Raw genomic sequence first — 124,717 nt, 5'->3', positions numbered from 1 at the left:
CCCTGTTTGACTTTTCGCTCAAAAGAATATTGAGGAGAATTATTCCTTTGTCCCAAACTTATGATATAGGCTTTTTTTTCTATCCACCGTCAAAAGGAGCATTTGAATAAAGAACTTGATATCATGTCAGATATTAGCAAACAAGATCTGTTAAAATGGGCAATAATTAGTTGATATCGTAAGAAAAGAAATACCAAAACCTAGGTTAGAGTCGCCTGGTCGAGCTATAAGAAGAATAAATCAAAGTGTTTGGATTGTTTGATTCAGGATGGGCATTCTAATTCTTAAGTCATCAAAAAGTTCTGAGAGAGTTAGAGAGTTAAATCACGTATATCTTTTTTAAGGGGACTCCCTTACATAGGCTAATTGTTGTGAGCTCTGCGAAGTGCATCCGATATCTTTAACCCATTTGATTCAAAGGCGGTTTCATTCCCATAGATGGACTCCGCGTAAGCGAGAAGTGCTTATCTGATCATGCCCAAAGCAGGAGGGGCGGTAGTTAGCTTTGTTGACAGAGAAACGTGATCCCAAAGGATTCGAAGACAATAGCTCACTATGATGGGGCAGTCGGCCACCACGTCTTATAGGTCACAACTACGCTAAAAACATGTCGACGGAGAGAGGTCACCCCTCATGCTGAGATCTCTAGCTCAATCGTGCGATGGGCAACCTAATCTTGAGATGGCTGACCTGGTCCTATAATGGGCAACCTAGTCCTATAATGGCTGACTTGGTCCTGCGGTGGAAGACCTGGTCCTGCGATAGGCGATCTGGTCTTGCAATGGTCGACTTGGTCCTGAGATGGCTGACTTAGCCCTATGACAGGCGACCTAGTCCTGCGATGGGTGACATAGCCCTACGATGGCCGACCTGGTCTTATGATGGCCGACCTGATCCTGAGATTTTTTACTTGGTCTTGGGTCGACGTGCCAATATGACACCAAGGTGTTAAGCAACTGTTTAGGGACGCCATGTGGCGCAATGTCACTAGAGGGCCAAATCGCCCCTCATCAATTGCCCCCCACTCCCAAGTCAAGGTCGGTTCGATGAAGGGAGTAGTTCCTTGTAGGTCTTTGGCCCAAAGTGACTTAGTTCAGCTAGTTTGTTGGCATCAGCCCGATTTGTTCGCCTGAGCAGGAAGGGTCTAAGGGCTATGCGGCACTATGCAACACATCACCATCTTGACCACTGGGGCACAGGAGTGAATTCATCAACATGAGGAGGCAGAGCAGGCACTCTGAGGACATCCGCCAATCTAGGGATGTTGTCATTGAGGAGTTCCGTTGTTCACCCAAGCACCTCAAGAGTGGAATTCGTCATGCCTGCCCTCAAGAAGGGCTTCAAACTGTGCCATTACTTCCTAAAGTCACTCCACTCACAATCTCCTATACAGTGTCCCTCAAGCTAGTCCTTGAGGGGGTGGCCAACGAGGTCGGAGCGAAGCTCGAAACTGAGGTGGAGGATAGTGGAGATGGCAACGAGAATGTTGTCGGCGACGGTGCTAGCAATGAGGACGAGGATGATGTTGCATGATTGATCTAGCTAAGGTGCGCTAAGTGCGGGTCGGCCATCTGTTGTCGTCATGTTTCGAATAGGTCGGCTTGAGGGAGCCTTAGTGCTAAACACAGTTTGACTTCCTATTCATAAATTTTCACCAAAGTGCGTGCATCACGAGTCGACTCATCCATGTTGCCAAAGAGGGTCTTAGTTAGGTTGCTAAAACTTTAACAGGCTAGTTCGGTCTTAACACCTTGGCCTACAAACACCTCGTCACCTCGATAAGGCTAACCTGCGAGGACGGCTCCAGAGTTTGTTGGTCGTCAACTGCTACGGGAACCATGGAGGGCTCGACCTACGAGGGCGGCTTCATATTCTATTAGCCGTCAACTCCCATGGAAACCATGGAGGGATCAACCTGTGGGGGTGGCCTCATCATTTGTTGGCCATCAATTCTCGCAGGGAGCATGGAGGGTTGATCATTCTGATTCTACCCCCTGCGAGGGTTCCTTCAATCCAAGCGTTGAGTGAGAACTCAACTTTTGTGCAGTGTGTTCCCACAAACGGTGCCAATTGATGTAATACGATCTAGTGCTCCCTATTGGAAAACAACTCAAATGTCGAGCTTGTCAGGGCGCCTAGTTGAGTTGCAAGAAGAACAAATTAGAGTGTCCAAGTTGCTTGACCCGGGGTGGGCACTCTAATGCTTAAGTCAATGAAAAGTTTTGAGAGAGCTAAAAAGCGAGTGAACTGTGAGAGCTAAATCGCATGTACCTTTTCTAAGGAAGGTGACTATATAGGCTAACTGTCGTGATCTCCATGAAGCGTGCCCGAGAACTCCAGCTTGTTTGGTTCAAAGGTGGTTTCACGCCTATAGATGGACTCCGCGTAAGCGGGAAGTGCTTATTTGATTGCATCAGAAGCAAGTGGGGCGATAGTTAGCTCCATTGATGGGGTGACATGATCCCAAAGGATTCAAAGACGATAACACACTCATGATGGGGATCGGTCACTAAACTTGTTCATGGGCCAGGTTGGGTCGGGCTTTTGCTCTTTATTAACATAAAATTTTCAGGCCCAAGCCCAAGCCCGGTCCTCATAAAAATCCTGAAGCCCGACCTGGGAGTCTGAGCACCAATGCCCTTTGAGGATTGAGAGAATGGTGCCAGCTAAGTTTGTCGATTCCTGGGAGTATGAGAGTGAGAATAAAAACTGAGAAAGTGAGAAGATAAAAGATGACAACAATGTCGACCAGAGAGAGAGAGAGAGAGAAAACTCACCACTCAAGAGAGAGATACGATCTAGATCTGGTGGCGCCAACTGCCGGTACCTGAGTTCGCAAAATGAAAACGGTGTGCTTGGGTTCTGGTGGCGCTAGTTGGAGAGAGAACTGAGAAGATAGAAGACCTAGTTCTAAGAAGAGAAAGAACTGAGAATGAGAAGAAAGTAGATGAAAACGGTGATGGCTGGAGAGAGAGAGAGATCACCGCCGAAGAGAGAGATGACTACTTCTGGTGGCATCGGCTGCCAGTGACTGAGTTCGCAGGTGCAACTGGGTTCGCCAGTTCTGAGAGTTGAGATGGAGAAATGAGAGTCGCTTCTGAGAGTGAGAGTGAGAAAGGAGAATGAAAAGAAATTTTTTAAGTATTTAGGGTTAGGGTTAAGTAGTTTAGGAAAAGTCGAACCAGGTCGGGCTTTTTTAACAAATCTCGAGCCCGCTCGTAAAATAGTCGGGCTCAGTCTTTTAGGCCTGAGGTCAAGCCCACGTGCTAAAACACATGCTCAAGCCCGTCTGGGGGCTGATCCGGCCCATCGGGCTACCCAGCCCATGAATAGGTCTATCGGTCACCACGTCTTATAGGTCGCTAATTGTGCTTCAACCATGTCGACGGAGAAAGGTCGCTCCTCATGTTGAGGTCCCTAGCTCAATCCTATGATGGCTGATCTAGTCCTACGATGGGCGACCTGATCCTGAGATGGTCGATTTGGTCCTGCGATGGTCAACCTAGTCTTGCGATAGAAGACCTGGTCCCATGATGGGCAACCTGATCCTTAGATGGCCGACTTAGTCCTGTAATGGGTGACCTGGTTCTGCAATGGGCAACCTGGTCCTGTGATGGCCGACCTGGTCCTGCAATAGGCAGCCTAGTCATACAATGGGCAACCTGGTCCAAAGATGGTCGACCGACGACCTAGTCCTACGATGGGCGACTTGGTCCTGAGATGGTCGACCTAGTCTTGCGATGGGTGACCTGGTTCTGCAATGGGCAACCTGGTCCTGTGATGGCTGACCTAATCCTGCAATAGGCGACTTGGTCCTACGATGGGCGACCTAGTCTAAAGATGGCTGACCTAGTCCTACAATGGGCAACCTGGTCTTGTGATGGTTGACCTAGTCCTACAATAGGCGACCTGGTCCTGCGATGGGCGACCTAGTCCTACGATGGGCAACCTGGTCCTATGATAGACGACTTGGTCCTGAAATGGTCGCCTAGTCCTATGATAGGCAACCTAGTAAAACATCTAAAAACCCAAAAATCCCAGCTTTCAACCCCAAAGCCTCTAAATCCACCATTAAACCCATTTAATACCAATCTAATGGCCCTAATCACCCCCACCTACACTTTTACCCTCATATCAAACACCACCATCAAATTCGAGACCTCCCAAAATATGTACCCATAAAATTTTAGCTCAAGATTCCTCAATTTACCCCTTCATCAAGTAAAGATTCCATTCCGATGCCTCTCATTAGCCTAAACACTCGGAGCCTAAATTCCCTTGATCTTAACACATCTAAATCGATCAAACCACACCATTAAACTCCAAATACATCAAAACACCTGCCTATAAAGTCTTAACCCCATATTCCCCCATTTACCCTTCCATCAAACCAAGATTTCATTTTGGAATATCTCGTTGACCCAAATTTTTATGATATTGACCCATCTAAACCAATTATATACCATAGACACCAAAACACTTGCCCATAAAATTCCAACCCAAAAATCCCTATTTACCCTCTCATCAAATAAAGATTTCATTTCAATCTCTTTTATACCTACGACCCATATCCACTTGATCCAAACACATCCAAAGCAATCAAACCTTGCCAATCACCCTAGAAAGCCAGAAAACCACGTCCAATTGGCCCAAATTTACCCTTACCAATCATCTCACACTATCCAAAAACCCTACTAGGTGAAATTTCACCCAAAGCCACCTTTATTATTTGCCCCTTGATCACATACAGATTCCGTTCTATTTCTGTAGATAAGCCGAATTAAGCCCTTTTCCTGATCTGCCCGAATCAATCCCTCTTCCTCTTCCTCACCAGAACTGGCGACAACGGTAAGTTCCTCTCCAAACTTCGATCCCCTCGTCTCTTTCCTGTTTTAATCGAATTCCTCTCACCCCCCTTCGTCTCTTTCTTTCTTGCTTAGTCCACCACGGTCTCATCACCGCCGCTGCAACTAGCGGCAGGTCTAAACTCGGCGCAACCCACTCCATTTCTTCCTTCTCTTTACCCCTCTTTTAATCTCTCTCTCACTCTCTCTCTCTCTCTCTCTCTCTCTTTTCCTCTCGTTATTTCTCCTTCCCCCTCTCTTTCTTTCTCATACTTCCGTTGTCCCTGTTTCTTCCACCGACCGAGATCTGGAGGATCGATTGACTTTTCGTCTCCTTCCTTTAACACAGCAGAAAATGACGGTATCAGCGGTGACACTCTCAACACTCCCCATTCTATGTCGACTACAGTAGCTCCCACATGAGATTTCATCTTCAACCTATATTCACAAACTAGTATCACATTCGGTGTTTAGGAAAAGCCATCTAAACGCAAAAATCCTTCCCCGCCCACATTCAACTAGGTAACCCCCTTTTCTTTGATTAATTTTATTGTTCTGGTGCGACTGTAGGATAATGGGGATTTGGAGGAGAAAGAACTAACAGAGCTGGTGATCGATTCTGCCAAACCAGCTCCTGTAGATTCCTAGTACCTACCCAATCCTGCCAGAAATTGTTAGTTTTACTTTCTGTTTTAGTTCCTCCCAACTTTGATACCGAATTAAAACGGACAGCCATCAGAATTGGTAATGAAGTTGTGGTTAAACCAATTCCTGTGAACCTATCGAAATCAGCCCATCGGGGATAATCAATCCTTCAAGGCTGAGAGAAAACTAACACTTTATTTTGATTTCTTAGTTGTTCTTTTGCCCTTTATGGTCTACATTGTTGTTAATAACATGCGTCATTTCTTATAACAAATGGTAAACTCTTTATTATTGGTTGTTTTCGCTATTTTTGTCATCATACTATGCTTTAAGTTGATTAAATAATTGTGATTTTACTTGTTTGAAATTCTATGTGGGCTCCACTTATTGGACTCGGGAGAGGGGTTCCTAATCCCTTCCCTCTCCCATCCAAGTCTTATCCAAATTGGTTCAGCTAGTGCGTTATGCTTTGGAATCATCATTAGACCAAAACTATTCTAAAAATCATTGTTGAAGGTCCCATCACCTCCAACTCTGATGGGTGACAATTCCATTCCTAATCCAAACCGTTTTCCTTACGCTCACAAGCATAAATCACTAAACCCTTAAACTCTAACACAACCTTAAATTTGTTATAAAACATGGTTTTCAAAAATGGACCAAACCGGATGACCGGACCTGAAAACTCAAGAACCAGTCAAGTAATTGGTTCTGTTTCACCCTAAAATCACTTTTTGGCCAAAACCATTGATTTGGTTAATGATTCGTTGACCCGGGCGATTAAACAGTCAACCCAAATAATGTTTTTTGGCCTTTTTTTTTATTTTTTAAGTCAAAATAAGTCGTCCATTGGAATCAAATGGTCAAACTGTTTGACCCGGGAACCAGTCCCCATAACGGTTTCTGTCCAATACAGTTTTTAAAACCTTGGTATAAAATGTCTTTAGTTGGATGCATGTAATTGTAAAGAAAATATATTTCTAGTTTAATGCTCAATATTAATGTAATTATTTTTAAATATTACTTATTTTAATACCTATTTAGTTTAATTAATTATAATATTAATTTACCCAAATTAAAAGTTAACTATGTACTAATATAATTGTCTTACTAATACACTTAAGGGTCACTTTTTACAAAATACAAAATCAGTTATGTTTTTAAAATAATGACAAAAACAGTGAGGAGGATAAGAAAATCATTTTCTCCTACTCCTCTCTCTCTCTCTCTCTCTCTCTCTCTCTTCCTCCGCCTTCCCCTATCTCCACACGCCACTATAACTCAAGCCAATAGTGGTCCGGTGGTTCAATCTGAGTGACGAATGGAGGGAATCAAAACCCACTGATGTAATGTGATCTAGCTGCTCTCTGTTAGAGGTGATCTGACTTTCAGTTGGACGGTGGACTAGGTTGATCTACAAGAGGATCAGAGAACCCATGGTGGCTAATCCGGCGATGTCGCTTCGATGCTTAAGTTAGCAAACTTGTTGCGAGCTAAAAAATGCTGAGAATATTGAGAGCTAGAGAGCAGAGAAATCATGCGTACCTTATGCCCCTGGGGTTGGAGCCTTTATATAGCTGAGTCCTTGCAGGTTTCGCGGATTGGATCCGGGATCTTCATCACGATGAGATCCACTTCCACGTTAATTGAGGGATAACGTCGTCAATTGATAAGGCTTGTCAATTCCGCCCGAATCAGGCGAGGAGGAGATAACGCTAGCTGTTACGCGACGTGATCCCATGAGGTTTGAAATCCGTTGGAGGGATTTCTGGGGTCACCACATAGTGATTTGAAGTTGGTATCCTCGAGCTTATGCTTTTAGGTTCTAAACTGAGTTGAATGCCGAAGTGCCTTGGGATCGAAGTGATCCTGTTGCGATCTAGTACCGAGGTGACCTTGTCCCGAGGTTACCTTATCTCAAGATGGTTGAATATCCGAACTCGATCTATTGTAGAATGATCGTATTAGGCTGAGTTGTCATCTCTTGGTCAGGTCATGTCCATGTATCCCCTCTTTACTAGGTCGGGACAAATCACCCTTCATCACCCACCTTGCTAAATTCACTGGTTTGCTTCCCAGCACCACCAAACTAGTTAAAGAACGAAAAAGGAGAAAAACACTTAGTTTTTTTATACCTACAAGGCTATAACATGTCATGTTTTGATCGGTTTTCTTTATCTCTTTGTTGAATATTATCTTGACCCATTTGATTCAAAGATCTCTTTAGATTTTCTAAATATGAACTTTCGGTTTTAGTATATATTGCAAAAAAGCACAGTTGTGATCGATGTAATATTTTCTCTAAACATCCTCCTCATTCTTCTTCCTATTTCAGATCTCTTTTATTGTATTTATTGTTTTGTTTTGTTCTGTTGGGTCTGGAATCCGAGGAAGAAAATACCCAAAAAGCTTCAACAGAAATTTCTTACCGGTGAAGAATGAACATCTGGAATCCTTATTTTCCCACGATGTTTGCACCGGCTTTCTTCGTCCATTTCGGCTTTCCCCAACAATACACAGAACCCCCTGTTCATATACCAATTGAGCGACGACATTGGTAGCGGTGATAGTTTCACCGCACAACTGGTCGATAAGCCTCGAGTACCAAGCAAAAGGGAAAAAGTCATGTGACAAGTCTTTTAGTTGAGGGCAATTTTACCCCCAGAAAATTAAAAATCTTTTCTATTCACCATTTTTGACATTATTTTAAAAATATAACTGATTTTGTCAGATGACTAAACCTAGTCATTTGTTTTGTAAAAAGTCATACACTTATTAATCATATATTAGTTACTTGAATTAACATTAGAATTCTAACTTAAATATATTACTATTGTTTAAGTGAGTTTTATTTTTGTATTAACTAATTTTAAAATTTTAATATAAACACTTCTTTAATGCATCTAACCAAGCATCTAATACATCTACCAAAACATTACCTCTACTGTCTCACTGACTAATCCAAAATTACAATTGTAATAAATCTAATCAAACCTGATCAGTTATATATTTCAAGTAGAACGGCATATATTCACCGAAACCTAAACTAATTTAAGGTATAACCATAAATTACAAATGATTGACATTTAAATATTTGTGAATTGGTTCAAAACCGGCTATTGATTGAATATGATCAAAATAAACTAGCAGAAGATTTTAATCCAATTTAGAAAATTCTATTTTAAACCAGAAAATAACATGGAGAATACCAAACGAAAAGCAAGATTGACAACTCGACGCATGTGTTTGCAAATGATTATTGTAATTGATACACAAATAGGAAGCAGACGCATACGTGGCTGGACTAATTGAATGTGAGAATGGGGTGGGGCCCTTGTTTTGAAGTCTGAGAAATTGAAATAATTGTTATAATTAAGTAGGAATGACAATGAATGAGTTTAGGGCAAGGATCATATTTCCCATTTTCAACTCTGAGCCCTGTTGGGGATAAAAGTTATACTTCATTCCTGATCCTCGATAAACACAGGTTCCCCAGAAAGACCCGAATGTAAAATCTTTTTCATACTGAAATACTTTAACTATTGTTTTTCACAATTTTTAAATGAAAAGATATACGGATAAATATTTCAGTCTGGAAACCCTTACTTCCATTTTATGTTGAAACAAACACAGCCTTAATAAAAAAGCTATCCGGTTTTCTCATCCGTCAATAACCGCATTATGACAATAAAACAAGCTGTTCTTTAGAGGCTGCTTGCTGCACCACCACGTTGTCAAATCACAATTGGTTAAAATTGCTTTTGTATCTTTTGATCATTTACTTAATATTACATAAGTGACAACAGTATGACATCAGAGAACAAGAGAAAACAAAACTACTTACTGGTATTCTCTTTAACTTTGTGAATGATCACCAAAATTCCCCCATTACTTCCTACATTTTAATATTTCTAATATGATTGAGAAAATTAAGTAATTTTTAACTTGAATTCGTATTTCATACTAGCACAGTGTCTCAATTCTTTGAGAGAAATATGTGTGAAAATAGTGGTAGACACAATAAGAAAAATAGTATACCCAAAACTAGGGGCACGAATCCAAAAGGCCCATAGACAAGAGGATGAGCCTATGATTTTTTTATTGTAACAATTGATATGAATATTTCAAAACAACAAACTTGACAACTGGACTATGGGGATTTAGAAGTTAGAACCAAACCTTGGTTCTAGTTGCTCTGATAATTGAGCTAAGCATTACAAAAATCACTGTAAACCGCATCATTTGTTTGAAAACTGTGGGACCATATGTTGACTGTGAAAGAAAATTAAATGATTTTTTCTTTCTTTCTTTTTACTTTTTCATCATCATCATCATGCAAGCCTTATCCCAAATATATGGGCCGCGCGGTTGCATGATTTTATAACATTTTCATACTTTGTTTTTATATTTTACGCATTCTGAAAAAAAAAAAAAAAAACAAGTTAACAAGGAAAGAATTTTTTGTATCATCTCATATATTAAAACAATAAAACAACCTAGGTGGAGGGAAATGGAAATTTAGGTTAAGAAAGGAGGATGTGACAGGGAGGACAAGTTGTGTCACTACATATCCATAATTTTTTTCTTCTCTTTGTTAGTTTATCTCCCCTTATATTTTTTCTACTGAGATGAACACAATTAATACCCTTTCTTCACGTTTCGTTTTTAAACCCCATTAATAGCATATATTGGCTCTTCAGGCGATCGGAATGGTGATATTGGATATATGTGTGTAGGTAATAGTTGGGCTCAGTTTGGAAAGACTATAACTATAAATATGTACAGTATAAATATATACAAAATAAGACAAAATATAAGATTTTATACTTTATATAATTGTTTTTTTACTTCTTCCAATACAAATATAAATATGTATAGTATAAAATCTTATATTTTGTATATATTTGCGTTATTGTTTTTGAATTATGCTCAGTTTGGAAGGAGTATAAATACAAATATAGTACAGTACCAATATATAAAAAATAATATAAAATACAAGGTTTTGTGCTCTATATATATTTACATTTGTACTCCTTGCAAACTGAGCTTTAGGCTGTATTTGATTGCAATGCAAATAAATTTGCGCTGATACAAAACCATGACAGTACAAATGATTCAAGTGTAAATTCTGACCTATTTTTGTTTTAAAATTTAGTTTATTTTGTTTGATTGCAATATAAATAAAATAAATTAATATAATAATCAGAATAAAGAAAAATCCAAAACAAAATTAAAAAAGAGTTTGCATTTTTTACATTTGTACTCCCATGCATTTATACTAATACAAATAAAATTGCACTTCAACCAAACACAGCGACCTTACTTGCAAATATGCATAATACCTGCTCCTGCACTAGTAATCTTAAGGATACTAAGAAAAAGAAAGACAACAACAATAACAATAATGAAATGATCAAAATAAAAGAATATAGTTAATACAGAACTCAAGTGTAAATATGATTAAATGAATTTTGTCTTAAAAAGGTAAGATATGGAATTAATTTGGATAAAGGTCCATACTTCTATATGGGCACAAATTTTATGGTATTAGATTTATATCCTCGGAATCAAGACATTTTTTTTTGCTGAGCTTGGAAATTTAACAAGATACAATTATCACCTCATAATTATGTTCATTTCTATCAAGCTCGTATATTAATATAGGCACCAAATTGACATTTCAGTAGAAATAGCAATGGTACTAATCATTATAGCCACAATTGGTACATCATATCTGTAACAAGTTAAAGTATACGAAAGATGTGTCATTAATATGACTACTGATCCTTTGGCTCAGTTTTTCTGCAAATAAATTTTATTTGCATTGGTGTAAATGCATGCGATGCAAATAGATTGAATGTAAATTTGGATTTACTTTTGCTTCATATTTGACTTTATCTTTATTAATTAATTTGTTTATGAGGAGTAAAATAATGTAATCTTCACTTTATATGAAAGAAAATAAAAGTAACTAGGAAGAGGATTGTTTACTTGAAAGTGAGGTAAGAAGTAAAATGATGTAAGAAGGTGATATAAATTTTGCATCAGTTTTCAAGAACAAATGAAACAAAAAGTACAAATTTTATATTAAATAAAAGTGTAAATCATAATTACAAATAAACAGATGTAAAATTAAACCGTATGCAAAACTTTCATGAAGGCAATTTGATTGCCATGAAGAATAGAAAGCAACAACAATAAATCCTGCATAGCCCTAATGACCAGAAACTTTATTTTTTTCTGAGCAAATCATCAGAAAGCTACCGTAAAGTAGTTCAAACAGAGAATATTAAATGTGGGAGTATGTTCTTATTCATCCACAAAATCCATAGTTCCATACAAAACCTAAACAAATTTTTATCAGAACCTCCTGTAAAAGTACAAGTTCGTTCAATTTATGTGTGCAGGATGGACCCGTAGAAGGCATCGAAAGGACATGTATGCCTCTCTTCCAAAAAAAAAAAAAGAAAAAAGAAAGGCAAACTCTTTTCTTTGAGTGGAGAATGGGAGCTAGACATCACAACGGCAAAGAATCAAATTTTAAAAAGGTGACGACTCAGTAAAGAGACATTTCCATGGTTGAAATTATTATTTAATGGAATAGAAATCTATTATGGGGTTAACTTTTTCTCTTGCTCCATGTATCCAGTCGCACGATTTGGGGATGCAATGACACTTGGCTACACACTTAGTTGGAGACATGAACCCATTTGTATTTTAATCCAATACCTTGAAATGGGGTTTCTTCTTGGTAACTCTAGCGCCAAAGGTGCAACTGGGGTCGTGCCAATCGGCGCCCAATCCAAGAAAAAATATAAGATTTGTGGTTAAGGATCGGAAATTTTCCAATCACATAAAGGGTTAGGTTGGAGTAGGCTTAATGGTTTGAAATTGGATTTGGTCTTCACAAGACCATGTTAAGTCTTTATACTTTTTTATAAAAAAAAGCATACAATTATAGAGATATTCTTAATGCATGGCTGTAAATGAATACAAAGACGATGGAAACACTGTCCTGGAAAGACTGAATTCCATCTCTGATGGTTTAGCAAATTGACCCAACCCTAACCTGATGTATTACGTATTTTAATATGTATTGACTTTATGTACATAAATATGTATTTGAGAGGGAGAGGAGAGGGGATGACAAATGATGTTTTTTAGTAAATCATTATCATAATATGATGTTTATATTATTTTATTTATAATATTTGTATTTCAAATCAAACCCAAATTTCCTATCTTTTGTATATATGTATGTTAAGTTCATGACGTGGACACACTGATGATTGTTAGTTAAATTGAAAAGAAGATTATTCAGTATCTTAAGAAAATGCTAGTCTGGGGTTGCAGCAGCAGTAGTGTATTTATATTGTATATATTTGTATACATACTCTTAAACTGAGCCTTAAACTATATTTGATTTGAAGGAAAAAATAGGAAAATATAGGAAAATGAAGGTGATGAAGGAAGATTTGGCCCGACCTCACAGTTATGCAACACGTGGCAAAGGCAACAGCTCGTCACAAAAGCAAGCTTAAGGCATGAGCATCAAGGGGAGAAAAGTCTGAACTCCCTACTAGGGGCCCGAACTTACCCTTGGCCCCAAACCAGAAAGAATCCGAACTGACCTGCATGCAACAGTTCGGGACATACTTCACCGAACTGGCCTGCCTTGTAACAGTTCGGGATATACTTCGCCGAACTGGCCTGCCTTATAACAGCTCGGGACGTACTTCGCCGAACTGGCCTGCCTTGTAACAGTTTAGGATACACCTCGCCGAACTAGCTTGCCGTGTAACAGTTCGGGATACACCTTGCCGAATTGACCTGCCCTATACATACCTCCGAACTCAAGACTTCACCTCGCTCACCACTCCACATCGCCCTCAGGGCACCGAAACCAAATAAATCGTACTATGCCTGATACCAAGGAAGTCCGTACCCAAGGGCGACGCACTTGATTGACTTGGGATCTGACGCTTAACGGCCGCACTCCAAACGGCCACCTGCTACCGCCTCCTGACACCACCATCTCCAGTTAGAGAGACGGCTCCAACAAAAGGCAGTGACGGTTCTGTCTCAGCAGAAAGGACGACACCCGAACTGACAGATGCGAGGGTAATCACACCCGACCTGACAAGGGCTTCGGGGTGAGTGCGCGAAGTGATTATAAAAGGCCCCCTACCCTCAACAACAAGGTATATGAACTTTGTGCCATCTGGTCTATACTTTGCCTTAGAGAGATTACTAACTTGAGCTTCGGAGTTATCTCACCGGGTTCCCCCCGGAGTTCCCTCATCTTTTCCGTTTTAGACTCCCCGTCGCTCCAACTCAGAGGCGAAATCGTTGACAGCTAAGACCGACCGGATTGCGCTCCATCAGAAGGGCAAGATAAAAAAATCTTTACAAATCTTGTATAGATTTTCTTATCTTTTCCTTTTCCTTTCCTTGCCGTTTCCTTCAAACCAAACATAACCTTAGCGAAATTTCTCAACAGCCTAAATCAACTGTCGATCAACATTTGAAGGGCTATTCATTTCAGTATTCTAAACTAACTTATTATTAGGAGCGCTTCAAAGCAACCAGCTGAGCTGAATCTTTAGTTCAGCACTCCCAAACAGACCCTTTCATGACTTGGGCTGGAGTATGGTCAAGAATAGAATAATAAATAATGATGATCAAGTATTGAGTTAGGGTCAGGGTTTTAATAGATTGGATTGAATTTAGGGTTGATCTGCCCGAGCCAACCCTGCTCGAGTAGTGTTTGTTGATTTTCAGGTTAAAAGATCGTTGAACGAATCTATTCACGTGGCTTTGGCCAATGGAAACCCGAGCTTACAAACAGATCAAAACCCATACAAAGATGCCGGTGTCTACCAAAACACAAAGTTTCCAAAGCTTAAGGCAAATTCACAGGGAACGCTTGATAAAATAATCCACTGTTCCCTAAGTGATAAGAGAAAACAATATCCAGATGTTTAGATATAGTAATCGGTGCCTTCGAGGTGGCTTACTCCTTTTGGCCATTGTAAGACTGACACGCTTTGGTTCACTATTCGTACGGCTGCTTCTTCCCTTTAGCAGAGGTTGATGAATGAGCGCCATTTTTATGCCCTCGATTGGCGGATGATGTTGGTATCTTCACATGTGTGTCGGGCGTCTGGGTATCGCAACGTCCCCTTTAGATTCGCACGCGAAAAGGGCAAATGCTCTCCGGAATTTGAATTCAATTCCATGTCAAAGGCTCCAAATGAGTAACTTCTAGTCGATATTTATCGAAGCGGAAAAGGGAGAAGTTTCAGAGGTTCAATTGAGGTTAAATTTGACATCCAACCGGCATATATATTATGGGTTTTATTAATATTATATATAATATATTTTATAACTTATATGTTATTTAAATATGATGTATGGATAGTAAGTTTTTCAAATTATAAGTAAATTTTGATCACTGTTCAAGTCTCCTAATTCATATTTTCATTAAAATACGTATTTAATAAAATAATTTATACAATAATTAAAGAATCATTAATGAACATAAATAAAAAAGTGGATTACTGATAATTAAGTAATACTTGAAAATAAGACGTCATGGGTTTAAGTCTTATTACATATTTTTCAAATTTTAATAAAGAGACTGTTTTCATCACATTTTTAACAATTCCAATTCTTGGGGTGTGACCAAACTGAAGCTACTCATTCAACCAGATTATCAAAAATCCATATGTAAGACTCCAATTTGCAAGTTGAATCCATCTCTAACGCCCATAATTAGGGGTGGCCACGAGCCAAGCCCTTCACGAACTATTCGAGCTCGGTTCATGAAAAATTCGGTTTGGCTCGGTTTCAAACTAGCTTTGGCCTGAGCTCAAACCTAATTTATAGGCTCGTTTATTAATGGAATCGAGCTCGAATCTAATAAAACTCGGCTCATGAAACTCACGAGCTAACTCAAATAGCTATATACATACATACATAAATAATAATAATAATAATAATAACAAATATAGCATTATAGAAAATAATATATAATAAAAATATTATATATCTTTTAAATATCAAGTAAAATTTATTATATATATATATATATATATATATATATATATATATATTTATAAAATACTTTTTTTTCAAATCAAACTCAAATTCGAGCCTTGTAATATCTTGACGAGCCTTGAATCCACCCCTACCCATAATATATAGGCCATTAGGTCCTATTGGTGACGCCTTTTGCATTTGCACTTGGGGCAAGTTGTGTTAAGTTAAATATGGTGGTTGAGTACCTGTGTTCCAGATAAACTACGTAGAGTAGTTTTATATTATAGTTGTATTTTTTTGCCTCTAAAATGCCAATATTGACTTTCTTGGTTTTCACTAAACACAACTTCTTCAATTTTTGTATGAAGCCCAACTTAGAAAGTGAAAAATGGCATTTTGAAAGCCCTCCGAAATGGCCACATATTTTGGAATTGAATGATTGATACTTAAAGCCATATGGTAACAACTGAAGATACTGAACTAAAAAACTTACTTCTTTTATCCTTTAGTGAATATGATATTAAGTTGTGTGCTTCTCAATGGCTGGAAGTGAAATTGGGTGGAGCACTATTCTCTTGAAATTGGGTGAATATGATATTAACTTAAAACAATAAATTGTTTATGGTCAGTCGTACTTTATCATTTCCCATGCTGAATCAGAAAAGTACAAATGCTTACACACAAAACAATAACAACTCATCCATCCAAGGTTGACGATTCCCGTTTCCATCTTCTTGGGTTTACTTAAAATGGAAGGATAAACAACAATCTATGTGAGAAACATCTTGCGAGTGGAACTGGTGGTGTTCCAGTTTCAACTCCAATCGACGTTTGACCTAACTGCGGGCGATTCCTTCATCAAATTATAAGTTACGTCGTTTTGAAGTAAAGCCCTAATTAAAATTAATAATTAATGGTTTTATTACTTTATTTGAATAGTAATTTCGTGACAGATTCACTAAATAATTGCTCAAGTTCAACACCTTAATTGTTCTTGTAATAATCGTCTACTAACTATTGCACTATTTTATAATTTAGTCAATATAGGGTTGTTGGGCCATATAAATAATTAATTTCTGATCATGGATAGAATAATATAATATAATATATAATCCATTGAATTACCTAAACCTAATTTGATAATAAGTTAATAGTATAGCTTTGTTAAGTGGGTGTACTTTGTTTTAGTTATTCCAGGTCGTAGGTTAGAAATGCAGAAAATCTTTGACATAAAAAGACCAAATCTCTCAAATTCATGAAAGGGCTTTTCTGACTTGTACCCAAGAGAATCAAAAGAATAATCTGTGTTTAACAAGGGGGTGAGAGAGAGAGAGATATGTATGACCCATGAGCTGTTCCTACCTTAAGTGTGCAAGGGGTTAATTTCTTCAATGTTTTATTGATTAATTAGGCATTTGAAGTGGACAACTTGTCAATATTTTACAGGTTTGAATTGAATCTTCTTTGTAGAGCTTATTAGATACCATTTGTTGACCCAGAAAGTCATCAAGCCCTTCAGTTCTTGAAGTTTAATAACCAACACAGGAATTTCATAACTTGTCTTTAAAATGAGGCAAAATTATTTCCTGCTTTGAGGGGAATACCCATTTTAGTTTTGATTGCTTGTCTATGAGTGTACCACACCTAAACCATGTTATTGTTATAACTTGTAAAAACACATAATAACAATAAAAGCATCTTATTTATCTGATGTATTAATTAAATGATTTTCCTCACATGTTTGTTTTACAATTTAAGTTACCCTCAAAATAAATATGACGTTGAAATCGTTAAATCCACCCTTTCTGTACGGCTTAATTTGTTAATGCTTTATTTTATGAATTTCTATTAAAAAAATGATAAGATTTGATCCTTTACGAGTTATGAAAATCATTTTCAAATTTTATAAATCTAGAATTGCAAATAAGGGGATGTTTGGAATCGTGGCCATTTTTCTGAAAAATGGTGCCACATTGGATCCACATAGGCGTTTCAACAAACACCCATATATATGATTATTTGATTCACTCGTTTTTTGAAAAAATGCTTGAACCATGGGTATGCCTCGTAAGTTGGGACCCCACCGATGCATAAAACGTTAAATTTGGCATTTCATGCATCATTGAACTGTTGCCCCCAATGGTTGACTGATTGACGATTATATGTATCCTATGCGGTGCTTACCTGTCGGCACATACATAAAAAATGAAGATGAAAATCACCATACCTAACAGAATAATATTGTTCACTGCCTACCTACGTGACAGAAACACTTCCAAACAAAATCAATACATTTTTTTTTTTTAAATAGGTCTTGAAAACATAAACGTTTTTTTTTTTTTTTTAAACCGGTCCCAAAAAACGCACAGTTAAAAATGATAATGGTCAAATGGATTCATAGACTTAATTTTAATCCATCCAGCCCTCTTCTTCTTACTGATTCATATGGTAATACCATAAAATATAGAACCCTATTATATAAATAATATAATGTATCTAAAGTCCAACTCAAATTGTACCCACCTTCCACGGCATAAGTTATGGGTCTCAGATGACTCCAGCAGGTGGTGGGCCCCGGTTCAGTTCGATCTTGGGCAAAAGGTATCCAAGGAGCATGGTTGGATTTTACAATATTGCCAGGGAAATCCAAAGAGGATACAATTTTGTGACTCTTGTCTAAATAGTTGTGCAAACAATGTCCAAAAGAGAGATTACTTTACTCTTAGCATGTAACTTTTATGTAGTTGCATCTGTATGCTTTCAAAAGAGAGTTCCTTGATAATGGAAATCTACCAAATTAAGTATAGATTATTTGGGCCTCTCTTTTTGGATATTATATTATTTGGCTTGGTGGAATGGATATTTGAGGTAATGCTTCCAAAGTCTTATTGGCCCCCTTTTCAAAACTTTATTCTTTTCATGATCAAAGGAACTAAAAAAGGAATAGTTAAATAAAATCATCATGAAAGTTAAGCACGGTTTATGGATTAACCCTTGGTTTCTAATTTTTTAATTTGTCTTGAACATGAACAGCTCAATTCGGCAGAAGTTTATGCGAGTCAGCTAGCTTTCCGGTCCTTTATAACTGGTTTGACTCAATACTGAGCGATTCAACTCAACTAAGGGTTCGTTTGATAATAGCTGAAAATATTGAATTGAAAAGTTTATTGTTTTGTCTTTTAATAATTGAGTTTTTAAGAGAGTTATGACTCTTCAACAGTTAAAACTGAAGTTGAATAGATCACCATACTCTTAAGAAATTTATTATTTAATTATTTTAACAACTAAAAGATAAAGCAATAAGTCATTCAACTCAGCTACTTCATCCGTTATTAAATGGCTCCTTATTCTGATACAAAGATCAATAAGGTGATCACAGATCTTAATTTAAAATTACTAGGACTATTTTTGGAGTTTGATAAATATAAAAAATAAATGTGTCGAGAAAGAAAAAAAAACAGTGAGCGACCAGGTAGACAACTTGTCAATTTCTTTTGTGGTAATTAAAAATATTATATATGGACAACTGCATATTCTTATTATGGTGGAAAAAATCTAGTTTATGGAATCCTATTATTGTTCAAAAGTATGATGACACCGAATGCACCAAATGTTTGTTGATGATAATATAAAAAGAAGAAGAAAGAATTAAAGGCTCAAGAAAGAGAAACTTGGAAAAATAAACAAAGCCCACTTGTATATATCTTATAGCTAGAAATTTTCTTTCTATTTTTGATGCCGAATTGTCAGCTCCAAGAACAGTGGATGATGATATTTAATAAGAATCTCATCTAAGAGTAGAAATACTTGAGAGGGGAGGAACCGGAGAGGAAGTCAATACAGGAATTTTTACATGGGTTGATGATGGTTGGCAGTTTCGAGCAACTTGTTAGAAGCGAGAAAAAAACGGGGATGACCTTTTGCGTTCGGATTTGCATGCAGGATCGACTCTTGCCTTATTTGGAAAACCTCAAAGGTTGAGGTTGGTCTCTCAGCTGTTAGAAATAGAAACGGGATCGGTGGTTCTCTTCCTTTTCTTTGGTGTCACTACTCTCTCTCTCTCTCACACAGTTTTATTAAACCTCGTTTTCTAATGACAAGTGGCACATTCCTTATTGTTTTGACGTGTACTCGCCCCCGCCAATTCGGTCTCTCAGCGAATTAACGAACCCGAAAACCTGGGAACACACGAAAAGCCAAGCCAAGGCTGCCCTTCCCCTCATATTCACTGCCGATCCTACCCTCACTCTTTTGTATGAATTACCACCATATCCCCAGTTTTATAAGATCTAATCAGCATAAAAGGTATTATATCAGAAAATTTTGAACCAATCACAACCCTTTATGAATTTGATACTAACCGATTGGTGACCACTTTTATGATTGGTAGATTGGATTTTATTATGAAATTATCAAAAAATATGAAAATTCATAATCATTTATATGCCAAAATGGCATCATTGATCTACAATGGCATGCAAAGTTTCTCATATTGTGATCCATTCACCATGCCAACTATTTGTAGAAAGAGTTGCATGGTGATTCAATATATATTTTTTTAAATTGAATAAGAGATAGTCGATGTATTTATTAGCTTTAACATTCAATTAAATTGAATTGATTTTTTTTTGTCTTAAAATTATTTTATGTGAATTTAATAATGGTTAGATAGAAAATTAAAGAGAAAAAGAAAATTAAGGGGAAGTTTTTTAAGAATTTACGAAGTGATAGTGCCTCATTTGATAAGTTAAAGCCAATAATTGACTGTAGTGAAGACGGGTTCAAATCTCAAATTCCAATGCTATCAAGTATAAATACAAATATATTCAATGCAAAACCTTAGATTTGTATACTTTTAAATCTTATATTGTATTTGCATTCTTTCCAAACAAGATCGTACGAATTTTTCTTAATTTATGGCAAACCAAACACAGCCTAATATTATTTTTTCCTTTTTTTTTAACACAGCCTAATAGTCTGAATGACCAGCGATTACGTGCCCAATTAATAAATAGGTGAAACATTTAACAATTAATTCCCGGTAGATAATGTACAATATAAGACAATGTTTGAGGTACAGCCGTTAGGGACACGATCGCCATTTTGCAAAGATTTAAGGATATCCCGAAACAGGCGGTACGGCGAAGGTGACTTTTTCACACGTGTCGGTGATCGCTAATGTAGACGGCGCATAAAAAAAAGTACAGAAATATAAAATTCCCGCAGCCCCTGATTCGGCCTCGAACCAAGTGCACTTTTGTTGCCTTCCTTTTGAGGTTTGAACAGTAAAAACCACTAGCTGTTTCAGAGCACAAAACCATCTGGTGTTTCCTAGAAAAGTGGTTTCAATTTTCTAAAACCGCTTTTTGATTGCAGCGTCCCCTTATATAGCAGTATATTACAGACATCTCACATCCATTTCAGTTCTCCTCTCGTGTAAAGTCGCTTGTGGTGTCCGCCGTTAGAAGCTCACTAACTAAAGGTTTTTTTCAAATCTTCTCTTTTTCTTCTTCCGATCTCTCACTTCTGATCTTCGTAGATTCAAATATTCCTCCATTCTTCGTTCATATGGTTCGATTTCTTTGTTTTTTTCTTCTTTTTAACATACCTCAGATCTCAAAACTTTGAGCTCTAGTTCTCTTCTCTATCTCACTCTCTTTCTGTCTTCCGCAAATTTAAAAGAGAAGCCAGAGGAGAAACCCTGACATCTGAAACAGTAAGAATGGGGAGAGGCAAGATCGTGATCCGAAGGATCGACAATTCGACCAGCAGGCAAGTTACTTTCTCAAAACGAAGAAACGGATTACTGAAGAAGGCGAGGGAGTTGGCGATCCTGTGCGACGCAGAAGTAGGTTTGATTATCTTCTCCAGCACCGGGAAGCTCTATGATTTTGCAAGTACCAGGTTGGACAAAATTCCTTACTTATATTCTCACTCTATTTCTCTATTTTAGTACTTCTGCATGTATTACCTATAAAAAAATCTGAGTAGCTGGAGCTTATATTCTCAGTAATCGTAGCTTTAATTTGTAGCTTAGAATCTTTATCTGGAGTTATGTTGTTTAATATAGTTCTATTACATTTTCTCTTTGCTTCCCCTAAAATACGATATTGTCGTTCATGAAATATGACAAACTGTGTTGTATGACTGTACTAATTGCTAAAAGTTTAGAACGACTTCAAGGTTTACTATGAAATCGATTAACGCACATTGCATGAGCTGACATAGGCTACACTTTCTCCAACTTCGATACGACCTTATTTCCCTTCACTCTGTGTTCATAGCTTGCTCTTTGATCGTTCATCTACTTATCTGCTTGTGATTTCATCCCTATTGATAATACTCCTGAAGTGTTTGAAGCTTCCACCTGTAGGATACGGAATTGATGTACAACTGTTTGCTTGGTTTGAATTGAAGGCATGCTTAAGGTGTTCGATAGTCTTGATTTTTTTTTTTTTTTTTTTTTGTTTGGGGGGGGGGGGGGGGCGGGGGGGTTGAAAGGTGTCGATAATCGATAGTCTTGATTCTAGAGACGTACAGGTCGCAGTGTTGGGTTCCTCCGTGAAAAATAACAGCAGACTCTTCAAAAATGAATTTATTTGGCTTTAGGATATGTTAGAAGACTAACGCTGAGTCTTCAATAAGAATTCGAGAATAGAGTACGTATGTATTTAATAGTACACATCTCCTTTTGTATTAAAGTTTCTTTTTCTTCCTGATATGCCTTTTTCCAATTCGTAGTACCATAGATTTCCATTACAGGCTTGGAGAAGCTCTGAGCGTCAAGGTCTTGAGCTTGCTTTTCTCCTAGGATACTTAGATGAGAGAACCGTTTTAGAATTACATTTTATGTAGATAAATCAGAAATACTGCAAAGGCCAAACATATAGATTGAGTCGCACTGGAGAAAGAAGGCTTTATTCTCCAAGTAAGAGTATGTCGTATCTCGTAAGCGTGAGCTGAGTATGTGCAGTCGTAAGATTATGTAGTTTTCCATTTCTAGGTGACATGGAAGTAAATGGCACGAAAACCATGACCTGAAGAATATTGATGATGTAAGTTGAGTGTAATTTGAGAAAGCTACCCTTCGTTAAGAGCTCAATTTTGTGTTGAGATATTATCAAACTTGGAAGGATGAATTTCATTGGGGTAAATTGTTGTCACATGGAAATAGATAATCAAGCTAACGGAGCCGGAGGCTGTTTGCTCCGAGTACAGATTAGATAAATGGAAAGTACAGTTGTGTCCTTACTTGCCAGAGAGGATGTATGGTCATCATGATACAAGTGCACGTGCACATACGACGCAAAATTGGGAATCGGGTACTAACCGTTATTGTCGGTGACAAAAGAGAGATGCTGTGGCGACCTCAGGCAAAATGTGCAAATTGAATGCTAGGCCAAGCTGAAGATGTTGGGCTTGGATTCACAATTCACATTAGGGAATACTTTCTTTTTTGAACACAGAAGATAGTGGGTGTTCGCCAATATTTATGATTTTGTTTTCAAAAATAAAAGCGACTGCTACATCAAAAAAAAAAAAAAACATTTATTTTTTTTTTCTGTTATGGCGGCTATATTTTGGTTTTGAAAAGAAAATCGGGCATATTGGCAATCACCCCATAATTTTATGCTCGGTTAACATATCGTACTCTAAATGTTATCCAGTTTTGTTTTCTGTGGTTTCTATATAACAAATTAAATGAAAATGGAAAGATCGCTTGACCTCTCTCAGCGTAGATGAAGAAAATGGCCACTTCAATAAGAAAATGAGAAAATTATCTATCAAAAATTGTGATGATAGCTTCAACATAATAGATATTGAGGCATCCCCTCAACCCTCTTGCTGTAATAAATGCTAGGATGTTTGAACATTCTGCTGAAGAGGTGATACATGCCAATATAATACGTGCATATGGGTTGGCATGGGATTAGATGGAACCTTTAACCTGCCGGTTGTCTGCAGCTTTCTCCATGTGCGGCAATAACAAAAGGGGTTGATGGATGGCTCAAATACAAGCAATGATTTCTGAATCTTACCCAATTTATTTTTTCCTTCAAATTTATAGAATTGAAGTGGATGTGCTGAGCCATCACTTTCAATATAGTGGTGCGCTCTGCATGTTCCTCCTATGCTATAGACTATTGGTTGGGATTGACACAAGACAACTTTACCTTTAGTTTATACAAGAAAACTACTCTAAATTATTTGTAGAAGAAATGGCTTCGGAAGTGAACTGGATTACTGTAAGTTGACTGATAACTCCATATGCTGAAATGCAATCAATTGAGATCATATTGGTTTATCGGTTTTCTTTTTTTTTTTTTTTAAAGTGGTTGCATTGATTTCCAGCAGGCTCTCGTTTGATATGCCAGTTGATATGCTATCACACAAAGCTTGCTATTTATTATCATTAATAGTCAGTTTCAATTTTTATAGGAGCGGGCCAATAATTAATTAATTATTTACTTTATCCTAGTTTTATTTTTAATTTGTTGGAAATGTAATCAGGTAACTTTTCTTCGTGATCTAATCACAGTTATTATACCAAGAAATCTATTTTAGCACACTATAACAAAGTTAAGATTCAGGTGCAATTTTTATAATGCCATTTCTTTAATAAAAATGATTAACGTGACACAACAATAATAAAAGTGTAAGACGCAGCAAGTTCAACAAAATAAGTTTAAAACAATCTATATATAATTGCCTTACACGAAAGTAGTTCAACCCAGATATTTGGAGAACAGTTCTGAATACCCAAAATAGTAGTCATTATTAGGTTTCCTCATCAATTTTGCCTTTTAAGTAAAGGGTACATTAGATGCTAACTTACTAGTATAATAATTATATGTTTTGTATACCTAAAACATAGTTGTTGCTCTTCTCAGCATCCCCTCTCCCTCATCCTTTTTAGATCTTTTTTTTTTTTTTTTTAAATGCCAACCTTCCTTGATTTTAAAGGATGTTTCTATGTGGGCTCCTCTCCCCTTTCTATTTATTCAGTTTTCTATGAATAAGTTCCCAGTCATTTGGTCATAATAGCTTAATTAATTTAGTAAAATAATAACTTAAAATCAACTTTATTAATTTTAAAATTAATTTTTATTAATTTAGATCCAATTTTAAAATAAAAATGAATTTTTAACTTAAATTTCAACTAAAAACAATAAAAATGCAAATTTCTTTAGCAATAACTAATAAAAATTAAGTTATCAATGAAATTAACAAGTGATAAATATTAGTTAATTAAAAATCCACTTAAGTTTTGTCTAAAATAATATAGAATATTAAAAAAAATAATAGAAAGCTATTATTTTTAAATTCCATTTTTAGCATCCACTAAAAAGTAATAAAATTTTATCATTTTAAAAAATAATATTTCATTTAAAATCCATGTAAAAATGTAAATTTATCTAAAATACACAACCCAAAATATAATACTTGGGTTCAATTTGGATTGACTCTCCCCAAATTCAAATGTCTTTCCTTCTACTTTATCTCTACTTAAAACAAAAATCACACAATTTAATAAATATTTAACAAAAACAAAATTATTAATAAAAATTCAAATCCATTTAAATTTAACTTAAAATTAATAAAAAGTAATACCAATTTATCAGACAATACGTAAACCCAAAAATAATGCTTAGGGTGGATTCATTCTTACTTGGTCCAATTAGGAATGTCTTAATACTCCTTTTGACTTCTGCCTTAATTTCATTTAACAAAGCCCCTGCATTGCACATCTCCCAACTAATTAATTCTTAAGATAAATTCATTTTCACTCTCAAAGTCAATAGTATATTAAAAGTTAATAAATTGAATATTTTTCTCACCTTTCATCTCTTACAATTTTTTTACGTATTTCAAATGAACCTATCATTTAAATAAAAAATTTTCAAATAAATAAATAAATAAATAAATGAAAAGATTACAAGGCCCTGCACATGAAGGCCTCAATTAATGCTTGATAAAATAAGTAGAGATAGACAATTATATGCATCCTGATCTCTTTAAGTCAGTTTTGCTCATAACAATCGGTAGTATCTTGCTTGGTCATGATCTTAAATTAAACAGTTTTGTCCTCTGCATAAATAGTGGATTAAATTCCCTTACAATCATACTTATTAATATTGTAATTAATTTCAAGTTATGCTACCATTCCGCTCATGGTATTTGTAACCGGTTCACTCGCTGCATTTTGTTTTATAACCTTGAGCTCAAAATAAATTGCATATTTAATAGCTTTGTAAATAATGTTTTTCCATCTCCTATTTCTTCATAATTGGTTAGTCCACCTTTTACTTCAGCTTCACTTTTTCATTACTGGATGACTTTGATTAGGTGAACAATTTCTCCACAAAAATAGATAATGAGGCCTTCCATGCTTCTATGTGGGAGGGCTAATTATATTACTAAGAAAAATGACAACAATAATACTTAAATGCATCACACCTCAAGTAATTGCAAAATGAGCTAGAACATAATTTTTTTAGTTCAAGAACCAAATGTAGGTTAATGCATATAAAATAGGATCAGGATCATCCATTCGGTGGATCCGAGGTAAGAAATTCAATAATTTAAGAAGCAGAATTTTATTAACAAAATCTAATAAATCAATGACATTATTAAAATATGATTCACAATTTATTGAAATATTAGTAGTTTTAAATATTTAGACCATAATTAATGTCCAAGGAACCAATGCAAATCGAAGCTAGGCGAATGAAGTGGAGACTTGTTTCTTGATGTATTGTAGGAAGGTATTTTTCATGATTGAAATAATATGAGCCATATTTCATGTGGAACAAAATGTTGGATGGTTGAGGCATGGGTGACTGTATAATGAATGTAGCCGTGGCCCGTGGAGAGTTGAATCAACATGACGCTCTAATAATGTGTAATGTAAATTGATAATTGCTCTATGCAAGTTGGGAGGCATAAAAGAATCTTCTTAACTTTAAATCATTTAACAAGATGAAACAAATAGTCAAGATAAGAGTAAAATGCCCCTTCGAAGCCAACGAAAAAATAAAGATATTGGTTTCCCCATTTTTTGAACGTAAAGGAAGATGCATAAAAGAACAAGAATGTATTGACAACATTTGAAATAGACCATATGAATCTCTTCAATTTTCACTCATAAATTCCTCATTTGGTTCCTTTACTCCCAGTATAGGTATTGGGCCAACCCTATGACCCAAACATGTGTGACCGTTAAGAAAGATCAACATGTGTATTCCAGTCATTCCTTTCACTCTTACCAGTGATTAGACAGAGGATTCATACTTTAAATAACAACCACCAATAGAAATAAAAACAGAGTAATTGCTTCTGGTCATTCCTTTTCACACTGGGTTGGGCTATCTATCATGAGTGAACACTGAACACAGGCGTGTTCACTCATGATATGTAGCCCAGCCCGGTCTGCAGGATTTTGTTTCCAGCCAATCCGGTTTCCTATTATAAAGCCCTAAAGCTCCAACTCTTCTCTTAAATCCATCATTCAGAGCGGAGAGAAAGCAAGACAGGATTAAATGATAAAATTTTTATGTCAAAAGGTATTTATCCCAAATGTTTAATAACGAAAAAAAATAAATAAAACAAATAAAAATAAAAATTGGTAAAACAAATCAATTTTTTTAGGAGCCTGTACTCCAATGTTTAATTGTTTTTCTTGTTTCCAGTTCCAAAAACAAATCAAAACCATCTAGTTCAGAAACAGACTGTTTTATATAACAAAAGCATGGAAAGCTTTGTTAATTGTCTATGGATTTTTTATTGTTTTCAAAAGTTTGAAGAGTAAAAATTTGTTTGCATTTTAAATAACATGATTTTTATAGTTTAAGAAAAAATTATGAAAAAACAACATAGGTTGTGTCTAGTACCATTGTCACTTCTTGCAACATTATAGGTTGGTCAATACAAATTTTACGAGAATATATATATATATATATATTACCACAAATGCTTTGAGTTATCAATACAATATTTGGTACCATTGCTAGAAACATCAGTCTTTCTACTATAAATGCCAACACCCAATCCAATACCTATATTTTTTTTAGTGGAAGTGCCAAAATGGTTATCTAGTGTGATGTGATAAAACAATTTATCAAAATTTCACATTGACCAACCTAAAACGTTGCAAGTGACAATGGTGCCAATCACAACCATAATTAGAGAACATGCTTTTGTTTTTTTACTGATATAGCAATTCTAAAAACAAATGAAAACAAAAATATGGATAATAAACAAAGATTTTATTGATATTTGGGTGCCATACACATTTTAAGATCTATACTATTATAAAGTAGATATTATTACCTAGATTTTGGTACAAGTCATAAAAGTTAAATTAAAATTTATAATCAACTTGTATCTTCACCCTTTACTTGCACCTAGACCTGTTCATGGGCCGGGTAGCCCGATGACCCGGCTCGGCCCGGCCTGCACCCCGATCAGGCTTGGTCATGTAATTAGGCCCACGGGCCGAAACTCAAGCCTAACACAATAAGCCCGACTATGTTACAGGCCGGGCTTGGGATTTGTCAAAAAAACCTGACCCGACCAAACTCAGTATTATATATTTTATAAAATACATAAATATGCATTTTATATATTATATAAATATATAAATAATATAATATTTATTAAAATATATATTTATAATTTAATATATACATTTTTTTATTTCTCTCTCTCTATTCAGCCGTTTCAGCAGTAAGCCCGATGGTCGGGCCAGACTCGGGCCCAAGTTTTAGGCCCAACGGTCGGACCGGGCTCGGGCCTTAAAAAAATCTATTAATACAGAGTGAAAGCCCGGTCTGGCCCATGTGCAAGTTGCACCTGTCCTTACACTAGTATTAATAATGAAAAAAAGCTACACGTATCTACCTTTGCTTCAATATTAAATTATTAATAGTTCCATAACACTCGCCTTTGTATTTACAAAGGTAAATATCCCCTTTATAACTTTTGAGTCATAAAACCGGCAAAATATGCCTTGACAACATCGAAAGCTAATTTGCTTGCTCTTGAGAACATAATCCATTATATTGCCAGACATGATCTCTGATTTTCTTACAGCTAGTTTGTACTCGTGCCAACGTGTCCAAACTTGTGATCTTGTAAAAGCGTATCTTTGTGTATACCTCGCCATTTAATGGTATGATATTTGGTGCCCAAGAAACATGATTATGTAAGGTTATTTGATGTGGAAGAAACATATCCTGTTGTACGATTTCCTTCCACAGAATCATAGAAAATTATATACTGAAACCTTCATTTGGTTCAACTGCTGCACTAAATTAGAACCACCTTCCACCATCACAAAATCCATGCCCTCATTGAACTATAACGTGTTAGTTACCAAAAGAGCCTTAAGATGGATTCTTACCACAATCAAAGAGAGCAACAAGCTTCAACGAATTCTTTGCTCAAAGTGAAAATTTAATGATACTTGGGTACAAGTGTACAACAATTGTAATGAATTCCAATAAAAACCTAATTGGATTTTTTTTATTCAAAGGTTGCATTTGCTTGCACATAACACAATCAATTCACCTTCCTAATTATCCCGGCGTTTGTGTTAATTTGGAAAAAAGTTGAATGGTGGAGAAATATGTGGATGCTTTTGAATAGATGGGGCCAACTCTTCATTGCAAAGCTGATTGAAATTTTGGAGAAATGTCATTTTAATAAAACTACTCACTTTAGGAAAATATTTGTTTGCATGTTGATTCTTTTCTTGGTATAATGAGACAATTTTAACAGTCTGAATCTGAACCTCCAGGTAAAAATTTCATCCCCCTATCCACTTTGATTCAATTTTCTTGGTATAATGAGAAAAAAATTTATGCTGCCAGAAAGACATGATACTAGGATAATTTTGACCAATCAACTCCACCGCCCATGAATTATGATAAATAAGACCTGATTGGTTACAACTTTTTATGATACCGTTTGATTGCTACGAAACCTTTCCGGTATCATAGTCAAACCTATTTGAATATCTGAATGACATAACATCTAAAGTTACCCTTCAGCCTTCTAAAATTAGAGAAGAGAAAAGGGTAATTAGTTCACACTACTTTGTATGATGTCATTAGCTCTCCAAATGCAAGGAGAAAGTTGCTGAAAAGAGAGGTTTTGGGTTTATATAGGCAGACAAAAACAGTTGCATTTTTTTCTCAGAGGTTGCACCAAACAAATGAGAATTGAGCAACTCTGATGACCATAAACAAGCCAGCTGTTTGATATTCCAATGCCATGAGAAAAGACTTGATTCCATCTTAAAAATTCAGGATTGCATATTTGTGGTCAAGCTACATCAAACTGCGGGAAGATGTTGGCGATTTTGCATTTAAATGTAACATACCTTCATATTAGAAGAGAAGAATGGCCCATAACCAAAGATAACCAATAGAAGACCCTTGGTAGATCAGAAGAAATTAGATAGTGCCATCACAAGGACAACTTTAGTACTACCAAACCTTGAGTGAAATAACTATAATTTCCATTAACAGTCTGTTGTTAAGCCCAAACAGCCCATGAGGAAGTTAGCTCGAGCTCAGTAGCTGGTGCAGGCCACCCTCCCATCACTGATCACTTCACTAGAAGACGAAGGGGCTAGCATGCCACGTCTGCAGATCCTCTATCAGAGTTAGTTACAATGCCACATGAAGATATTCTCTCCATGATTGTATTGGAAGGCCAGCTATATAAGGCCCCAATTGTGTAAGTGGAATGAGTGAATGACTACCTTTCTCCCTCCTCTTATCTTCTTCCTCACCCCTGCTCTTCCATCACCTAACCATTTCAGGAGGTTAAGCCACCCTCTAAGGGGCTTCTGCGGTGAGCGGTTCTCTCATCAGAATCTATATTCATTTTTAAATCTGACATTTGTAAGACATCTGAAAATACAATTTAGAAGACCAGTATAAAGGATTCAGTTTGGTAAGCATCACATCCTCAGAGTTTGCATGACAAAATGGCACATAGAAATTAAAACGTGTGAAGGGTTTAGGATTATACAATGGACAGACTCACACCGTGAAGGTTGAGATTCATCCATTCACCAAGAAACCATACTACACAGAAGTCCAATAGTATCTTAGTTCAGAGCTGCATAAGACAGGTGACTCTGAACTAAGTCCAATAGTATTGAAAAAATGTCACCTATATTACTCTTGAGCAGATGACAACATTTGGTCAGAGATTAAGACAGACAAATTCCTAAAGGTTTGACAGCACCAAAAGGGAAAGGGGGTTTTCCAACCAATGCTTGTTAAGAAGCAACTCAGGCAATAACTTTATCCAATCAGATGTCGAAGTGAACCACTTTTGGCATGTGACAGAGATAGTTCAATAGACAGTTTGGTGGTTGCATCAGGGAGTTTGGATGTCCACAGTTTCCCATGAAAACAGTCTTACATACATTAGCAATGTCTAAAAGTTTAAAGAGGGACCAACCATTGATATATTCTGGAAAAGTGCAAGTAATTGAATGGTAACTACCCTGTTGTACCATGTAAAGGAGCTCAATGAACAGTTTGATAATTCAATTAGATGGTTATCTTGGCCAGCTTCCCAAGATTCAGTTTGACTTATAGATGTTTGCAATTCAACACATTCAGAATATGTTCCAGAATAGTATGTTTCAGAGAATAAAAACTGACTTGGAGACCTCACCTAACAGCTTAAGCTTATAGGTTGGACTGTTTCATGAGAGCATGAAAGTTGGCTAAGGCTACAGTGTGGCCGTGTAATAGAAGACTTTTACAGGAATATAAAAAGTTTCAGTGTGTCAATGTGATTAATAGCATTTTGGTCTATATACCTTGATGTAGGACTAACTGCTCAAATGCCAAATGATGTAGGATGAGCATGACTCAGGGTTATGGTAAAGGGAAAACTAAGTCTAGGAATGGAATCTAAAGCTGAAACTAAAGTCCAGAGAAAACTAAGGCTGCGCTTGGTAGAAGTTTTTACCCCGGTTCGATTTTGCAAGCATTTGGTAAACATGTAATTTTACACCAAAAATCGGTGTAAAATTGCATGTTACCGTTGAATTACATCGATAATCGATGTAATAAATACATCAAAAATTTCAATGTATTTATTACATCTCTCTCTCTCTCTCTCTCTCTCTCTCTCTCTCTCTCTCTCCTTGTTCTTCTTCTTCCTCCTGGTTTCACTCTCGTCTTTTCGTACCTACCATCGGTCTTCAACTTTCCCCATTCTCCCCTTCTCCCCTTCTCCGATCAGTCTTCAACCTGGGTGCTCTGCTCAGCCTCCATGCCGCAAGTTTCTTCACTAGCGTAAGAATCGGTGTTGCAGATTTGTATCTCCTTCACTCAGGTTGGTACCAAACAACAACGAATCAGAGGGATTTGAGGTGTTGCAGATCTACTCAGCCTCCATCGCTCGCTCCCTCACCCAGAGCAACACGTAGGTGCTGCTTGGAAAACTTTCCGGTACATCATCATGTTCTTGTCCTGGAAAGGAAGGAATCCGGCAAGCAATACGTAGAGAATGACCCCACAAGACCAGAGATCCACTTTCGATCCGTTGCACCCTTTTTTCCTTAGAATCTTGGGGGCCACATAGGCCGGCGTCCCACATTGCTTGTGTAGGAGTCCGTCGTTGAGGAGCAGCTCTGGTAGAGCAAATAACCCGAAATCAAAGATTTTGCGATTTCCGTTCTCATCAAAGAGGAGATTCTCGGGTTTCAGATCATGGTGAGAGATGCCCCTACTGCGGCAGAAATCAACAGCGCTGATCAATTGCTGGAAATACTTTCGAGCAACGTCCTCCTTGAGCTTCCCTCTATAGACCTTAGTGAAGAGATCACCACCTCCAACGTACTCCATAATAAAGAAGATCTTCGATTTTGTCGCCATGACTTCCTTGAGCTCAACAACGTTGGGATGGTGGACCAGACGCATGATGGAGATCTCCCACGCGATCTGCTCCATTAATTCTTCCTTCTTGACCTGGTCCTTGCTTATCACTTTGATGGAAACGCTCTCGCCCGTATTGAGTTCCTACCGTCGAGACCCAGTTTGAAAATTTACACCATGGGAAACCAAATGTGACCAATGTAAATTTTCAAAATCATCCGGTCCTAATATCCATCCATCACTAAACCGGTTCACATTTTTCCCTGGTGTAAAATTTGAATTTACACCTCAAACAAATGCAGCGTAAGGTATTTAGAACAACATTGTAAAGGGAAAATTTAAGCTTGAAATTTTCAGGAACTGTTTCCCAGACTTTTTTTTAATTGTTAACAGTAAATATTAATTCAATGTTAAAATAATTATGTACAACATTTTGTATCCATGCACATCAATAAATAGCCCTGACTCAGCTGCCTGTGTCTGTTACAATCATTTTCAAACTAACCGAGTTCTATCAACTATGAACCCTTAATGCGTTCATGTGGTCCACAAGCCAATACTTTCACCCCTTACTTCCTTAGCCAACCCACCACCATCCTTGTATCCCCTTCTACCAATAAATTCCTAAATTCACAGATTGTGGCCACATTTAGGCCTTAAACGCTGCTAACACTTCTGCTCTAGTGAATTCCCCCATCCTGTAGGGCCTGATTCATGCATGAATATACATTAGAAGTTTAGGACTGTTATCAGTCTTGAACCCTAATGAATCTCAGGATCGAAGATAAGCAGAAAGAAAGAGGAGAGAAGAGAAAGAGGGAGAAGAAGCAGTAGAACACAAGGGTTGAAAGGAGGAGCAGAAGCTTCATGTTCTGTCGCCGCCACTTTAATTAATATTTATAGGTTATGCTCATTACATGGAAAGGACAGATCTGCCCTTAGTCTTTACATAACAAAAAGAGTAAAACAAAGATTGAAATAAATAACAACTGAAACAACTAAATGACCAATAGCTAACCCTAGGCAGACTAGAATATCTTCTACCCTACAAACACAGTGGGACCATAGCTGTGGGGCCCACTTCAGTGTTCTCTACACTCCCCCTCAAGTTGGGAATAAATGTTTATCATTCCCAACTTGGATAGATCTGCCTCTAGCTTCTTCCGTGATACAGCTTTAGTGAGGATATCTGACAGTTGCATATTGGAGGTGATGTATGGGAGACATACTTCTTGTGATGAGACCCTCTCTCGTACAAAGTGTCGATCAACTTCAATATGTTTAGTCCTGTCATGCTGCACTGGGTTGTGTGCTATATTAATAGCCGCTTGATTATCACAATACAGCATCAGGGGCTTCTCATACTCAACACCCAACTCCTCAAGTAGTGATCTCAGCCAAAGAATTTCAGCCACTCCATTAGCCATTGACCTATACTCAGCTTCAGCACTGGATCGAGAGACAACACTTTGTTTCTTACTCCGCCAAGAAACTAGGTTACCTCCCACAAGAGCACAATATCCAGAGGTAGACCTTCTGTCATCAACACTCCCAGCCCAATCGGCATCTGTATAGACTTCCACCTTCATGTGGTCATTGTTCTTGAATAGTATACCTCTACCTGGGCATCTCTTCAAATATGCTAGTATTCTTTCTGCTGCTAGAAGGTGTGTGGTTCTAGGAGAATGCATGTACTGACTGATAACACTAACGGCATAACTGATGTCTGGTCAGGTAAGGCATAGATATAGGAGCTTTCCCACTAACCGCTGGAACATAACTTTGTCTTCAAGCAGCTCCCCACTCTCTACAATAATCCTGTGGTTCTGTTCAATAGGTGTATCTGCAGGTTTGACACCTAGCTTTCCAGTTTCAGCCAAGAGATCTAACACATATTTCCTCTGAGAGACAAAGATCCCCTGCTTAGATCTAGCAACCTCAATACCCAAAAAATACCGTAGTGTACTCAGATCTTTCACCTTAAACTCTTGATGAAGAAGCTGTTTGAGGGACTCAATCTCATGGTTGTCGTTTCCTGTGACCACAATATCATCAACATAAACTGCAAGTAGTGTCACTGAGACTCCACCCTCTTGATGAATAATGTATGATCTGACTGGGCCTGTACATAACCGAACTTCCCAAGGGCTAATCTGAATCTGTCGAACCAAGCTCTAGGTGACTGCTTCAAACCATACAAAGCCTTATTGAGCCAACAAACTTTCTTACCTGCCTCTGTATCATAGAATCCAGGAGGCAACTGCATGTAGACCTCTTCCTGCAAGTCCCCGTTCAGGAAAGCATTCTTAACATCCATTTGGTACAAAGGCCAAGTGTAGCTTGCTGCAAGAGATAATAGAACCCGAACGGTGGTCATCTTGGCTACCGGGGCAAATGTCTCCAAGTAATCTATACCATAAGTTTGAGTGAACCCCTTTGCAACTAGCCGAGCTTTGTACCTCTCAATGGAACCATCTGCAATATGCTTCACAGTAAATACCCACCTGCATCCAACTGGTTTCTTTCCTTTGGGCAAGTCAACTAGCTCCCAGGTATTATTTTTCAACAAGGCATCCATTTCAACTTGCATTGCACCTCTCCACTCCGGGACTGATAGGGCTTCTTGCACTGTTCTCGGAATAGAGACATCAGCAACAGAGGTGAGATAGGACCTGTAGGAGGGAGATAGGCGATCATAGGACAAAAACTGGGAGATGCAGTGGGCTATAGATGTGGTGCAATGTCGTTTTCCTTTACAGAGGGCAATGGGAAGGTCAAGGTCATCTGCAGAGGGTGAGGTAGCAACAATGGAAGGAGTCTCTGTGGGACTGATAGGGCTTCTTGCACTGTTCTCGGAATAGGGACATCAGCAACAGAGGTGAGATAGGACCTATAGGAGGGAGATAGGCGATCATAGGACAAAAACTGGGAGATGCAGTGGGTTGTAGATGTGGTGCAATGTCGTTTTCCTTTACGGAGGGCAATGGGAAGGTCAAGGTCATCTGCATAGGGTGAGGTAGCAACAATGGAAGGAGTCTCTATGGGCCCTGGGACTGTAATATCTGGACTTGGAGCCGCAGAAGAGATTGTAGCTGGCTGGGACTGCTGATGACCAGGATCAATCTGCCTGCATCGCTATGATAGACTCTCAACTCCCGATCCCTTTGACTACCCTCGCTACTACAGCCCTCATCATCAACTGGAATAGGTAAGGGAACAGCCCCAAAGGTATTAACCCTGTCCTCACTGCACTCCTCCTCCTCCTGAAGAAAAAGACCCAAATCTCCACGCTCACTACTCTCCCCTTGAGGAGAGACCCGAGAATAGTAGGGTGTCTCCTCAAAGAAAGTGACATCCATGGATACAAACTTCTTCCCTGAAACAGGATCATAACAACAATAACCCTTTTGAGTTTGTGCATAACCAAGAAAGATGCATTTGGAGGCCTTGGGTTGAAACTTGGAGTGATTGGGACCAAGAAGCTGAACAAAACAGGTACAACCAAATGTCTTGAGGGGAATAGTGAACAACTCCTCATTGGGGTATAGAAGGGAAAAAAGAGGTTTCATATCAAGAACCCGAGAAGGAATCCGATTAATAAGATATACCGCCGTAAGGATAGCATCACCCCAGAAGCGAATAGGGACATTGGAGGTAAACATAATACTTCTAGCCACCTCCAAGATGTGCCTATTCTTCCTCTCTGCAACCCCATTCTGCTGAGGTGTATGAGGACACATGCTCTAGTGGATAACCCCATGATTAAGGAGGTACGATGCCAATGGCTTAGCAAAGTATTCCTTTGCATTATCAGATCTAAGTACTTTTATCCTGGCATCAAATTGTGTTAGAATCATTTGGTGGAAGTTTTGGGTCAGGACAGGCACCTCATCTCGTGATCGCATAAGATAAACCCATGAAAAATGGGTGTGGTCATCAACAAATAGCAAAAAATACCTGTACCCCCCCATAGAAGGAATGTGATATGGCCCCCAAACATCAGTATGCACAATATCAAAAGAACTATTACTCCTTTTATTACTCAATGAATAAGAGTTTCTACAATGTTTAGCCAACTCACAACTTTCACACTTCAACTGAGATGACTCAACAGACTCAAACAAAGTAGGAAACAGACTCTTCAAGGACCGAAAAGACAAATGACCCAATCGGTTATGCCACAACATAACCGGACTTACAACTTGAGAAACAAGTAACTTCTTATCCACTAACTCTTCCCGACGAGAACTCTCCCCGAGCAGATAGATCCCATTCGTCTCACAGCCAGTCCCAATCACCTTCTTCGTCTCCATGTCCTGAAAAACACATCGGTCAAGAAAGAAAGTTACTGAGCAGTTCAAATGTTTGGTAATGCTACTGACGGAAAGGAGGTTAGTATCCAGTTTAGGAACATGCAAGACAAAGGACAAGGATATAGTATCTGACAGTTTGATGTCACCCTTGCCAGAAATAGGGACAAGAGAACCATCAGCTATAGATACTTTATCCCTACCAGAAGATAAGTGATAAGTAGTAAATAGAGAGGGCAAGCTGGTCATATGGTCAGATGCACCTGAATCTATTACCCAACACGGTTCAGTAGTACCTGGAGCGGAGGCATGGTAGGCTGAGGCTCGAGTACCTGAGTGTGCAAAGGTCGATGTAGCTGGAGCTGATGATGATTGCGGTAACTGAGCTGAACTGCCAACTTCCTTCTCCAATTGTATTAGAGCTGCCCGAACTGCAGCTAAAGTCTCTAATGGTGTGCCTCTCGTGCCAGATGAGGATGTTGAATCAGTAGTTGTAGCCACATGAGCATTATTCCTTTTATTTCTCAACTTTGCCGGGACCAAATGTGGATGCAGCTTCCAACATGTTTCTTTTGTGTGTTTAGGTTTCTTGCAATACTCACACACCACATCCCTTTTATCTCCCTTCTTTCTGTCCCTCTCTGAATCACCCTCTGTTTTGGGTTTGACAACTACCAAGGCAGGTGTAAGCGGCTGAGGTTGCATCATGACTTTCCTCCTGGTCTCTTCATTGTGCACTAAGGAGTATGCCTGAGAGAGGGTCACACTATCTCTGGTCAAGATCTGCTGCCTCACAATATCATATTCTGAATTCAGTCCTGCCAGAAACTCAAACACTCTGTTTGTCTCAATGTGCTTTCTATGTATCTGAGCATCTTTGGGACTCTCCCACTCAAGAGTCTCTAAGTGATCAATCTCATGCCACAGGGACTGCAAGTTAGAGAAATAGACCGACACTGGTTTCTCTCCTTGTTTAAGGGCATTCACCTCACATTTCAACTCATATGCTCTGGCAACATTAAGGGGTTGGGAGTAAGTCTCTTTCATCACATTCCATATCTCCTTGGCTGTCTTTGCCCATAAGTAATTTCGGATGATATGGGGCTGCATTGAATTACAGAGCCATGTCATAACCAAGTAGTTTTCTTGGACCCACTTGGTATACGTAGGGTCTCCCTTGGAAGGTTCTGCTACATCTCCCAAGAGATACCCTACTTTGCCCCTTCCCCCAATAGCCATCATGGCTGATTGGGCCCATTCCAAGTAGTTTGATCCATCAAACTTTACGGTTGTAATCTGAAAACCTGTCTCAGAACCACCACCATAACTGTTGTTCCCAAAACTGCCTTCTGCCTGATTCTTAAGCTCCATTTCAGTCAAGAACCAGAAGTATCAAAGATTATGGTTACTACAGTCAAAACCAGCACTAGAAGTCCCAACAACAGTCACAAAATCAGTGGAGAACCAATCAGTACTCACGATAGATGTGCATGAAATATATATAAGACTGATCTGAAATCAATAACCACACACAACAGCAACAGTCCGAACTGTTTTCACCCCTTCAAAAGTGTTTGAAACCCCAAAAGAAGACTGAAACACAGTTTGAAGGGCAATCTGATATGCTGAAGCCAATTCGAGGTTTTAATCAGTCCTAAGAGCCTTACGGATAAGGTTTGTATTAGGGTTAATATGAAACCCTAAAACTGATCAATGTTGAGGAGAATTCTAGGGTTTGCCGCAGGAATAAGATCACAAGTTTCGGCCTAATACTAGGGTTTTCCGTAGGGATAGGACAAAACCCTAGAGAAACCCTAGAGAATAGAGAGGTAAAACCCTAGAGTAGTTCGGCCACCCTTACTGGATAGGTCCAACCTATCTTTTCTGATGTTACTTCTCTCAGAAAGTAAAAAACTTACAGTAGAATGCAGTTCGCTACCTACCAAGGTTACCTGAACCCTAGCCTTCTCTGATTCTTCCTGATCACCAACTTGCTACAACTGTGATACTTCTTCAAACAGCTGCTAATCCTCTGGAGATCTCCAAGAACCAGTCAACGAACTCTGCTTTCTCAGTCTTCCAGCCTTAGATGGTTCTCATGTGGTCGGCTGGACTAGACTCACATGAGAGAACTTGGCTCTGATACCAACTAGAAGTTCAGGACTGTTATCAGTCTTGAACCCTAATGAATCTCAGGATCGAAGATAAACAGAAAGAAAGAGGAGAGAAGAGAAAGAGGGAGAAGAAGCAGTAGAACACAAGGGTTGAAAGGAGGAGCAGAAGCTTCATGTTCTGCCGCCGCCACTTTAATTAATATTTATAGGTTATGCTCATTACATGGAAAGGACAGATCTGCCCTTAGTCTTTACATAACAAATAGAGTAAAACAAAGACTGAAATAAATAACAACTGAAACAACTAAATGACCAATAGCTAACCCTAGGCAGACTAGAATATCTTCTACCCTACGAACACAGTGGGACTGTAGCTGTGGGGCCCACTTCAGTGTTCTCTACATATACCAAGCTGTCCTTAAATACTCCTCCAAATCCAGACATTCCAGGGTTACACTGGTGAAATACAGGTTGCAGAAGGTGATGCCACCCGCTGCTGACCCATTAGTACATAATCTGTTGAGAAGGGAGCAAGCTCCTCTCATATTTTGACCCAGCGTACCACTTTAATTGAAATATTCACTATGATCTCTTCTTCGTTCCACGTAGGGATGGAAAGTCTGACCGAACTCATTTTACCCACCCATTTGAACAGAGGATCATGGGTTGAGTAACCGATTTGGGTCAGGGGAAAAGGGTCAGGGACAGTTGGGTCAAGGGTAGCCATTGGGTCATAACATGTTCATTTCTAACTTCACCACACCACTACTGGATCTGAAACAGAAACGGGAACCAGTCGCTGCCGCTACCCTTCATTTTTCATCTCTCTCACATTCACCTATCTTCTACCATTCGAGCCCTAATAGAATCCACAGTTCTGGTTATTTGAGCAGAGACAGAAACAGAGGTCATTGTTAGTCTGAAACATGAGCTGGGTTTGATTGAACGGGAAAACCCAGGACAGATGAAGCACAGCTGGGGTGACTGAATGCAGAAGAGATGAACCACAGCTGAAGCTGGGAATAGAATGGGTGATGATTTGACTAGCATTGCAAGGAGCTACCTGCTGTCCTGCTCTATCAGCCTAACTATGTACTTAACTTTGTAGATCTAGAATACAAAGATTGGATGGAAAGAGTCAGTCATTGCCCATAAGAGTTTTGATGATCACATTCAAGAGGATACCAGTCTGCAACTTTCAAAATCTTTGGCTACTTGACTGATTCGTGTGCAGTGGACAAGGGGAGAAATAGGTTGGAGATCGGAGTAGTGGAGAGAATAGGAATAGAATAAGGAGAAAAATAATATAAAGGGGAGAAAGAGAGAGAGGGGATGGGATAGAGGATGGTCTGCACAGGTTCAGTAGAAATGGTGGAAAGGAGAATGGAGGAGAGGAATGAAGAAGAGAAGAGAAAAAGGAAGGAGAATAAGAAAAAGAAGAAAGAGAAAGATAGACAGAGAGAGAGAGAGAGAAGTTGGGATGGAGGAATTCCACCACTGTGAGTTCAGTCTTTGAATTAAGAAAACAATGAACAGTGCCTGGAATTAAGTTAAATTAGAAAGCTTATGGATTATATATACGAAGAGCAATTTTGTAAATATATAGTAAGTTCAGTGGGTCATATGGGTGGATTAGGGTGGGTCAGGGTCAGGGTGGGCTGTGACCCACTAACCTACTTAAATATGGGCGGCAAATGCATTATGGGTAAATATGGGTGGGTTGGTACTCAACCCGCACCCAATCCAACCCAACCCACCCATTTGCCACTCTTAGTTCCATGTATTGCCATGAAAGCTCCTTGCAAAACTGTTTCCAAGGCTTGTTGATGTGGCTAAAAGATGGCAGACAGATGGACTAGATTTAGTTTTCAGTGAAACTAGAAGTGACAATGAAAGAAAAGAGTTCCCCTCAGTAGAAAAATTAGTGAATGGCTAAGGGTTTGAACATTTAACTATAAGAACTGATCTGCATTGATTCATGCACTTAAAATTTCTGATTGAACATGTTTGCTCTAGAAATTGATGATTCATGATGGTTGCAATGGATATTAGAGAGGAGAAAAAGATCGATGAGAAAGAAAACCTGGAATAGCATGATGAGCCCCTAGACTGACACTAGGTCACAGGAATCACTCACTAACTTGAATGGGTTACTATCTGATTCCTCCATAATGGCATAATCTTATATAGACCACATAGGCCAACTAAACTCCTAAGAAACTAATAATTCAGAAAACAGAAACTCCTTAGGTCAGTTCCATGGATTTATAACAACTATGAATCTGAAGGCTAAATTCTAGGTCAGTTCCCTGGACTTGTATATCAAACAACATGCATATAAATTGAAGAAACAATAATGGTTTTTACTATCACACTGAATTTCATTTCAATACATGGAAAATCATCATATCTAAAAGAAATCTTTTTTAAATATGCAATGAAATTCATTTATTCATTAGAACTAGACATAATTTACAAAGGAAAAAAGAAATAAGCATTTTAAATCTATTACTTTCAGTAATTAGAACACAATATTATATATAATTGGTATTTAAAAGAAAAGTTGCAGGTCAAAATATCATTAGCAGCTAAGGCTCAGTGTGGAAAGAGTGCAAATACAAATATGTAGAGTGCAAAACCTTGTATTTTGTATTATTTTTTACATATTTGTATTTGTACTCTCTCCAAACTGAACCTTCCTTCCAAACTGAGCCTTACAAATACAAATATGTAGAGTACAAAACCTTGTATTTTGTATGCATTTGCACTATACATATTTCTATTTGTACTCCTTCCAAACTGAGACTAAAGAACAAAATAATTTATATTGATAAAATATTCAAGAGAAAGATTAATTTCAGTAAAAATAAGAAAATTATTTTCCCCTTTCTCAAAACCCTTAAATCAGGAAACAATGTGTTCAAAAAATGAATGTATTAAGAGGACTTGGGAAGAGCTCCAATTATTGACAAGATAAGGGAGAGAAACCAAAATTGTTTCTGTCCAGTGTATTGATGATCAATGACTGCATCATTGAAGAATCAATTGGCCAAGTAAAGGACCTAAAAGAGCAAGGGAAAAATCGAACTTTGTTTGAAGTGGTAGAAAATGACCTGAAAACTTATAATTTGACAGAAAACTGGCTCTTGGTAGAGAATAGTGAGGAGACAGAATTAATGTAGCCAACCCCAAATAATTTGGGTTAAGGTTCATTTGATTTGAGTAAAGCCTTAAAATAAAATATAAGTAATATATGATAAGATAAAAAAATACACATACTAATAAGGTGCAGCCAATATTGATAATATTACAATGAGCCATTCATTTTCTTTTCTTTTTTTTTTGTTGCCTAGGTAGGCATCTAGTTGCCTAGACAGCACCTTTCTGATTCAAATCATGGCATTCAGCCTAGGCACCTTGTCACCTAGGTGACACATTTACTACCACAGCTGGACCTAAAAGAAGTTATGTAAAAGGACAAAAAAATTCCCTACTGTCTAAAAAAACATAAAATTAAAAGGAAAAACATATCTAAGCATTTGGCTCCAACATCGTTCCTTGAAGAAATACCCCCATGCAAAAAGCATAAATCCAAGACCCAAGCCACTCACTAGACTACTTTGATTACATAGAAAACAACAAAAGAAATATATACAGGGAACTCATAGCTTACATAGAAACACATATGGTTAAATCAGAAAAAAATGACAATGTGGAGAGCTTTATCCACATTTTTAAGGCCTATAATGCATTTGGAGATCAAGCTTGAGGATATGGAACAGATATTGCGTTCAAGTTCAGCAGCAATTTCAAAAACATATTAAATCATCAAAGATCCATGAGAATATTGAAATGTAAGACATACGTGGACCATTAAAACATGATTTCAACAATCATATAGGCTTTACTACTCATAAAACAACACACTGTAGCCTGTAGAAATGCCTCGTTACCCCCCCCCCCTATACCAAAGTAGAAAGAAATCAACTCAATAAAGAAGAAATCCCAAGATGATTTTATCAGGCAATTCTTAAGTGCTATTACTTTATGGAATCTGCCTCTTTGGCAAATTCATTTGCACTAATATAAGTTCTATTACATTCATACTAGGAGTCTTAGTTAATTAGGAGAAAGTTATGAATCTATAAATATTCATTAGTCCATTAATATAAGAATGGAGTTTATTATTACAAGTTAATGTGTATGTTTTATGTGCTGTTACTCTCTTGAGAGCGGACAACAAGGGTTTTTTTCTGAAATTTGTTCTTCAAACCATTTAATTGATTATTACACAAAAAAAAAAAAATAGTGTCATCACAAAGACCTGTGATTCTGATGGGTGAACTTTTCCTATTTCACACAATCTCCAAGACTCCAACCCTAAAGTGATCCTGTGAAACCTCTAATTTATGTCAATCAAGTACTGTTTTATTTAAGTATCAGCACATCCTGCATAGAGAACTTATGCTGTAATGTTTGAATGGAAAATAATTAAAGTTATTTGAAGTTAAAGGAAATAGCTATGATTTACCTTTCTTTATCAAGAAAGGTAATTGTCCCCTTGCATGAAGAAACATGTATCATGAAACTAATTTTGTAGACCAGTGTTCCTCAGATGGGAGTTGAAAAAAATAAATTAATTAAGTGTAGAATATTTGAATAGAAAGAACTTAACAAAGGTATTACATTACCATGGTTTAATATCTTTTCTTTACATTTGTCTTCTTCATTGCGATGTCATTACCTGTTATCATAAATTATTAAGCTCATGGAGTTGTTCCACTGTTATCAGCATGAAATCAGTGATTGAACGATACAACAAAACAAAGGAGGAGTATCATCAACTACTGAATCCAACCTCAGAAATCAAGGTACTCATTCAACAATCATTTTCCATTTTCTGTTCTTCTGGCAGTTCCTGCAATGATAGAAGTATACAAAAGAAATGACTTTACCCAATTGGAGGACTAAAAGGTTGCCAATGGACCTGTAAAATGGGCAATTCTAAAATCCAGGCATATGAACCATAACTATGAGCTTAGGATTGGAGATTATATGAAATGCAAATTTAATAATAATAGGAGTGAAAATGAGGATACACTTTGGATTGGAGATCAAGAGATAACGTAATGTGACCTTTTCTGGTACCTTGGTTCTTTACCATGTATAATTTAGATCATCATCATCATCATCTAAGCCTTCTCCCAACTATATGGGATCAGCCACATGCATCCTGTTTCTCCATTCTGTTCTGTTAAGTGCCATATCCGTCATCAAATTATGGGTGCTTAAATCCTTTCTTATTACTTCCACTGAAGTCCTTTTTGGTCTGCCCCTCACTCTTCTAGCCCCCTTCAACTGTAACATATCACTTTTCCTATCATGATAAATAACATATTTCATGTATAATTTAGATCCTGAACTATTTTTCTTTCTGAGCTTTTTTACCTTTAAATTTTTGGACAGGTAATCCTAACTTTAGTTGGGTCGTTTACTCAAATTTTAAATTTCTTGTCTAGAAAGGCTTGACACCAGATTTTTAACAGTTAAAATTCCAAAAACCTAGCTGCCATCATTCAGCAACTAGCAACTTGATAACAAAATATGACACTAAAACATTGGATGCTATCCTTTAGTTCCCAGAATTGCTGCATTCCCTGCACAACTGAAGTGAAATATGCCACACTAAGAGAGAAAACCTCTTACGCATCCCCCCCCCATCATAATTACAAGTGAATGCTCTGGTATTTGCTAGGAGTACTTGTGCGTGTTATATTATTGTGCTTCAATTACAGATAGAAAGCTATATAGATGGGCTTACATATTCAACCTATCCTACCCAATTCCCTAGTCCCAACAACTATCAATAGCAGTGTTATTAATACGGTAAAGCAATGAGTAGTTGTTTAGGCCTCTCTAGCTGATGCAATGACTAACAGGTGCCTAGGCGCTGACCAATGTTTTAATAAGTTTCCTAGATTGACCCGTTGAGATAGTTAACCCTATTTCTCAGATACTTGACAAACTAGAAAAACGACACTTAAAAGTTCAAATTGACCAGCAATGAAAACACTCAAAGATTAAAAGAAAATGCCATTGGTGTAGGTATCAGAAAGAAAAACGGTTTCTTTCTCCACGGGTTCTTTCCTTGTTTCCTTGTTTGTATTGAAGGCAACCCAGAAAATATTTCTTGTTACTGACCTTATTATGGAGAATATGATAGTAGGGAAGATCCCTCTCTTTTACGCAAAAGACCAGGCATGCAACAGATTACTACTAAGACAGTATCAGTTATTAACCAAACTATCAAAGAGGACTGGCAAGTAGATACTGGTAGAGTGAGATCAGGCCAGTACTTGATAAGACCCAAGTCCAAAGCCAAAATGAAAATGTAATTTATAAGTATTTTGGATTATTTCTGGTTATTCTTGCCCTTAACAGGCATAATTTAGAACAGGGAGTCTGCCAAACGAACTGCAATTGAGCCATCTAGCTGAGCTGCATTTAGGCAATGTAATGTCACTTCAGTGAAGTTGCAGCAACAAAGATGTAGTTCCTTAAACAATCTAATGCTCTAGGCTGAAAAGTAGATTAGAAGAAAGGAGAAGCCTTTCAATGTCAGGACTCCAGCATTGCTCAGTTAAAAAGAAAAAAGAAAAAAAACCCAGCAGGAAAGTAGACAATCACCATTTATTTCTCCAAGCCAGATATAGAAGACTAATGCAAGTAATGTAATGGCAGATCTTTGTTAAGAGCTCAGTTCTGATGATAACGGTCATATGAGTTCAACACAACTGGCAACAATTAAGGGCCATCTAGGGGCAACACGATTTATGGAAGCCTGGTTCTTGAAAGATCTTATTTATAAGATCCAGAAGAACAATATAACTTGACAAGACATAGGGCTCTTTTTCTCACAATCCTCATCCTCAACCAATATTGGTGTAATAATTGGGAAATTTTAACAAGATCACCTAGTCTACAATGACAGATTCAGACACACTCATCCCAATGACCCAGTGGTTGGGATGGTCACTTGGCATCCCTCCTAAAGTGGAGGCCCTGGATCAAACCCACATAACTGCAGGCTCTCCATGGTGAGATCAGTGGACCTCCTGTGCACCCCACTCTGTCCCTACCCCATGAGTCCCCCAGTAATGTGCTATGTGATACCAAAATGTAAAAATGGAACACACTCTTCTTCACTGCAAGTTTAACTCTGGTATGAAGTCATAGTATGTTTCAGTAACAGATATAACACAACCTCTGAACTGTCCAACAAACTTGTCATACCTTTCACTTACAAGATGGTTCTTGACTCTGTTCTGCAGGTTTCTTCCACCAGTGGGTTGAGAATTGCTAGTTATCCTTGGATCACTGATCTAGATTCAAAGCTTTCATCGTCAGTTCTTGAATTTAAACTTAACAGCCATAGCCTCCTGCTACTCAGACACTTCACTCAACCACGTGCTCCTTCAATTAGGTTTGTGGTGCGTCTTGGTGACACTAGCAAGTGCACTAGCCACTCAAGTAATAGAGTAGTGAGTAGAGTATCGTTCACACGAGGATTTAGGAAACAATTACTAATACTAATTTGGTCAATTCTTATCTGATCAACAACAAATCAAAACTTTATTCAAAAGCTAAAGATCCTAAACTAAAATCTATCTAAATTATTGGCCCAATTGCCTTCAATTCAGGTTAGAAGGGTAAGCAATTAAAATCAATCTTCAGATTCAACAATCAATCAAATTGAATGATTCAAATAGATCATGATTGAGCCTTGGTTTGGTGAAACCCCAAGGTCATGAACAGCCTCTTTCAAGTGCATGTTCATCCTATGCATGATTGATGATCCCCACATCTCTATCAAGGATCTAATCATTCATGCATGCATTTCTTCAAACACTTCTAAGGTATCAATTCAAATCCGAATTGATCACCAACTGAATTGTGCAAGTTATCTCTAACCTTGCATCCAATTCAGTTCTTGAATGGTAGATCTGAATTCCTGGAGTCTTTCTCAATCACTCTAAGAATTCCAAGCTTTAGATCAAATCAGCCAATCTGAAAATTGTAGATCTAAATTCTCTTTCAAGCAATTCAGATCTTGCAATCTCAGATCTGAGAATTCATATCTGAGTTTTGAAAGATTAATTGGCTGATCTGATCTACAATTAACCTCTATTCAAGAAACTTCAAGAACAAACCACATCCATTCGAATGAACAAAAAGAAATTGATTGCTTGATCTGAAATTTTACAAACTTAATTACATCAAGAAAAAATGGAAGCGGGAGAGAGAGAAATTTGCATCAAAGGAAGCTAAATTCGAATCAAAGAAAATTTGAAACTAAAAAGGAATTAATTACATTAGATCTCTGAACCAAAATCCCCAATTTCGAACTCACCTTCTCTTCTTGCTAGCTTGAGTTCCTTCAGCCCTTCTCCTTCTCCTTCTTGCGCCTAGCCGTTCTCCTTCTCCTCTTCTCTTCAAGATGTTCGAACTCCAAGGAGTGGGAGAGCCTTGATCTCAAGCAATTGAACACCTCTCCCCCCTCTAGAGGCCTCCTTATATAGATTTTCAAGGGAGCTCTTGCCCCTTCTTGAAGCCTCTAGAATGGGGTGTATTACACCCCCCTCTTGAACTTTCTAGAGTGCTCTCTTAAGAGACTTCTAAGGGTTGCCACCCCTAGCTCTTTGGGCTGCTATTTGGGCTGCAATTAGGCTCCCTCTTAGCACATGTTAGCTACACTCTAGGCTGCTCTTTTGGGCTGAGAATGGGTCTCCTCTTGCTGGGCCGAAATTTACTCCTTGCTAGGCTTCTTCTCTTGGGTTTTTTTTTCAAAGAATTAACTTGTACTTCTTGGGCCGAAGTGTGCTCTCTTGCTTCCATAACTGGGCTGAGCTGAATTTGGTCCTTTTTGGTCCATCTTTTCTTACCTTTTGCCTTCTTTTTCTTGGATTGATTACCCCTGAAATCTTTTCTTAGTATTAAGCTAAATTAGAGCAAAATTAAATAAAAACGCCATAAGAATCCATGCAAAGACCTCATAAATTATAGATAAATTGTATGTTCAGCAGTTTGTGTCTCCTCACTTGTGGCTTCTTTAAACCTTCACAAGAAAATCCTTTCTTCTACTCATCCCTTAATCAAAGCATTGACCCTCTAGGTAGTGCCCAGAATATCTTCTGAAAAAGCTACGAATGAAGCAAGATGAAATTTTCTCATATATATCCTTATTAACAAAATAAGGAATATGCATTGATTGCTAGAAATGATCAGGGAGAGGAGGTGGGGCAGTTCAATTGACTCAATTCAACTGATTTATTTGATAGAATGACATCAAATAGCAAGCTAAGTACTATTTCCAAGGCCCAGAGGAAACATCAATTAGCAGAAGACCTCAATCCTGATATAAATTGATTGATGGATCCTCAAACTTAGTACTATTTTCTTAAGCAAATGGGACTTTGATCCTTTCCTGGCATTTTGTTCTATCAAGATCCAATTTTTATCAAATCATACAATGCAATCACACTTTTCGATAAAAGTATATTCTATCAAATTACAAGTCCTTAAATCAACTTTTACTACTTTAGACCATATTTCCTATAGTCTTCCTCTTGCTCTTCTAGAGCCTTCTTGGACTAAGTAACTCTTTATTGGGACGACCGTTGGTCTTCTAGTGCATAACCAGACCATCTCAATCAACTTTACATCATCTTGTCATTAATTGCAGCTACTCCTAACTCCTTAATAATGTTCTCAAGTCTAATTCAGTCCTTTCTAGTTTTGCCACTCATTCATCTCAACTATGCTCATTTTTTGAACATGTTTCTTGATTGCTCAACACTCTGTGTCATATAGCAATGCTAGCAGTATAATTGTCTTTTATAGAATTTTCCATTTAGCCTTATTGGTATATTTTAGTCACACCACACACCAGATGCACTTCACCTCTTTAACTACCTTACTCTAATTCTATGGGCAATTGGGCACATCATCTTTAATTACTTCCTCATTATGAACAATTGATCCAAGGTACTAGACCCATATTTTCACAAACATAACAAGATAACCATCTTCCATATCCTGAAAAGATTATCTGAACAGAAACGTTCTAAGTGGTTAACTCTTGTAATGGAAACTAATATCACCAAGGGAAAGGAGGAAAACCAATACAGAAAATCCAGGATTGATTGAAGATGTAATAATATTTCTTGATCAAATGCCTATTGTAGTGTTAAAATTTTATACAAAGTTCAATAAATACTAGATGCCAAAGAGGCTATATATCTCAAAACATAGTTGGCAGGGTAAAGGCTTTAATGAATTTATTATCATCCTCCATTTCTATTTTAATGAATGTTTTTTAGTTATAAAAGAGGGAATTCCTTATCAAGCAATTAATATGAGCAAGAAAGTTTTTTAAAAAATAAGCACATACCCTTTGTACATAAAACACATAATAAACTAAGACTTTATTATGGAATACCCTAAAATATTCCAGAGCAAGGAGCCAAGTGAACAAGAAGTTAGAAGCCACTGATAAGGACTCCCTAGATTCAATGATTAAATCTCCAAGTGGTGGATCACCTAGTGGTTTTCTTAAAGCTAATGGATCGCCTGGTGGTATCACCTCTTTTAAAGTTAACTAATTTGATGGAATGTAATATATCCATTTATGTTATTCTAGAAACCCAGGTATTTGTAAGATGGTGTCTAATGAGTGCTAAGAAAGGCTTTAATCCTATTTGTAGGCGGTCCAAGGTCTATTTTTATTCTCTCTTTTGTTTAAATCAAGCTTCATTATACCAAAAAAAAATGTAAATGTAATATTTGGCTCATTGACTGTGGTCTGTGGATGAAGTATTGATGCAGTTGGCCACATAATTGAAACACAAATTAAAAACCTTGAAATTCACCCACGAAAGTGGAGCCCTGAAAAATAATTAGATCAATTTCAAGATACTTAAACATCCTACAAGGACAAAAATATGCATAAAATGATAGCATCGAATTAAGAAAACCAACACAACTCATTAGAGATGATCATAGACAATAAACATACATGAAAAAAATATGTGATGTCATAAGTTAACAAATATAGATAACCTAATACATGTTCCATCCAAGGTTCAAAATTTTGACATGATACACCCCATATCAGGAGGTGTATCATATCATTGGCAGGTAATTGATACGTCTTTTTTAAGGCTCTTCTTAAGACTGTTGGTTTTAAACATTAAATAACGTTTAAACCTACCCCCTGCCCTCTTCTTGAGGAAAGAAAAAAGCAATACACTCCTGCCATATTGGGGTGTATCAAATATCAATACTTTGAACCTTGGTTCTATCATCTATTTTTTATTGCATTGAATAGCTTTAGGATAAGGATGCTAAATGGGTAAACTCATTCTTGCATCAACAAAAAACACATAAAATAATTGCCAGTTTCCGAAGATTTTTACATAATTCTTAACATACAATTTTTTACCAGTCTTTTAATGGTATCTAGTGTCACATATGTTCATGGAATGTCTTAGATTAATAACTATTTTTTTCTCTATTTGACCATGTTGCTCAAGTGAATATATCTTAAGTTTCATAGACATGATGTTTTCTTTTTTATATGTTAGTTCTGGCAAAGGGAGGCAGCAACCTTGAGGCAACAACTGCAGAACTTGCAAGAAAGCCATCGGTACAATCATTTCCCTCAAACTTTGAATTGAATGCATTTTAACTATGCAAAATATATCCCTAAGTAGTTAGTTGATAAACACAAAATATAGAAATAAGATTTTGCATTCAATTTATATGTCCACTAGTAATCCCCAAAAAAATGTCAGCAAAACACCTATCAAATATAAGAATGTATAATAAACAATAGAAAAATAGATAAAAAAGTAAGAAAACATTGTGAAATTTTAGGAAACAATGGAAAAGTTATGAAAACAACATGAATATAGAAAAGCTAAAATAAACATGAAAATGCGGTGATACTATGTGAAAATGGAAAGACAAGCACCAAAATGATTTCGTGTATTCCCACATGAAAATGATGCTACCAGAGGCTTCTAGAGATGAGGTAAAAGCAAAACTCTACCTTTTGTTGTCAAAATTATACAAGTAAACATAATTTGACCAACAAACAAATGTTAAAAAATATGATTGATTACAAGGACACATCACCTTATTATTTTTTGTTTGATAACAAATGTTATATTGTTTTTACATATAATATAATATAATACAATACAATACAATACATGTTCACCAACTGTGAGTTTATCGCAATGACCCTATCACCAATTGTAAATCTCCTTCGAAAATCATTTTGTTCACATTCATACCCCCTTCTCTTCGCACATCCTCCATTGCAGCCATTATCTCAACCTTCAACGAATATCCAAAACCAATTAAATCCAAGAATAATGAAACAATTGACCTGCCTCATTCCTAAGAATACCTCCCATTGCTAGGAGCCCCAAATGATGACAAAGTGATAAAGAAACTTGGTGGAATGAAGATCTTCAAAATATAATCAAAGTAAAATGACCATGCTATCATGATTGGATAAAAACTAAAAATGTAGAAAAATTAGAAAAACAAAACCATAAGTGAAGAAGTTAAAAAGAAAATGAGTAAAATTAAATTTAAGGCATATGATGAGCTATATCATAAAATAGGTACTAAAGAGGGAGACAATAGAATTTATAAACTGAGAAAAATGAAAGAAAAGTAAAGATTTAAAACAAGTTAGATGCATTAAAGAGGAAGATCAAAAGGCTTGATAAAAAATCAGAAAGTTAATGAACGATGGAAAAATTATTTTGAAAATTTATTAAATGAAAAACATGTAGAATGGTGTTAGTGGGGGGATTAATAACTCCAATAATATTAAAAGCAACATATACCTTTATAAAATTATAAATACTAAAGTGAAGGAGACATTAAACAAAATGAAGAGGGAAAAGGCATTGGGACCTGATGGTATCCAAATAAAAGTGTAAAAAGGAGACATTAAACAAAATGAGAGGTAGGCTTATTATTGATAGCTAAACTATTTAATAAGATAATGAAAACAGAAAAAAAAAATGTCAAATGAATGGAAAAAGAGCATCATATGAGCTGACGTACAAAGTTGTAATAATTATAGTGAATTAAGCTCATGAGGTTGTCTTAGACTGTTGGTCCCAAGCCCAAATAAAGGAGAGGGGTTGCATCAGATTGGCAGCCAACACTAAAACTTTTGCCGGGCTTTCATAAATACAGATCCCGATTTGTCTTTTCATGCTCAAGCTAGGTCGTTGTCCAAAATTGATGCACTACACCTTAACCCAAGTGTAGTGTTAAGTGGAAAAGAATTTGCTAGGATGACCCCCGTAAGTGACCCACCACAGCAACACTCAGTTGTGGTGTCAAGTAGGCAAAGGGCTCCCACATCCTTCTAGAAGGGGGTGGGTAAAGCTAGTCCAAGAAACAAGACTCCGTCCACTTGGAAGGAACATTAACAAGAAAAACTATGGAATTAGTAAAGATTATGAAGAGAAGGCTTAATATTGCACACCTACAAGAAACTAAATAGAAGGGTTAAAAGGCTAATGAAATTGATGGCTACAAATTATGGCATACAACAAAGATAAATAATAGAAAATGTGTAGTGGTAATAGTAGATAAGGATTTAAAAAGTGAAATTGGAAATGCTAAAAAAATTGGGGATAGATAAATTTTAATTAGACTTGTTTTAGATAAGGAAATCATTAACATAATTAGTGTTTATGCACCTAAAGTGGATTTAAAATAAAACTTTAAAAGACAATTTTGGAAAAACTTAGAAAGATCAAATCCAAGAGATTCCAAACAAAGAGAAGATTTTTATAGGATGAAACCTAAATGGACATGTAGAGAAAAGAAGTGTAAAATATGATATTGTACATGGAGGATTTGGGCTTGGGGAGAGAAATGAATATAAGGTACAATATCAAATTTTGCATTAGTTTATGATATGGCAATTTTAAACATCTTTTTTCCAAAATAAGGATGAACACTTAATAACATTAAAAAGTGGATTAAATAAAAGTCAAATAGATATTTTCCTTACTAGGAGAATGGAATAAATGATGTGTAAAGATTACAAATCTATTCTATGAGAAAAATTAACAACATAACATAACTAGTAGTGGTAAATAGGTGCATTAGGAAATGGAAGAGAAATAGGCAAGAAAATAGGTGTCCATGATTTAGGTGGAAAATCGCAAAGGAGAAAAGCTAGCTCAATTTAGAAAGCTTGATAATAAAAGAAAATTTGAATTTAGATGGAAGGTTAATGATATTTGGCTTGAAACGGAAAACAACATAAATGAAGAAGCAAAGGATGTCTTAGGAGAATATATAGGGAAATGGAAAAGTACTAAAGAAGCTTGGTGAAATGAAGAGGTTGAAAACATAATCATATTAAAACAAGCATGTTACAAGGAATGGCAAAAGGCTAGAAATGCAGAAAACTAGAAAAAAAAATATAAAACCATAAGATGAAGATCAAAGAGATTTAAACCATAAAAAGGAACGTATAAACTAGCACAGTTGAGGGGAAGGAAAGGCAGAGATTTAAACCATGTTAGATGCATTAAAGATGAAGATCAAAGAGTCTTGGTAAAATATGAGGAGATCAAAGAAAGATGAAAAAACTACTTCAAAAAAATTTTAAATGAACAGTTGGAAGAGGGTGCTAAAAGAAGAGAATCTAGCAATATTAGAAGTGTTAAAAATAATATGCACCGCAATAGAGTTAAACCTACTGAAGTAAAAAGGGGCACAAAATAAGATGAAGAGAAAGGCATAAGGACCTAATGGGATTCCAATAGAAGTGTGGAAAAGTATGAGAAAGGTGGGCTTGTTATGGCTAACTAAGCTATTTAATAAGATAGTGAAAGAAAAGGTATCTGATGATTGGAGAAACAACGGTGTGGTGTCTATATTTATGAATAAAGGTGATATACAAAGTTGTAATAACTACAAGGGGATTAAACTCATGAACCACACAATAAAACTTTGGGGGAGAACAATTAAACAAAGACTACAACTTGAAACAAGTGTATCAAAGAACCAATTTGGATTTGTGTTGGGGATATTAACCATGGAAGTTATATTTCTTTTGAGATGATTGATAAAAGAGTTCAAACAAAAGAAGAAATACCTTCATATGGTGTTCATTGATCTAGAAAAAACATATGATATGATAGAGTTCCTAGAGAGATAATATGATGGGTCTTGGAAAAGAAAGAAGTTGAAAGTGGTATATGGACCTACTTAAGGATATGTGCAAGGAGGCAACAACCAATATTAGAAGACTAGTTGGAGAGACTTTAGATTTTACAATCATGAGGGGTTTTCACCAAGGTTCAGCACTTAGCCCTTATCTATTTGCACCGATCATAAATGAATTGACTAAACTTATGTAGGAGGAAGTTTCATTGTGCATGTTGTTTGTGGATGACATTGTTTTAACTGATGAAACTAATGAAGGATTAAATCCAAAATTAAGATTACGGACAAGTTCCTTAGAAACAAGAGGTTTTAAAATATGTACATATAAAATAGAGTATATGAAAAGTAAATTCAATAATAATAGGAGTCTAAATGAGGATACACTTAGGCTTGCAGACAAAGAGATAGCTCAATGTAATCATTTTCGATACATTGGTTCAATAATTCATAATAAGGCAGAGATCGAGGAAGATGTCACCCAAAGAATTAAGTGGCTAACTCTGGCATGGAAGTGGGATTGTAGTGGGTCAAAAGGAGGTGCACTAACTCCTGTGGCCTTGGGCCCATGTGGGGGAAGTTGGGTTGGTTCCCCAGAGACATCTCCAAATTGGTCTAGAAGTCCCTATAGAGCCTCTTGGTGGGTTGGGTTAAACGAGGCTATGCTTGGGTTATCAAGGATTGGGGAGGTGGACTGCAAGCCTAGGTACATAAATATAGGTTGGACTGAGGACTTTGGGGCCCAAACTAGGGTGTGTAAAGGTCTCATTGCACCCCCAGTATAATATCAACTCTAGAAAATTCCAAGGGGTGTAGTCTACCCAAAATTTATGGCCTAGTATTGTTATGTATTTCTTTTTGCACACATTGTCACGTCATTTTATGTCCATTTGCTACATGAAATGAAAATGGAGAAGTTGGTTGAAGTGGCATACCAAGTTTCTTGGCCAAGATGCAAGTAATAAAATTCAATGTCAACCCACAATCAATGAGAACGGCTATGGGTCTTCCCAGCAATTTGGCCTTGACTCACATAGTTTTCCATAGTTGTCAAGGTATCACCTAGGTGACATGGCGCCTTGCCCAAACGCCTTGACTTTTAGCAACTAGGTGACAAGGCACCCGCCTAGGCAACAAAAAAGACAAGGTAGGCACCTTTTATAATGTCATTTATATTGTTGTATCTTATTAATGCATGTGTTAAAAGATCTTATAATATGCTATATATATATATATATATATATATATATATATATATATATATATATATATATATTCTTTGATTTAATGTTTTACTATTGAAATTTAAAAGATCAAAGGGTTCTGAGGAGAGAAAAAGAAGGAAATCTCCTGGTGATGTGACAGGGGATTCAACCTCCTGATTCTTATGATGTGACTGGGGATTCAATCTTCCGGTGTCTCCTTTTTAGACGAAATCTTTTTGATTGGGAGATGAACCAGATGATGGAGTGGAGATGGTGTTTTTACTGTTAAATTTTTTGCCTCAAAGTTGAGTATAGCAAATAATTCTGATTTTCCAAGCAAGCAGGTGTGGAATTCTGTCAGTCCACCTAAGCATAATTTTTTGGTTTGGGTGATGACTCTAAATAAGTGCCTGCCGAGAGCTAACTTGGTTAGGAGAGGGGCTCAGCTTTCAGACCTTAGCTGTGGCTTATGTGGACCCTTGCCAGAGACGGCTGATCGCCTTGGTATCCACTGTCCGATCTCTGTAAGAGTTTGGGAGCACTTTCTTAAAGCAGCTGGGGTCTGCTGGGTTATGCCTGGTTCAATTAAGGATCTCTTATGCTGCTGGAATTTACCGGGCCTGAAGAAAAAGGGTAATCTGATTTGAAGAACCATTCCCGTGGCTATTTTAGAAACTTTATGGACTGAAAGAAAAACAGGATTTTTTGCAACAAAGTGAGAAGTCTGGAGGAATTAACTCAGGCTGCAGTGTCTAAGCTTGCTTCATGGCTGTCAGTTAACTCAGGCTGCAGTATCTAAGCTTTCTGGGTGTGAGATGCCCGGAAGTTGTTGTATCTTTTTCATCCTTCTTCAATAAAATTTTTACCTTCTCAAAAAAGAAAAAATCTCTATCTAATTAAATAAAACAGAAGCTTCATCTTAGGTTCCCTAGCGTCGCCCAAAATCGCCTAGACACCTTGAAAACCATGTAGTCTACATAGAATCTAGGCCCATTAAAGCATGGAGGGAGATCTCGGCATCTTCATGGTCCAGTCTGCCAGCTTCGTCCTCAGAAGGTAGGGATGGGTCCATGTTAGCTGCCTTGTCATCCAATTGAAGAAGGTAAGCCTGTTGGGCCTTGCACTTGTCACCCGGCCCAAACTTGTCTACACAATTTTTTTTTTTTGATAAATGATTGATACTTTATTCATAGTACTTGTCTACACAATTATACCATAATACTTTTTCACACCAAGCCTACATCTCAGCCAAAGATGGGCATTTAAAAGGAACTATTGGTCAGGTTTAGGATTGGGCTGAGGGAGCGGTTGGTCCGCCACAGGTGGTCTAGCCGTTCTTTCAATCTGGTTATACCCACCGCTGCCATGACCATAGCAAGCTGTAACGCCTTGACCTCCAAGCATATATCATTCCTCAAACCACCTATGAAACAGCCCATCAAGGCTTTTTCTAGCCATCCAAAAACTTGGGAGAACAGCTGCTTGAATTCAAGTCTGGTGGGACACTCCCTGACTATTTCTAGCCACCGCCGCACACTTCCTGACTATTTCAACCTGGAGAGTTGCTCATCATAGTCTTCAAATCTGGTGGGACCAAATCTGATGCATAGGGCCTCTGCGAATTCCAACCAAGTCACCTTATGGGTGTGAGCAGCGACATCACTGAAACTAGAGGATTGCATTGTCATCCAAGTGGATGGATGCAACGGACACTCACTGGTGAGATGGGGTCTCGTGGTATTAAAAAATACCACTTGGCTTTGAAGATCCAAGGAACAGAATCACTACCGGAGTAATTTGGGAAATTGATCATGGTTACTCGCTACTTTACCGACATAGGGTGAGTCGGTCCTTCCACCACTATAGCTAGAGCCTTCCATTTCACCATCTCTACGGCTGAACTCCCCAGACTGCCACTAGGAGGCAATGGCAGACACAATGGCCCTGAGTTCCTTCAGTTCTGTGACCACCTGGTGAAGACCTATTTCAATCTGATTGACCTTGCCAATCATAGCCAACTGCGTTTGAGGCATTGTAAGAAGGGATGATGCTTTGATACCAACTGGTAGGAACCGCCTACCTCAGTAGCCTCTTTGAGGAAACTCACCTCCTGAAATGGAATTACAAAGAAAGAAGAATAGAGGGGAAGAAGAAGGAATCAATTCACTACATCTTTATTACATAATCAGGAGCCATATATATTGGGCTCGTCATGAGGATCAGATATTTTCATGTATGCTTGTAACTAATTTTGGTGCCAGATCTGTTGTCATGGCCACTGGTCCATTTTGCCTCCTAACAAATAGCTCTGCTATGGGGGGCCTCTCAATCTGCCTTGAGTGGACTCTTGGGCTTGGGCCCGAGCTAGTGTGGGTTAGAGTTATCACAACAGGTTATGACTCAACTAATTCATTGCGCCAACTAGTCAACCCACTCAAAGAAAAATGCAAAATAAAAGTTCAAAAAATACTAAAATCTTATAACTGATGTTTTACACCTATCTTATGTGAACACGACTATGTGACAATAAGTACATGTCAAAAGTTTGCAGAACTTTTTAACCATTAGATTTGTTATTCATGAAGGTTTAACCATACCAAAGGTTTGCAAAACTAATCATTTCAAACCTCAACTTTGGGACAGGATTTCAAATCAACAGGTCCTATCACCTGGTTCAATCTTAAAAAGCTTATTCCTACTAAAAATACCAAAGATGTATTCCTTAACTTCCTATGAAACCATGTAACATAAAAAAACCAAAAGAAGATTTAGTTATTGAAGAATCGACCTTCAATGCTTTATAGACACAGTTTTTTTAATTGTTATCCATGTAAAAAAATATACCAAAAGCATAGATGGTGCATCCTAGATTTCCATTGTCATAAGTGCAGGAAATTGATGGGAGAAGAACTTTCTGGATTGACTGTCAAAGATCTACAAAATTTGGAGAACCAATTGGAAATGAGCTTGCGTTGTGTCCGTATGAGAAAGGTCAACTAGCCCTAAACTTCATCCAATGCTTACCCTATGATCCTTTTATATCCCCACTTGAAGCGCATGAATGAAAGTAACACGGATTTTGTCTTCCACAGGACCAGATTTTATCTGATGAGATACAAGAACTAAACCGAAAGGTCTTCCTATAAACACCATGTATCAGATTTTTTATCTTATGAATTGTTTCACTTCAAGTAACTAACTTCATTGAACTCATTGTAGGGGAACCTCATTCACCAAGAAAACATGGAACTTTACAAGAAGGTAAACCTCATTCGTCAAGAAAACATAGAATTGTATAAGAAGGTATGTGTTCAGATAACTTCAAATAAACCTAAGAAAGTACAGATATACATACCAAAACTTTTGATTTTTAAATTTTTTTCTACCATTAAATCCTATGGTAGAAAGTAAATTTTGCAACTAGTTGTGCCTAAGAATTTGGATATCAGGTGTATGGAACAAGGGATATCAATGGAGCAGAAAAAAATGCCATTATTCCAAGTGGTTTTAGAATTGGAGAGGACCTGCATGTGCCCATCCATCTCCAGCTAAGCCAGCCACAGCAACAAAACTATGAGACATTGGCAAAACCTACAAAATTGGGGTAAGCTCTTCTCTTTGTTACTCTTGCAATAACTTTAATTTTCATCTTGATCCCAATTACATTTCTCAAATGTTGCAGCAGATTAGAACTGCATTAGAGAAGTGGAATGATGAACTCTGGAATGGTGTCAGAGCAATTCCCATCAATTGAAATCTGGTGTGACATGATCAAATAACCAACTTGGTATTTAGTTTGACATGATAAAAAAAACCATCTGTAAAGTTACATATTAATAAAAATTCCTTGTGTGTGTGTTTTGTGTTTTTCATTGTTATCTTCATGTTCTTAACAATACATAAAATGGATTGTTTTCAATAGCGTATACTTGCATTTCGTATGAGAAATACAAAATATATATTAAATGGTTATTATACTCACATGAACCATAACAACCAACAATCTAGCAGAGATAAAACAAGCAGAGAAGTATCCACCACAAAATGTGTAAAACACCATACCAAAGTACATATTCAGATGTCATCAATTAAAAACTGCCTACAAAAAGAGTGAAAACCCACATCAAGGTTTCCAGTCTATTAATAAGAAAAATAAGAATGCACGTTATTCTGATATAAAGCACACCCTAAAATAAATTCAACTAACATATTAAAATAATTATAAACATAATATCTACCTTAATATCCTACCTAGTTCTTCATTCATTCATGTTCAACATAATGTCTCGATGTGAACAATCATGTAGACAGCATCATTTCACAGCCTTTCTGTTATAAATAAATGAAACAAAAGTTGTATCAAAAACTATAGTTAATGAATGGAAGACTTTATTTAAAAAGAAGCCACTTGTGTGCTTTTTTTGATAAAATTTATATAGTTCGTATACCTTATGAATGTAATACTTTAATAGATTCCATAGGTAAAAAGATGACCATGCCTTGTGTTGTAAGTTGTATAATGCAGATCCCGATTAAAGAATAAAATGGTTTCACATCTGGCAATCGTTTAAACACCAAGACTATTGACCAAGGGCACAGGTTGCCCCAAATTAGAAATCATGCATATGAAATAATTCAAACATTTCCTAGCCACTTACATATAACATAAAAATGGCTTCGGTTAGAAGCACCAAGAGTTCATAAGGCAAATGGTACATAGTGCTTGCCACCAAAACCAGGAAAGGTAGACAACTATCAAGAATTCATAGAGATATACGAAGTTTGTCTGCAGTTGAAGTGGACTTGTATTAGCAACATGAGTTTAAAGGGTGCTATAGTGGTATCTACTATGGAGTGAACACAACTTAAAAAAGGCCCGATTATTCATGGCATCCAAAGTGTTGACACCAGAACTCTTGTTTGTAATAGTTTATAGCTATAGTCCCAAAATTTTCATTTTCAGCAACATCAACATATTATAATCAATAATCAAGATGTAGTGGGGAAAATCCTGTACAACATGTATCTGAAGAACGATAATTAGTCAAGCAAATTTAAAGACAGAAAAATAAGTATTAGGCATAAATAATCTACAATAATTTTACATGTGGAATGGCATCATAAGGTTTTCTGTAAGTATAACTAACGCACTTGGCCTATAAGCAAGCCACAACACCAGAAAGGGTTGAATTATTCAATGGATCAACAGTCATTATTAATTGCATATTGAAGTCCAACTTTCCTGCTAGGTTGTGCTCGGAGCATGGATAGAGGCTATGTGCATTAGTTACATATAGCCTTGGCAGTTCCAAATTTACACAAGTTCCTGTAAGTTCTGCATATCAGTCTATTAGCAGCAATGACACAATAACCTGTGGAAAAATATAACAGAGAACTCCATCTTCAGACATCACAGGTCAACCACCACCAGTAACAAGAATAGCTGGTGAATAGCACCAAAAATTTGTTATTAGAAAGTGAAAAGGATAAAGTTTTTAACAGCACCTAGGTAGCCTTTTTTTTTCAGAAAATGAAAACAGAAGATATAGAAAGCTGGTGTGCAATGATGAAGCCAGACGTTCTGTGATTCAGGACCAAAATTAGGGCAGAGAAATGTTTTGCTGCTATGCTAAAACTAAAGCATTTTTAAGTACTCTTCCCAAAATATCATGTGATACACATACCACAAAACAACTTTTATACCACTTGATTTCAGTTGAAAAACAGTCCACTTGATGTATGGAACTGTTTGAGATTAGATGCAAACCAGAAAATAAACAAACAAGAGAGGAAGAGAAGAGAGAGCTGACGGTAATGAGTGTTAGAGAGTAAGAGGTTCGAACATAACCCCTCTCTAACACTCTAAACATCTTATTAATAAGTTAATCTTTGACAAATTACAGAGAGGCCCTTGAGTGGGCAGGAAAATACAAAAAACATAACATTACAGAGTACGGGCCCAGAATAAGGCCCACAACAGAGAGAAACAAAACATAACATGAAATGACAGCCTATGGGCCATTCGGCCCATCTTCTCTACACTCCCCCTCAAGCTGAGCATAGATGTTAATCATGCCCAGCTTGCCAGTGTCATGTTGAAGCCTTGCCTTGGAAATGCCCTTGGTGAGGAAATTTGCCAATTGTCCTTCAGAAGTAATGAATGGAAGACACTTCACCGGAGGAGACTCTTTCTCGAATAAAGTGTCTATCAACCTCAATATGTTTGGTTCTATCATGTTGTACTGGGTTGTGAGCAATGTTGATGGCAGCCTGATTATCACAATACAACATCATGGGTTTGTCATGATCAATCCCAAGTTCTTCCATTAAGGACCTCAGCCACAACAATTCCGAGACTCCATGTGCCATAGCTCTATATTCTGCTTCTGCGGAGGATCGGACCACAACTAATTGTTTCTTACTCCTTCAAGAGACAACATTACCAGCCATCAGACTGCAATACCCTGAAGTAGATCTTCTATCATCAATATTTCTAGCCCAATCAGCATCAGTATAGGCTTCAAGTTTCAGATGACCATGCTTGGCAAATAGAATTCCTTTTCCTGGAGAGCCTTTCAGATAGCACAAAATCCGTTCTGCTGCTGCCATATGGGTATCTCTAGGAGCATGCATGAACTGGCTAATGCAGCTGACAGCATACGCAATATCTGGCCTAGTCATGCACAGGTACAAAAGCTTCCCAAGAAGTCTCTGAAAGACCCCTTTGTCTTCCAACAAAGTTCCATCCGAAGCTGAAAGTTTGTGACTCATATCAATAGGAGTTGCAGCTGGTCTTGCACCCATTTTTCCAGTTTCAGACAACAAATCAATGACATATTTCCTCTGGGAAATAAGAATCCCGTCTTTGGATCTGGCAACTTCTATGCCAAGGAAGTATCTCAACTCCCCCAGATCCTTGATCTCAAATTCTGTACGGAGGAAAGACTTAAGGGCCAGAATGCCTGAGGCATCATCACCAGTCACTATAATGTCATCAACATACACAATGAGATACACTGCTAGAGATCCACTTTTCTTCACAAAGAGAGTATGATCTGACTGTGCCTGAACATAGCCAAATTTAACAAGTGCAGTTCTAAATCTCTCAAACCAGGCTCTAGAAGACTGTTTGAGGCCATAAAGAGATTTCTTCAGTTTACATACCTTTCCTTGCATATCTTTCCCATACATTCCTGGAGGAAGACACATGTAGACCTCCTCATGTAAGTCACCATTCAGAAATGCATTCTTTACATCTAACTGATAGAGAGGCCAATCAAAGTGAGCTGCTAGAGATAAAAGAACCCACACAGATGTCATCTTAGCAACAGGGGCAAAAGTCTCTAGATAATCAATCCCATATGTCTATGTGTAGCCTTTTGCAACAAGTCTGGCCTTGTACCTCTCAATAGTCCCATCAACCCCGTATTTAATGGTAAAAACCCACTTGCACCCGACTGGATCCTTCCCTTCAGGCAAATCCACCACCTCCCAAGTACCATTTTCATGTAGAGCATCAATTTCAGTCTACATGGCATCTCTCCATTTTGGAATCCCAAGAGCTTCTGATACAGACCTAGGAATGGGGTTAGAAGCAAATGAAGAGAGGTATGCATAGTATGAGGGGGAAAATAGGTCATAAGAAAGGTGTTTGGAAATACAGTGTGCAGTACACTTCCACTTTCCTTTCCTAACAGCAATGGGGACATCAAGATCTGGGAAGGATGATTCCAAGGGAGTTGAAACAGTACATGTTATCTCATCTGTGATTGGGAGTGTATGAGCCTCATCTATTGTAAGGGAAACCACTTGCTCATTCCTGGATCTCTGCCTTTGATACACTTTGGGATTATGGGTAGGACGAGGAGGTAAAAAAATAGGAGCACTAGGACAAGAGGAATGAAGTGGTTGATCCTCCTTTGATTCATTTGGTGAGGATACAAGTTTGTCAAGAGACTCAACTGGGATAGGAAGGGGAAGAGCAAAAACTTGTGAAAGACTCACCCCCTGTTGACAATGTCCTTCCTGAGAGGAACCATAAAAAGGAGAGAAAGTTCATCAAAGGTAACATCCATAGAGACATGTCAGGTGCCAGTCTTTGGATCAAAACAACAATAACCCTTTTGTGTGGGGGAGTAACCAAAGAAAATGCATTTGTGGGCTTTTAGTTCAAACTTATGTCTCTGCACGCTTGGAATGTGAACATAACAGGTACAACCAAACACATGAAGAGGAATTGGAAAGAGATTCTTGCCTGGATGAAGAAGACTGAAAGGGGATTTAAACCCTAAAACCCTGGATGGCATACGGTTTATGAGGTAGGTAGCAATAAGTACAGCATCACCCCAAAATCTTGTGGGAACATGTGAGGCAAATAAAAGGCTCCTTGCAACTTCAACAATATGTCTATTTTTCCTCTCAGCAACTCCATTTTGTTCAAGGGTTCTAACACAGGAGCTTTGGTGAATAACCCCCATGTCAGAGAAATACAAGGATAAACTCTTCTCAAAATACTCTTTTGCATTGTCAGATCTGAAAACCTTAATTCTGGTATCAAATTGAGTTAAAACAAACTCATGAAATTGCCTCACAAGTCTCGGGGCTTCATCTCAGGATTTCATTAAGTATATCCAAGTGAATCTAGAAAAATCATCAATAAACAGGATAAAATATCTGTAACCCCCCATAGAGGATAAGTGGTAAGGCCCCCACACATCAGAGTGTACAATATGAAAAAGAAAAGAAGATCTTTTATTGCTCACAGGGTAATTTTTTCTACAATGCTTTGACAACTGACATGACTCACAATTGAGACTGGACATACTGACTCCCTTAAATAGTTTGGGAAGCAAATGACTTAAAGCAGAAAAAGGTAAATGACCCAACCGACAATGACTCAACATAATTTGACTGACTGACTCTGAAGAAGTAAAAACCAAAAGCAACATTCTTGGGATGATCAAAGCATTGGCCAGGGGTGTCGAGCAAGTATATTCCATTCGCTTCATGGCCACTCCCAATCACCTTCCGAGACTTCAAGTCCTGAAACACACAGTGAGAAGGGAAAAAGGTTACACAACAATTCAATGACTTGGTTAAGCTACTTACAGATAACAAGTTGGTATTTAACTTAGGTACATGAAGAGTGAAAGATAAGAGTAAAGAGTCAGTAGGCTTGACAGTTCCCTTGCCAGAAATAGGAGCAAGAGAACCATCAGCTAAGGTGATTTTGTCACGACCAGGAAGCAAATCATATGACACAAACAAAGTGGAAAGGTTGGTCATGTGATCAGAAGCACCTGAGTCAATGATCCAAGGGGTCTTGGGATTACCTGAGGTGGATGCATGGTTAGCAGAAGCCCTTATAACTGAGCGAGCAAATGCGGTGGTGGTTGGACTTCCAAAAGGGTTGGATGATGAAGTTACACCTTCAAGCTAGCTGATCATGTTTCCAAACTTCTCATATTCAGCTTTCATGGCTGCCAATTGTGCACTGGCAGACTCAACCTCTGTATCTGTACTTGTGGCTGCATGTGCACTTCCTGTCTTTTCACTATCATTCTTCTTCTGGAATCGGATAGGGACAAGACTGGGATGCAATTTCCAGCATTTGTCCTTGGTGTGTTTCGGCTTCTTGCAATATTCACACACCACCTCATTCTTTCCTATGCCACTGGGAGCTCCTGTAACCCCTTTGGGTTTAATTCCCATATTTTCAAAATGATCATTTGTACTGACTCCTTGAACCTGCACTTGCCTCCTACTTTCTTCACTACTGACCAAAGCATATGCTTGAGACAATGAAACATCTTCCTTGGACAAGATGTTTTGCTTTGTAATGTCATATTCAGAATTCAACCCTATCAAGAACTCAAAGACCCTATTCCTTTCAACTAATTTCCTGTATGTTTCAGCATCCTTAGGGGTATCCCATGTCACAGCCTCTATCAAATCAATCTCTTGCCATAGAGATTTTAGGGCTGAGAAGTATGCTGCAAGTGACTTCTCCCCCTGTCTTAGATTCTTCACATCACTTCTCAGTTTGTAGGCTCTGGCAACATTCAACTTCTGGGAGTAAGTTTCTGCAACACTATCCCATATTTCTTTAGCCGAGGTCATCCACAGATAATGCTGACTAATCTGTGGCTGCATTGAGTTCACAAGCCACCCAATCACTGCGTAGTTTTCTTGCACCCATCTCTCATAAGATGGATCATCCTCTGGAGGAGCTTTCTTGCTCCCAGAAATAAAACCCCATTTTCCTTTGCTACAAATATGGATTTTCACTAATTGTGACCAAGCCCAGTAGTTGGTCCCATCAAGCTTAACTGTAGTTACAACCAGCATAGAATCGATTGGAGTTCCCAAAATCTGTCCATATTCAACAACATTCTTGTTTTCAAGGCTTGAGAAATCCATCATGTAAAGGCTCCGATTAGGATTTTTAATAGGTTTCCCAAAGTACTGGGGGTCTTGATGAGTTTAGTTTGAGCTGAATAGGCAACAACAACTAGCTCACAGAATCAGTTCAATCTTGATAACTGTGACAGTCCAGTTCAGTGGTAGTTCTTTTTATACTGTTTCAGCTTTCAAAGGACACCCAGCAAACCTCCAATCACAAGGTATTTCAGGTTCCCAACAGCCGATCCCAAAGAGAAGAAAAAAAGGCCATAGTCCTTAAGAGACCTTTTGTCGAACACTCAATGTGCAGTAGTCAACAGCCTACTGTTAACTAGAAGAAACCACTTCAAAGTGTTCAGTATAGGTCCAAGAAGAGGCTAGGATGAAGATGAGACTAGTACCACTTAGTTTAGATCAGTTTCAGCAGCTTGGCAGTCCAATAATCAGCCGAATAGTACTTCCAAAACAACCCAGAAATTTCTGAGTAGAATCAGTCCAGCAATAGTGGGCCAAATGGAGGTGAGCTTTGAATACTTTAACAGTCCTCCCAAACAACAAAAAATAACCCAGTAAAGGACTGAGAAAAAAAACTTACAGTAAGAGAGTCTCTGGTTTGAACTATAAACCAGGTCGAACACTTGTTCTCTGAGATAACTTCGAAATTCTTTTTCTCTGATTTCAAATCAGGCCAAACAACTTGCTCTCTGATTCTTCCTAGTCACCGAACCCTTCTCTAAGTGTATAGAAACTTGGGCACCCTCCAATGACCTTCAAGAACCAGGCGGATGACTGTAAACTTTCAGCCCTAGAACCTCCTCATGCAGTTGGCTGAACTAGAACCACATGAGGGACACGCCAAGCAATGGCTCGCTCTGATATTTCAGTTGAAAAACAGTCCACTTGATGTATGGAACTGTTTGAGATTAGATGCAAACCAGAAAATAAACAAACAAGAGAGGAAGAGAAGAGAGAGCTGGCGGCAATGAGTGTTAGAGAGTAAGAGGTTCGAACATAACCCCTCTCTAACACTCTAAACATCTTATTAATAAGTTAATCTTTGAAAAATTACAGAGAGGCCCTTGAGTGGGCAGGAAAATACAAAAAACAGAATATTACAAAGTATGGACCCAGAATAAGGCCCACAACAGAGGGCAAAACATAACATGAAATGACAGTCTATGGGCCATTTGGCCCATCTTCTCTACAATTTCATAACCATTGATATGCATTTTTTGGTTGTTTGACAATGCAATCAAGCAGCTACAACCATTAGAACAAAGATAAACACAAAAACACATCCAAGCCTATCCCTTAAAACAACTTTGACACCAAAAAAATATCAATTACATTATGTCAAGGATGATTTTCAACACTATATTACTGGAGATACAGGAGTAAACAAATCCCCATGCATTAAGAAAATTGGAGGAAGAAAGGAATAGATATTCCAATCACCAATAATTTAAGAATCTTTTAGGCAAAATGCTAACCAAAACAAAAGTTAGTCAAAGAAAAGAATTTTGCATAGGATCTTTCAGAAGATGCTAAAAATTCTCAGAAGAGCACAAAGACTAAAGATAAATCTCCACTCGCTAAGTTGAAAATAATATTGCAATTTTCTAATAAAAATCATTTGTAGGCAAGGGTACAAATTTTGATACGACACACCCATATCGGGTGTATCGTATTGTACCGGGAGCTGCCCAAAACCCCAAATAAGGGGTGTTTCGGACTTTGACTATTTTAAGGGGGTAGGCATGCTTAAAACTGACCCCCTTGAAGCAATTTTGGAAAAAACTTAAAATAACGAAGTTATAAAGTAGCGAAAAGACCCAATACACCTGTTTGTGCATATCGGGTGTACGATACTTTAAACCATATTTGTAGGAGAAATAAAACCCTACTACACAATCCAACCTAAGGGTGAACAAACTTGGTCCCAGCTCTTAACTGCCAGTCTAAAAGCATAAAATTACTATTCAGTATCACCAGCATAAGCCAACATCATGTCACCACTACAGCATGCAAACTTCTATCTCATTTGAAGGCTCAAAACAATACCTCCTGCCAAATGATAGTTTTGTAAATTCTGAAAAATAAAAAGCCTCGTGCTTATGGCATTTCTTGATTTGTCAATTGAGTGAAACACTAGGCACTTTCAAAGCTTAGTACTTTGTACAAGCTGCAGAATATCTAAGTGAACAATATGCTTTTCTATGTATCGCATTGTCATTCTCCAATGCACCCCATTAATCATCAGTTCATGAATCCAGTTACGATATGAGATGAGGATAATATCACCTCAAAGAATCAATTAAGGGTAAGTTAATAAGTACCAAGGTCCTCAGTTGAAGGATATCCTGAAGAAACAGCAACAAGGTAACCACTTGAAATGTTAGTTTTCCTGGCAATGACGGTATATGTTGGATCTTCCTAAAAAATCATTAGATCATAAAAATATCATCATCATCCAAACCTTTTTCCCAACTATATGGGATCGGCAACATGCATGTATTAGAGTACATAACCACTTCAATTTTTGTATACATCATGCATGTCATGGGCCTAAACAACCGCATTATGTATTCCTTCCTATTCCCAGTGCCCTGTGCAATGGGATAATAATACATTTAAGTTATCTGTAAAAATAGATTTTCCCACAATGGTCATTCAGGACCATATATTTGCACATCAATCATCACAAGTAAAAAAAAAAAAAAGTGACATTTCACAAAATAACACAATATTTGGTAAGTATGAGTCAAAGTTGGCCATTATGGTCCACATTTAATCTTGCCAAAGAACCAGAACCAAAGAACAAAGAGAGACGAGTAATGCATATGCAGACCCTAAGTTAGAAAACTTTAAGATAAAAAGTGTTAGGTTGAAGGGTTTTATGTATTGATGGTTCAGCTGCTAAGTGTCCTTATTAGTCTGTATTTGTGTTTTTAGTTTTTATGTACTGGGCCTAAGTTTATTTACTGTTTTAAGTAGTATGGGTGTCCCATCACTAATCAGGGGCATTCCAGACATTTCCTGTAACATTGTACTGTAATGTACTATAAATAACAGAACTGTCGACTGGGTATAGTTCGACATTCTCAGCATCTCTTGCTCTTCTTCTCTCTTCTGCTACTTTGGCTACAGCATTTCAGCTTTCATGGTATCAGAGCATTGAGCACCTTCCTGGTTACAGCCGACGCCATCTCCTCTCTCTTGCTGTCTTTCTTCTTTTTTTTTATCTGGGTTGCTGATGTGAAACCCTAGGGTTGCAGGAGAACAACACAAGATTCGAACATAGGGTTTCCCTTGGTAGTAGGGCGGAAGGGAAGTAAGACCCAGAAGCTGATGTCCTACTAGACTGTTTCTAGTAGTTAGCAGCTATTCGGCTGCCAAGAGAGGTCTGTATAGGACAGACCTAGTTGAGGACTGATTTCAGCAGTCCCAGTATTGGCCGTAAGGAAGGGAACTTCTTTACAGTTGCAGTACTCGAAGCTCAAGTGGAGTTTGCATAGCACAGTAGTGGAAAGCCCTCAGTTTCAGGTCGGTTACCAGCCCAGAACACCTCATTTGCTGCTGTAACTGAACTGCTTCAGAACTGTGACAGTCTTGGCAAGTCTGAAACTGTGTTGCGAGCTGTCAGAACCTGCTGTGATCACTTCAGCTAGTCAGGACCTACTTCAGAACTGCTTCAGAACCTGCTGTGATCACTTCGGCTAGTCAAAACCTGCTTCAAAACTGCTTCGGCTAGTCTTAATCAGTGCCATCAACACAGAGGCTGCAGTCAAGATGTCTTCAATATCCGGAGAGGTTTCTTCTAGGGATAACAGACCAGCTGCAAGGTCTTCAAATCTAGAAAACCCTAATCTACACAGCTTGCAGATTATAAGTGTGCTGCTGGATGAATATAACTTCAGGGAGTGGTCCGTCTCCGCAATGCTTTTTATTACTTCTCGTCATCTCACAGGCTACCTAGATGGGAGCAAGAAGGAACCTGACATTGGCAGTGCAGAGTATGCTGTGTGGCGCAAGGAGAATGCCACAGTTATGTCTTGGTTGCTTGCCTCTATGACTCCTCGGGTTGCCAGGACTGTTCGTCACTTTCCTACAGCAGCCAAGATTTGGGAAAAGGTGTCTAAGACCTATGGACAGAAGAAAAACAATGCTAGAATCTATAGATTGAATCAAGACATTGCTGCCTTAAGGCAAGGTGATATGATAGTTGCAACATACTTTGCAACTCTGGAAGGTCTTTGGGAAGAACTTGACCATCACTTGATATTGGATTGGGAAAATGTCAGGGACAAGGAGAGACATGATAAGCAAATTGAAGAGAGCAGAGCCATCAAGTTCTTGGCTGGTCTGGACCCAATGTATGAGGGTATAAGGTCTCAAATTCTGGGGAGAGATGAATTGCCCAAGTTACACCATGTTTATTATCTGGTGAGGAATGAAGAAGTCAGGAGAAATGAGATGCAAGTTGACTCTCAGACTCAACCAACTGAACAATTTGGAGAACATTCAGCCCTAGTTTCTACTAAGGGAAACAGACATCCAGACAAGAAGCACCTCAAGTGTACTCATTGTGGTGGTGAGAGACATGTAAAAGAAAAGTGTTGGATCTTGTATCCTCACCTGAAGCCAGCTGCATTGAGAAAGAACAAGAAACAACAGAAGGGCCATGCAGCAAGTGGGAATCTTGTCACCAGAAACAATGGTGACAACTCACAGAATATACCAACAGTGTCCTCTTCTCCTATGAAGCAGGTTGTTGATTCCTCTAGAGCTGGTGCCTTGGGCTTCACTGCTAGTGAGGTAGAGGCCCGACTAAGGAGTAATTCTTTTGCTTCTTCCTCCCTTCCCAGATCAGGTACAGTCCCTGCCTTTAGTGCAACTAGTTCTATTGACTCTACTTCTTGGGTTATTAATTCTAGTGCAACTGACCACATGCCACATATGTCCTCCTTATTCTCTTCATATCAACTGTTGTCTGGTCAGGATAAGATGAGAGTTGCTGATGGGTCTTTCTCCACCATCTCTGGAAAAGGGGTGGTTGGCCTAAGCAATGACCTCTCTCTTAAATCAGTCCTACATGTTCCCAGTCTCACCTCAAATATTTTGTCTGTTTCAAAACTTACCAAAAAATTGAACTGTAGTATAACCTTTTTTTCCTACTCATTGTGTCTTTCAGGACAAATTGACGAGGATAACGATTGTGTCTCACCTCAAAAATTTGAACTATTTTGATGCGGACATCCGTTCAGCCTTACAAGCATCTGTTGCTTGTAGTCCGAAGAGTGTGGAGTCAATAGCTAGGTTGCATCTGTGGCATGCTAGGCTAGGTCATTTGCCTTTCTGTTCATTAGAAATGTTGTTTCCAGAATTGTTTAAGGGAATTTCAAGTCAGAGTTTAGTTTGTGAAGTATGTCAGATGTCAAAACAATGTAGAAATGTTTATCCAATTTTCAGTAATGAAATTCAAGCTCCTTTTGATTTGGTTCATTCTGATGTTTGGGGCCCTTCACCTATTGTTTCTATTGATGGCTTTCGTTACTTTATCAGTTTTATTGACAACTACTCTCGATGCGCATGAATCTACCTGTTAAAAGGACGAGATGAAGTGTCACGGATAACTATGGCATTTTGCAAAATGATTGAGACATAATTTGATAAGAAGATTAAGCAATTCCGGTCAGATAATGCTGCTAAGTATCTTGAGAAATCCTTGAACTCATTCATGGAAGATGCTAGCATGTTACATCAATCATTCTGTGCTAATGCCCCTCAGCAAAATGGGGTTGTTGAGCGCAAGAATAGGCATCTATTGGAGACAACTCAAGCCCTACTATTCCAGCACAAGGTTCCCAAGAAATACCGGTCTCAAGCTGTTCTTACTGCATCATATCTGATAAATCGGATGCCATCTAAGGTGTTGGGTATGAAAACCCCTTTCTCTATTCTGTGTCCTACTCTTCCAGACTTCCCTCTTCCTCCACGGGTCTTTGGCTATATATGTTTCATACATGTGAAGGATCCAAAGAAGACCAAGCTGGATCCTCGGGCTACAAAAGGAATATTTTTGGGGTATTCTCCTACACAAAAGGGCTACAAGTGTTATGATCCTGTATCCAAGAGAAAGTATGTCACCAGAGATGTGGTCTTCTTTGAGTCTCAACCCTACTTTCAGTCTTCTCAGGATCCTCTTCAGGGGGAGACTAGTGGGATGGAAGAGGATTCTCATTCTCCCTCCTTTTTTGTTCCCCTATCTGCTCCTAGTTATGACATACCGGGTCAACCTAGTGAGGCTGAGGCTCCCACTATGCCGGTTACTTCTCCTGAAAAAGCAGATGTCCCTGAAGGCTCCAATAGGCAACAGAAAGAGATACGACTCACCTACAACAGAAGGAAAAAGAGCCCTCAAACTCATGACGGAAACCAGTTGAATCCGGATCAATCTGTCTCTACAATCCAAGGTAATTCCAACACTCATACTTCTGATTTGGATCTTCCTATTGCTCTCTGTAAGCCTATCCGTTCTTGTACCACTCTGCATCCCATTGTTGATTTTGTTTCTTACTCACATTTATCTCCAGCCTATCACTCTTTTGTGTCTATTCTTTCCTTTGTACATGTTCCTTCTAGGTACTTAGAGGTTGTGTCTGATCCAAGGTGGAAAGAAGCTATGAATGAAGAAATGAAAGCCCTAATGAAAGCAAGAACTTGGGAATTAGTGGATCTGCCAGAGGGGAAGAGCACTATTGGGTAGAAATGGGCGTTTACTGTAAAGCATAGGGAGGACAGGTCCATTGAAAGGTACAAGGCCAGGCTTGTGGCAAAGGGGTTTACTCAGACAAAGAAACCTTTGCCCTAGTAGCAAAGCTCAACACAATTCGGGTTCTATTGTCATTGGCAACAAATTTTTCATGTGATAGCTGGATGTGAAGAATGCCTTCCTAAATGGTGACCTTCATGAAGAAGTATTTATGGAACCTCCACCAGGCTATGACTTCGATGGAAAGGTGTGCAAACTGAGGAAAACATTATATGGCTTGAAACAGTCTCCTCGTGCATGGTTTGAGAGGTTTTGTGGGGCCATGAAGAAAGTAGGGTACACTCAGAGTATGCAGACCATACCCTATTCATAAGGAGACAGGGTAGCAACCTTACAACACTCATTGTTTATGTGGATGATATGGTGATTACCGGGAATGACTTGGATGAGATCAAAAGACTGAAGGAGTTTTTAGCTTCTGAATTTGAGATCAAAGACTTGGGCCATTTAAGATATTTTCTTGGGATTGAAGTTGCCAGGTCAAGAGAGGGGATCTACATATGTCAGCGGAAGTATGTTCTTGACCTCCTTGAGGAGACAAGCATGATAGGGTGTAGACCAGCAGATACTCCGATAGAATAGAATCATGGCCTACAGGAATCAGTGGGGGAGGACTACTGTGACAGAGAGAGATACCAAAAGTTGGTAGGGAAGCTGATATATTTATCTCTCACTCGACCAGATATTGCTTATGCTGTGCATGTTGTCAATCAATTCATGAAGACTTGCCCAGGAAAGGGAATTCTATTCAAGAAAAACAATAAAATTGATATTGAAGCCTATACTGATGCAGATTGGGCTGGTTCTGTTGGGGACAGAAAATCAACCTCAGGATATTGTACATTTGTGGGAGGGAACCTGGTTACATGGCAGAGTAAGAAGCAGAATGTTGTTGCTAGATCAAGTGCGGAAGCTGAATATCGAGCTATGGCTCACGGGGTTGCTGAACTCTTATGGCTTAGGACTCTTCTAAATGAGCTTGGCATTAAAGCTGAGGGCCCTCTCAGACTATATTGTGACAACAAGGCGGCCATCAACATTGCAAATAACCCTGTGCAGCATGACGAGAAAAAACATATTGAGATTGATCGACATTTTGTTAGGGAGAGAATAGTCTCGGGAGAACTCTGCATTCCTTATACTCCATCTGAGATGCAAATTGCAGATGTACTGACCAAAGGGCTAGCTGCAGCAAAATTCAAGGACCTTCTTGGCAAGCTAAACATGATGGACATCCATGCTTAGCTTGAGGGGGGGTGTTAGGTTGAAGGGTTTTATGTATTGATGGTTCAGCTGCTAAGTGTCCTTATTAGTCTGTATTTGTGTTTTAGTTGTTATGTACTGGGCCTGTGTTAGTGGGCCTAAGTTTATTTGTTGTTTTGAGTAGTCTGGGTGTCCCATCACTAATCAGGGGCATTCCAGACATTTTCTGTAACATTGTACTGTAATGTACTATAAATAACAGTACCGTCGACTGGGTAGTTTAGTTCGACATTCTCAGCATCTCTTGCTCTTCTTCTCTCTTCTGCTACTTCGGCTACAGCATATCAGCTTTCAAAAAGAATACTTAACCAAGCTCAAGTCAATTAAACATTGTCCCAATCAATGTCTAGAAAAATGGACTAGACAGGCCAATTGAACTGGTTAAACCGTGACCGGGCCCGAACCAGTTCAGTGATACCCTAAAAACTAGTCAAGTCCATCTGACCATGTTGTTTAACTGGAGAATCAGTGAACCGATCCTGGTTTCGTAAAACTTCCCGGGTAACTAAACGAATGGAAATTTCAAAATGCTAATGGCAAGATTTGAACCCATGACCTTTTATTTATGTGTATTTACCACTAATCAATTTCTTCATTTGTGTTTATTTACGCCTCTTTAATGCATGTATTGCTTTAAAAATTAAGAAACTAGCCACTTATCCACCACATTCAAGTGTGAAATCATTTGTAAAATATATTATATATAATATTTATGTGACCTGCATATATATATGTATATGTTATGTCATCACAATTTGACCTCCAGTTTGACAGCGATTGAAACTCTAACCCATGAACCTTCCCTTTTCCAGTTCTATTCCCAGCCTGCTCCACCATTCTACTCTGTTCAATATTGTATTCATTGTTAATTTATGGGCCCTCAAATAAAAACCATACTATACCCCTCCATTTTACCCATCCCACACTGATTATACAAGCAAAATCCTAGCCAAGGTAAGAAACAGGTGACTTAGAGGTTTGGCCTCCTACTCTAATTATACCCTCACTCTAACTTCTAAAGATGCTATTACCCAAGTTGACCCCAGATATCTAGGGTCTTGGCAGGGGTGGGCAGGATACAGAACTGACCTTTGACTTTCCTTTTTTGCACAAAATTGCTACTCTCAAACTCAAACTTGTGTTCACATGCCTGCCATCTCAAGATTTAACTGTATTTTGCACAAAAGGGATGCATTTTCAGACCCAAACCCTGTTTTGTACTTCTATTATTATTAAATTTACATTGCATTAATTCTGTTTCAGCCCACTGTCTTAAAATCTCATGTTTCTAGAGCATCTATCAGTAATACCATGTCATCAGCAAATCTGCTCCTAAAGAATGAAATATATACAAGAAATAAGATACTCTTTTATGGGGGAACTCCTTTAATTTTCAAAGCCAACCATATTATCTTTCTACATACTCTATCATATTCATTCTCCAGATCAGTGAATACCATATGGAGATCTCTCTTTTCTCCCAAAATTTTCCTATCAATTGCCTCAACAAAATGATAACTTACATGGTTGATCTCTGTAACATATAATCAAACTAGTTTTTTAATATATTTGCTTCATGCTGTCACAACTCAATCCCCAATTTCATAGTATGTCTAATAAGTTTAACCCCATGATAATTACTGAAACTTTGTATATCACCTTTTTCTTAAAGGAACCATGGTGTTCTTTCACTACTCTGGTGATTATTTTATTAAATAAATAAATAATTTAGTCAATCATAATAAGATCTGACCAGAATGTCTTTATCGCCCATCCAAGAAATATTGAACTTAATGGATCCTAGGTTCCAAAAAAGCAACCTTCAAAGTTGTATAATAGTCAATTATGGAGATAAATCCTGCACAACCACAACTACAAGAACCAAGATCTTGACATGACCTGCCACTCTAACAACATACTCCAAAGCTTCATAGTCAAGATCCAATAAGCAACCATAATATGATTAGGTCATTAGCAGCCAATTCTCCATTTTACAAGCACAGAATACACACATGCAGTGAAATCTTCGGTCTTTCCTCTCTCTAAGCATATCTTCAGTGTTGCCCTTCTTGTAAGAAACCTCCCAACAGAAAGCTATAATCTTATGGGGTACAACATTCTTCCAATAGAACCTCATAGCAAACCTTAAAAAGAGTATTCCTAATGATACCAAGGACTTGAAGGAACAAGAATAGGTGGCATTATAATTAAGAATCTACCCACAACCACCTTGACCATTAGAGGCAAAAAAAAAATGTCCTTAAGGACATCCAAAAGTGACACCACAAGCACCTTATTGAGTTCGAAATCTCTTAAAGTTTAAACCATTTTACTTATTTACAGTCCTTAAATACAAAATGTACATGTGCAAGAACAAAGCAAACATTTTGTAATTCTTTTACAAGTGAGTCAGTGGGACATAACCAAATGCAGAATTCAGAAAATAATCCATGTAAGATGTGAACATAACATACTATTTATCTAGGGTTTGTTTATTTATGCTATGTGTAATTTGGAGACCTAAAGAGCCAAGAATCAAATCATGACTACATCAATGCAAATAAAGTAGTCTGTAAGTTTATGTCAGCAAAAAAAAAAAAAAAAAAGGTAACTGGATACCAATCAAAAGGAAAAGAGTGCAAATAGAGTAGTTTGCCATAACCATGTATACACACATACACATGCACATGCACATGCACACACACACACACACACACACACAAGGAGTAACCATCAAATATATTAGGTTTTCCTCACCTACATATACATGCACTAGGGGTGGCTATTGGGTGGGTTGGACTGGGTTGGATACTTGGATATGGGTTGAAGAGCAACCCATTCACTAACCACCCACACCCCATTAGTCACCCATCTAGGAAGATACATATATGGTCTCACCCAACCTAACCCTCTCCTAATTTCCCTACCTAGCCACTAGAAGTTATCATTTCTAGCCCAGCCAAGCCAGGCCCGGAAATTTTCCGGACACATAATATAAATTATATAAAATGTTTTATATTATATGAAATATAACACAAATTCTATACATATATTATATGTTATATTATATATATATATATATATATATATATATATATATACTGTTTTATATCTAGAAATGTAGGCCCAAAAGTCCAGCCCTGGGGTCCAAGCCAAGCCTGCTCCAAGCTCAGCCTATAGCTCTCTTATCATAGATGCTAAGCCCAACCCAGCCAATGATCACCCCAAAGCTCAACCGTTATTAGAGTGACAAGACCATGTATTATGGGTCCACAAGTGTTAGTAATTTGTATATTGGCCGCTCATTCCCACTTGCCTCTTCATGTAGACTTGCGCCATTCATACACTTGGCTAGATCTATATAATTAATCAAATAGTATTTGATATCACTTAACAAAAGCACAAAGTAATTCTCTTATCAAGAGCAGGGAACCAGAAAAAATTCAAGCTAATAATGGAACTACAGAATTTTTGTACAAATCTTAGATAATAGATCTTGACCATCCATGACTGGGCCCAAGGAGAAAGAGAATTAAGAACAGTACTGTAGTTTTGGGAGGTAAGATCTCATGTTACAATACATCTTCACACTCCATATGTATCAAGAACAAGAAAAAAACAAAAAAGGAAAAGGAATGATAAAGCAAAGCCCAAACTGACAATACATTCTCTCTTTCTCAAGTTGCAGTGCAATTTTCAAACAGCATGATGGTAAGACAACCAAAACTCACAGTGCAGATTTTGAAAATCTGAAACATATAAACTCGTGTATTCAACCCAATGGGTGCCCTTGATCCAACCCAGCCAATTTTATTATTAATGGTTACCTCAACACAAGTTCAACCTGCAATACAGATGGATGTGTTTGGCCCACACACACACACACACACAATACGGATTACTGTTAGTAATCCATAGAGGAATACTTATATCAGGCGTTGTATGGATCCCACTAAAATGGATCATTACATCAGAAAGCTCCTCATTAATACTCTTGTTAGGGGGATGGGATATGATGTCTCATAATCTATTGAGGTTACTCTGGTGATGTAGTTGTCTGTACTTCTTCATTCTGTTGTGTAATTGCATGTTTGATATCTGCAGCCAGATCCCCATGGTTTTGGATTTCCAGCCTTATTGTATTCTGCCATTGCCTTTTACTGCATTCTTGTTTGGTATTTATTGCCTTTTACTGCTTACTGCAACTCTTTTTTGTTGTCAGACTTTTAAAAAAAAAATCACTTCTCCAAAACTAATCTCAAATGTTGCCTCATTGGATCTCTTTTAACTCTTTTGACATGGATAGGGCATAAAGACCACTAAGTCAAGCATAGATAATCTATTTCATCATAACTTTAATAAATCAAGCATTGAGTCTACTGGCTACACTAAGATTATTTGAAAATGCTTGAAGGATTAAACAAACAAAGGAGATATACTCTTTCAAGTTGCAACATGGATGGAGCACAAACCCTTCCAAGCTAGCTTAAAGATGAGATGAGGTGAAGTAGAATCAATTGTTTAGATCCAAGGGGATAAGGTAATTAAATTTGGAGGAGTCAAAGTGATGAAGAAAGCATTGTTGGAGAAGTAGCAATTTTAATTCATAGGGAAGACGGACTCCTAGGAGAAGGGTGGTTAGTGGCAAATACAATGTTATGCAATTCAGGTGGGAGTCTATAGCCACCCTTCACCCTATGGAACATGTGTTTGCAAGGGTTTAATGGAATTCCATTATGAGTTTGTCTTTAAGGTTCTTGGACCTTGGTCAATAATAGGTAAAAGATGAGATTTTAAAGATCCACATTGTCTGTATCAACAAATACCATGTAAAGATCTATTGTTCTTTATCAAACTTATCTATTACTTGCCCAAGTACAATACCATCCATGTTGATCTCTCTGGCTTAGAGACCAAATTGTTCTTTGTTACATTTTTTTCATACCATACAATTTACTCAAGCACTTGTCTTAATTCTTAAAGTTTCAAACAACTTATTATCCATGATTTTTTGTCACAATAGAGCCATTATCCTAAGTTAAATCTCCCATAATGTTCCCTATTAATAGCATTTCAAAACAGTTCCTCCACCTTTCATTTATTTTATTTTTAATCAAAACCCACCATTACTCTTGATGCATTAAATACAATTTAAATCTCTACGTTTTTTTCTAACACCTGTTTCTGTAAGCTAGTATACATTGTTTTCTCATTCTCTTGTACCTAGCTCATGGTAGAGATTATGAAAATGAAATAGTTCACCTACTATTTGCAAGAGAAACTTCTTGGCTCTATTTAATGAAATATTGTCAAGAAATCTACTTTATTAAGTTGAAACATGGATTTTAAAAAGGTATAGGCCATACAAGTTTTTAACAAAAAAAAAAAAGTTCAGATGCCCCATATAATTGAGTTGCATTTTTCAAGGGATTCAAACTCCATGACCTTTTTTGTCAAATAACCTGATCAAACAAGATAATAGAGAACTCTCTTATTCATTCCTTTTCTGCTTCATTATAACCCTCAGACTAGAGAGCTTCTCCCTCAAAAAGTGTCATCTTATTTTCTTAGGAAAGAGCATCTCAAAAGTGGTTATTCCTTCCTCGAACATGTTTCTACCACTCAAATGGCAGTTACTTCCCCTCAAAAAAGTTAGTGGTAGTTACCTCCACTAAAAAGTAAAGGAACAAACCAAAACCTAATCAAATGATATAGGACCCATAAAGTAGGGTATTATTTAGAAATAAAACTTAATTTAATCTCTTAAATTAAATAACAAATCTATGCATAAAAAATCAAATAAAATAGTAACCTAAACCTACAATATAAAAATTGGGTATCAAACAAAATTTATTAGAATACATAAATCAAAATAAAGGCATAATATTGGCCCCGTACTTAATATGGGGGTCACTCTCTAGTACATAAACATAACTAAGCCAAGTAGCCAACCCAGGCAGACATTATCAGCAATACCAAGGGTAAAGTGTGTAAAATCAGATACTTGATTTGAAGAATTTCAACAACACAGGGCCTAGGCCTTGCACAGGACCCCTTTAAAATTTTACATATGCTCAACAAAAGCCAAACCAAGCTATGCCACTACCCCAAAGACACTAAGGCCTTTGACTAGACCAGAAATTACCCAACCAAGCATTGCATTAATCCCCTATACACTCCAACCCTAATGAAGGCAGGATTTGATCCAAGGTCTCCAATATAACCAACAAAGACTTTACCAGCAAGCCTAGGCCTCCATAACAAACTAAACAAAGCACCTAAGCCTCAGGATGACTTACTAAGCCGCCTAATGGTAATCATAGCATGACTTACCACACCACTCCAGCTTATAACCAATTCTTATACAGATTGGGCAGATTGCCCCAATATCCATCTTGGTACTACCGGTTGGTGTGTTTTCTAGGTTAATTATTTCCAGGGACTGGAGTGCAAGAAACAGCAGACATTTTAGAGATCTTGGAGTCTTATTTTCTTCTCCTATGCTACATTATACGGATAAGTGTTAACACATGAGCACCATTTGTTTTACACCTATTCTGGTGTTTCATAAATTTACTAAAAACATATAGAGGTGGCTTATCTGAGATCATTTTCTGCTTGCATTGTTACTTTTCCTCTTATAGCTACAAACTTACTTGTAGATATATTTATAAAGACTGGATCACACTGTGATTTTTTAGTAAACTTATTTTGTAAACATATCATTTTGAAGGGATGGAGAAAGATATGAATGCATGCAATAATGGTGTAAGGTAGAAAACAATTTCTTTTCTCTTTCTTGTAATTGTCCCCACTTTGTTGGGGCAACTGTTGTCTTTTTTCATATTTCATAATGACATATATGGACCTTTAGGTGAAAGATTGATATTAAACCAGCCACTAACTTTTTTATGTTATTTGGTTCTTAAATGATTCGTCATAGAACCATTATTGATGAGGTGAAGTAACAAAGACTTGAGCATGCACTTATTCTCCCAAAACCAAAGTTTTAAATTTCAGTTTTCAGATGGTTTACAACCTCCTCCAAAATGAAAAACTTTTTTGGAACTTCAATGAGAATTTTCATTGAAATAGAAGGAAAATTTCTCTGTATTAAAAAAGTAAAAAATAAAACTTGGTTTGCTCCCCTCCTTTCTCTTGTACTTTCTAGCCTTTCTCTTCTTGCATGTATCTATGTCCTATTTCTGCCTCTTATCAAAAATTGTATAAACATTACTATTTTATCTAAACCTTTGGATATACCAATTCCAAAATTTTCAACAAAAGGTAAAACCTTTTCCTGAAACCACTATCCACTTGGTCCTAGAAGCATTTAATGTTTCATCTATGAAATGGTAATCAATTAGCATTTCTAATAAATGAATTACCATTATACATTTTTTTTTTCTAAAAATCATTCACCAAGCTCTTGCAAAAAAAAAAATTATTCCATCTAAATGATATTTCTAGATTTTTCGCTATTAATTTATGTCCTAGTGGCTACTAGGATTTAACTTAAACTCCATATGACCATCACATGTAAGGTGAGTAGATGACAAGATGGATTTAACTATGCAAGTAACAACCCATTTTGTAACTGCAATGCGTACCCCAATTTTATCAAGCTAACAAGCAGAATTTGAAATAAAGAAAAATAGGCAGTGATAAATTACTCCTAAAGAATAGAAGGAATCAAAAGGGTCATTACTGGAACCTCTTCAAGATTCAATACAACAAACAACTATATCCTACACCAACACTTGTACAAATTATACTACAAGCAACAACTCCTTTCAGGACCATTAGCCACCACAAGCTCCAGAAGTATTCACTTAAATACAGCTAAGGCAGGTGAATCCAAAAGCCACATAAAAAAAAAAAAAAAGGAGAAAAAAAGTTCAGGATCCTCTAACCATAGACAATAACGATTTTTTTGGTAATAGTGTTAATAACGTAGCATTTCCAATATTTCAAAATCTAATCATGAAATATAAAGTGGAATAGTTGAATACATGGGCTAATGCTACCTCAATTATCTGAAATTAAACATCTTCAGTAAATCAATCAACATTCAACTAGCTTAATTGGAACGACATATACGGTTTTGTCCATATTGTCTGTGCACGTTGCTAGATTAGCTAAGCAACTTTTGGTTTTCCGGCAGAAACAATGAATTAATCATCCATTAAAACAAAGACTAGCAGACTATCAGTTCCTTGCGTATTGACTGCTGACATTGCCATGTCCATGAGAAGCACAAGTCACAAGGTATAGACATGCATGATTCACTTAAGGACATGTTAGTTTTGAGCAACATGTAAAAGAATATGGGGAGGGGGTGTGGTTAGGCATAAAAACAAGCGCAAAAGGAATAATGAAAAACTAAATACGGCACAATTGCATACAAAGAGCTGACTACACCAAATAATGAAAAACAATTGGAACAAAAAGTATGCAAGACCCAGTGAGGTAAAGCCACATCACAAGTTAAAGTTGTGGAAGCAGCGAAACCATTGAATGGAAATTGGCCACTGCATAAAGAACCAAAGAAGAAAAACGAGAGCGAGCGAGCGAGCAAGCGAGAGAGAGAGAGAGAGAAAGAGAGAGAGAGAGATCACCTGGGACTTGCAACCCGTCCACAAAGTATTCCTTGATCTGTAAAGGATCCCAAAATCGAATTAAAATAACCACATGGAAGCAAAAAAAAAAAAAAAGGCTGATGAGTTTATTGTAAAACATATTCCACTGTTCTTAAAATTTCATATGAAATGAAATCTCAGCAACGCCTATGGTCGCAACATGGAAACTGGCTAAAACCAAATATTTTCACGACAATCATCGAAAAGAAAACTATCCGAAATTTGAAAAGCCAAATGAAATGTTAAGGTGCGCAGTAAAGATCGCAACGATCTGAATTTGGAGTAATCGCGACAGAAATAAGTTTGTCAGGGTTGCGAAACTCATTTGAAGTTTGGAGAAATTTACCGAACTATACGGAAAATAGTGGGAAGACAAAAGAGAACAGCAGACGATCCCATTGTTCCATGGATGGGAGAAAATCGTAACAGGATGGCGAAGCTCAGAGAGAAATGGAGGTAAGTGAGAAGAAAGGATCCGGAGAGCATCACCAATATCGGTATACCCTACTTGGTTTCCACGTATTCTCGGTCATCATCAACTTTTAATTCTCTAAAGTATGGCTCTCTTATTTATATATTTCTCAGGTTTCGCGGATTCTCCTGGAAGCTCGTTTTGCGCCTCAGGGGACATCTTACTTTGAATGGAGCCACATGCTGAGTTCGGCGTCTATGAGACTCAACAGGATGATCTAATACCGCACATCCCAGCCCACTATGAAATTGGGACTCGCTATATACGAGATGTGTGGTGTTGTGGGATTATGTTGTTAGAGTGTTGGATTGTTGGCAAGTGATCCACACTCTTTCGACACACCAGCCGTTGGGTACAGTTAAAAAGGGTGGGCACGTGCATTCATTATTTTTGGGGTTTTTTAATCATATTAGATTGAAGCAAAAGGAACTATTAAGGATTGGCTACCCCCGTTCTGTAGCCCAATAAAAATTTTGGTAGTGGATTAATAGTTTTTAAGGTTGTTCCCACACTTTAAGTGTAATAATATTTGTCTAGACCAATAGATTTATTTGTATTAATTATAATATAAAGGTTTTTTTACAAATTAAAATTTTTATTTAACTTTAGTCTAGTATAAAAATATATAACATATATATAATTTCTTATTTAAATATTATATTATAATATTTACCATGCATGCATATAACTTTCAAGTTAAGCTTATTAGGGGTTGTTTATCTTGGGCCCTATCCCCTAGGGCCATCATTGAAATAAGATTTTGAATCCGATTAACCCATATTTAGATGTTAGAATTTACATTTGGTTAAAAATTCAACTAAATGTGTATTTAACCCCATCCATTCAATTATATGCATTTATATTATGTGGGGGTTTAATGTAAATCTGATCGGGTTAGGCTAAGTTATAAACAATTTGTTACTTTTTATCATTAATTTTGGTTATCATATCAATACTAATTTTTATTAACTTCTTATTTTTTAATACTTGCTATATAAAATATGTTAAAATTTAACTTTTTAATTTCATAATTTATAGCCTTATTGCGTGCATTATGCGTGGGCGCAGTGTAAATCTAAGTCATAACTAGCTTAGTAGAAAATATTTGCCTAAGGCCAAGGTTGGGCTAAGTTATAAATGATCATCCCTAAGTAGAAGGAGTCTTACGTCACTATTTTAATTAATTTTTATATTTTTATATGGATTGCAAATGGTTTATTTTATTATTTTTCATATATTTTTACTTGTTATTATTAATTTTAATTATCCTATTAATATTAATTATATTTAAATAAAATTAAATTGTATCTTAGTTTTTAATTTATGTATTAATATTTTTTATTAATTTCTTAACTTCTAATAATTACTAGAAAAACTTGCAACTTTAGTAATTTTTATTAATTTATAGTTATTAGTTTTCAAATTATAGTTATTAATTTATTAACTTTATTCATTTTTATTAATTATAGTTATTAAGTTTCAAATTATATATAGATTATTATTATTATTATTGTTTTATGTCATGTATCACATGTTAAATTCTTAATTTTCTCTCTTTTTAATAATATAATATTTTTTTCTCTCATTTTCTTTAATAATATAATATATTGACAATAGTGTAAAGCTTTATTGATAATAGTGTTAGCCGAATGCCCCATGTATCTCAACTGTGGGATATGCAAACTAACGGCCAGTATTAGTTTGAAAGAACTTTTCTGACTTTTGCCCCCTTAAAATAAGTTATTTTGACCCAATGGAAATCTACCACGAAGTGGATGTTCTCGCCACGTATATTCTACATTCTTTCGTCTTTTTTATTCATTTCAGCCCTCGAGGCAAGAGAGAAGGAAGCTTGTAATGCAGTCTCACTTCACTACCTGTCAAGGTTGCGATGAACGGTTTTTAACTGGTTTGATCCCTAACTGATTCTGCAGACAATTATTAAAAAACCCGGTAGACATGAATAAAAATATAATATATTTTTTGGAAAGATATTTTTATTGCCTCCGTGAAAGGGTTGTTTTCGTTAATTTATTTTTGGGTAAAATATAAAAATTTCCCCTGCATTGTCTCACTATCTTATAAACTTTCCCGTCTTTTGAACCTAATAAAAACCTCCTGTAACCTTTTCAAAGAATGTATAAACGTTTCTTTTGCTTTGTTGGCATTTGCATGGTACATTAATGTATTTGTATAAATATAAATATAAATATGTAGATTGCAAAACCTTATATTTTATATTATTTTCTATCTATTTATGTTGTACATGTTTATATTTATAGTCCTTACAAACTAAGCCTTTCCAATGGAATACTCTGTTTGAAAAGAATACAGATATAAATATATACTTTATAAATACATATAAAATATAAGGTTTAGCACTTATATTTGTATTCTTTTCTAATTGAGCATTTTTTGGGTATTAGGTGTCATGCACCATTAATAACTTTCCCCTAGAACCCTTTTTCTCTAAAGTACTAGTTGTGAGATTCACTTCTATGTCAACACTAGAACAAACTAGCTAATACACCAACAAATCAGTCCTTGATTCGTCCCAATTGAGCATTAATTGATAATATTGACGTAATGCATCAACTTTTTTTAGATATCAAACATATTCCAATTTCCAAATGAGGGTTTTATAAAACAAAGAGACAAAAAAAAAGAGATACAAAGAGCATTGGTGCCATTTTTGAATCAAGGTGGTAGGAAATAATAGAAAATATCAAACAACACACCCTTGTGTGTGCAATAACATGTCATATTGTCATTAGAGCCGTAAAGCGAGCCATGTTATTGCCCACATATATAAATATCATATGTATATATACATATAATTGATCAAATTAATTGTATACATTAAATTATGAAATAAAATTTTTAAAATGTTCTTTTTTATTTATTGTCCAATTCGTTAAGTGTTTGTATTTTTTCATTATTTTTTTATTTTTAATTTTTTTTTGTTATTTATTATTTAGTAGCAAACATAAAAAGATAAGCCCATAAACTGACATGACATGACCTGTTAAGGTGGAGACTGAAACTGCTCCTCACATAGGGCGCCTCACTTGCACCGCACATGAGCATCATACCATGCATTGGGAACATCTCCCTTACTTATAAGTTATTATTCATGGGAGATGTTCCCAATACACGGTGAATGTACATGTGAGGTGCCCTGTGTGAGGAGCAGATCCTGTTCCCTTAAGGTGTGGGTGGAAGACAAAAGTGAGTCGTGCTGACCAACCCACATTACAAGTTTACAGGTTATAGCTCTACCTCATATGTTGGACCTAGTTTTGTCTTGTAGATCAGCGGTTGATGGGCGATCAAGTCCGTAGAGGTTATCGACTATTGTGTAAAATAAGGAGCTTTGGGGCCTCTCCTTCTGGTTCAATGACAAGCAAATTGAACCCATATTGTCTGTAATCTCTGTAGTCATAGCATACTGGCCTATTTTGATAAGAAATGGATGACAAAACAAAAGGAATGCACATATAGGAAATGATGCATGCCTTGAAGGAATAACTTGTGGATCTTGTAAGATTCGGATCTAATGTCTATAAGAACTCTACCCACATCTACTCACAATACATTATCTCCTTGCATTGAAAACATTTATCTATGCATAATATTATATAGGAGGATGAGATATACCCCATGTATGGTTGCGATGTTATGTGGATAGGTGTGGACAGAGTTCTTATGGGCAAGAGATCCGGACTCACCTTGTAAATGCGCACAAGGGAATCGTGTGCTCTATGATAGAATGTATAACAACTCCTCAAGTTCGATGTAAGACATGTATGAAATCATCCCTACAACAATCACACTTTGGAGAGGCAACATGCACATGCAATTGCCTTTAGGTCTTCTCTACCAGTTGCATGTGGGACATTTTGAACTTGTTGGTGCCATGGAAGAGGAGAGACGGGAAAGAAGCAGAAGAAAAGGAAAAAAAACGGATGAAGAAAAAAGAAAAAAGATAATTTGATGTAAGAAAGGTATTTTGATAATTTGAATTTCAAACATCCCACTCTCAACACCAAAAAAAAGAAAAAAATAATAATTTGAACATCTCTAATGAGGGGTAATTTGGCCCAACCCATTAATACGCGAACACGTGGAGCGACTTGATAATTAGATGACAATTCAGCATTTTCGAACACCTCAGCAGGCCAGGTGAGTTCAGGCACCTTGGCTGAGACCGAGGTCCAAGAAGCTTGTGGTGTCCCGACCTACCAAAGTGCCACGTAGTCATCTCCTAGAAGCTAACCATCTATCTTCGATCTCTCTGGGATCACGCCGCACGTCAATGAGCCTTATCCTTATCCCATCCGGATTGGATGGACTCGATAAACCTTATCAGCTCACACGAAGTCCATATTCGAGTGAGAAATGGACTCCTCATTACAAGGGTCAGAGATCTCGGATATGTTCCATGAGGCCTACGGCATATCGCCTATATAAGGGCATCACTTTCGGCCTTATAAGGTACGCGCAATTTAGCTCTCTTGTTCTCTTATTCACAAGCAAATCAATTCTCTACAAACACTCTTCGCTAACTTAAGCATCGGAGTGCCCACACCAGGTAAAGCACTCCAAGACCTCTCATACTATGTTTCTTGCAGTTCGACCTGTCACGTGTTAGTCCAACGTCTGAACCACCTTCCAGCTAGGAGCAACTGAAATCTAATGTGTAGCTTTTTTCAAAATATTAGGCTCTGTTTTAGAAAGGAATACAAATATAAATATGTACAACAAACAAAATAATATAAAATACACAGTTTTTTGTCAAAAACATAAAGGAGGTTTATAAGATTATTAGAAAATAAGAGAGGATTTTAATATTTTACCATTTATTTTAAGTGTAACACGTCATATTTTTAATTAAACACTAGGATATTTTTTTGGTATCAAACACATTATGGATAGATGGCTCATTATTAGAGGTGTAAATTGGGTCACACACGGGCCATGCAAGGCCTGGCACGATGGTCCAGGTCGTGTTGTGCCTGGGGTTCTATCTCCACGAGCTGGCATGACATACGTTATAGCCCATGGGCCCGTAATGGGCCACACTTGGCCCACTCGATGAACTAGTTGTTAGGGACCTATAGCTATAAACAACTATATAGGGGGTATTTGTGTATTTTGCTTTTTGTTTTGTTTTTTTTTTTTTGGGGGGGGGAGAAAGAATGATACAAATGCCCCCAACATTTGAAGTTTCGATAATAAGAATGCTTGCTCAACAGTTCACGTATCTCAATTTAGCAATTTGGTTGGATTCTTGGAGTTGAAAGGCTTCAACCGTTGAAATTAAGTTGGGATTCCAAACAGGCAATATGGGTAAGTGCAATTAAATTAATTTTTATTTTTTTTAAATAAAAAAAATGATTGGCTCTTCTTGAAACCAATTCCCTAATATGTTCAATGTCGATGATATTCAGTTGCAGCATGGTAATATTAGCACCGATATGGATGCTACTGATATTGAAGGAACTTCCACCCCTACTACTAATACTAGGGGAAAGAAAAAGAAGGCCACTAAGTTGATTAGCTCGATTTGAAAAATATTTAAAGTAGAAGAGGTTTAAAGGAAGGGAAAAGAGTTGTTTGCCAAAAATGTAAAAAAGACTTTAGTTATTGTAGCAAAGGTGGTACTGGCCATTTGAGCATACATTTGCTCACCCATGAAAAAGAAGAAAAAGAAGTAGTAGTAGTAGTAGTAGTAGAAGAAGAAGAAGAAGAAGAGAGAGAGAGAAACAACACAAATTGGGGTGGGGGTTTTGGTATTTTTAAATATTCTCAATAAAAAATGATGTAAGAATTAGCAAAATAAATTGTACAAGCTGAACAACCATTTTTGTTAGTTGAAGATACTAAACTTGAAAAATGGTTACGTAATTCTGTAAATCCACAATATAAAAAAGTTTTTAGGAATACTATTAGATCAAATGCTTTAATTTTTTTTATTCATATAAACAATTTAATTTACATGTTATCAAATCTTAATTCTAAAGTTGCAATTACTTCTGATATTTGGACTTCTAAATTTAGCATAAGTTATATTTGTGTAACTAATCATTTTATTGATGAAAACTGGCTTTTAAATAAAAGATTTTTAAGTTTTATTAGGCTTGAATGGCCACATACTCGCCTAGCTATTGTTGCAAGTATTTTAAATACTTTACATGCTATGAAATTGACAATAAATTATTTTCTATTAGTTTTAATAATGATTCAGCAATAAATATTTTAAAATCTTAATTAAAACCATGTTTAAATGGTAAATTATTTCATATCAGATGTGCATGTCACATCTTAAATTTATGTATTCATCATGCTGTAAATATTATTTCTATTCATATTTCTAAAATTAGAAATTGTATTATATATATCAAAATTATGGTTTAAAATATAAAAATTTTATATTAGATGTTAAACAAAGATGGAATTCTACCTATACTGTGTTGGAAATTTGTATTTCTCACAAACAAATTCTTATTGGCTTTTATAATGCAAAAATGCCTACTGAAATTATATTTGATAAAGACTAGAAAATGGCAATGTGTATAAGCGATTTTTAAAACATTTTTATAATGCAACTAATGAATTATCGGGTATTTATTATCCAACTAGTTGTAATTTAGCTTATCAATTAATGATTATTAGTGCTTATTTTTCAAAATATAGAAAGAACCCATAATTTAAAAGTATTATTGAAATAATGAAAAATAAATTTAAAAAATATTGGGAGAACATTTATCTTCTTTATTGCTTATCTACAATATTAGATCTTAGGATTAGGAAAGATAGTTCAAATATTTTACTTGAAATTGTGAAAATATGAATATTGAAATTGGAAATAAAAAAGAAGAAGTTAGTAGTTTATTATTTGAAACGTATAGTTTATATGAATCTTAGGTAAGAGGGGATAATAAAAATTCTACAACTTGTACAACTAGATCTTTTACTTTTAAACTTGAGTCCAGTAGTGGAAGAGAAAAACTTTTTTTTATTTAATAAAAATTCTACTTTAGGCGACTTTTCATTCACCTTAGAGGGAACAAATAATTTTGATATTTTAGCTTGGTGGAGTGAATATGTAAAAAATTATCCAGTTCTCATCGCCATGGCACGTGATCTATTAACATCTCTAGTATTTACAATTCCATCGGAGTCTTGTTTTAATGTAAGTACTAGGGTGTTGGACGACAAGAGAAGTTGTATAAATGATGGAAGTCTATAGATGTGCATTTACTTTAAAGACTGTCTGGATGCTAAAGATAGGGTTGTCAATTGGACTGGATTTGGTCCAATCTAATCCAATCCAATGTGAGTCCATTATAAATGGACCAGATCCAATCAAATCCAATGAATGTTTTGGACCAATTTGGACTGTTCCAATTCAATGTCTGGACCGCCCAATCTATTCAAATTCATTTTGATTTAGATTAGTTTCAAGTTTCAACCCAAACCCGGTCCATTGACACATATATTCTTATCTTATATCAATGGACCAGATATTGGCTTAATCCAATCCAATCCAATATAAATTTGCTACAAACGGACCATGTCCAATCCAATCTGATAAATATTTTGAACCAGATTGGTCCAATCCAATATGTCTTGTTGGTCCATCCAAATTGATTTTGGATTGGATGGGGTCCAATCTAAAACCGGTCCATTGACATCCTTAGCTGAAGATAGATTACAAGACAAATGATGACATGACACTACACCTGATGTTTCACCTAAAGCAGATGGTCAAAGTTAAGAACAATGGGAGAAAATGATGAAGTCAATATTTTTTGTATACTCAATAGTTGTAAAGTTTTTTTTTTCAAATTATTGTATTTTTTTTAATTTATTTGATTTTTTAATAACATAATTTTTTATTTTCAATTTGTAACTATATTGTATTTTTTTATATTTTATTAATTTCTTTCATTTTCCAATTTTCATATTTCATTCATCCAACCATTGTATGCTTTGTATCATTCAAATTTAAATGAAATAAAATTCCTATGTTTTTTTTTATTTGTTATTCACTTTGAGTCTTTGTCTTTTTGACTTCTTATTTGGTTAAGCATTTTTTTTGTTTCTTTGTTAGCTTCTTATTTTTTTTAAATAGTTCCCAATGGAAAGCTAAATATTTTAGTTTTACTTAACAAAGAAATAAAAAATAAAAAAATTATCCAAAAAAACCCAGTTCGGCCCATGCCCAAGGCCTGACTTGTGGCCTAGCTTGGTATTGCCTGGGCCCACGACATGGCTTACAGCCCACCCGACCCAGGCCTGCAGCACGGCATGGCACGGGGCTTACATGGGCTTGGGCCATGGGTCGTGCCGGGCCGACCCCCCAAATTATCCCCGGGGAGGGCGACACGGCCCAGGACAGCCCACGGGCTGTAGGTGGGCACATGTCGTGCCAACCCGTACTTTGTGTTTTACACCTCTACTCATTAGGGTGCACCTGGGCCCACTATGAGATTGTTGTTACGTGGGTGCCTCCTCCTTGGAGGCGCCGATTGACCATGTGAGTTAGCAGGTCATCGGAACATGAAGGGAATAAAAAAGAAAATAGTTGAAAAAATATTTGTATTTTTTTATTTTTCTTGATATAACATGTTATATTTTTTTTAAGTTTTTCAAAAATTAATTTGGATTGGATCATATTCCAACATCATTAATGCATTTGGATTCAAATCAATGTCTATGAGATCCCATTGGATCTACTATTTATACTGTTGGATCATATTCGAATATACACAGATGTAATCCATTTGCATTCCCAATTTGAATTCTCTAAATTTGATTCTATTAAGCCAAATATCAACTACAAATTCTAATTCCTGATAGGTTTAACAAAGTATTTAGGTTAGAATAGGCTGTCAATTACGTAGATGTAAGATTCATATTAATATTTCTTATTTAATTTTTTATAAAAGGCCATTATAAAAACTTAGTCAATCATAAATTAAAGGGTAAATTACAAAGATTCCCTGTACTATGGGATTTGTGACAAAGACCCCTATACTTTATTTTGTGATAAAGATCCCCTATACTATTATGACCGTGAGACAAAGACCTCTTGCTTCTAAAAAGGTCATTTCAATATTTTTTAATCCCCTTACTACCCTTGTAATAAAGGAAAAAATAATGTTCATCTCCACCAATCTCACGATACAGGAACAGCAGGGACGGTAATCCCCTCTATTCCTTCACATTTCTCACTTCTACAACATCAGTAACTCCCGCGAAGACTTTAATCTACGGTAACTTCAGCCCCATATGTGCAGGATTACCAAAGAGGTAACACCCATCTTCTACACTTTCTTTTTGCATTTTCGGCGCTGCAACTCATTTAAATTTATTGAATCTTGATCTATTTGTTTGTTTGTTCGGTCTACCATCGAAAAATGAAAAAAGTTGGGATTTTTACTCATTTTTTTGGAACAACTTCGAGAAACTCAGGCTTCCATCAAATAAACTCCATGGAGAGGCAATAGATTGGAAGATTAGACATAGATAGATGGGGAGTGGGAGGCATAAGTGGTTCTCCTTCCATTGGTATTCTTCGGGTGCCTTGAAGCCCGAAGCGAAGCAACCCCCAAAGGAATTTGTGTGTCCAATTTTTTGGTCTTTAATGGCGGATCCTGTAACTATTGCTTCCGGTTAAACATTCGAGCGGAACTACGTTCATGCTTGTAAGAAATTGGGTTTTACACCAATCCTCTTCGACGACTCCAAGCCTGATTTCTCTACGGTAATTCCCAACATCACCTTCAAATCGACTATTCTCAACTGGTACGATAATTCAGGCGTCGAATGACCTAAATCCAGGGAGTATGCCTCCGCAGAGAAGCTTGTTCATGCATTAATGAACGCAGTTCTGTTCGAATCTCTAGTGGTTAGTTTGCGGCGGCTTGGTTTCGTAATCTGATGGAGATGGCAAAGAGGAGGAAGGGCAAGGAGTCGAAATACTGTACCCGCATAGCTGAAGGTTCCCGCTAAAAGAGCTGGGATTGAATTTTTCCGATAGGAGAGAGGGAACGGAACCAGAGAGGTTGTTATAAAACACGTTGAAGGAACTTAGGTTCGGTAGGTTGGCAAGTGAAATTGGGATATTTAAACTAAACCCATTTTGGGATAAACCTAGTTGAGTCAAGCTGGAGATTTTGCCCAGAGCATCCGGGATATTTCCTTTGAATCGATTTCTCTTCAGGTCAAGGACAGAGAGATTTTTTAGTCTGTCTATGGCATCCGGAATCTGATCCTCAAGGTGATTTCCCTCAAGGTTCAAGAGAACAAGGGAGGAAAGGTTGCAAAGACTAGCGGGAAAGCTTCCATCTAATGTTTGAAGCCTAGAAAGATTTCCAATTTCGTCGGGTATGATTCCGTTGATCTGGTTATGACTCAGATATATCTCTTCAAGCTTATCCAGTTTGCTTAGAGAGACAGGAACCCTTCCAGAAATGAAGTTGTGATCAAGGGTCAAGAACTGGAGATGATAGCTCTCTGTTCCACCCTAGGTATCAAGAATAGAAACATTGAGGTTATTGTACTGAACGGCAAAGAGGTGGGAGAAGGGGAGCGGGTAAGACTTACAGGAATCGAACCTGACAAGGCGTTGAAGCTGAGGTTAAGCCTATAAAGCCTCGTAGAGTTCCCGAGATTAGCGGGGATTGTTCCAGTGAGCGAGTTGTTGCTAACGTCAAGAGTCTGGAGCAATGGACAAGAATCGATCAAAGGAGGAATTGAACCTGAAAGTCAGTTGTTTAAGAGATAAACACCTCTCAGATTGGGGAGGAACCCAAGGGAGGTAGGAATCATGCCTATGATAACGTTGTCGTGCAGGATAAACTTTCTAAGAGCTTGAAGTTGGGCGATCTTCTTGGTGATATGGCCGCCCAATCCCTTCCATGGGAGGTGGATTGCTATGGCCTGGCCTTTAACACACTTGATCCCTGGCCATCCTCCTGAACAAGCTCCGAAGCCACCTGTAATTCCAACTTCGTAAGATTCTCAGAGGATCCACTAATTCGCGTTTGAAGGCTTGAAGAGCTTGAAAATCAGTTTGAGTGACGATTATCCCATCCCACGGCGGGCTCGATACCGAATGGCAGGTGAAAAGCAGTAGTTGAAGGAGCAAGAACAAGTGGTTACAGAGGAGGAACTTGTTATGAAATGCAACATGCCGAAATGGCAGGTGAAATGCAACGATCCTCTTCTCCTTCACCTCTTCACCTCTCACTCGTTCAATGCAATCACACCAAACTCGTGAAAATGGGTTCAATCCAAACGCTATTAAGGGGAAGGGGAAGAAGAGAGATTGGGGGAGAGATAAAAGAGCAGAGAGGAGAGAGAGATGTGAAGGAATCTAAGTAGAGGGGATTATCGCTACTGCTGTTCGTGTGTATCATGAGGTATTGTAATTTACCCTTGGAATACCTCATGATACGCACGAACAATCTCTCTTCTTCCCCTTGGAAGGGGGTCTTTGTAATTTACCCTTGGAAGGGGGTCTTTGTAATTTACCCTTGGAAGGGGGTCTTTGTAATTTACCCTAAATTAAACCCGATTTATTTATTTTTAACTAAATAAGAAATTAAAATTAGATATACCTGATAAATAGTGAAACTCAAATAAAATGATATATGTGTAGTTGTTTCGTTTGATAATTAGATATTTAGCTGTAGTTGCTTGTACTTGAGTCATTCTCTAATTAAAATTTAGTCAGTTTGCAAATGGTTAAAGCGAAACTAATCTAACCCATTCGGGTTAGGAAATTGAAATTATTGAATCAAAACCGACTAGAAATAATAGAAATTGGGTTGGTCAGTTTCATTAGTTTGATTAGGGATGACAACGTGGCGGGGTGGGACGAGGAGCCACTCTCCATCCCCGTCTCGATGGAGATTCCAACTCCCTGTGATTCTTTATAATGTCAACCATTATGTATTTTATTTAAAAATAGAAATAAAATAATTAAAATTTACAATCATATTAGAAAAGATTCAAACATATTCAACCATATTTTTAAAAATTTTAACATATAGATACATATATATATATATAGCGGGAATCCCATGAGACAGGGATCAGGGTCCCCACGGGGTAGGGAGTGCTCTCCCCGTCCCCATTCCATCCCCTCCAATGGGGATGAAAATTTCCCCAACTCCGTCCCCGTAGGGGGAAAATCATCCCCATCCTTACCCCATTCGGGGCAGATCCCCACAGGGATTGGGGAAATGGGGAAAATTGCCACCCCAAGTATAATAAACAATCTTATCTAAAATTAATTATTCTTATTTTTGTATTGTAAAAAATTATTAAAAATAGTATATAAAATAAAACAATTGTATACCTTACATGTTTCTATTAATTATCTATAACTTAACAAATCCCGTGCACCGCACGGGTCCCCGCTAGTGAAAGGAATAAACCAAAGCATATAGGAGGTATATTACTAGTGGGACTTGGATCAAATCCCATTATCACCAGGATTAGGGTGGACATGGGGTAACCCCATGAAAAAAAAAAAAACCCTAAGACTGATAGTATGATACTTGCCAAGTGTTCTAGGTAAAGTGATGATCATTTATGTGTAAATATTTGTTTCCCTTAAACATGCTTTGTTGATTTTCGAATCTAAACATACTACAACATAACTAGGTATGTATTTAATTGGTAGATCTTTCATTTATTAATTAAACGTTGTCAACCATTTATGACAAATAGGCACCACTAGGTGTCATCTTAGTAGAACATTGAATAAATGCCTAACTGTTGGGGGAAGCGTTAAACAGTAAAAACACACATAAATCAATGCCAACTTTTATATGCATATGTATTATCATAATGGGCTAAGTGCTGATTTGACAATAACATAACAATGTTTTGATTAACGTCTATCACAAAATGCTCAAAAAATATAATACATGCCTAGATTGAGCAAATGACCTAAAAAAAACACTAGATTGTCAAATACTTTAATAATTAGAAATTATGTATTTCTACGCTCCATAACCATTCAATTTTGTGACAAACAATAAAACATGAAAAATATGCTTTCTTTTTGTGAAAACATGGACTAGCCCGTTGTGGAAGTAGGGATTTAAATAAGTTAGATCATCTAATCTGAATTCAATCCAGTAAGAGCCAAATTTAGATGCCTCTCATTATCCTAATAAATTCGATTGGATCAGAAAAACCGACCCATTTAGTTAATAGATCGAATTCATATATATCTCAATCCAATCCGCCATGATTGAATTCAATAAATTATTATTTATGAAATATTATATATTATAATATTCAAGGTTTTTATTATTCTAATCTATCAGATATTCTATAAAAGATTCAAATTTGAGTCATATATATCCTTTACCCAATCAGGTCAGATCCGATCCATTTACAGTCCTATACGAAAGAAGCGTGTCATAAAAATCAATGTCCCAAGGGGGATCGTTGTCATGGCTCAAACCTCTAAGACGAAATAGTGCTGATTGGGGCATGCAAAAGATTTCCCTTGTTCGCCATTACAGGCTAAAGCACTTGAATTTAGAGAGGGGATCGACATGGGCTTTGAAGTTTGTGTCGTTAGCGATGGGAGAGGCTACCTCTACAGTCTACTCCATGGCAGATTGGCAATGACACAATCATAGCAGCCTACAGAGCTAAGAGGCAGCCCTAGCCATACAGACATCACATCTCCGCCCCAAAACGTCCCACAACACTCTCCGGAGATATCATCTGGGGTGATACTATCATCGAGAGATACTCTTAATACACGGCGGAAATGTGTTGTGGGGCGTTCAGTTCGGGACTAAAGAACCAAAATACTAATTCAAAGCTAAAAAGCTGAAATGCCACGTAATCGACTCCAAAAGCCACTCCAACGGACCCCGAATTTCTCAGAATCACAACGAGACTCAATCTAACTCCGCCTGAATCGGAGGAAACCAATAAACCTTATCAATTAATGTATTGCTTTCATTCAAAATCGGAACAGATCTTATCCGCACAGCCCGAAAATCCTGGAGCTCTTTTGTAAAGCCCATGACTATTCCATTATATAAGGACATCAAACCCCAAGGCAAAGGTACGTGTGATTATTTACTTATTAGCACTTAAGCATCCAAGTATTCAACTCGCATCCAGAGTATAGAACTAATTTAAGCATAAGAGCGACCCTGCTAGGCTAGCTATCACAGATTATCTGATATATTATTTTGCAGCTTGGTCTAGCTCGCCACACAACTGAAGTTCAGATCATCTTCCTACTAGGAGTATCTAAATCGTGCACCATCAGTTTGAAATCAGATTGTTTCTTAAAATAAAAACATAACATCTTCTTGGTTGTGTATGTATTTTTTTTTTCTTTTCAAAACTGAAACCAAAAATATGTTGTTGAATCTGGTTTTAAAAACATGTTTTCATTTGATTATTCAGCATCATAATCTATAAATTATATAATTTCTATACTAGAGAATTTTATTTTTATTTTAAAAACATGTATTATTTTTTAAAACAAAATCAATTTATTTTTCTCTTTGATATTATATAATTTCTATACTATAAATTTTATTTTTATTTTAAAAACACGCATTATTTTTTAAAACAAAATCCATTTATTTTTCTCTTTGGAAATAAAAACAGAATTCAATATTATGTTTTTATTTTTTTCTGACATAACAATTAAAAAAAACAAATAAAAAACAAAAACATTCATGAACACCCTTAATGATTTCCGGGAAATTAAGAAAAAAAAAGAAGCCTTATGTCATATACTGGCCAAGAAAAATATGATCCACGAAGACATTCAATTTCGATCACAAAACTTCTCGTTTGTATTCAACATATTATTAAAATTGACGCTTTTCTTTGTAACAATGTCATGGTCGTTGAATGAAATTAGCATATGAGCTTTCGAGAAAAAAAAAAGGTAAAATTATCTTTCATTATTTGAAAATGGAATGGTACAGGGGGATTCCATCTCGCATATACTTGGTCGGCACCGCCCACACAATTAGACATCGATTATTGTCGAAGGAAATAAAAAATGAAAAAGGTTAGAGGTATTTGATATTGCCACGGTGCCGCCCACATTATATTAATGAAATCCAAAAATTTTATTCATTGTAATTTCACAATCGTAATGTGCTCCGTTTTCGTTTTTTCTTTCTTTCTTTATTTTTTTTTCGTGCTACATAACATAGGAGTTAGAGGTGTAAATCTGACCGTGCCGCCTGTGGCCCGCCATGAACTTGGACCGACCTGGTACGATGCTTTGTGGGTCGTGCCCAGCCCGGCACGACATAATACGACCGAGCGGGATGTGCCGCTGTGCCACCATGGCCCACGGGCTAGCATGGCCCAGCCCAGCACGACCCATATATATTTTATATATTATAATTATATAATAATATATAATATATTAATAAAATATATATATTTTTAAATTTTATTATACTAATTTATTTATTATTGCTTATAGAAGTAATTTTATACACAAAATTCATATAAAATTTAAATTTTAAGTTTTTTTGTCAATTTTTTAAAATAAATAGCTTCGGCCAGAACACAACCCGACCTGTCCTAAGGCTTGGCCCACGAGCCCACATGGCCCGAGCCGTCGGCCATGCCAAGCCGACACCCAAATTTTTTACCGAAAAGGGCAGCATGGCTCACTTTACACCTCTAATAGGGGTAGCCTTTCCCTATCGTCGACACTCAATGAGAAACATGAATGTCAATAAGTTAATTGGGCAATGCTAGAGTTGTCAACCCGACCCGACAGGCCGAATCGATTGGATAGGTTCTGATTCCAAGAGTTGGATTGATCGATTGGTTTTGGGTCTTCATATAGTGTTCCGATAATTATCAATTTGGAATAAGTTCCACTCCCTATATATATATATATTATAAATGGGTCTATTGGGTCAGTCCCGTTTATTCCGATAACTGATTGGTTCAACCCGTGTCTAAAAATTACATTCTATCAGGTCTGGTTCGGTTTCGAGTCCTCAATATTTCATGTTGGGTTGATTCCCGTTTTTGTTTGTCCCGAATCGATTCAAAATTAGACCTGATCATTTTATTATATATATATATATAATATATATATATATATATATATATATATATATATATATATATATATTAGTTTTTTTAATTTTTTATAATTTTGATCATATTTTATATTTTGAAATGGTATATTTGATAGATAATTGATGTAGCGCGATCCGGGCACTCCTAGTAAACCGCTGACTGGCTCCTTGCTGGAAACGAACGGTACCTAATAAGATGAAAGGAAGGATTCCCAGGGATTTATCTGGTGGGAATACTCCGATGCTTAAGTTAGTATTGTGTATGGGAAGTAAAGGGAAAAACGAAAGCCAAGAGTGGAGGTCGTGCAATTTTCCTGTACTCGAAAGATTTGAGGTTTCAAGAAGAAGTTTCTCCTCTGCTCTGAGGGCTTTTATAGGGGCGCTCCCTGGGGAGATCGAACATAACTGCCACTGGGCCCCCTGCCATAGTCGTTACCTGCCAGGGCTGCACAGGTGGCCGTTGTGACGTACTCCTTACCCGAGCGAGTGACACGTCTCCAAAGTGACAGGCACGCCTTCACCTACTGAGAGACGTGGGCACAGACTGTCGAAAGGACAGGGACTGCGTCGTCAGTAAGGGATATGGCGCAGTCTGATTGGTACGGCCTGTCATATAGAAACTTTTTGTGGAATGCTCATGCTACCCACTCCCGAGCTACTTTGCAGCGAGCTCAAAATACTTCGAGAGTACCCTTAGTAGAATTAGTCCTCGGGATGACTTGTCTGCTTGGGAGCTCGAGCGAGCTGGTTTTCTTAGCTTGCGAGATGAAGTTGCCTCGGAATATCCCTTTGGGGGTAGATCGGGGAACCCGGAGCTTGCGTCGTGGCGAGCTGCTTTATGGGCCCGTTACTTAGCTGTACCGGGCCACAATGCTGACCTGTCGCTTATGTCGGGTTAGTGTCCACGTGTCGCCGTTTCATAGATCGGGTCAAATCATCATTCATCAATTGCCCTCCACTCCTCAGGCTAAGAGTATCGCCTTAGCGCAGGGAGTTTATGAAGCGCGATGGACTGATTTGATCGAAATTCAAACTTGATTGACTACCCTCATTAAATGCATTCACAAGAATCAAGAGATCTTCTGTCTTCCCTGACTTTTTGGATTCTAAAAATGTGGGGAGGTGGCTTTTAATTCCGAACGTTGTGCGGCTGGGACTACCTCAATCGTGGAAGATGTGTCACCAATCGCCTTCGGTTTTCAGAAGGCGTGCGGTCAGGATATCTACGGACCGTTGGATCTGCTTTGATCCGAGCCATCAGTTTGAAAGGGCGGGGGCTATAAATAGGGACCCCCCTCGGGCCCTATCTTCCTCCACGCCATCCTTTGGATTCTGAGGTCGCATACTTCGCCTACCCTACTCGAGTTCCTCAGTTTGCTTCGTTTCATCTTAATCTGGTGAGTCCCAATCGTCGTCAACCATGTCTGGGTACCCACGCCATACCTATCACAAGGGTGATAGCTAGGATGATGATGCTCCCTCGAGCTCGGGAGGAGCCTGGGAGCATATCCTGGAGGCTCAAGAAGCCTCTAGCGATATGGCATCTACTTCTAGGGGAATGGAGCATGATACCTTTGGCCCTTCCTTAATGACAGCGGAGAGACAGGTCTCTAATCTGCTACTTTCGTCTCCCTGGGGACCTGGTTTATAGCCTCCCTACTGGCAACTTCCCCTGGGAGCATGGTCCCAACGATATAGTGATCTTTCAAGAACAGCTCGAGGCTGGCTTGCGTCTCCCCCTGCACCCCTTAATAGTGGAGGTGCTAAATCATTTCAATGTCACTATTGACCAGCTTCATCCCAACGTTGTTTGGAACATGGTTGGGACTATATCCCTGTGTCACGAGTACTGCCTTCCTTTAGATCTTGATATTTTTGCTTCTTTCCTTTGTATAAAAATGCTGCTCCTAGGGTTCCTCCGGAGAGGCGCTTTTAATACCTCTCCCCCCGTCGCGGCTATAAGCTCTTATACGAGCTGCCGAATAAGATTCCCGCCTGGAAGCGAGACTACTTTGTGGTCCGTAACCCTGAGGGGTGGCCCTTTCCCACTGCTTGGAGGGGCGCTATCCAGGACCCCGGGGCCGAGCTAGACCATGAGACTCGGAAAACAATGCTGTCCTGGGCGTCGGTAAGCTTTCATTGCTCGGACTACTTAGTCGATGAGAAGCTTGTGCAAGCAGGCTTGAGCCCGGGTAGGTCGGTCTTTTAGGTCGCGTAGTGCCTTGTGACTTGTGTACACATGCATTTTGTTTATTGTTGGACTAATACCTTGTGGTCTTGTGGCAGCCATCATGTTTAGTGCCGATTCGCGCCGCCTTCTCTCGGGCAGCCAGAGACACCAAGTGAAGAGGACGTGCCCCAACTGAACCCAGCCTTCGGGAAGCACTGAGTTCAGGTCTGCCGAGTTGGTCCTGCCCTCTCCTTCGCCCGAGGTTCCGATGCCCCCTCCTGAGGGGACTAGTGGGACTAACCCTGGGGTATCCTTCAACCCCCTTTAGCCCCGTCCTTACCCCCGATTCCCAGTGGGAAATTGGAAAGGGGTAAATGATTATCTGGTAGCCCGCCGGAGGAGCCAGAAGGCAACCAATGATGAAATTGCTCAGTGGGGAAACATGGAGCCCGGGGATCTATCCGCGTTTGCCTCTGCTCACTGCATGGTGGTAAGTGACCTTTTTCCCTCTTCTTCTCTTGTTTTGCCCTTTTCTGTTGTCTTCTGATCTTTCTTTCTTGCCGACAGTTAAATTCTGCCATTCATGCCATGACTCTCCAGACGCACATCCACCGCGTCGATGCCCTCGACTAGCGTGCTACCAACAAGAAGCTCCAGGTCGAGCTCGACCGGATCCGGGGCGAGCTCCATCACACCTGCAAGGGGAGTGAGTCTCAGGAGCTGCTCGTCGATGACCAGGAATCTCAAATCGCTCGGCTTACTGAAGAGAGCGCACGCTATAGGGAGGAATCGTTGAAGATGGTGGGGGAGAGGGAGCTTCTCAAGTAGTAGGTGCGGGACTTGAAGTCCACTCTTCTGAACCGGACCCAAAACTTTGATTAGATGGTGGAGGCTAAGCAATAGAAAGCGGTCTAGGATTTTAAAGACTCCCAAGAATTTCATGACCTCCAGGCGGAGTATGGTTCAGGTTCGTACTACTCAGGGTTTAAGCTCTGCCGGTGGCTGGTTCGGAAGAAGTTCTCCGGGCTCAACCTCGACGGCATTACTATGAAGGGTCTGTCTCTTGAGACAACGGACCAGGCAGATGAAGAGGAGCCTGATTCTCCGGAGGCGGATTCTTGAGGTGGCGTTTCTCTAGGCTTCTATGGCTTCCGGGTGCCGTAAACCCGGTCTTTCACAAGTTTTCAGTTGGGCGGTTGTGCCCTATGATGATGGAACCTTTCCCGAGCTGTTTAGCTCGGTTACTGCACTTGTCATTTTTCTCTTTTTTTTTTTCAATGAAAGTTTCTTCTTTCTTCTGAGTATGATGGACTCCCTTTATTTTTACTAAAGCAATCTCATCATTTGAGCTGTTAAAGTTACATATTTGAAGTAGGGCTCTTTGGTAGGCGTTATCCCGATTTATCACGTTTAAGGCCTCTGTATTATATCACGGAGTGATTACAACGTATATCCAAACTAAACATTGATTGGCTATTTCTCAATTCGACCAATGTATCAGGTCCCGTTAGTTTTTCTTTTGAACCTGAGCCATAGGTACAACTAGTATCGTTTTGTTCAATTTTGCATAATTTGATCGTCTATAATTGATTCCTTCCACCCTAATCAAGTCCAAATGTACGCTAGTTAAACTTAAGGTTTTTTTTATAGTTCAGTCCACTTATCCCTAAGTGTATAAAAAATTAATATGTATTTATTTGTTAAATGTGAAAATCTATGTTGTCGGATACCGGCTGAACTCGGAAGGGCTTTCACCGTTCGAATATTGCATACTACTTTTATGGTACTGGTTCATTCGTTGCAAGTTCTTTTAGAAGAGTTTGGGTCTCCTGCGAACAGAACACGTTTGGACGATCCAACACCCCATCCCACACATCTCACCACGAGGCTCGGACCCATTATAAAAGTGGGATTTGTTATGTTTGAGATGTATAGTGTGAGATCATATTTGTAGGGTGTTGCAAATTTTTAAAGGTCATAGACACTTTGTCTATCTATTTTTGTGAAAAAAAATCTTTTTTGGTCTTAAATTATAATTTTTTATATTCTGTAAATAAAAAATAAAAAATTAAATTAAAAAATATATATTAAATATAAAACAATACATAATATATATATATATATATATATATATATATATATATATAAATATTTATACATTATTTATTGCTCAAATATAGATATTTATACACACATACACACACTTATATATGGGACTATTTAGTGGGAGTAAGGTTTAAAATTTCAATATGCTTCTATATATTGGTAAAGATATATGGGAATTTAGAAACACATGAAAATATTTTTTTTTTTCAAAATTGAGCTTTTAGGGAGTTAAAAACATGTTTTTTTTTATTGAAAAAGAGTAGGGTCCTAAAACACCTAGAAATAGACGTAAAGAAGCACCCTGAATTCCCCAACTCCTATTCACAAACTGGATTAGAAGGGAGAAAAACCATTCAAGGATTTTTGACACCATAACAGGGGTGGACATGGACTTATGTGTGCCTTCATAATTGTTTTAGCGGATATTTAGATGGGTTAATAGTCCATTCTGCTGATTTTGGAAGAGTAGAATTAGATTTTATTTCCTTGCAACTATTTTTTTATAATGAGCTATACAGTAGGGATCCCTCCACCAAACCCCTAGACCGGCCTAATAAAGGTGGGATTCAATCCTAAGTGTTTGCTATAACTGATGAGGGCAGATTTGGCCCTCCATTGGAATCGTGACACATGGCACCTCATGCCAACTAAGTGTGGCCTCTTGACAGCTCGCCATAAGTAGCTCACCACAAGCAGCTCGCCATAGGCAACTCGCCACAAGCAGCTCGCCACAGGCAACTCGCCATAGGCAGCTCGCCATAGGCAACTCGCCATAAGCAACTTGCCATAGGCAGCTCGCCACAGGCAGCTTGCTACAGGCAGCTTGCCATAGGCAGCTCGCCACTGGCAGCTCGCCATAAGCAACTTGCCACAGGCAGCATGCCATAATCAACTTGCCACAAGCAGCTCGCCATAGGCAGCTTGCCACAGGCATCTCGCCATAGGCAGCTCGCCGTAAGCAGCTTGTCACAGCTTGCTATAAGCAACTTGCCACAGGCAGCTCACCATAGGCAACTCGTCACTTGTAGAGTAGCTCAGTACAGGAGTAGTTTGACGTATCGCAGGAAGATCTCCTGCTTGACGACCTGGCCTAGACACTGACCCACCGACTGACGCAGGCGCTGCCCTGACAACCTGGCCCGGGCGCCAACTTGGTCGCCTGACACAAGCGCCAGCCTGACGACCTCGATGAGTTCTCCACCGTACCCCGGTTCTGATGAGATGTGACGAGTCTTACCGTTTGGAGGCTTTTCACCCACCTAACCCACGATGACTCCGGTATATAAAGACCTCACCCTCTAAAGGGGAGGGGGATGGAGAAAACGGTGGAGGTAATCCCTGCTCTCTAGCTCTCTCGTTTCTCCAATATTATCTTCAAAGCTCTCTACAATCAGAGTGCTAACTTAAGCATCGGAGAGCCCTCGCCAGGAAAATACCCCCGGGTCCTCTGCTTCAATTCTCGCAGGTCCCTCAGCTTCCGCCACCTATAAAGAGGATGAAAAGATGGAGTTCCCGCAGGTCCCTCAGCTTCCGCCGCCTACAAAGAGGAGGAAAAGATGGAGTTTTAGCAAGTCCCTCAGCTCCCACTGCCTACAAAGGAAAGAAGACCACCTCATGCAGAGGGGAAAAGATGGAGTTCCCGCAGGTCCCTCAGCTCCCACCGCCTACAAAGAGGAGGAAAAGATGGAGTTCTCGCAGGTCCCTCAGCTCCCACTGCCTACAAAGGAAAGAAGACCACCTCATGCAGAGGGCAATCGGGTTGCGCTGCACCAGGGAGCTCCACCATTCTCTAGGTCACAGGCCCCCTAGTCGGGAGTTCGCCTCCAGGTAGCTCTCCGCCAGGCAGTTCACCACTAGGCAGTTCGCCACCAGGCGGTTCACCACCAAGCAGTTCGCCACCAAGCAGCTCATCACCAAGGCACGTCACCACTGGGTCAAATAACGAGGTACTTAGCCAAAAAAAATTTACATCACAAAACATTGGTACGTGACCAGGAACGGTTACATCAATTGGCTCCGTCTGTGGGAACACACTACAAAAAGCTAAGTTCTCATCCTACAAAAGCTAAGTTCCCATCTTACCAAAGCTAAGTCCTCACTTTTTAGAAATTGAAGCTATCGCTTTATAGTTTACATTTTTATGAAATCAAAGACTATGCAGGGAGCTAACGGACTAAGTAGCTCTACCAACCTTATTTTCAATTCAGATAATGCCTCATCAGTCCTCTCCGCAATGTCCCCCCTACAAAGATGAGCTCTTCGTGGCTTCCGCGGGAGTTGGCGGCCAATAGACTACATAGGCGCCCTTACCGGTCGAGCCTTCCAAGGCTCCCGCTTGAGCTGGCAACCTAAAGTTAATAGTGCTGCCCCCGAAGGTCGAGCACCTAATAGCTTCTTGTAGGAGTGGGTGACCGGCATTACGAAGCTGATGCAACACAATCATAGCTCGACACCTCATAGCCAAAGCCTACGGGCCACATTACTGCTTAAGACCTGGTCGCCTCTCCGGCATGGGAAAAGTCAAAGAAGAGTAGACTACGAGTCACTCCCAAAGCCTACGGGCCACATTACTACTTAAGACCCAGTTGCCTCTCCGACACGGGCAAAGTCAAAAAAGAGTAGACTATGAGTCACTCCCAAAGCCTACGGGCCACATTATTGCTTAAGACCTGGTTGCCTCTACGGCACGGGCAAAAGTCAAAGAAGAGTAGACTACGAGCCACACTAGGAATTGAGTCAGCACTTACTAGCTTGTCGACTTACGGGCCAAAATAAATATACTCCCTTCGCTGAGTTACTCTCAGCTCGGGAGTGGGGGGGGGCAATTGATGAGGGTAGATTTGGCCCTCCAATGGAATTGTGACACATGGCACCTCATGCCAACTAAGTGTGGCCTCTTGACAGCTCACCATAGGCAGCTCACCACAGGTAGCTCGCCATAGGCAGCTCGCCACAGGCACCTCGCCATAGGCAACTCGCCATAAGCAGCTCGCCATAGGCAGCTCGCCACACGCAGCTCGCCACACACAGCTCGCCACAGGCAACTCGACATAAGCAACTTGCCATAAGCAGCTCGCCACAGGTAGCTCGCCACAACTCGCCATAAGCAGCTTGCCATAGGCAGCTCGCCACTTGTAGAGTAGCTTAGTACATGAGTAATTTGACGTATCGTAGGAAGATCTCCTGCCTAACGACCTGGCCTAGACACTGACCCGTCGACTGACACAGGCGCCAACCTGACAACCTTGCCCAGACACCGACCCGCCGACTGATGCAGGCGCCTCCCTGACAACCTGGCCAGGGCGCCAGCCTGGCTGCCTGACACAAGCGCTAGCCTGACGACCTCGATGAGTTCACCACCATACCCCGGTTCTGACGGGATGTGACGAGTCTTACCGTTTGGAGGCTTTTCACCCACCTAACCAGCGAGGACTCCGGTATATAAAGACCTCACCCCCCAAAGGGGAGGGGGATGGAAAGAAAAAGGTGGAGGTAATCCCTGCTCTCTAGCTCTCTCATTTCTCCAATATTATATTCAAAGCTCTCTACAATCAGAGTGCTAACTTAAGCGTCGGAGAGCCCCCACTAAAAAAATACCCCCGGGTCCTCTGATTCAGTTCTCGCAAGTCCCTCAGCTCCCGCCGCCTACAAAGAGGAGGAAAAGATGGAGTTCCCGCAGGTCCCTCAGCTCCCGCTGCCTACAAAGAGGAGGAAAAGATGGAGTTCTCGCAAGTCCCTCAACTCCCACTACCTACAAAGGAAAGAAGACCACCTCATGAAGAGGGGAAAAGATGGAGTTCCCGCAGGTCCCTCAGCTCCCGCCGCCTACAAAGAGGAGGAAAAGATGGAGTTCTCCCAGGTCCCTCATCTCCCACTGCCTACAAAGGAAAGAAGACCACCTCATGCAGAGGGCAGTCGGGTTGCACTGCACTAGGGAACTCCACCATTCTCTAAGTCACAGGCCGCCTAGTAGGGAGTTCGCCACCAGGTAGCTCTCCACCAGGCAGTTCACCACCAGGCAGTTCGCCACCAGGGAGCTCGCCACCAGGCAGTTCGCCCCAGGCAATTCTCCACCGGGGAGCTCGCCACCAGGCAGTTCGCCCTAGGCAGTTCTCCACCAGGCAGTTCGCCTCTAGGCAATTCACCACCAAGTAGCTCATCACCAAGGTACATCACCACCGGGTCAAATAACGAGGTACTTAGCCAAAAAAAATTTACATCACAAAACATTGGTACGTGACCAGAAACGGTTACATCAAAAACCAATTAGAAATTTTACCAATAGGCAGTAGGCTAATTCGCACCTCATCCAAGTCTGATTTTGGAGAGAAGGTTAGTAATTCATTTATTCCACTCCACTGATTTTGTGTTAGGGGTGGCCATGAGTCGAGCCTTTCATGACCTAATTGAGTTTGTCTTGGCTCAGTTTAAACTAAACTTTGAGCCAAATTTGAGCTCAATATATAGGCTCGTTTGTTCAATGAAGCTCGTCTCATGAGGCTCATGAGCCTATTATTAAATAAATTGTTTTTATTATATATATATATATATATATATATATATATATATATATATATATATACATACATATATATGTACAATAGTAAATATTTTTATTTTTTTATGTATAATAGTAAATAATTTTTTGTATATATAATATTAAATAGTTTTTATAATTCTTAATTTTTGTCTAAAAAAAACTTTTATACATATAATTTTTATTTTTCATAAAAAAAACTTGGCTTATATTCGACCTCAAGCCTGATACTATTCCTGTGAGCCAAGCTCGAATAGCCAAGTATTCGGTTCGGCTCGACTCAAATCCACCCCTACTTGTGTTTAAATTTTGTATTTATGTCTTTACACCTATCTTAAGCCTAGAAAGTAGGTCCAAAGGCTAGCTTAGATCTATTAGTACATGATCACCTTTAGATCTATGCCTAAATCGAATTGAAAAAAACGGATGAGCCAATAGAGCATCCGAACCCAATCATACTATAATCAAGAATTAAATACATAATGTATATAATTGTTTTATATTTTAACTTTTTTAATAACCAATCAAATCAAACTCAATATGAGTTGGTTGGTTTTTAGTATTTTCAATCGGTTTTCGTTTAGCAATTTTTTAACCCGACCAAGTTAGGTTAGTTTCGATTTGGCCATTTGTAAACCAACCCGATCATAAATATGTATTAATGTTTTATATTTTAAATTTAATTTTTTTTAATAAAGGAAAGTAGGAAAGTTTCCATATTTCTTAGTCTAAAATATTTTAAATCATAAATTTATTTTTTTAGTATAACTTTTAATAATATCACTATAATTTATAAAATTTAAATTTAATTTTAAGTTAAAATCTTTTGAACAAACAAACCAAACTAAAAATAGACCCAAATCGATACAAACCAAGTTGGTGGGTTTTCTTAATGATCAATCAGTTTCGGGTGACAAACTCCCAACTTGACCAAGTTGATTTGGTTGGAGAAATGGCCTGCAACTAAACTGAAACAATCCTTGAACACTCTTAATTTAAGCTAAATTTATAATCTAATCTCTAATAAACAATAATAGTTTAATCTATAATAATTATTAAAAATTTATGGCAAAAGTACACAATTATTGAAAATACATTTATAATGGAAATATATTAGACATCTAATAAAAATACAATAATTACAAAAATATAATAAATACTAAAAGTATACTAAATTAGTTAATAAATAGTGCAATCTCAAATAATAGTTTAATCTATAATAAATATTAATCAATAAATTATAAAAAAAATATAATTACTAAAAATAAATTTATAACAAAAAGATGAAAAATTAAATTTCCAAAGTTAAATAATAGTTTTTAATATCAAATAATTATTGACAATTTTCTATTAAGTAACAAAACAAAAATAGATTTATAAATAATTATTGAAAGCATATTTATAAAAAATTCAATAAATAATTACTGAAAATAAAATAAATATTAATTTTAGTTTATATAAATATATAATGAATAGAGACTATTATTGTAAATGTAGTACTAATAAATGTAATTTTGTTGAAAGTTATTTTCTATAATTATTAATTGATATAAGTGAAATTAGTAATTTACAATATCATTTAGTTAAATGATATTATTTCAATAAATAAATAATATTGTTAATAAATAATTTCATTTATACCAATTAATAATTCTAGAAAATAACTTTCAAGAAAGTAATGTTTAATAATAATAATTTTAAAAACATAATCTTTATTTATTATATATTTATCTATAATAAAATTAATATTTATTGTATTTCAACAATTATTTATTGTTTTTTATGATAAATATATTTTTAACAATTATGTATAAATATATTTTTATTCTGTTATTAATAGAAAATTTTCAATAATTATTGGAGTTTAAACTACTGTTATTTAGCTTTTTAAATTTAATTTATTATGTATTTTTGCTATAAATTTTTAATAGTTATTGGAGATTAAACTATTGTTCACGGGTTGGTTTAATTTAGTCAGGTTGGGGGGTCACTCGAGTTATATCAGTTTAGGCCAATTTTCAGTTTGGTCGGTTGGTTCAAAAGTTTTAAACTTAATAAATTAAACTTAAAAATTAAGTTTGAATTTAAAAAAATTACAATGGCTTTATTAAACAAATAAATTTAAAAATTAAATTTATAATGCAAACTATTTTATTCTAAGAAATATTGGAATTTTCCCACTTTCCCTATTAAAAAATATATTTAAAATATAAAATATTAATATATATCTATGGTCATGTCGTTCGATTTTAGTTAGTTTACAAATGGCCGAAGTGAAAATGATCCAACCCAGTTGGATTGGGAAATTGTTGAACCAAAGCAGACTGGAAATACTAGAAATCGGGTTGGTCAATTTCATTAGTTTGATTTGGAATGGCAACGAGATGGGGTGGGGACAAGGAGACGAGGAGCCTCTTCCCATCCCCGTCCTCGCAAAAATCCCGATCCCCATCCACGTCTCTGTCCCCATCCCTGCTAACGAAGACAAAGTTATCCCCATCCCCGCGAGGATCCCCACTCCCCATGATTCTTTATAATGTCAACCATTATGTTTTTGTTTTTTTTTTTATTTTATTTAAAAATAACAATAAAATAATTAAAATTCACAATACTATTAGAAATGATTCAAAAATATTCAACCATATTTTTAAAAATATTAACATATAGATGTATGTGTGCACATATACATATATAAACTTATGCGTATATATACATATATTTTAGTAGGGATCCCATGGGGCGGGGATCGGGGTCCATGCGGGGCAAGGAGTGCTCGTCCTGTCCCTTCATCTTCCCCATCAATGGGGATGAAAATTTCCCCATCTCCGTCCCTATAGGGGGAAAATCATCCCCATCCCCACCCCTTTCGGGGCAGATCCCCATGAGGATCGACGAAATGGGGAAATTTGCTATCCCTAAGATTGATAAACAACCCTATCTAAAATTAATTATGGTTATTTTTATATCATAAAAAATTTATTAAAAGTAGTATAGAAAATATAAATAATTATTATATAAAAAATGGTATACTCTTACATGTTTCTATTGTTTATCTTTAACTTAACAACTCCCATGCATCACACATGTCCTCACTAGTAACTAATAAATCATAAAAGAGAAGAAGTACATGAAGAAAGGGATTGGATTTATTAACCAATAAATAAACCTTAAGCCTTTTTTCGGTGGGTATCGATAAACATGTTTTGTTTGCTCCATCTAATGTAACACGTGGTGATAAATTAGACTAATGATCTATAGTGATGGCAATGGGTGGATTCAGGGAGAGTTTTCTATATTTTAGACTGTGTGTGTTTTGTTCCATGGGCGTTTTGTGATAGGCGTTTTGACAAACACCGCCATGTTATCGCTAAATCAACATTTTTCTCATCATAATCATCCATACGTATTGATATTCACAAAAGTGGGTTTTGATTTATGTGCACACCAACTGATGGGGGAAGCTTCATTTTAACGCTTCCACCCATCGCTTATTCATTGTCCTGCTGATGTGGCGCCTAATGGTGCCTCTTGGTTTTGAAGACAAATCGAGTACAAGCATTTATTTAATAAATGGAAGCTATACCAAACACATACTCCATCTATCTCTCTAACTTTCCAATCCATACTTTATCTCAATGAGCTAAGCCTTTCATGAGCTCTTCGAATTTGGCTTGGCTTAGTTTAAACCGAGCTTTGAGGCAAATTCGAGCCCGATATATAGGCTCATTTGCTAATCGAGCCGAGCTCGAGCCCCGTGAAGCTCGGCTTGTGAGGCTCTCGATCCTAGTATTAAATAAATAATTTTGATTATATACATACATCATACATACATACATACATATATATAATAAATAATTTTATTATATATAATAATATTTTTATTTTTTATGTATAATAGTAAATAATTTTTACCTTTCTTATTTTCTTTTACGTAAAATAAAAACAACTTTTATAATTATTTTTGTATATATAATATTAAATAAATTTTATAATTCTTAATTTTTATCTAAAAAATAAAAAACAATTTTATACATATAATTTTTATTTAAAAAAAAACTTGGCTTATAGTCAAGCTCGAGCCAAGCTAAGCTTGAACTTATGAGCTATGAACCGAGCCGAGCTCGAACTCAAGTCTTTAACTTGAATCGAGCTTGGACCTGATATTATTCCTACAAGTGAAGCTCGAATAGCCAAATATTCGGCTTGGCTCGGCCCGAATCCACCCCTACTTTTCTCAAACTTATAATGGGTCGGATTTTCAGAATCCAAACCCTCCCTCTACATTAAAATGTAAAACCCTCATTGGCCCTATCTTTTTTGCATTTGAGAGTGCATGGGGTGAATCGGATAGCTAGATTGGGCCTAAAATTACATCTAACTTCCTATTATTTCTTGTTATATATAAGTAATAAACGAGTAACGAGTAAAATAACACAAACATCTCAATTAGTAGGATCTAACTTGTTGGAGTGGAGATTTGGGATCGTATCCCACTCACTAGGGTTGGGGGGGTAAGGGGGAGGGGGATGGGCCACCCCCATTGTGTAGCCCCATAAGTTAAAAAAACACAAAGAAACATAAAAAATTTTAATTATCTAATTAAAATATATAAAAAAACACAGAAACCATCAATTATCTTTTATATAAAATTCAAAATATTATTAAATCTAATATCTAATATATAAGTTCATTTACTTCTCAACAATATACGGGTTGGGGAGGGTTAGATTTAGCTTAATATCGCACTATACCCATACCCTGTAAAGGTCGTAATATCCCGAAGCCTGTCCTTGCATCAAAATCTGTTTTTCAAGCAAACAAAAATAAAGTTAATAACCACTGCCTCATTGAGGCAAATAGGAACGAATACCCACCAAGTAGGGTAAAAATTTCCACCCCTACAGATTTTGTGAACCCAAAATGAAATGGAAGCAGGCTAATAGCCAAGGCATGATACCTGAAAAATTTATAACCAACCAACCAGGTTAACAAAGTGATAACCAATCACCTGGTGCTCATAAAAATTCAACGTAGGGCCTCTGATCGTTAGTCAAAATTCTTCTGCTACCATACCTTTTCTTTTCTGTATCATAGATATAGCCATCATCTAAATGTGATTTTGCGCATGTAAATTCAGGTAGAAAGGTGGATTCTTCACAATAATTGTGACTTGGGTTAAAGTCTAATTAATCATTGCATTTATTGTTACATTTATGTCTTGGAATAGGTAAAATTAAAGTAAATTGTATGGTTTATATGATGGTACCTTACTATTACTCATACCTCAATACCCCATCCTCCGTCTAGTGCAGTTGTTCAAAGGCAGTTCTGCGAAACTGATCCCCAAAAGCCTACTCACTACATGTCACCCAATTGGTCATTGCTTCTTTTTAAATTTCTTTTTGATTAAAAGAATATTGATTTTATCGATGCTTATGATAACGTGTGATGTGTATGTAGATTCTGTATATGTTCTGAAAGCAGCCAGAGTTTTCCCGCTGATCTCGCATCCCTGCTCCGAGCCATCTTAGCTAATAGGGTCATTGTCCCAACGCCTTATCAGTGTTCATCTCCTTAGAAATTTGGATCAGAAGAAAAGGAGGTTGAGATTAGAAATCTCAACAGTACAAAAATGTTTTGCTAAAAGTGAGCACCAACATTACAATATCTGTGCACATGGTGGAGTGGCACGTGGGAGAAACCCCTTAAGAGACTTCTGCGATCAGCACAATTTTTTTAGAGGCGTGGACTATTATCGGTGGAAGAACATCTTGATGAGTAATTAGTTAGAATATATATATATATATATGAGAGCGTAATTATGAGAGCGTAATTTGGATGGAGTAGAGTTTTACGTTGATAATTGATATAAAACCTATCAAACGTAAAGTTTTATATCGATTATTAATGTAAATATTGCATCAATGTAAAACTTTACACTCTTCACTCATCATTTTTTTTAAATGAAACGGTCACTTTCACGGTTTGATAATCGATGTAAAACTTTACACTGATCACAAACACAACCTAAGGATTCAATTATGATATCAAAAAAACTTGTAACTAATTAACTAGTGTCATAAAAGTGGTAACCGAATCAAATGTGGTTATTTATCAAATTCATAGGTCGATTGGTCAAAGCCCTTCCGGTATTATGTATTTCCAGTAACATAGTTTTAGTGTTTGCTATAAAGAGGTAAGCAAAGATCATTGTCACATTTTAGTGTTTGGTTAATCATTGTCATCTAAGCCTTATCTAAACTATATGGGGTCAGCCACATGAATCCTGTTTTGCCATTTCAATGTCATATATCCATCATTAAATTATGGATCCTCAAATAATTTTTTCTTACTTTTACCCAAGTCTTTTTTCATCATGCACCTCTAGCTCTTCTAGTTTAATTTATAATAGATAACTTTTTCCTAAATTGTAGATGATCTTCGTATAACTTCTTTCTAACCATACATTTTGATCTAGCTTTACCATTCATCCATTTGACAATTAGCATTCCTGCCACACGTGTTTGATTATATATACACAATTCTTATTAATTTTGACTTTGACAAATTGCACACCATCCAGATATTCTTTTTCAAATAAGTACATACTAGGCCAAAAGTACTTTCTAAAATTGCCATCAAAATGAGTCATTGTAAAATGCCGTGAATGTAGCCCAAGAAAGCAAAATAAATTACTAAACTTTTTTTATGGGGTTTATATGGGCTACATGGACTTTGAGAGATGATAGAAATAAACCATGTCGGAGTACTTATGCATAATGAATTCGCTTACTTACATTTTGTTTATATTTTCACATTTCATATGCCATTATTTGATAGATCTTTTGATAAGCTTGGAAATGAGCTCAAGGAGCATTGAAATCTGAGTTTTATGCAAGTTTCAAAGTATTAAGACATGCGATATATACAAAAATCGAGTATTCTACAATTCAAAGAGGTGATACTCTTAAATTATATAGTATTAACCTTCAAGTGACCAGATGTTCTAATTTGTAGTATTTGGAATATGTTGGTGGATTTAAAAACCGATACATATCATACAATACACACCGAAATGTACTTATAGCATTGGTTTCATGTTGAAAACTACGAACATTCTACTAGATCGGCCAGGTTACGTATTCTGTTTGCCAAGACTGATGATGACCCCAAAAATGAGAGAATACATTTCCTGCGACCCCTGATTCAAGACAAGCCCGACTGCCCGAGACCCCGGTGAGTTTTCAACACATCATGCAGTAATTTAATCCAACACCGGTTTAACATGAATTTTTATCTTTGGGAGAATGAAGGTTCATCCCAGGGTCAGATTTTTTAGGTTCAAAGTACAGTTGGGGTGGGTATTAGTTCGGAATTAATGTCAATTCATGGGTAATTTGTATATAAAGTGGAGGTTATTGACATTTTAAATGTTTATAACTCTGCAGTGGAAATTAGAAATCTGTATTGGGCCTGTCCGTGTACTTCTCCGTTTGTCTTTTTCACTGAACACTGACGTATTCAAAAATCACTAGACGGTCTCGGGTTTATCTGGGAGGGGATCACAGGAAATGTGTTCTCTAAAAATGATGTCTAAATAAGCGATGTTTTCAATCTGAAGTCTTGAATGGCCAACGGGACTTCTTGATCCTTCATCAAGCTAGGCTTTTTGGTCCATTGAACTGTTTGACCGGATAATGGGTCATAAGTCAAATGGTAATTTTCTTTTTTTTTTATTCATTTTCATTATAAAAAAAAAACAGTTCTTATTTATAATAATAGGGATATATATATAATATATTTATAAATTTTTTATATTTTAGTGGATTGATCCATTTAACTTATTAAGAGAGTGTTCGATTAATACATCAGTTGTTTTTGTTTTAAAAAACAAAAGCATGTGAACACTCCCTAAATGGTTGAACCATGAACCGTCACCTGAACCAAAAGAATGGTTCACTTTTCGGGACAGCTTTAAAAACATTACTAGTACTAAGGGGTATCTCCGGTTGTCAGATTAAGCCATGTGCATTGTGGACAGTATTTGCAGGACAGTCAGTCATACGTTTTCTTCTCTTTGGAAAACATTTGATTGCACTCTTGATCTAAGGGTGTGCGTGGCCCAGTGAGTGCCATCCAGCCTGGGAGTAGTGAAAAAACAAAACGAAACAAAACAAAATGTGTGTGAGATGGGAAAGCAGATACATGCTTTGCAATTCAAGTAAACTTCAAGGATGTTTTGAATGTTTGAAAGGTTTACTTGAATAATCAACAAGCTTCAATAAGATATATTTGTATTTTTTTTTCAATTTAATAAATTTTATAGTCATATCTATCATGCCTCCAGTATCATAGTCAGATTCCATGTTTTTTTGACACGAGTAGTGTGTGGTAACTACTTGACTAAATTTTCCCTCAAAGAACCAAAAGAAGTGGATGTTAAGAACTTTTTACTAAGAAAAAACTTTGTAGTATTCTCTAGGACTAGGATAGCTCCTGTATATATTTTATTTGAGGTCATCTAGCGAAAGAATATAAAGGACCCAGGAATTTTCCTTGTTGCCTGCAACTTGTTTTGGGACCCAAAACGGCCCCGTTTTCATCTCAACGCTCTCTATTGAACCTATTAAAACTTCAGACAACTTGTACGATGAAAAGTTCAAAAAAGATTAAAAAAGAAGTGGAGTACAGGGCTCAAGTGGGCCGAAGGCAATGGCAGTAGTTAATTAAATAAGAGGCTCCCCGTCCAATGGACAGTTCAGATTAGGCACAAGATTCCTTCACATGTCCGAAATAGGTTGGATAATTCCTGTAATTGTAGCAAAAGTGACTTGTACTACTAATTCTCTCTTGATAAAAGCTTGGCACAGTGTCCTACCTGTTTATAGCTTACTTCATTCAAAAGTGGTAGCAAACTTTGTTCATTGATGAGCAATTGGGGATGAAACAAAGATGCATTCAGAGCTCAGACTTCAGACTCTAATTATCATCATTTCAGATTTGATGAAGCAAATTAATTTGCTAAAGACATATTCCACGTGTGTCCTGATGAGGAGTACATTTCTGTCAAAGCCATGTTGAGCTGAAAAATGTAGCCCTCATCAGGAAGCTCGTTGCATCCTAATTACTACTGTCAATCAACTCCAGTTTGATGATAATAGTTTCTTCTCCTCAGAGATCTCTCTCTGCCACCGAATAAACTCTAATTCTAATACATAATTGAACTGGAAGATCCAAGACGTTTGAAAGGATCCATTAATTGAAACTTTGAAAGTATTCAAATAGGACAGCTACATAAAGCAACGAAAAATATCATTTCTGGATCTCAAATTCTCATTTGTAAAAACCAGGCCCTAAGGCTATGTTTGGTTTGATGGAGAATAAGAGAAAGCAGAAAGGTGAAGTAAAGTCGATAAGGAAATTTGTGAACTTAAGAATTTTCCCTCGATTTTCTGTTTCTCTCTTATTTTCTTTCAAACCGAACACAGCTTAATTATTCACGATCAGAACATCCTACCTGCTTCTGGATTCATCTTGCGAAAACCGTCGTCGAAGTTCTGAGAGTAGCTCACAGCGTCGTAATGAAATGTCAGAGGCTTGGAACGGTAGATGCTCTTGCTTTCTCTCACCAGTCTCCTGAGAAGATTTCTCCACTTCTGGCTTCTGCTGGTACTATAAATGGCAGGAACACGAGAGTATTCATTGTGAGAGTCGAGACATGATGGCGGTGTCATACAACCAGAGAAGTAGGACAACCGCCGGCGGTGGGTCAGACTGGTCTCCATTTGTAAATCGGTATGAGTTCTCCGGCTATCTTCCCCTTGCAACAGTAAGATATGAGAGATAAGAAATTTGTTTCTGCCTTTTATATATGTTATCTATGAGTATATGCGTGGTTTTATTGGCATGGTAGAGGGTAGAGCAATAGTACAATTCTATATTATATTATCCTATAAAAACTACAAATTTGTCAAATCATGTTCAATATTTAAAGAAATAGTTGAAGAAAATGACATAAATTATATTGGTACCGTAACAGGTAAACCGTAAACTACAGCTTGGATGACCTGCCTGATATTACGGGTGTCAATTTTCACTTTTTTCAAAATCGGACCGGACCAGTTTCGTTTTCCTTCAAAAATCACTTTTTTCCTTAAAACCATTGATTTTGGTCAGTAAACTGCTGAACCGACTAGTTGATCATTCAAATCGTTCGAACGATTTTGACTATTTTTTGAATTTTTTAAATTTAAAATTTTTTTATTATTTTTGTCAGAATGGGCTGATCTTTCGGGTTGAATGGTCTGACCATTCAAACCGGTAACCAAGCCCCTGATCGGTTCGTTTTTAAAAACCATGTCAATTATATTGGACTGGATTTGGTCCAATCCGATCCAATCCAATGTGAATTCATTACAGGTAGATCATGTTCAATTCAATCTGGTGAATACTTTGTTTAAATTAGTTTTAATTTAGATTGATTTCAACTCAAACTTGGTCCATTCTATTGATACCTGTATTCTTATATGCTATTAATGGAATGGGCGTTGTTCAATCTGATCCAATCCAATAAATCCATTACGATGAATCAGGTCCATTCCAATCTAATCCAATAAACGCTTTAGACCATTCATTCTGGACTGGTCCAATTCAATGTCTTATTGACCCATCCAATCCTTCTAAATTGATTTTCATTTGGATAGATCCCAAAACTAGTACAAAAAAAGGTGCACATCCAAAACATGAACCAGATTCTCTTATTTTCCTTTGGATGTTATTGCCTCTCTTGGACATGATTATTGTATTAAATAAGGAATGGTCATCTACATTTTATACAACTATACTATATAAATGTAATGCAACTACCAAAAGCAATAGAATGTGATGTGAGTGGAGAGAAAAGAAAGGAGCAATAAGGAACCTAAGAGGTCCATATCAAGAAGCTTAGCCGGGTAATCATCATTAAAGAAAAAAAAACTTACTTAAAAGAGGCATCATTCTTCCAGAAAACAAGGGAAATTGGGACACAAAAAGAATAATTAGAATCATGAGAAACCATAAGGAATTAAAAACTCTAGGTTGCATCATACGTATTGTCTACTGTTTTTGTTCTCATACTGTGATGTAATGCAATGAGAAGGTTTAAATTATTTGGGTGCATGTGATTCTGGTACAACTGAACCCCCCCTAACAGCTACATCCACCTGCCTTTCGTGGGGACACCATCCTTTGTCATCTTTTCTCCTTGCCAAGAGAGACAAACCAAGTACTCTGTCATGCAAAGCCCATTTTCCATGATTTGTTGTCTGTTATTCACTCGTCTCTCCATTATCGTCACCTTCTTTTTATCTCCTTGGATTCCTTTCCTCGATTGTCGCCCAACAAGATGAGATGGCAAGATATGATATATTATTGGCATTTTAGTTTTATTAAAGTAGTTATTGTGGTTAACTACTCTCAATCAATCCACTTTATGTAAGGTCGGCCGTTGATTGGGACTTGAGAGTATTTAGGGTCTATTTGGTTCACAGTCAATGAAAATCAAAATTTTTTGAAATTGAAATCAGAATGATCTAATTTTATAGTCTGTTTGATTCAGACAATAATGGAAATGAGAATTAAAATCAACATGAATGAGATTTCATTCCCAAGAAAGAGGTAGGGAATAGCCATTCCCTAAAATGGAGGAATGTCATTCCAGCAAAAATAAAAATAGGATTTCAATTCCATCCAACCAAACAGTTGGAATCAGAATAACCCATTCCAATTCTGATTACAAATCTCTATTCCTATTAACCAAATGGGGCTTTATTTATTTATATATATATTTTTTTGTTTTTTGTTTTTTTTTTCAAGGGAGGGAGGGTTGAACTTGGAAAAGTGATCTTAGCACGAGGCGCGGGGGTACAAGAGAAACAAGAAGCCCATTAAGAAAGAAAGAGGGCCTCATAAGAAAGACAAGAATGGCCCAATCCAACAGTGGGTAGGGTTTCCGTAAAGAACTTTGCCAAGCTTCTCTTGATATTGACTGCAACCGGAAGGATTATTCACTCCTACTTGGTTAAAGGAATTTTGGTTTGGTTAAATGTATTTTTTATTTAAAATTTGGGGTTTACGGTTTAAAATTTAGGATTTCATATAAAATCAAGAGTATGATTTTCAAAATCAGACCAAAAAACCTGGAAACTGGTCAGATGATTGATTCTATTTCATCCTAAAATCACTTTTTGACAAAAAAATCAATGATTTAGTTAATGACCCACTAACTCAGGTGGTCAAACCATCAAACAATTAACTCAAACAATGATTTAACCATTTTTTATTTTTTATTTTTTTAAATCAAAACAGGCCACTCATTCAAACCGGACAACCAGACCGTTTAACCCAGGAACCGATAAAAAACGATGATCAAGAGGTGGTTGTACGAAAACGGTAGGAGCCGATTTGTGCTCCCGCAACCGAGTGAGCCAGGGAAATAAACTGTCGACTCCGATGAAAAATGTGGATCTCGTGGTTAGACTGAGAAACTTTTTCAATATCCATGATAATGGTTGAAGAGGGTTAAAATGTGATTACTCACCATGAGAGTTGAGACTATTCTTTTTTCTTTTTTCTTTTTTCTCTCTTCATCATTTTTTACGACATGAATTATCACTGTAGTCCACCTCCGAACTTGAAATCAATTTCTGAACCTACTATTTTTTTTTTCCTCCTACCTCAAAATCGAGTCTGTTAGATACAAGGAGAGAAGGTGGTAACGACACCGGTTCGGAAGTAAATACATCAGTTGTTGGTATATCTGGTAACTGTACAGAACACTAACATATTTATATTGGTGCTTTCCAGCCTGGTTTCGATTTGTTTTGATCAGACACAGAGCCCCCAAATTCACTCCTTGAAAATTATCTTCCTAATCGATCTCTGAATTCTCTTCAAAGGTTAAAGTTAAATCCGTCGGCTTCTCTTTCATATACAAAGCTAAGCCTTCTCATAAAAATGGACAAAATGAGATCTAAAAACATATTGTTTCCGTAATTCAAATTGGTAGCTTAGATAACCACAAATGAAATCTCCCAAATCAGACAAAAACCCCATCCTAATGGCTCAAGAAGATTTCCCACGTTAATAGTGGGTCCCCTAATCTGGTTTCCGAGTCAAATAAAATAACCTAACCTCAAGATTTAACCCATTTTACTTTCCAAACAAATTAAAAATTGGTTCGTAAAAAATAGGCCCTTTTAGAGTTCAGTTCAGCCCCCCTCAGAATTGTTTTATTCGTTTCCTAAATATATTTATACCCACCCTCTCTAAACACCATTCTCTAGTGAATTGGGAATTTTTTTTTCCCTTGTAGTGTCCCGAACTATACGATCCCATTAGGAATTCTGAGTGAGACTGAACTCAAATTATCTCAAAAAAATTCAACGCTTTGATCATGGTTTTTAAAAACGAATCGGTGATTAAATCGGTTACGGCTCCGGTTATTGGTTCAAACGGTTCGACCGTTTGATCTGAACAGTCGATCCATTCTAACAAAAAATAAATTAATAAAAAATGGTTAAAACCGTTCGAATAATTAACCAATCGGTTCAGCGATTTACTGACCAAAATCAATGATTTTAGGAGAAAATTAGTTTTGAAAAAAAATGAAACCAGTCAAATGACCGATTCCCAATTTTTCGGTCCAACCGTCCAATCTAATCTGATTTTAAAAACAGTGGCTTTGACTATGATAATGAAAAGGCATCATATCCTAAAAACTTATAATCAATCAATCAACATCATAAATATATTAATGAATCAGATGATATTTATCAAAATTCCCAATGAATTTTAATTGATCAAAACCCTTAGATACTATCATCATAGATTTCTCAAAAAAGCAAATCATAGAATCTACCACCCCCAAGACTTTTTAACGCCACCCCAAGACTTTTCAACGCTTGCCATATAAATAATGGATCTCAAATAAAACGCAGACATGGTTGCGTCGCCTTCTTAAGGAAAAAATTTTGACAGCCTATCTTCCACAGCCACGGGACTCTCCCTACGTGACATGTTATAGTCAAAATTTTCTCCCCTACGAACGCGGCCACCAACTAGTGGTACATTAGCTTGGACCAAATAGTGGCCACATATGATGTACAATCTACATTTAAACGTTCAAGTCCCTGTCGTTTTGGGGAGCTTCACCCACCCCACGAGAAAACGAAGTAAAACCACATGAGAAAACGAAGATTTGACCTGACCTCGTAATTAAGCAATACATGGTAAAGGCAACAGCTCGGTATAACAGCGTGTCCAAGGCGCAAGCACCAAAGGGAGGAACCAGCGGTCTGAGCTCCCTACCAGCGGTCCGGACTCCCTACCAGCAGTCTGAACTCTCTATTAGGAGCCCGAACTCCCTACTAGGAGCCCGAACTCCCTACAAGGAGCCCGAACTTTTCCTTAGGCCCCGAGCCAGACACAAAAGGCAATAACCCGAACTGGCATGCCCCATGGCAGTTCGGAACACACCTCTATCCAAACTCAAGACTTCATTGCTCACCACTCCAACACTTCGCCTCAGGACGCCGAATTGAACAGTCGTACCATGCCTGACATTGAGGAAGTTCGTATCCAGGGGCAGCGCACCTGACTGACTTGGGATCTGACGCTTGACAGCCGCACTTCAAACGGCCACCTGCCACTGCCATCTCCAGTTACAGAGACGGCTCCGACAAGGAGCAGTGGCGGTTCTGTCCCATTAGAAGGGATGACACCCAAACTAGCAGAAGCCTCGGAGTGAGTGCGCGAAGTGGTTATAAAAGGCCCCCTACCCCCAACAACAAGGTATGTGAACTTTGCGCCATCTGGTTTTATCTTGCCTTTGAGAGAATACTAACTTGAGGTTCGGAGCAATCTCACCGGGTTCCCCCCGGAGTTCCCTTTTCTTCTCCGTTTCAAGTTCTCTGTAGCTCCGTTCAGAGGCAAGGCCGTTGACAGTTAGGACCGGCCAGATAGTGCACCATCAATTGGCGTCGTCTGTGGGAAACGCTTCTAAAAGCCTCCCTCTAAAACTCTCATAACCTCCTCTTCTTCCAAAAAACTCCAACACCCATGGCTTCTTCCAGCAATGTTAGACGTGGCACAGAAACGAAAACCACCGGGGAACAACTCCAAGTCCTCATGGTGTGCATCAGACAGTTCACCATCCCCCTTCCAGTGGATGGGATCCCCAACTTGAATGTGCCACAAGCAGTGGCGCCCCTAAACCTTCCTGCCCTGAACATCCCTCTTCCACTCCCTATCGAAACAACTTTTGTTGAACCAACTGCTGTCCCACTGGCGACCCGCCAGAACTAGTTGGACGACCTAATGCAATGCATGCAGGCAATTCAAGCCCAAATGCAACAATTCTAGTAGCATCAACTCCAGCAACACCAAGTACTACACCACCTTTCTCAACACCATTATCAGCAGTAGTTCCCTCAACTACCCATGAACCAGTCACTGCTTCCACCTCGGCACCCTGCTCCGAAGCCGGTTAAGGCCTCCCCTCAAGGTGGACGCCCTCACCGAGGAGAAGCCTTCCAACTCCAGAACCCCCTAATAGCCAGGCCTCATCCCTAGGCCGAAAGGAAAGGAAAATCACCCCCGCCTCGCAGCTCGCAAGCGGGTCGGGAACCTCGCCCGCAAAGTCAACACCTTGGCGCTCCAAGCCTGAGTTCCCGCTCACGGAGAACTGATTCAGCGCCCTAGCAGCAGACTACCAACATTCTGGGCCCATCGAGCTCGGCAACACAGAGGCCAGCAACACCAGTACCAGGCCCACTCAACAACGAAGGCGCCGGTGAAGTCACCGAACTGCCACCCGTGTCCTACTTGAGCTCAGAGGTAAGGAAGAGATGAGCTCGGTCGAGGTAAATGATGCCCCAATTCTCTCAGTTCCTTCCCCCTCGCATCAGAACTCCTGGCAGTCCCCATTCCCAGAGACTTCAAGCTCCCACCTTTGGACAAGTATGATGGGTCCTTTGACCCCAACGACCATGTTGATGCTTTCCAGTCCCAAATGCACCTCGCTAGGGCCAGTGAATCATGCATGTGCATGGCCTTCACCACCACCTTCAGGGGGGTGGCCCGCACCTGGTACAAGAGCCTGGCCCCCGGGTCAATAAGAAGCTGGACCCAGTTCGTGCAAGTCTTCACTACACACTTTGTTACCAGCAAGCGGTGCCCTAGAACCGAAGAAAGCATCTTCTGAATAGTCCAGAGGGAAGGAGAATCCATCCGGGGCTACATCAAGCGGTTCAATGAAGCATGCTTGCAGATACCGCAATTAGACCCCACAGAACAGCTCGCGGTGGCCAAGAGAGGAGTAACGCACAAGGAGTTCAAATGGCACATGGTAGCCAGCCAACCTGCGACCGTGGCCGAATTCCTCAAACTCGCAGACAAGTTCATGAGAACAGAGGAAGAAATCAACCAAAGAACCGAAGGCGGGGTCGAGAAAATAAAAAGAGAAGGTAAGCCCTACAACCCAGGCGATAGAAGAAACCAAGCCCGGGAGGCGAAGCCAATCCAGCCGTCCTGAGCTCCCTTAGCAGTTCGGACGGATTACACGCCGTTAAACACAAGGTGGACCAAGATCTTGATGACGATCAAGGACACCCCATACGTAAAGTGGCCACCTCCCCTAAAGAGTAATCCAACGAGAGAAATAAAAATCTGTACTGTAGTTTTCATAGAGATCACGGTCATAGTACCGAATAATGTAATAATCTCCGGGACGAGATAAAGGGACTCATCCGTCGTGGATACTTGAGAAATTTTGTATAGCATAATGATAATAATAATAAGGCAG

General features: G+C 37.8%; 2 protein-coding genes and 2 pseudogenes across 24 annotated transcripts; 1 reads left to right on the top strand and 3 right to left on the bottom strand.

The window, feature by feature from the left end:
• Nucleotides 1-20,806: 20,806 nt before the first annotated feature.
• LOC148850770 (MADS-box transcription factor 23-like) lies at nt 20,807-80,790 on the top strand. 10 transcript variants are annotated; one of them, XM_088943135.1, is made up of 10 exons: nt 20,808-21,012; nt 21,144-21,434; nt 43,654-43,732; nt 46,193-46,351; nt 50,504-50,565; nt 58,228-58,327; nt 58,429-58,470; nt 58,556-58,639; nt 58,786-58,940; nt 78,247-78,701. In XM_088943135.1, the coding sequence occupies exons 2-10, from the start codon at nt 21,253-21,255 to the stop codon at nt 78,320-78,322; spliced, it is 939 nt and encodes a 312-aa protein (XP_088799261.1). In that variant the 5' UTR covers nt 20,808-21,012; nt 21,144-21,252; the 3' UTR covers nt 78,323-78,701. The 10 variants fall into 10 exon arrangements, with proteins under 10 accessions (XP_088799262.1, XP_088799261.1, XP_088799263.1 ...); XM_088943136.1 differs by having other exon boundaries at nt 20,807-21,434; nt 58,556-58,597; XM_088943137.1 differs by lacking the exon at nt 78,247-78,701 and adding an exon at nt 80,566-80,790 and having other exon boundaries at nt 20,808-21,434.
• LOC148850769 (uncharacterized) lies at nt 29,671-83,184 on the bottom strand. Of its 13 annotated transcripts, none has more exons than XR_016098856.1 (7): nt 82,818-83,172; nt 82,451-82,487; nt 59,588-59,665; nt 43,720-43,779; nt 43,553-43,605; nt 30,298-30,448; nt 29,671-30,178 (listed from the first exon to the last, which is right to left on the bottom strand). XR_016098856.1 is itself a non-coding variant. In XM_088943130.1 (5 exons), exons 4-5 carry the CDS (start codon nt 38,116-38,118, stop codon nt 36,716-36,718), a joined length of 1,077 nt encoding a protein of 358 aa, XP_088799256.1. In that variant the 5' UTR covers nt 38,119-43,779; nt 59,588-59,665; nt 82,451-82,487; nt 82,818-83,184; the 3' UTR covers nt 36,665-36,715. The 13 variants fall into 13 exon arrangements, 3 of the variants coding, with proteins under 3 accessions (XP_088799256.1, XP_088799257.1, XP_088799258.1); XR_016098857.1 differs by having other exon boundaries at nt 29,788-30,178; nt 30,298-30,384; XR_016098852.1 differs by having other exon boundaries at nt 29,788-30,178; nt 43,553-43,779.
• On the bottom strand, nt 31,518-34,681 carry LOC148850771 (CBL-interacting serine/threonine-protein kinase 25 pseudogene; annotated as a pseudogene).
• Nucleotides 83,185-91,901: 8,717 nt separating the features above from the next.
• LOC148850768 (uncharacterized) lies at nt 91,902-117,659 on the bottom strand (annotated as a pseudogene). Its single transcript, XR_016099402.1, has 5 exons — nt 117,392-117,659; nt 112,948-113,026; nt 112,777-112,831; nt 112,626-112,676; nt 91,902-94,329 (listed from the first exon to the last, which is right to left on the bottom strand). The product of XR_016099402.1 is annotated as an uncharacterized LOC148850768 (transcript).
• Nucleotides 117,660-124,717: the final 7,058 nt, after the last annotated feature.

This window comes from Nelumbo lutea, chromosome 5 (genome assembly GCF_056320005.1).
Source record: "Nelumbo lutea isolate HS-2025 chromosome 5, American lotus-T2T, whole genome shotgun sequence".
NCBI lineage: Eukaryota > Viridiplantae > Streptophyta > Magnoliopsida > Proteales > Nelumbonaceae > Nelumbo > Nelumbo lutea.
The sequence above is the reverse complement of the archived record's forward strand: the minus strand, read 5'-3'. Positions and strand labels throughout refer to the sequence as shown.

Bases quoted from the DNA above. Each gene is read 5' to 3' on its own strand.
- LOC148850770 (XM_088943135.1), top strand. From the start codon at position 21,253: ATGGGGAGAGGCAAGATCGTGATCCGAAGGATCGACAATTCGACCAGC. The intron at 43,733-46,192 runs GTACTCATTCAA...TCTGTTCTGCAG, and splicing joins ATCCAACCTCAGAAATCAAG to GTTTCTTCCACCAGTGGGTT. The intron at 58,471-58,555 runs GTCTTCCTATAA...AACTCATTGTAG, and splicing joins TACAAGAACTAAACCGAAAG to GGGAACCTCATTCACCAAGA.
- LOC148850769 (XM_088943130.1), bottom strand. From the start codon at position 38,118: ATGGAGCTTAAGAATCAGGCAGAAGGCAGTTTTGGGAACAACAGTTAT. The intron at 36,754-37,079 runs GTACTCGAGCCT...TGTGTTTTTCAG, and splicing joins ATCGACCTTTGCACACTCAG to GACATGGAGACGAAGAAGGT.